At 45.4% G+C, this 122996-nt stretch overlaps 1 long non-coding RNA gene and 1 pseudogene across 1 annotated transcript; both read left to right on the forward strand.

Annotated features, from left to right (window-relative positions):
* The first annotated feature begins 59021 nt into the window (after window positions 1-59021).
* On the forward strand, window positions 59022-95779 carry LOC141579020 (uncharacterized). Its single transcript, XR_012509901.1, has 5 exons — window positions 59022-59289; window positions 59619-59884; window positions 85186-85342; window positions 92263-92371; window positions 94744-95779. It is a non-coding gene; the product is annotated as an uncharacterized LOC141579020 (long non-coding RNA).
* A 6199-nt stretch (window positions 95780-101978) lies between these two features.
* Window positions 101979-111669, forward strand: LOC105075238 (zinc finger protein 532-like; annotated as a pseudogene).
* The last annotated feature ends 11327 nt before the right edge of the window (window positions 111670-122996 follow it).

The raw sequence follows: 122996 nt of genomic DNA on the forward strand, positions 1-122996 counted from the left end.
ATTATGGAAACTTTTGAAGGAAATCAGGTAAGTGTTTTCCTATATTAACAGTCCTATGTAGATGCAGGTTTTTGTTTTCTTTTTCTTCAAACATTCTGTAAAAGTAAAAAAGACAAAGAGACCAGCTTGGATATAGCATAATAGAATACAAGTGTACTTTGTTTCCTGGTGTAGATTTAAAATTGAATTTAAAATTTAAATTTGAATACAATTTAATTTAAATTTAAATTCGAATTTAAAATTTAACATTGAATACAAACTCAGGAAATTGAATAATACTTTCAGTTGACTTAAATTATCATTCAGAGAATTTGGTGTATTCGATCTTCCCTGACATTTACTTCCTAAGTGTTTGTAGGTTTTAGTTTCCTGATGTTATGAGTAATCGCCAAAGAAATACACGTGTAGGAAAATATTACTAAAGTCACACTTAAAAAATATTACTTACAGGTAAATTGTTATTAAGTAAATAATGACACTTTGATTTTTTTAGGTTTTCTTTTTAGTTTTTTTAGTTTCTTTTTATCTTTGCATAGCTGGTCCTGAGGATGGAAACTTGAAAAATCATTTTCAGTTGACTTTGAGTTCATTTTTTTAGCATGATGGAATTTTTAAATTGAGAGGAATCTCTTAAGATTGCCTAATGCAGTGCAGTGGTTCTCAAACTGTAACAATCCTTAAAGTCTCCCAGGTGGCTTAAATATAAATTGCTGGGTCTGGGACCCCAAGTTTCTGATTCAATAGGTCTGAGACGGGACCTGAGAACTTGAATGTTTTACATGTTCCCAGGGGAAGCCCTGGTGTAGGGGTTCCCAGTCTGTAAGCTGCAGGCCACGCGGGGGCAGCCGTCTGTGGAGTCGTTACCAGGTGTCAGTGCAAACGCACGCTGAGCGCGGTGTGGCCTGGAATGAGGAATTACTCACATGTGCTAAATATATATGCAGATGCTTGGATGAGGAGTAGAGAAAGTCGTATGGAATTTTATGGTTTTCCTTAATCCGTAGATCTGTTGAAATCCCACTATTTAGAAATTCTGATTTACCTTTAGTTGAAAGGACGTATAAATTAGCCTCGTATCTACAGCGCAGTCTAAGAGTAAGGAGCACTGAACTCTGACTGGCTCTGCTTCTAAATGTGTGACCCTGAACGACGTGAGTGACTAAAATGTTTCAGTGTTTTTTCCTCCTTGTGGTGTAGTGGTATTATCAGCCCTGCCTGTTTCCTGGGACCGTTGAGGATTACACGACGTCCTTTATGCTCAGGCCGTGATTGTGACGTGACTGCAGCTGTGTTCTGGGTTACATTTGTTAGCTTTGCCCCGCTCCGTCTCACAGCCCTGAATTCATACAGTTGAAAAACTGGGCAAGCAGGCACTTTCTGCACATTTTTTATGCCTAGTGGGGAGGTGGGGGTGGGGAACAGAAGAGCTACTGTTATATAAATAGATGAAACATTCTTCCTAGTTTTTAAAGGTGAATTTTCATTTCTTATGGCTTTTTGCTTTTGTTTTCAGATACATGTGATAAAGCCAGTTTTACCAAAGCTAAACATGCTGTTTGAATATGCAGTGTCTGAGGAAAATGGTAATACGTTCATTTTGATTTTTTATAATATTTGTAGTTTTTCCCCTTGATTTTATAACTAACCCCGTTCATTGTAGAGAATGTCGTATGAATGTAAGAACGTGCCGTCACCAAGAGCCAGCTGTTGACATTCCAGATACATACCTTGTGGGTTGATTGTAATATTTTTTTCTCACTCAGCGGTGTATCCAAATGCATTTACCTGTATCCTTAAATAGTCCTTGAAAATTTAATATCAAATGGCTGCAGAGTTTTCTATAATTTAGAGGTGTGGTAATTTTATAAACTTTTGATTATGGAAAATTTCAAACACGTACAGAAGACGGGTTTGTATGATGAACCCTCATCACCCAGCTTCCACAGTGAACGGCTTGTGGCCGGCCTCTGCCTTACGTGTAACCTGCCCTGCTGCCAAGGATTCCGAGGCATGTTCCTAGACAGCGCATCATTTCATCTGTAATTATTTCAGTATATAGCCTTAAGGGCTAAGGACTCCGGTAATGTTTTAGTAATGGCATATTATACATTTTAATAAGAACTCTTTAGTATTTTAAATTTTAACTGCTTTCCATTCTTATTGTCCATATATCTGTTTCATTGTTCAAGTTACTTTTTTGGGGTTTCAGTTATTGCTTTGTAGGTTGGACTTCCTAGGAAGAGAAAATTCCAAGGTATTGTTTTAAATGTGGCTTTTAGGTCCTTAATCAGTACGGTATTATGTGAGCATTTTAGGAGAAATAAAATGAAGCCTGGAGAGCTTCCTAAAATTATTTTCTGAAATTAAGTTTAGGTCAGTGGAACAGCTAATTGCAGGCTGACGGTGTCTTGTATTCACATGAATGATAAAGTGCTTCATTACTGTGTTTATGCATGAGATTAACCTAGGTAAGTGAGTTGTAGTGCCTGCTTTAGGTAATTACAGCTTTAACAGCTTGACCCCTTAGGGACTGAGCTTTACTAGCTGATTGCTGTACTTGTTTTCTGATACACTGGGATTTTTTCAGACCATAAGAATCTACAGTCCCATCTGGGGCTAGAATTTAATTCAATCCTGTTGTGACTTCACTTACGCATTTACTGTTAAAACGATTCTCTTATTACCACATTTTGCCCTCAGCTCTTGGCAAACCAAATCAAATAGCAGTGACAGATTTTGAAAAAGTATCATTGCCAAAGAACTGAACAGGCACCTTGCTGTAAATTACACACACACACACACACACACACACACACACACACACAGAGGCTGATTTATTTATAGAATGTGTGAACCAAAAAAAATGCTGTATTTTCAAAAATAGAATTAAAGGATATTTCAAAAGAGTTAAAGTATCTCTAAAGTGCATATTGGTTTCATTGTTAGCTCCTCACTCATTTATGTATTTGTTTAATAGATATTGACTTTAGTGTCCAGAGCATCCTAAGCACTGGGCTAAAGTTGTGAGACAGACGTGCTGTTCTGCACTTGATTTGTTTTCCATGAACCAATAGTTCTGATCATAAGTCCCATACAAGGGGCTGAAATGGACTGTCCAGGGAGCGAGGCCACGCCCTGGAGAGGGCAGGCAGGAAGGGCCTGCCTGAGGAATGACGTGGAAGTTGAGGAGGGGGCTCTGGGTGCAGGAGCCCTGAGACGGGACCAGGGGAGCAGACCAGGGAGGCACAGGATAGTGATGTGGGGGAGGGGGTGAGGCTGGGACAATTGTCAGGGTCAGTTCATGCCTTGTTCTGATTCTGTTCTAGTTTTGAGAAGCCACTCAAGGGTGTTCAGCAGAGGAGAGTGTCAGGTTTGTGTATGAGAAACAAATGGAAGTAAGGTGAGAGAAAAGTGGACTGAAACCGCCCCAGATCTAAGGTTCCAGCCCCCGTGTGTGGGGTGATATTTAATTTTTGTACCCTGCAGCTGCCGTAGCATTTACTAGCAGTGTTTCTAAATAAAATGATCTGAAAACGGAATACTGAAGTAATTTTGGTTCCTCAGTAATTAGACACTCTTGGATGTGATTAAAAAGAAACTCAAGTTTGTAGTGGTGCGGGGAAATTAACATTTGTGTGTGTGATTGTTTATGAATATATTGTCCATTGTGGAGGGACACAGTGTGAGCAAATGTCAGCGCTGCGTGTTTATTTCCACAGGATGCTGGCTCTTCCACCCATCCTGGCACCTGTGTATTTATAAAAGAGTGTTTGAAAGTGGAAACAAAATCCTGACCAAAGAAGGCGTTACCCATTTTTTGGAGCTGTATGAAACAAGGGTTCTCCCATTTTCACCAGAATTTTCTGAGGTAATGACAGTGATTCTGTCCACGCGTTGCCTCTGTCAAAGGACGAAAGGCGAAGGCATCCGTTGCAGCAGATGAGATCTTCAGAAATAAATACTAGGGCTCTAACATTACGAGTAACATTTTACAGATACGCGTACATCAAATCCTGTTTCTCTAAACTCAGCTATCGTACTTGGAAAGACTTCCTGTAATGTAGTTTGTCGACAGGCTGCCGGCCTCGTGACCAGTGTGGAAAAGCAGCTCTTTGGTGTCAGTGTTCTGAGCAGAAGTCAGCAGCATGAAGACTGCGCCAGAAGCTTGTCGGCGGTCCTGTTCCACGGTCCTGAGTCTCTGAAGTCCTGCTGCCTGTCTCATGATGCGGCTCCCCCAGTTCTGAGTCAGTGAATTGCTATCCACTGTATTGAGCATACGTGGCTTTTTGAGCTGTGTTATTAGCGTCTACACTTCCATTTGTCAGAAAGCACCCAAAGCAAAGCGATTGTGACGATCACAGCTGTGCTTTCAAGTTTTATATTATGGTGCCTGTGAGCCATACAATCACTGACTCGGGGATGGTAATTGGCCCCCCTTTAGAGGTAGCCTGAGTAAACTTCCCTCATTGTCCCACGGCGTGGACGGTGCTGCACTAGGCGTCACTTCCCTCGGTTCCCCTCCTCTTGCTCTCCTGTGAGCTTGCTTTTGTCTAGTGATAGTTTTGAGGCTAGACCTTTACCTTCCAGGCACAGGGGCTTACATTTTCTCTCGATTATCTTTTTGTTTTTCCTTTGTTACTACCTTTATTTTCCACCATGTGTTCCTCCTTTGGATTCCTTCCTTCCTTCTTAACATGTGTATCGTCTTCTCAGTGTTCCGTAGGTTTTTATCAGGCGGTGAAGTTCGGTGTTCTGTCATTCTGGTGGAATTAAGGTGTCCTCCAAGGCTGCCATAAGCTTACCTCCAGCAGAAGAGTTGAAGTTTGCTTATAACGGCTCTTCTGTAGCCTGTGCAGGATGTGCAGGTGGGGCAGGCTGGCTTTTCAAAATTATAGTTACAACTTAACACCAAATACTGTTTTTACTTTTTTTTTTTAAGTTTATTGTCAGACCGTTGATGGACGCTCTTTCAGAGAGCTCTCTGTATAGCAGGTAAACACGCATTGTTATCAAGCAGCCGTGCAGTGATACGCGCTTCATAGACAAGGGTAACATGAGTATGACAGGGACCAGGCTGTTTAATGCGTTTGGTGCATAAGTACACGTTGCCTCACAGACATCCAGCTCTTTCCTGCCATGCCGTCCCTTCTGCGTTTGTTACTCCTTTTGCCTTTTACTTATATCAGGTGTTCCTCTTTTCTTTTCATTCCTACTTGGAACCCTTCCGTTCCTGGGCTTCCGGAATGAGTATCTCACAGAGCTTCCTTCCTTTCCCTCCCTCCTGCCTGGTTTCCGCCCTCTTGGAAATTGTAGTGGTTTGGGCTAACCAACGCTTAACCCTTTATTTTCCCCTTTTTCTTTCGATTTCGATTCATAGAAAAGTTGTGAGGATAATATAATGATGCTCATTTGCCTTTTACCCACTTCCCTACATGATAATGTTTTATCACATTTGTTTAATCGTCACCTCTCTCCCTCTGTGTGTGTGTATGTGTGTGTGTGTGTATGTGTGTATGTGTACATCTGTTTCTTAGTTCTGTCCCCGAGCAGACATACTCATCTGTATCTCAGTGTCTGTCCATTGTTCATCCATCCATATTAAAAACCATCTTTTAATGCACCCACTTCCAGAGCAGCACCAAGGGCCCGTTCTAACTTCCCTGTTTCCATATCTGATGGGGCGGCCATTCTCCAGAACACCTTTACCCTTTGTCATGGTTGATAATGAGAAGAGCTGTTCTGTGGCTTGCTAGAGTTTGGAAGTTTACAGTCTGGGGATGAATTTGCTGATCCCGTTGCCCGTAGCACAGTGAGTGAGAGGATAGTGGTCAGCGCCCCTTAGAGGCTGGGGGCCTGGTGTCTGTGGCAGTGCCGGGCACCTGGTAGGCCCTGGTCCACATGAACAGTGAAATGGAAGCTTGGCTGTTACCGTGTTGCTCGTGTCATGAGTGAGGCGTTAGGTCACCAGAAGGGAGGGCAAGTGAGACATCTACTTACACTTTTTACTTTGTTGTTTTTTCGGTCAGCAATTCCCAGTGACTACCTTAATCATATGCAGTTCTGTGCTAGGCACTTTGGGAGATATAAAATACGGGTAATACCCTTCCAGGAGCTCCCAAGGATTTCCTAAAATCATCCTACAGTGATGATCTGAGGAAGTAGTCAGATGTTCATTAACTACATGGCGTGAAGGTCCTTAAGGTATCACACATCAGCAGAGAATGCACAATAAAACACCACCCCTTTGTTATCTCAAAATGGTTTAATTATGGTGATTAAATCCAGGGTAGGGAAGAAATAGCCTATGAGAAAGATCTAAGATTATTATTTGCAGATACCAGAGGCCAGTTACCCTTGGTATTTATCCTGTTTTTGTTTTTTTTTTTTTTAATCTGCAACAAAAGAATGGCTTCCAACAGTAAAAAATGTATCTTTTACCTTAACTTTAAAAAAATATATATAGCTGCATGGTTATCAGAATCTCTACAATATAGTAGAATACTTGTCTTACTAAAAGGAATGAAATTGAAATAATGTGGATTTTTTTTCCATTTTTTCCTTTTTAAGATACAATTCACATACCACGAAATTTATTCTTTTAAATGATTCAATTCAATGCTTTTTCACATAATTACAAAGTTGTATACCCATCACCACTAATTCCATAGTGTTGTCATCGTCTCGAGAAGGAAACTTTGTGCCCATAAACAGTCACATCTCATTCTCCGTTTCCCCAGCTCCTGTCAGCTAATTTACTTTGTCTGTATTCTAAATTTTTCATATAAAAAGATTTGTGTATTTGCATAATCCAAACATTTCATATAAGGGAAATCATATAATGTGGCCCTTTGTTTTATGTCTGGCTTCATTCATGTAGTATAATGTGTTTAAGATTCATCTGTTTTGTAACATGTGCCCATATTTCATTCCTTTTTGTGGCTGAATAATATTCCACTGCAGAGATACTTCACATTCTCTGTATCCACTCATCGATTGGTAGATGTTTGGATTGTTTCTGCTTTTAACTGGTATGAACAACTCCTTTGCATATTCACAGAACGAGTTTTTGTATGGACATAATCTTTCACTTCTCTTGGTTATATACCTGGAAGTGGAATTACTGGATCGTATGATAACTCTGTGTTTAGCTTTTAGAGGAGCTGCCTAACTGTTTTCCACACTAGCTGCCCTGTTTTGCATTCCCACCGGCAGTGGATGTGTTTAGTTTCTCCACGTCCTTGTGAACAGTGGTTACTGTTTGTCCTTTGGATTAGCACCGCCCTAGTGGCTGTGCAGTTACATCCTTACGGGTTTGATTTGCACTTCCCCGCGTGATGTCTGATGGTGTTGATCATCTTTTCATGTGCTTATTGGCAACAGTGATTCCTTAAAACTTTTTCTTTCAGGTAGTTTCCTGTTAAAGTTTATTCAGAGGACGACAAGTAGACATTGGTGTACTGTCCCCATTCTGCTTCTGTCTAAGGCTTTGGCAAACATCCCAAGATGTAAAGCTCTGGGTATAGAAGGCCTTCTTGCCCTCAGGTAATTTACTCTGAGTGTGTTCACATATGCTTATTTGTCAAAACTTTTTATTAGTAAATTTTGTTTTCTCTTCTGCTTTATTAACCCATAGTGAGTGGTTTTAGTTAACACTGGCATTGGCATTTTTTTAGCTCTTAATTTTATATTAAAAAAAGCAAATAAAAAAACTATTACTCGTATAGTTGAACTTGTTTTGTTTTATGAATTACTAATTTAAATATATGCCTAATTTATACATATGTACTAATATATGTACTAATATATAATATATGAAGCTGTAAGGAAAATAATTAAACTAATATAGAATAATGTATATTAATGCATACTAATTTAAACATACCAACTTAAATATGTTTATATAAATTAAAGCAGTAATTTAAATTATTGAAGACTAATTTAAATATATTAAATTTATATAAATATATACTGTTGGATTTTGACCACTTTAAAATAAAGTCAGTAAGTTGTTTTTATTATAATGATATGTAGGAAACTAGAGATAAAATATCCAATGGCAATATTAATTACAAAGTATTTGAAAAAATGTAAAATTCTTACTTTGAAACTATCTTCATTTATAGTCTTACTTTTAAAAGAGATTTGTTTCCTATTAAAATTGAGCTCTGTTCGAGGCCTTAGTGGAGAATAAGAGCTTTGAGACACTCCTGGCAGTGACCTTCTGCATTAGAAATGCAGACGTTACCAGCCCAGGTGTCAGTGCTCACAAGTGCTCAGAGCGGTCTTTGGGGCCGTGACGTGCATGTGTTTTCCCGGTGTCAGGGACGCCCTCCAGGGCACCTCGGTCACACGTCAGATTCTGCTGAGAGGGGCGGCCCAGTGCTGTCTCCTTCAGACGGCCGTGGGTCTGGTGGATGTGGTGAGTTTGTCTTTTCACCCATGTTAACTTTAGTTTACAAGTCTTCCTCAGTGGATGGGTGTTCATGAAAGAGTTAGCTCAACAGGGCTGTGCTGCTGTCGTTAGAAAGCCCGGGGCATCGGGCTGGCCCTGGGCGGCATCCGGACCTGGGCCTCCCGGGGGGGCTCCCGCCGCCCCGCCCACGGCAGAGCGGGCCCTACGCCCCAAGTGCTCGTGCAAACGGCGCGGCTTGTGCTCAGCAGCCGTGTCCCTCCCGGCCGCCTGGGACCCTGGCGCGTGCTACGCAGAGGGCGTCTGCCCCCAAAACCCCTGGGCGCCGGGTCTCTGAGCTCCCCTGGCAGACACTGTGCGAGCTGGTGGGGTAACTAGGGGACGTGCTGGGGGAGCGCTCTGGGCGGCTTTCACCTCGTTTCCTCAGTGTTTTTCTCCGCATCTTCCAGTAAACTGACATTCAAGGAATATATACTATAGTCTGCGTTTTTTACAGAGCCCTGGGAACACTATTGCTGAGAACAGGGGTCAGCAAACTTTCTTTTGTGAAGAGCTGGACTAGCATTCATTTGAGCCCTTTCAGTCATACTGTCCCTGTCACAACGACTCAGAAGCAGCCGCAGACCATTTATAGATAAATGGGCATAGCTCTGTCCCAGTAAAACTTTTGACATGACGGGCTGTGAGTGGCTTTGCCAACCCCAGCCCCTGGCTTACAACCAGGTATCTTAACTGTGGATGTGCTATCTTAGGTGAATGAAAAGGTGTAGGTGGGTTTCTTAAGGCAGGGGTCATTTTTGTGGCTTTGAAAAGTAGGATTCACTTTTTAAAATTTATTTATTTTTATTGAAGTACAGTCAGTTATAATGTGTCAATTTCTGGTGTACAGCACAGTGTCCCAGTCATGCATATACAGACAGACATTCATTTTCATACTCTTTTCTATTAAAGGTTAATTACAGGATATTGAATATAGTTCCTTATGCTATACAGAAAAAATTTTTTTTAATTATTTTTGCATATAGTGGCTAATATCTGCAAATCTTAAACTCCCAAATTTATCCCTTCCCACAAATTCACTTTTGATTTAAGGAATAAGTAATTTCTTACAGGGTGTTTTCATTTTTGCCTTTAGATTGTGACCATCTTGTCTCTAAGATGGTAACCTTTATTTTAAGGGAAGCGGATTGACAAAGTCATCTTTCATTTTCAATAATGGTTGGTCGTTTGTAATCAGTATCTTCACCTTAAAAGTTGGATAACATTTTCTTTTTAAAAAATAGCTTTTGAATTAATAGTGTTCTACTTTAAATAGTATGCTAGATTACTTTTACACTGATTTCTTATACAGTTAAGAATTTTAAATGATTAATTTTTTCAAACTGCCCCCAGGAGAGAATGTCACCGTCGGACGTCTCAACTTTTCTCATGTCTGTGAGGCAAGAGGACCCCTTAGGATGACGAACTTCACTGTGGACAGAGGTGAGATTGCAAATAATTTAATGATAGGGTCTTTGAAAACTTTGTGAAAAAACTCTTTCTAGTAGAATTCATTTTACATAAAATATAGTGATTGCTTTGTTATCTATCAACAGAGATTTTAAAAAATCGTTTACTTTCATTGAGTGGACTTAATTAATAATGCTGCTAAGATTCTGGCAGACAAGTGGGAGACAGGAACTGTCTGGGACAGAGAGAGCCCTATTTAGAGAAGGTGGTGTCAGTGCTCAGATCTCGCTTCTGGGTGAGGTCTGCGTTAGGAGTAGTGGTGGCATTAGACTCAGAAACAGTGAGAAATGCAGACCTCGTCTTTCTCTTTTTCCATTTGTTCACTGCACTTTGATCTGCTCAGGGTCCCAAGCCTGATGCTTGACAAATTCGCGATTCTTCCTGACTTTTTGCATCAAATTCACCGTGAAACCCTCAGTCTCTTTCCCCTTTTCCAGCTGTTGCTCTAGTGGAGACCCTCTCCTGGTGCCGCCTCGGCTGTGGGGGCTTATTCCTCCCCGAGAGCCTCCTCTGCTCCCCCCATGAGGCAGGGCCTCAAGTCCCCCTCCTCCTCCTCCGCTTGGTTTTGAACAGGGGGTGGGGGACTCAATTCATGCTACTGATGTTGGCACTTCTCTGTTACAGACTCGGCTGAATTCTAATCTGTGTCCTCTATAGGTTATATACTTTTTGAAGACAGGAACCTTTTTTTTTTCTTTAATTTTGTATTTCTCCGGTGCCTAAAAGACCACTGAGACTCGGGATGTGATTATTTCCTATAGAAAGCACCTCCGGCTTTGGGGGCACAGAGAGAAACGAGAAATCAGGTTGAACTATGTTAACACAATTCAGGCACAAAATAATGAGGGTGTAGAGTTAGGGTAATGGCAGAGGGAGTGAGGAAGGGGCTACCTGGGGCCTTTAAAAGTTTGAATTTCACTTTATTTTCTTGATCATAGTACATCTAATTAGATGGAATCTGAAAAATTTGAAACCATGGAAAGCAAATAAAAATCACCTGTAATGCCAACCGTCAAATCCATATTTTTTTAATTCTTAATTTTTTGAATGTGTGTATTCTCACTCTTGTTTTCTCACTGTATACATTTATTTTAAATGATATTTTAATACATATTGTATTTCCAAGCAAATTAAGATTATACTGTTTTGAATTTTATTTTTCATCTTCACATACATTTGAGTATTTTACAGCATGTTGCTAAAGAATTTTCCAGTATGCGATATTTAAAAATTCAGTTGGGGGGAGTAATAGCTCAGTGGTAGAGCACATGCTTAGCATGCACAAGGTCCTGGGTTCAAGCCTCAGTACCTCCATTAAAAAAATAAATAAAATAAAAACTCAGTTGATTAACTATTTTAGAGTTTATTTAATCAGTTCCATTTGTTGGACTTTTGCTTCAAACCTTATTTCATCTAGAAATGTGTACAGCTAAAAGATAAGGATTTTAATGGGTCTAAGAAACAGACCCTTCTCACACCTAAAAATGTTAATTCATTTCTTGATGTCAAATATTCAGTGTTTAAATTTCTCCAGATGTTCAATTAATTTTTTTTTCTGTTTGTCTTTTGCATTTTGTGTGTTCAGGTATTCAGTTTTTTTCAAGTACCTAAATAGGGTCTGTTCATTGCAGTGATACGTATAGTTTGCACATTGTGGTTAATCCATCCAAAGCTTATCTTGGTATCTGGTGTGAGCCATGAGGTGTAAATGAAAAAAATGCATGTAAACATGTTTCAGACTGTGCTTAGCCTGTGCTCAGTATCTGCTACAACTCTTGTCTTTTCCCGTTGGTTTCATCAGGCAGCTGCTTGTTTTGTTTGTTTTTAAGGAACCAGCCTTTAGATTTCTTTCTTTCTTAATTTCTCAGTTCTCTCATTCATTCATATCTGTTTTCATTTTTCCTTCTTTTACCTTCTTTTAGTATGTCTTGCTGATCTAGCATCTTCATTTATTGAAAATTCAATTGCACACCTTCCACACACCAGGCTTTGTGCCAGGTGTTGGGAATGCAGTGGTCAGCAGAAAGATAAGATAAGATAAACTTTCCTGTCCCCAGGAAGTTTATAGTTGAACCCAGACTTTAATTCTCTTTGTTTAATAATACAAGCATATCTATATACAGATAGATAGGCAGGTGTATGAGTGTAGATATGGCTATTTTATATAACTTTTGCTATAGAGTCATCTTCTCATCATTGTGTAAATCTCTACTGTATAATGTTGAATCATAGAAAATTGTTGATATTCAGGATCAACACAGGATCAACCCAAAGAGGAACACCCCAAGGCACATGGTCATCAAATTGACCAAAATAAATGATAAGGAGAAAATATTAAAATCAGCAGTAGAAAAGCGACAAAAAACATACAAGGGAACTCCCATAAGGCTATCAGCTGATTTTTCAGCAGAAACTCCACATGCCAGAAGGGAGTCGCACGATATATTTAAAGTGATGAAAGGGGGAAACTTACAATCAAGAATACTCTTTCCATCAAAAACTTCACAGATAAACAAAACCTAAAAGATTTCAGCACCACCAAACTAGCTTTACAACAGATATTAATGGACCTTCTCTAGTCATTAAACCATAAGAATAGAGAACAAAAAGAACAACAACAACAAAAAGACCTACAAAAGATTGCTTTGGCTGTTCAGGACCTTTTGTGATTCCTTATAAATTTCGGAGTTGTTTGTTCTAGTTCTGGGAGGAGTGTTGCACTGGATCTGTGGGTTGCTTTGGGGAGTGTGGCCATATTGATAGTGTTGATTCTTCCAATCCCAGAGCACAAGAGATCTTTCCCTTTCTTTGTGTCATTTTGGTATTCAGAGTATGGTAACCTCCTTGGTTAAGTTTATTTCTAGTTTATTTCTAGTATTTTGTTGTCTCTGATGTAGTAGAAATGTCTCAGCGAGTTAAAAATTTCTGGTTTTTGAAGTGAAAAAAAAAAGTGAATGAAGGGCTGCAAATGGCAACATATCTTTTTTATGGATGAGTTGTATTCCATAGTGTGTGTGTGTGTGTGTGTGTGTGTGTACTGCATCTTCATTATCTAGTCAACTACTGATGTACACTTAGGATGCTTCCATTTCTAGGCAATTATAAATAATGTTGCTGCTAATAGCAGGGTGTATGTATCTTTCTGAATTAATTTTTATTTTGTGGTTGGCTTTATTCTTCTGTTAACTATGTAAGTTTAAAAAGCTAAAGCTCTAGACGTTCTCAGAAACAATGAACAGTACATATAGGTAAATTTTCAAAATATATCTGCAGTAAAAAAAAAAAAAAAAGGTCTATCAAGCCATGAGAGACAGGGAAGAAACTTAAAAGACATAATACTCAATGGAAAAAGCCAGGCTGAGAAGGCTACAAACTGCATGCTTCCAACCAAATGACATTCAGGAAAAGGCACAGCTACAAAAACAATAAAAAGATCATGGAGAGAGGGAGGGAGGGATGAATAGATGCAGCACAAGCGATTTCTAGGGCAATGAAATTACTCTGTGTGATACTATAGTGGCTACATGTCATTGTGCATCTGTCAAAGCCCACAGAACGTAGAACATCAAAACTGAGCCCTACTGTAAACTGTGAACTTTGGTTTATAATACAGTGCCCATGCTGGTTCATCGATAGTACCAAACATGCCACACTGATGAGGGATGTTCAGGCTAGGGGAGTATGTATGTTTGGATGCGGAGGACTGTGTGTGAACACGCTGTATTGTCTGCTCAATTCTGCTGTGAACCTGAAACTGCTCTAAAATAATAAAGTCTAGTTTTAAAAAAGAAGGGAATGGATTAATTTGTGATGTAATCTTAAAGGACAAATTATTCAGGCCTATAAACAGATTGAATAGCATATTCAATTAAAAACCTGTGTCTTGAAAAACATTACTTAGAGCAAAGGAGACAGACATCAAAGTGTACAGTGTGATTTATTTCATTTCTATCAAGTTCAGCCACCATCCAACTGATGGATGCATGTCATCAGAGTGTGTGTGCGTTTCCATTGAAATGTGACAGAGGTGTGCATTCTTGTGTTCATGGATATCATTCAAACGTAGGGTTCATACATTGAGTTTTTGGATACTGTTGAGGGTTAGGAATTTGAAAACTGTGTGAAATCATAAACTTAACATCGATACGCTTCACTATATTTTTATTCTATATAGAGATAAACACAAAAAGAAAGAGGTAAGAAAAATCACCATTGGACAGTAATGGAGAGAATGACACTTTGCCTACAGCCCCTCCCCCGTCACAGCCCCTCCCCCACACGCTGGTAACTGACCCATCCGGGATGTCAGTTGCTGGCTGGGTTCCGGGTGGAATGTTGGGGTGTCCCCCTGGGGCTTGTTGTGGCTGGGGCTCCATGGTAACCGGGCAGAGCCCTGGGAGGGTCCGTGCCATGGAGGGGCTGCTGTCCTCCATGGAGCTTGGCTTTGGGCTGATCCTGAGGGAGCTGAGCGAGGTCCTGGTGTCGCTGCCCCCAGATGGCCTGTCTGCTCAGCTCATGCTCCAGAGCCTCCAGTGGGAGACGCTGTTGAGTCTCCCTGTCCTCACCTCCTTGCTGGCTGTCTTATTTGGCTGCAGGCTCACTCACTCTGTTAGAAGTCGCCTGTATCAAAGACGCGGAAAGCAGCCGGCAGAAAGACTGGCTGCCCAGGTGGAAATGAAGTGCCAGCTCATCGACCGGCTTTACGTGGGTAGACAGGAGTGTGCCAGGGTGGAGACAGCTTTGAAGAACGCCGGGCGAGAGAAGGAGCCAGCAAACATACCCGGCCTCGCTGCCGCTTACAGACACTTGGTGTCTGTCAACCTGAGTTGCAGGAAGGAAGTCACTTGTGTCATCGAAGAACTGAGGAAAGAGAGATTCCCTGCAGTTGATTCAAGCAGAGATGGCGGAGATGCAGAGAGTGCTGGCGTTCCTGGAGGAGGTCACCACAAGCAGCACATCGCAAGGGGCTGTTCCCACCGAGCCGGGAGACCCTGCGCCAAGCCCTGCTGGTCCCTCTCCCAGGAGTGGGCCCTCGTGTTAAAGCCGCGCTGTGCCCTCCCCTCTCACCCAGGCCTCCCAAGCTGCCGGGCTGCGTGCACTCACCCGGTCAGATCTCCTCCTGCGCTGCCCTGAGGCCAGTGGATGGAGGGCAGTCCCCTCCTTTGGACCAGAGTTCCTGCAGCTGTACCTGTGAGCACAGCAGTGAACACCTGCACGGTCAACTTCTCCATCTTCAATGTATTTGAATTCCCAGAACACACCAAGGAACGTGGGACTTCCTCAGTATTCACACACTGCTTCGATTGTCTCTAATTGGCAATGAAGGAAATGTGCTTAAGAGACTGATTTTTTACTCAGTCTGACCTTCCTTGCACCCCATTTCTCAAGGCAGTTTTAGTAACTATTATACATCAGTTGTATAAGAGAACTGTATATATAGGTTTCTGTCACAAATATTGCAGTGTCATTTGATAATATGTGTAGTTTATCTGTATAGGCTTTTAGTTGGCCACGGTATTTTTTGTAGAGCTAAAATCTTAAAAGTCATCAGTTTAAGCTAAAGAAATATTTATTCCTGAGTTTTGTATTTAAAAAAAAAAAAACAAAGTCTTTGAGATGGTAATAGAGTATGCTTGTAAGAGTTTTTATTGAATAGTTATATTCTGTGGTAACGATAGATACACTTAAAAATAAATTTGCTAAATTGCATGGAGATTGTTTCTTTTTCTTGAAATAACGCTGCAGTATGAGTTTTCTGACCAAGAAGAAGTCCACCTGGACAACTTGCGGGAACCTCCACCCCCCTGCCCCTCCTGTCTCGCTTGCCATCTTGCACTCACACGTCAGTGGAAAGCCAGGGCAGGGTTGGGGTTTTCTTTTCATACATAATTAAGTTTTAGGCCCGCAGGTAGTACCGTTATTCACAGACGATGTGCTCTCCCTGTGGAATGGGCGCAAAGTGGTTTTGATCATGGTGGAAACGATGGAGCTCATAACACTTTTTTAATGGAGGGAATCACGTGAATAAATGACAGTGGGAGCACCATGATGAGGTGTATGACATTTCCTTGAATTGTTTAAAAAAAAGTTGTGCTTGGGTTGGAGAAGATAAATGAACCCTAAAATGTACTCCTGTCTTCCTGTTGAGGAGGACAGGATGATTCCAAACACATTCCAGGTGAAACAGAAGCGGTGGCGCTTCAGAGGTGACACACATACAAGGACAAAGAGGAGGAGCGGAAGCAGGGGAATGTGGACTGGTCTTGGCAGAAGCGGTCCTGAAGCCCTCTTCCAGGAAGGGACACCTGAGCATGAGGGACACCTGGAGAGAAGCTGTGTGGGTTGAGGGGACAGTACAGGTGATCGCTCTGAAGGAGTTGTCATGGTCACACTGTGTGTGAGAACCAGTCAAACTCAGCGTCTCCGGGATGCAGTGACAGATGGGAGGCCATGGCTGTACCTCACTGACCTGCCCTTAGAGGTGCTTTCTGGGGTAGAAGGAGCCCTGGCTTGGAGGGGGAGGGAGCAAAAGGAGCGACTCAGCCTGAAGCCTCCGCTGCCTGGAAGCAGGGCCTGGTGTCCTTGCTCAGAGCTGAGTTGTGCAGCTGGAGGGGCCCCGGTGGGTGGGGCCAGGGGCAGGGCCTGGGTGTGTCATGTAAAGAGGCCTGGGTGACATTTGCTCCAGGGAATGGAGCAGGGGATGCTGTGGCAGGAAACCTGGGGGGCAGGGACTCCAGTGGCCCTTCCCAGCTCCATGGGTCACTCTTAGATGCCCTGAAGGCCTCCACCCCTGACCTGGCCTCCTCCCTGCCTCAGGTGTCAGCTCCAGTCTCTCTGGAGGCCCTGCTTCCCAAACAAAGCTCAAGCTTGATAAAGAGAGCACAGATAGTAGAAACTGCAGCCAATGCTTTAAAACATGTTTAACTTGTGTTCCAGAACTTCCACTTATAGGGACCAGTCCCAAAAAATAGAGAGATGTATGGATGCAGATGAACCCTTCAGTACAATTATGAGAGTAAACAAGTGGAAATGGCCCAGCTGTGCACAGCTGGGGCTGCAGAGTGAACTGTGGTGTGCGGCCGCTGATAAAGACTAAGGGAGACGGGACTGACTGCGTGTCCACCTGGGGGGGACATCAGGTTACCGAGGAGCACAGCCCAGGAGCCTCCCCACCCATCCCCTCCTGTGCACACACACGTACACACACACACACATGCACATACGCACACCACTGTACTTTGCAAGGGAAAAGACTGGAGAAATGGAAACTGCTTGTTAAGGACAATTCTTTTGTTTCAGGATTTTATTTGATTTTATCTTATTCTAGTTTTAGTGATGCAGACATGCAGGGTTGCATAAATGTAAGGCCTACATCGTCGTGACGAGACTGTATACATTGGGAAGTGACTGTTGCAATGACTTGAATGAATATCCGTCTCTTATGGATACAAGAGAAAAGAAAGAGAAACCTATGTGTGGGTGGGGAGGGCTGTGTGTGAACACGCTGTCTTGTCTGCTCAATTCTGCTGTGAACCTGAAACTGCTCTAAAATAATAAAGTCTAGTTTTAAAAAAGAAGGGAATGGATTAATTTGTGATGTAATCTTAAAGGACAAAGTATTCAGGCCTATAAACAGATGGAATAGCATATTCAATTAAAAACCTGTGTCTTGAAAAACATTACTTAGAGCAAAGGAGACAGACATCAAAGTGTACAGTGTGATTTATTTCATTTCTATCAAGTTCAGCCACCATCCAACTGATGGATGCATGTCATCAGAGTGTGTGTGCGTTTCCGTTGAAATGTGACAGAGGTGTACATTCTTGTGTTCATGGATATCATTCAAACGTAGGGCTCATACATTGAGTTTTTGGATTCTGTTGAGGGTTAGGAATTTGAAAACTGTGTGAAATCATAAACTTAACATCGATACGCTTCACTGTATTTTTATTCTATATAGAGATAAACACAAAAAGAAAGAGGTAAGAAAAATCACCATTGGACAGTAATGGAGAGAATGACACTTTGCCTACAGCCCCTCCCCCGTCACAGCCCCTCCCCCACACGCTGGTAACTGACCCATCCGGGATGTCAGTTGCTGGCTGGGTTCCGGGTGGAATGTTGGGGTGTCCCCCTGGGGCTTGTTGTGGCTGGGGCTCCATGGTAACCGGGCAGAGCCCTGGGAGGGTCCGTGCCATGGAGGGGCTGCTGTCCTCCATGGAGCTTGGCTTTGGGCTGATCCTGAGGGAGCTGAGCGAGGTCCTGGTGTCGCTGCCCCCAGATGGCCTGTCTGCTCAGCTCATGCTCCAGAGCCTCCAGTGGGAGACGCTGTTGAGTCTCCCTGTCCTCACCTCCTTGCTGGCTGTCTTATTTGGCTGCAGGCTCACTCACTCTGTTAGAAGTCGCCTGTATCAAAGACGCGAGAAGCAGCCGGCAGAAAGACTGGCTGCCCAGGTGGAAATGAAGTGCCAGCTCATCGACCGGCTTTACGTGGGTAGACAGGAGTGTGCCAGGGTGGAGACAGCTTTGAAGAACGCCGGGCGAGAGAAGGAGCCAGCAAACATACCCGGCCTCGCTGCCGCTTACAGACACTTGGTGTCTGTCAACCTGAGTTCCAGGAAGGAAGTCACTTGTGTCATCGAAGAACTGAGGAAAGAGAGATTCCCTGCAGTTGATTCAAGCAGAGATGGCGGAGATGCAGAGAGTGCTGGCGTTCCTGGAGGAGGTCACCACAAGCAGCACATCGCAAGGGGCTGTTCCCACCGAGCCGGGAGACTCTGCGCCAAGCCCTGCTGGTCCCTCTCCCAGGAGTGGGCCCTCGTGTTAAAGCCGCGCTGTGCCCTCCCCTCTCACCCAGGCCTCCCAAGCTGCCGGGCTGCGTGCACTCACCCGGTCAGATCTCCTCCTGCGCTGCCCTGAGGCCAGTGGATGGAGGGCAGTCCCCTCCTTTGGACCAGAGTTCCTGCAGCTGTACCCGTGAGCACAGCAGTGAACACCTGCACGGTCAACTTCTCCATCTTCAATGTATTCGAATTCCCAGAACACACCAAGGAACGTGGGACTTTCTCAGTGTTCACAGACTGCTTGGATTGTCTCTAATTGGCAATGAAGGAAATGTGTTTAAGAGACTGATCTTTTACTCAGTTTGACCTTCCTTGCACCCCATTTCTCAAGGCAGTTTTAGTAACTATTATACATCAGCTGTGTAAGAGAACTGTATATACAGGTTTCTGTACACAAATATTGCAGTGTCATTTGATAATATGTGTTCTTTATCTGTAAAGGCTTTTAGCTGGCCACGGTATTCTTTCTAGAGTTAAAATCTTAAAAGTCATCAGTTTAAGCTAAAGAAATATTTATTCCTGAGTTTTGTATATAAAAAAAACCAACAAAGCCTTTGAGATGATAATAGAGTATGCTGGTAAGAGTTTTTATTGAATAGTTATATTCTGTGATAAGGATAGATACACTTAAAAATAAATTTGCTAAATTGCATGGAGATTGTTTCTTTTTCCTGCAATAACGCTGCAGTATGAGTTTTCTGACCAAGAAGAAGTCCACCTGGACAACTTGCGGGAACCTCCACCCCCCTGCCCCTCCTGTCTCGCTTGCCATCTTGCACTCACACGTCAGTGGAAAGCCAGGGCAGGGTTGGGGTTTTCTTTTCATACATAATTAAGTTTTAGGCCCGCAGGTAGTACCGTTATTCACAGACGACGTGCTCTCCCTGTGGAATGGGCGCAAAGTGGTTTTGATCATGGTGGAAGGGACGGAGCTCATAACACTTTTTTAATGGAGGGAATCACATGAATAAATGACAGTGGGAGCACCATGATGAGGTGTATGACATTTCCTTGAATTGATTAAAAAAAAAGTTGTGCTTGGGTTGGAGAAGATAAATGAACCGTAAAATGTAGTCCTGTCTTCCTGTTGAGGAGGACAGGATGATTCCAAACACATTCCAGGTGAAACAGAAGCGGTGGCGCTTCAGAGGTGACACACATACAAGGACAAAGAGGAGGAGCGGAAGCAGGGGAATGTGGACTGGTCTTGGCAGAAGCGGTCCTGAAGCCCTCTTCCAGGAAGGGACACCTGAGCATGAGGGACACCTGGAGAGAAGCTGTGTGGGTTGAGGGGACAGTACAGGTGATCGCTGTGAAGGAGTTGTCATGGTCACACTGTGTGTGAGGACCAGTCAAACTCAGCGTCTCCGGGATGCAGTGACAGATGGGAGGCCATGGCTGTACCTCACTGACCTGCCCTTAGAGGTGCTTTCTCGGGTAGAAGGAGCCCCGGCTTGGAGGGGGAGGGAGCAGAAGGAGCGACTCAGCCTGAAGCCTCCGCTGCCTGGAAGCAGGGCCTGGTGTCCTTGCTCAGAGCTGAGTTGTGCAGCTGGAGGGGCCCCGGTGGGTGGGGCCAGGGGCAGGGCCTGGGTGTGTCATGTAAAGAGGCCTGGGTGACATGTGCTCCAGGGAATGGAGCAGGGGATGCTGTGGCAGGAAACCTGGGGGGCAGGGACTCGAGTGGCCCTTCCCGGCTCCATGGGTCACTCTTAGATGCCCTGAAGGCCTCCACCCCTGACCTGGCCTCCTCCCTGCCTCAGGTGTCAGCTCCAGTCTCTCTGGAGGCCCTGCTTCCCAAACAAAGCTCAAGCTTGATAAAGAGAGCACAGATAGTAGAAACTGCAGCCAATGCTTTAAAACATGTTTAACTTGTGTTCCAGAACTTCCACTTATAGGGACCAGTCCTAAAAAATAGAGAGATGTATGGATGCAGATGAACCCTTCAGTACAATTATGAGAGTAAACAAGTGGAAATGGCCCAGCTGTGCACAGCTGGGGCTGCAGAGTGAACTGTGGTGTGCGGCCGCTGATAAAGACTAAGGGAGACGGGACTGACTGCGTGTCCACCTGGGGGGACATCAGGTTACCGAGGAGCACAGCCCAGGAGCCTCCCCACCCATCCCCTCCTGTGCACACACACGTACACACACACACACATGCACATACGCACACCACTGTACTTTGCAAGGGAAAAGACTGGAGAAATGGAAACTGCTTGTTAAGGACAATTCTTTTGTTTCAGGATTTTATTTGATTTTATCTTATTCTAGTTTTAGTGATACAGACATGCAGGGTTGCATAAATGTAAGGCCTACATCGTCGTGACGAGACTGTATACATTGGGAAGTGACTGTTGCAATGACTTGAGTGAATATCCGTCTCTTATGGATACAAGAGAAAAGAAAGAGAAACCTATGTGTGGGTGGGGAGGGCTGTGTGTGAACACGCTGTCTTGTCTGCTCAATTCTGCTGTGAACCTGAAACTGCTCTAAAATAATAAAGTCTAGTTTTAAAAAAGAAGGGAATGGATTAATTTGTGATGTAATCTTAAAGGACAAAGTATTCAGGCCTATAAACAGATGGAATAGCATATTCAATTAAAAACCTGTGTCTTGAAAAACATTACTTAGAGCAAAGGAGACAGACATCAAAGTGTACAGTGTGATTTATTTCATTTCTATCAAGTTCAGCCACCATCCAACTGATGGATGCATGTCATCAGAGTGTGTGTGCGTTTCCGTTGAAATGTGACAGAGGTGTACATTCTTGTGTTCATGGATATCATTCAAACGTAGGGCTCATACATTGAGTTTTTGGATTCTGTTGAGGGTTAGGAATTTGAAAACTGTGTGAAATCATAAACTTAACATCGATACGCTTCACTGTATTTTTATTCTATATAGAGATAAACACAAAAAGAAAGAGGTAAGAAAAATCACCATTGGACAGTAATGGAGAGAATGACACTTTGCCTACAGCCCCTCCCCCGTCACAGCCCCTCCCCCACACGCTGGTAACTGACCCATCCGGGATGTCAGTTGCTGGCTGGGTTCCGGGTGGAATGTTGGGGTGTCCCCCTGGGGCTTGTTGTGGCTGGGGCTCCATGGTAACCGGGCAGAGCCCTGGGAGGGTCCGTGCCATGGAGGGGCTGCTGTCCTCCATGGAGCTTGGCTTTGGGCTGATCCTGAGGGAGCTGAGCAAGGTCCTGGTGTCGCTGCCCCCAGATGGCCTGTCTGCTCAGCTCATGCTCCAGAGCCTCCAGTGGGAGACGCTGTTGAGTCTCCCTGTCCTCACCTCCTTGCTGGCTGTCTTATTTGGCTGCAGGCTCACTCACTCTGTTAGAAGTCGCCTGTATCAAAGACGCGGAAAGCAGCCGGCAGAAAGACTGGCTGCCCAGGTGGAAATGAAGTGCCAGCTCATCGACCGGCTTTACGTGGGTAGACAGGAGTGTGCCAGGGTGGAGACAGCTTTGAAGAACGCCGGGCGAGAGAAGGAGCCAGCAAACATACCCGGCCTCGCTGCCGCTTACAGACACTTGGTGTCTGTCAACCTGAGTTGCAGGAAGGAAGTCACTTGTGTCATCGAAGAACTGAGGAAAGAGAGATTCCCTGCAGTTGATTCAAGCAGAGATGGCGGAGATGCAGAGAGTGCTGGCGTTCCTGGAGGAGGTCACCACAAGCAGCACATCGCAAGGGGCTGTTCCCACCGAGCCGGGAGACCCTGCGCCAAGCCCTGCTGGTCCCTCTCCCAGGAGTGGGCCCTCGTGTTAAAGCCGCGCTGTGCCCTCCCCTCTCACCCAGGCCTCCCAAGCTGCCGGGCTGCGTGCACTCACCCGGTCAGATCTCCTCCTGCGCTGCCCTGAGGCCAGTGGATGGAGGGCAGTCCCCTCCTTTGGACCAGAGTTCCTGCAGCTGTACCTGTGAGCACAGCAGTGAACACCTGCACGGTCAACTTCTCCATCTTCAATGTATTTGAATTCCCAGAACACACCAAGGAACGTGGGACTTCCTCAGTATTCACACACTGCTTCGATTGTCTCTAATTGGCAATGAAGGAAATGTGCTTAAGAGACTGATTTTTTACTCAGTCTGACCTTCCTTGCACCCCATTTCTCAAGGCAGTTTTAGTAACTATTATACATCAGTTGTATAAGAGAACTGTATATATAGGTTTCTGTCACAAATATTGCAGTGTCATTTGATAATATGTGTAGTTTATCTGTATAGGCTTTTAGTTGGCCACGGTATTTTTTGTAGAGCTAAAATCTTAAAAGTCATCAGTTTAAGCTAAAGAAATATTTATTCCTGAGTTTTGTATTTAAAAAAAAAAAAACAAAGTCTTTGAGATGGTAATAGAGTATGCTTGTAAGAGTTTTTATTGAATAGTTATATTCTGTGGTAACGATAGATACACTTAAAAATAAATTTGCTAAATTGCATGGAGATTGTTTCTTTTTCTTGAAATAACGCTGCAGTATGAGTTTTCTGACCAAGAAGAAGTCCACCTGGACAACTTGCGGGAACCTCCACCCCCCTGCCCCTCCTGTCTCGCTTGCCATCTTGCACTCACACGTCAGTGGAAAGCCAGGGCAGGGTTGGGGTTTTCTTTTCATACATAATTAAGTTTTAGGCCCGCAGGTAGTACCGTTATTCACAGACGATGTGCTCTCCCTGTGGAATGGGCGCAAAGTGGTTTTGATCATGGTGGAAACGATGGAGCTCATAACACTTTTTTAATGGAGGGAATCACGTGAATAAATGACAGTGGGAGCACCATGATGAGGTGTATGACATTTCCTTGAATTGTTTAAAAAAAAGTTGTGCTTGGGTTGGAGAAGATAAATGAACCCTAAAATGTACTCCTGTCTTCCTGTTGAGGAGGACAGGATGATTCCAAACACATTCCAGGTGAAACAGAAGCGGTGGCGCTTCAGAGGTGACACACATACAAGGACAAAGAGGAGGAGCGGAAGCAGGGGAATGTGGACTGGTCTTGGCAGAAGCGGTCCTGAAGCCCGCTTCCAGGAAGGGACACCTGAGCATGAGGGACACCTGGAGAGAAGCTGTGTGGGTTGAGGGGACAGTACAGGTGATCGCTCTGAAGGAGTTGTCATGGTCACACTGTGTGTGAGAACCAGTCAAACTCAGCGTCTCCGGTATGCAGTGACAGATGGGAGGCCATGGCTGTACCTCACTGACCTGCCCTTAGAGGTGCTTTCTGGGGTAGAAGGAGCCCCGGCTTGGAGGGGGAGGGAGCAAAAGGAGCGACTCAGCCTGAAGCCTCCGCTGCCTGGAAGCAGGGCCTGGTGTCCTTGCTCAGAGCTGAGTTGTGCAGCTGGAGGGGCCCCGGTGGGTGGGGCCAGGGGCAGGGCCTGGGTGTGTCATGTAAAGAGGCCTGGGTGACATGTGCTCCAGGGAATGGAGCAGGGGATGCTGTGGCAGGAAACCTGGGGGGCAGGGACTCCAGTGGCCCTTCCCAGCTCCATGGGTCACTCTTAGATGCCCTGAAGGCCTCCACCCCTGACCTGGCCTCCTCCCTGCCTCAGGTGTCAGCTCCAGTCTCTCTGGAGGCCCTGCTTCCCAAACAAAGCTCAAGCTTGATAAAGAGAGCACAGATAGTAGAAACTGCAGCCAATGCTTTAAAACATGTTTAACTTGTGTTCCAGAACTTCCACTTATAGGGACCAGTCCTAAAAAATAGAGAGATGTATGGATGCAGATGAACCCTTCAGTACAATTATGAGAGTAAACAAGTGGAAATGGCCCAGCTGTGCACAGCTGGGGCTGCAGAGTGAACTGTGGTGTGCGGCCGCTGATAAAGACTAAGGGAGACGGGACTGACTGCGTGTCCACCTGGGGGGGACATCAGGTTACCGAGGAGCACAGCCCAGGAGCCTCCCCACCCATCCCCTCCTGTGCACACACACGTACACACACACACACATGCACATACGCACACCACTGTACTTTGCAAGGGAAAAGACTGGAGAAATGGAAACTGCTTGTTAAGGACAATTCTTTTGTTTCAGGATTTTATTTGATTTTATCTTATTCTAGTTTTAGTGATGCAGACATGCAGGGTTGCATAAATGTAAGGCCTACATCGTCGTGACGAGACTGTATACATTGGGAAGTGACTGTTGCAATGACTTGAGTGAATATCCGTCTCTTATGGATACAAGAGAAAAGAAAGAGAAACCTATGTGTGGGTGGGGAGGGCTGTGTGTGAACACGCTGTCTTGTCTGCTCAATTCTGCTGTGAACCTGAAACTGCTCTAAAATAATAAAGTCTAGTTTTAAAAAAGAAGGGAATGGATTAATTTGTGATGTAATCTTAAAGGACAAAGTATTCAGGCCTATAAACAGATTGAATAGCATATTCAATTAAAAACCTGTGTCTTGAAAAACATTACTTAGAGCAAAGGAGACAGACATCAAAGTGTACAGTGTGATTTATTTCATTTCTATCAAGTTCAGCCACCATCCAACTGATGGATGCATGTCATCAGAGTGTGTGTGCGTTTCCGTTGAAATGTGACAGAGGTGTACATTCTTGTGTTCATGGATATCATTCAAACGTAGGGCTCATACATTGAGTTTTTGGATTCTGTTGAGGGTTAGGAATTTGAAAACTGTGTGAAATCATAAACTTAACATCGATACGCTTCACTGTATTTTTATTCTATATAGAGATAAACACAAAAAGAAAGAGGTAAGAAAAATCACCATTGGACAGTAATGGAGAGAATGACACTTTGCCTACAGCCCCTCCCCCGTCACAGCCCCTCCCCCACACGCTGGTAACTGACCCATCCGGGATGTCAGTTGCTGGCTGGGTTCCGGGTGGAATGTTGGGGTGTCCCCCTGGGGCTTGTTGTGGCTGGGGCTCCATGGTAACCGGGCAGAGCCCTGGGAGGGTCCGTGCCATGGAGGGGCTGCTGTCCTCCATGGAGCTTGGCTTTGGGCTGATCCTGAGGGAGCTGAGCGAGGTCCTGGTGTCGCTGCCCCCAGATGGCCTGTCTGCTCAGCTCATGCTCCAGAGCCTCCAGTGGGAGACGCTGTTGAGTCTCCCTGTCCTCACCTCCTTGCTGGCTGTCTTATTTGGCTGCAGGCTCACTCACTCTGTTAGAAGTCGCCTGTATCAAAGACGCGAGAAGCAGCCGGCAGAAAGACTGGCTGCCCAGGTGGAAATGAAGTGCCAGCTCATCGACCGGCTTTACGTGGGTAGACAGGAGTGTGCCAGGGTGGAGACAGCTTTGAAGAACGCCGGGCGAGAGAAGGAGCCAGCAAACATACCCGGCCTCGCTGCCGCTTACAGACACTTGGTGTCTGTCAACCTGAGTTCCAGGAAGGAAGTCACTTGTGTCATCGAAGAACTGAGGAAAGAGAGATTCCCTGCAGTTGATTCAAGCAGAGATGGCGGAGATGCAGAGAGTGCTGGCGTTCCTGGAGGAGGTCACCACAAGCAGCACATCGCAAGGGGCTGTTCCCACCGAGCCGGGAGACCCTGCGCCAAGCCCTGCTGGTCCCTCTCCCAGGAGTGGGCCCTCGTGTTAAAGCCGCGCTGTGCCCTCCCCTCTCACCCAGGCCTCCCAAGCTGCCGGGCTGCGTGCACTCACCCGGTCAGATCTCCTCCTGCGCTGCCCTGAGGCCAGTGGATGGAGGGCAGTCCCCTCCTTTGGACCAGAGTTCCTGCAGCTGTACCTGTGAGCACAGCAGTGAACACCTGCACGGTCAACTTCTCCATCTTCAATGTATTCGAATTCCCAGAACACACCAAGGAACGTGGGACTTTCTCAGTGTTCACAGACTGCTTGGATTGTCTCTAATTGGCAATGAAGGAAATGTGTTTAAGAGACTGATCTTTTACTCAGTTTGACCTTCCTTGCACCCCATTTCTCAAGGCAGTTTTAGTAACTATTATACATCAGCTGTGTAAGAGAACTGTATATACAGGTTTCTGTACACAAATATTGCAGTGTCATTTGATAATATGTGTTCTTTATCTGTAAAGGCTTTTAGCTGGCCACGGTATTCTTTCTAGAGTTAAAATCTTAAAAGTCATCAGTTTAAGCTAAAGAAATATTTATTCCTGAGTTTTGTATTTAAAAAAAAAACAACAAAGCCTTTGAGATGATAATAGAGTATGCTGGTAAGAGTTTTTATTGAATAGTTATATTCTGTGATAAGGATAGATACACTTAAAAATAAATTTGCTAAATTGCATGGAGATTGTTTCTTTTTCCTGCAATAACGCTGCAGTATGAGTTTTCTGACCAAGAAGAAGTCCACCTGGACAACTTGCGGGAACCTCCACCCCCCTGCCCCTCCTGTCTCGCTTGCCATCTTGCACTCACACGTCAGTGGAAAGCCAGGGCAGGGTTGGGGTTTTCTTTTCATACATAATTAAGTTTTAGGCCCGCAGGTAGTACCGTTATTCACAGACGACGTGCTCTCCCTGTGGAATGGGCGCAAAGTGGTTTTGATCATGGTGGAAGGGACGGAGCTCATAACACTTTTTTAATGGAGGGAATCACATGAATAAATGACAGTGGGAGCACCATGATGAGGTGTATGACATTTCCTTGAATTGATTAAAAAAAAAGTTGTGCTTGGGTTGGAGAAGATAAATGAACCGTAAAATGTAGTCCTGTCTTCCTGTTGAGGAGGACAGGATGATTCCAAACACATTCCAGGTGAAACAGAAGCGGTGGCGCTTCAGAGGTGACACACATACAAGGACAAAGAGGAGGAGCGGAAGCAGGGGAATGTGGACTGGTCTTGGCAGAAGCGGTCCTGAAGCCCTCTTCCAGGAAGGGACACCTGAGCATGAGGGACACCTGGAGAGAAGCTGTGTGGGTTGAGGGGACAGTACAGGTGATCGCTGTGAAGGAGTTGTCATGGTCACACTGTGTGTGAGGACCAGTCAAACTCAGCGTCTCCGGGATGCAGTGACAGATGGGAGGCCATGGCTGTACCTCACTGACCTGCCCTTAGAGGTGCTTTCTCGGGTAGAAGGAGCCCCGGCTTGGAGGGGGAGGGAGCAGAAGGAGCGACTCAGCCTGAAGCCTCCGCTGCCTGGAAGCAGGGCCTGGTGTCCTTGCTCAGAGCTGAGTTGTGCAGCTGGAGGGGCCCCGGTGGGTGGGGCCAGGGGCAGGGCCTGGGTGTGTCATGTAAAGAGGCCTGGGTGACATGTGCTCCAGGGAATGGAGCAGGGGATGCTGTGGCAGGAAACCTGGGGGGCAGGGACTCGAGTGGCCCTTCCCGGCTCCATGGGTCACTCTTAGATGCCCTGAAGGCCTCCACCCCTGACCTGGCCTCCTCCCTGCCTCAGGTGTCAGCTCCAGTCTCTCTGGAGGCCCTGCTTCCCAAACAAAGCTCAAGCTTGATAAAGAGAGCACAGATAGTAGAAACTGCAGCCAATGCTTTAAAACATGTTTAACTTGTGTTCCAGAACTTCCACTTATAGGGACCAGTCCTAAAAAATAGAGAGATGTATGGATGCAGATGAACCCTTCAGTACAATTATGAGAGTAAACAAGTGGAAATGGCCCAGCTGTGCACAGCTGGGGCTGCAGAGTGAACTGTGGTGTGCGGCCGCTGATAAAGACTAAGGGAGACGGGACTGACTGCGTGTCCACCTGGGGGGACATCAGGTTACCGAGGAGCACAGCCCAGGAGCCTCCCCACCCATCCCCTCCTGTGCACACACACGTACACACACACACACATGCACATACGCACACCACTGTACTTTGCAAGGGAAAAGACTGGAGAAATGGAAACTGCTTGTTAAGGACAATTCTTTTGTTTCAGGATTTTATTTGATTTTATCTTATTCTAGTTTTAGTGATACAGACATGCAGGGTTGCATAAATGTAAGGCCTACATCGTCGTGACGAGACTGTATACATTGGGAAGTGACTGTTGCAATGACTTGAGTGAATATCCGTCTCTTATGGATACAAGAGAAAAGAAAGAGAAACCTATGTGTGGGTGGGGAGGGCTGTGTGTGAACACGCTGTCTTGTCTGCTCAATTCTGCTGTGAACCTGAAACTGCTCTAAAATAATAAAGTCTAGTTTTAAAAAAGAAGGGAATGGATTAATTTGTGATGTAATCTTAAAGGACAAAGTATTCAGGCCTATAAACAGATGGAATAGCATATTCAATTAAAAACCTGTGTCTTGAAAAACATTACTTAGAGCAAAGGAGACAGACATCAAAGTGTACAGTGTGATTTATTTCATTTCTATCAAGTTCAGCCACCATCCAACTGATGGATGCATGTCATCAGAGTGTGTGTGCGTTTCCGTTGAAATGTGACAGAGGTGTACATTCTTGTGTTCATGGATATCATTCAAACGTAGGGCTCATACATTGAGTTTTTGGATTCTGTTGAGGGTTAGGAATTTGAAAACTGTGTGAAATCATAAACTTAACATCGATACGCTTCACTGTATTTTTATTCTATATAGAGATAAACACAAAAAGAAAGAGGTAAGAAAAATCACCATTGGACAGTAATGGAGAGAATGACACTTTGCCTACAGCCCCTCCCCCGTCACAGCCCCTCCCCCACACGCTGGTAACTGACCCATCCGGGATGTCAGTTGCTGGCTGGGTTCCGGGTGGAATGTTGGGGTGTCCCCCTGGGGCTTGTTGTGGCTGGGGCTCCATGGTAACCGGGCAGAGCCCTGGGAGGGTCCGTGCCATGGAGGGGCTGCTGTCCTCCATGGAGCTTGGCTTTGGGCTGATCCTGAGGGAGCTGAGCGAGGTCCTGGTGTCGCTGCCCCCAGATGGCCTGTCTGCTCAGCTCATGCTCCAGAGCCTCCAGTGGGAGACGCTGTTGAGTCTCCCTGTCCTCACCTCCTTGCTGGCTGTCTTATTTGGCTGCAGGCTCACTCACTCTGTTAGAAGTCGCCTGTATCAAAGACGCGGAAAGCAGCCGGCAGAAAGACTGGCTGCCCAGGTGGAAATGAAGTGCCAGCTCATCGACCGGCTTTACGTGGGTAGACAGGAGTGTGCCAGGGTGGAGACAGCTTTGAAGAACGCCGGGCGAGAGAAGGAGCCAGCAAACATACCCGGCCTCGCTGCCGCTTACAGACACTTGGTGTCTGTCAACCTGAGTTCCAGGAAGGAAGTCACTTGTGTCATCGAAGAACTGAGGAAAGAGAGATTCCCTGCAGTTGATTCAAGCAGAGATGGCGGAGATGCAGAGAGTGCTGGCGTTCCTGGAGGAGGTCACCACAAGCAGCACATCGCAAGGGGCTGTTCCCACCGAGCCGGGAGACCCTGCGCCAAGCCCTGCTGGTCCCTCTCCCAGGAGTGGGCCCTCGTGTTAAAGCCGCGCTGTGCCCTCCCCTCTCACCCAGGCCTCCCAAGCTGCCGGGCTGCGTGCACTCACCCGGTCAGATCTCCTCCTGCGCTGCCCTGAGGCCAGTGGATGGAGGGCAGTCCCCTCCTTTGGACCAGAGTTCCTGCAGCTGTACCTGTGAGCACAGCAGTGAACACCTGCACGGTCAACTTCTCCATCTTCAATGTATTCGAATTCCCAGAACACACCAAGGAACGTGGGACTTTCTCAGTGTTCACAGACTGCTTGGATTGTCTCTAATTGGCAATGAAGGAAATGTGTTTAAGAGACTGATCTTTTACTCAGTTTGACCTTCCTTGCACCCCATTTCTCAAGGCAGTTTTAGTAACTATTATACATCAGCTGTGTAAGAGAACTGTATATACAGGTTTCTGTACACAAATATTGCAGTGTCATTTGATAATATGTGTTCTTTATCTGTAAAGGCTTTTAGCTGGCCACGGTATTCTTTCTAGAGTTAAAATCTTAAAAGTCATCAGTTTAAGCTAAAGAAATATTTATTCCTGAGTTTTGTATTTAAAAAAAAAACAACAAAGCCTTTGAGATGATAATAGAGTATGCTGGTAAGAGTTTTTATTGAATAGTTATATTCTGTGATAAGGATAGATACACTTAAAAATAAATTTGCTAAATTGCATGGAGATTGTTTCTTTTTCCTGCAATAACGCTGCAGTATGAGTTTTCTGACCAAGAAGAAGTCCACCTGGACAACTTGCGGGAACCTCCACCCCCCTGCCCCTCCTGTCTCGCTTGCCATCTTGCACTCACACGTCAGTGGAAAGCCAGGGCAGGGTTGGGGTTTTCTTTTCATACATAATTAAGTTTTAGGCCCGCAGGTAGTACCGTTATTCACAGACGACGTGCTCTCCCTGTGGAATGGGCGCAAAGTGGTTTTGATCATGGTGGAAGGGACGGAGCTCATAACACTTTTTTAATGGAGGGAATCACATGAATAAATGACAGTGGGAGCACCATGATGAGGTGTATGACATTTCCTTGAATTGATTAAAAAAAAAGTTGTGCTTGGGTTGGAGAAGATAAATGAACCGTAAAATGTAGTCCTGTCTTCCTGTTGAGGAGGACAGGATGATTCCAAACACATTCCAGGTGAAACAGAAGCGGTGGCGCTTCAGAGGTGACACACATACAAGGACAAAGAGGAGGAGCGGAAGCAGGGGAATGTGGACTGGTCTTGGCAGAAGCGGTCCTGAAGCCCTCTTCCAGGAAGGGACACCTGAGCATGAGGGACACCTGGAGAGAAGCTGTGTGGGTTGAGGGGACAGTACAGGTGATCGCTGTGAAGGAGTTGTCATGGTCACACTGTGTGTGAGGACCAGTCAAACTCAGCGTCTCCGGGATGCAGTGACAGATGGGAGGCCATGGCTGTACCTCACTGACCTGCCCTTAGAGGTGCTTTCTCGGGTAGAAGGAGCCCCGGCTTGGAGGGGGAGGGAGCAGAAGGAGCGACTCAGCCTGAAGCCTCCGCTGCCTGGAAGCAGGGCCTGGTGTCCTTGCTCAGAGCTGAGTTGTGCAGCTGGAGGGGCCCCGGTGGGTGGGGCCAGGGGCAGGGCCTGGGTGTGTCATGTAAAGAGGCCTGGGTGACATGTGCTCCAGGGAATGGAGCAGGGGATGCTGTGGCAGGAAACCTGGGGGGCAGGGACTCGAGTGGCCCTTCCCGGCTCCATGGGTCACTCTTAGATGCCCTGAAGGCCTCCACCCCTGACCTGGCCTCCTCCCTGCCTCAGGTGTCAGCTCCAGTCTCTCTGGAGGCCCTGCTTCCCAAACAAAGCTCAAGCTTGATAAAGAGAGCACAGATAGTAGAAACTGCAGCCAATGCTTTAAAACATGTTTAACTTGTGTTCCAGAACTTCCACTTATAGGGACCAGTCCTAAAAAATAGAGAGATGTATGGATGCAGATGAACCCTTCAGTACAATTATGAGAGTAAACAAGTGGAAATGGCCCAGCTGTGCACAGCTGGGGCTGCAGAGTGAACTGTGGTGTGCGGCCGCTGATAAAGACTAAGGGAGACGGGACTGACTGCGTGTCCACCTGGGGGGACATCAGGTTACCGAGGAGCACAGCCCAGGAGCCTCCCCACCCATCCCCTCCTGTGCACACACACGTACACACACACACACATGCACATACGCACACCACTGTACTTTGCAAGGGAAAAGACTGGAGAAATGGAAACTGCTTGTTAAGGACAATTCTTTTGTTTCAGGATTTTATTTGATTTTATCTTATTCTAGTTTTAGTGATACAGACATGCAGGGTTGCATAAATGTAAGGCCTACATCGTCGTGACGAGACTGTATACATTGGGAAGTGACTGTTGCAATGACTTGAGTGAATATCCGTCTCTTATGGATACAAGAGAAAAGAAAGAGAAACCTATGTGTGGGTGGGGAGGGCTGTGTGTGAACACGCTGTCTTGTCTGCTCAATTCTGCTGTGAACCTGAAACTGCTCTAAAATAATAAAGTCTAGTTTTAAAAAAGAAGGGAATGGATTAATTTGTGATGTAATCTTAAAGGACAAAGTATTCAGGCCTATAAACAGATGGAATAGCATATTCAATTAAAAACCTGTGTCTTGAAAAACATTACTTAGAGCAAAGGAGACAGACATCAAAGTGTACAGTGTGATTTATTTCATTTCTATCAAGTTCAGCCACCATCCAACTGATGGATGCATGTCATCAGAGTGTGTGTGCGTTTCCGTTGAAATGTGACAGAGGTGTACATTCTTGTGTTCATGGATATCATTCAAACGTAGGGCTCATACATTGAGTTTTTGGATTCTGTTGAGGGTTAGGAATTTGAAAACTGTGTGAAATCATAAACTTAACATCGATACGCTTCACTGTATTTTTATTCTATATAGAGATAAACACAAAAAGAAAGAGGTAAGAAAAATCACCATTGGACAGTAATGGAGAGAATGACACTTTGCCTACAGCCCCTCCCCCGTCACAGCCCCTCCCCCACACGCTGGTAACTGACCCATCCGGGATGTCAGTTGCTGGCTGGGTTCCGGGTGGAATGTTGGGGTGTCCCCCTGGGGCTTGTTGTGGCTGGGGCTCCATGGTAACCGGGCAGAGCCCTGGGAGGGTCCGTGCCATGGAGGGGCTGCTGTCCTCCATGGAGCTTGGCTTTGGGCTGATCCTGAGGGAGCTGAGCGAGGTCCTGGTGTCGCTGCCCCCAGATGGCCTGTCTGCTCAGCTCATGCTCCAGAGCCTCCAGTGGGAGACGCTGTTGAGTCTCCCTGTCCTCACCTCCTTGCTGGCTGTCTTATTTGGCTGCAGGCTCACTCACTCTGTTAGAAGTCGCCTGTATCAAAGACGCGGAAAGCAGCCGGCAGAAAGACTGGCTGCCCAGGTGGAAATGAAGTGCCAGCTCATCGACCGGCTTTACGTGGGTAGACAGGAGTGTGCCAGGGTGGAGACAGCTTTGAAGAACGCCGGGCGAGAGAAGGAGCCAGCAAACATACCCGGCCTCGCTGCCGCTTACAGACACTTGGTGTCTGTCAACCTGAGTTCCAGGAAGGAAGTCACTTGTGTCATCGAAGAACTGAGGAAAGAGAGATTCCCTGCAGTTGATTCAAGCAGAGATGGCGGAGATGCAGAGAGTGCTGGCGTTCCTGGAGGAGGTCACCACAAGCAGCACATCGCAAGGGGCTGTTCCCACCGAGCCGGGAGACCCTGCGCCAAGCCCTGCTGGTCCCTCTCCCAGGAGTGGGCCCTCGTGTTAAAGCCGCGCTGTGCCCTCCCCTCTCACCCAGGCCTCCCAAGCTGCCGGGCTGCGTGCACTCACCCGGTCAGATCTCCTCCTGCGCTGCCCTGAGGCCAGTGGATGGAGGGCAGTCCCCTCCTTTGGACCAGAGTTCCTGCAGCTGTACCCGTGAGCACAGCAGTGAACACCTGCACGGTCAACTTCTCCATCTTCAATGTATTCGAATTCCCAGAACACACCAAGGAACGTGGGACTTTCTCAGTGTTCACAGACTGCTTGGATTGTCTCTAATTGGCAATGAAGGAAATGTGTTTAAGAGACTGATCTTTTACTCAGTTTGACCTTCCTTGCACCCCATTTCTCAAGGCAGTTTTAGTAACTATTATACATCAGCTGTGTAAGAGAACTGTATATACAGGTTTCTGTACACAAATATTGCAGTGTCATTTGATAATATGTGTTCTTTATCTGTAAAGGCTTTTAGCTGGCCACGGTATTCTTTCTAGAGTTAAAATCTTAAAAGTCATCAGTTTAAGCTAAAGAAATATTTATTCCTGAGTTTTGTATATAAAAAAAAACAACAAAGCCTTTGAGATGATAATAGAGTATGCTGGTAAGAGTTTTTATTGAATAGTTATATTCTGTGATAAGGATAGATACACTTAAAAATAAATTTGCTAAATTGCATGGAGATTGTTTCTTTTTCCTGCAATAACGCTGCAGTATGAGTTTTCTGACCAAGAAGAAGTCCACCTGGACAACTTGCGGGAACCTCCACCCCCCTGCCCCTCCTGTCTCGCTTGCCATCTTGCACTCACACGTCAGTGGAAAGCCAGGGCAGGGTTGGGGTTTTCTTTTCATACATAATTAAGTTTTAGGCCCGCAGGTAGTACCGTTATTCACAGACGATGTGCTCTCCCTGTGGAATGGGCGCAAAGTGGTTTTGATCATGGTGGAAACGATGGAGCTCATAACACTTTTTTAATGGAGGGAATCACGTGAATAAATGACAGTGGGAGCACCATGATGAGGTGTATGACATTTCCTTGAATTGATTAAAAAAAAAGTTGTGCTTGGGTTGGAGAAGATAAATGAACCGTAAAATGTAGTCCTGTCTTCCTGTTGAGGAGGACAGGATGATTCCAAACACATTCCAGGTGAAACAGAAGCGGTGGCGCTTCAGAGGTGACACACATACAAGGACAAAGAGGAGGAGCGGAAGCAGGGGAATGTGGACTGGTCTTGGCAGAAGCGGTCCTGAAGCCCTCTTCCAGGAAGGGACACCTGAGCATGAGGGACACCTGGAGAGAAGCTGTGTGGGTTGAGGGGACAGTACAGGTGATCGCTGTGAAGGAGTTGTCATGGTCACACTGTGTGTGAGGACCAGTCAAACTCAGCGTCTCCGGGATGCAGTGACAGATGGGAGGCCATGGCTGTACCTCACTGACCTGCCCTTAGAGGTGCTTTCTCGGGTAGAAGGAGCCCCGGCTTGGAGGGGGAGGGAGCAGAAGGAGCGACTCAGCCTGAAGCCTCCGCTGCCTGGAAGCAGGGCCTGGTGTCCTTGCTCAGAGCTGAGTTGTGCAGCTGGAGGGGCCCCGGTGGGTGGGGCCAGGGGCAGGGCCTGGGTGTGTCATGTAAAGAGGCCTGGGTGACATGTGCTCCAGGGAATGGAGCAGGGGATGCTGTGGCAGGAAACCTGGGGGGCAGGGACTCGAGTGGCCCTTCCCGGCTCCATGGGTCACTCTTAGATGCCCTGAAGGCCTCCACCCCTGACCTGGCCTCCTCCCTGCCTCAGGTGTCAGCTCCAGTCTCTCTGGAGGCCCTGCTTCCCAAACAAAGCTCAAGCTTGATAAAGAGAGCACAGATAGTAGAAACTGCAGCCAATGCTTTAAAACATGTTTAACTTGTGTTCCAGAACTTCCACTTATAGGGACCAGTCCTAAAAAATAGAGAGATGTATGGATGCAGATGAACCCTTCAGTACAATTATGAGAGTAAACAAGTGGAAATGGCCCAGCTGTGCACAGCTGGGGCTGCAGAGTGAACTGTGGTGTGCGGCCGCTGATAAAGACTAAGGGAGACGGGACTGACTGCGTGTCCACCTGGGGGGACATCAGGTTACCGAGGAGCACAGCCCAGGAGCCTCCCCACCCATCCCCTCCTGTGCACACACACGTACACACACACACACATGCACATACGCACACCACTGTACTTTGCAAGGGAAAAGACTGGAGAAATGGAAACTGCTTGTTAAGGACAATTCTTTTGTTTCAGGATTTTATTTGATTTTATCTTATTCTAGTTTTAGTGATACAGACATGCAGGGTTGCATAAATGTAAGGCCTACATCGTCGTGACGAGACTGTATACATTGGGAAGTGACTGTTGCAATGACTTGAGTGAATATCCGTCTCTTATGGATACAAGAGAAAAGAAAGAGAAACCTATGTGTGGGTGGGGAGGGCTGTGTGTGAACACGCTGTCTTGTCTGCTCAATTCTGCTGTGAACCTGAAACTGCTCTAAAATAATAAAGTCTAGTTTTAAAAAAGAAGGGAATGGATTAATTTGTGATGTAATCTTAAAGGACAAAGTATTCAGGCCTATAAACAGATGGAATAGCATATTCAATTAAAAACCTGTGTCTTGAAAAACATTACTTAGAGCAAAGGAGACAGACATCAAAGTGTACAGTGTGATTTATTTCATTTCTATCAAGTTCAGCCACCATCCAACTGATGGATGCATGTCATCAGAGTGTGTGTGCGTTTCCGTTGAAATGTGACAGAGGTGTACATTCTTGTGTTCATGGATATCATTCAAACGTAGGGCTCATACATTGAGTTTTTGGATACTGTTGAGGGTTAGGAATTTGAAAACTGTGTGAAATCATAAACTTAACATCGATACGCTTCACTATATTTTTATTCTATATAGAGATAAACACAAAAAGAAAGAGGTAAGAAAAATCACCATTGGACAGTAATGGAGAGAATGACACTTTGCCTACAGCCCCTCCCCCGTCACAGCCCCTCCCCCACACGCTGGTAACTGACCCATCCGGGATGTCAGTTGCTGGCTGGGTTCCGGGTGGAATGTTGGGGTGTCCCCCTGGGGCTTGTTGTGGCTGGGGCTCCATGGTAACCGGGCAGAGCCCTGGGAGGGTCCGTGCCATGGAGGGGCTGCTGTCCTCCATGGAGCTTGGCTTTGGGCTGATCCTGAGGGAGCTGAGCGAGGTCCTGGTGTCGCTGCCCCCAGATGGCCTGTCTGCTCAGCTCATGCTCCAGAGCCTCCAGTGGGAGACGCTGTTGAGTCTCCCTGTCCTCACCTCCTTGCTGGCTGTCTTATTTGGCTGCAGGCTCACTCACTCTGTTAGTAGTCGCCTGTATCAAAGACGCGAAAAGCAGCCGGCAGAAAGACTGGCTGCCCAGGTGGAAATGAAGTGCCAGCTCATCGACCGGCTTTTCATGGGTAGACAGGAGTGTGCCAGGGTGGAGACAGCTTTGAAGAACGCCGGGCGAGAGAAGGAGCCAGCAAACATACCCGGCCTCGCTGCCGCTTACAGACACTTGGTGTCTGTCAACCTGAGTTCCAGGAAGGAAGTCACTTGTGTCATCGAAGAACTGAGGAAAGAGAGATTCCCTGCAGTTGATTCAAGCAGAGATGGCGGAGATGCAGAGAGTGCTGGCGTTCCTGGAGGAGGTCACCACAAGCAGCACATCGCAAGGGGCTGTTCCCACCGAGCCGGGAGACCCTGTGCCAAGCCCTGCTGGTCCCTCTCCCAGGAGTGGGCCCTCGTGTTAAAGCCACGCTGTGCCCTCCCCTCTCACCCAGGCCTCCCAAGCTGCCGGGCTGCGTGCACTCACCCGGTCAGATCTCCTCCTGCGCTGCCCTGAGGCCAGTGGATGGAGGGCAGTCCCCTCCTTTGGACCAGAGTTCCTGCAGCTGTACCCGTGAGCACAGCAGTGAACACCTGCACGGTCAACTTCTCCATCTTCAATGTATTCGAATTCCCAGAACACACCAAGGAACGTGGGACTTTCTCAGTATTCACAGACTGCTTGGATTGTCTCTAATTGGCAATGAAGGAAATGTGTTTAAGAGACTGATCTTTTACTCAGTTTGACCTTCCTTGCACCCCATTTCTCAAGGCAGTTTTAGTAACTATTATACATCAGCTGTGTAAGAGAACTGTATATACAGGTTTCTGTACACAAATATTGCAGTGTCATTTGATAATATGTGTACTTTATCTGTAAAGGCTTTTAGCTGGCCACGGTATTCTTTCTAGAGTTAAAATCTTAAAAGTCATCAGTTTAAGCTAAAGAAATATTTATTCCTGAGTTTTGTATTTAAAAAAAAAACAACAAAGCCTTTGAGATGATAATAGAGTATGCTGGTAAGAGTTTTTATTGAATAGTTATATTCTGTGATAAGGATAGATACACTTAAAAATAAATTTGTTAAATTGCATGGAGATTGTTTCTTTTTCCTGCAATAACGCTGCAGTATGAGTTTTCTGACCAAGAAGAAGTCCACCTGGACAACTTGCGGGAACCTCCACATCCCTGCCCCTCATGTCTCGCTTGCCATCGTGCACTCACACCTCAGTGGAAAGCCAGGGCAGGGTTGGGGTTTTCTTTTCATACATAATTAAGTTTTAGGCCTTCAGTTAGTACCGTTATTCACAGACCATGTGCTCTCCCTGTGGAATGGGCGCAAAGTGGTTTTGATCATGGTGGAAGGGACGGAGCTCATAACACTTTTTTAATGGAGGGAATCACATGAATAAATGACAGTGGGAGCACCATGATGAGGTGTATGACATTTCCTTGAATTGATTAAAAAAAAGTTGTGCTTGGGTTGGAGAAGATAAATGAACCGTAAAATGTAGTCCTGTCTTCCTGTTGAGGAGGACAGGATGATTCCAAACACATTCCAGGTGAAACAGAAGCAGTGGCGCCTCAGAGGTGACACACATACAAGGACAAAGAGGAGGAGCGGAAGCAGGGGAATGTGGACTGGTCTTGGCAGAAGCGGTCCTGAAGCCCTCTTCCAGGAAGGGACACCTGAGCATGAGGGACACCTGGAGAGAAGCTGTGTGGGTTGAGGGGACAGTACAGGTGATCGCTCTGAAGGAGTTGTCATGGTGTCACTGTGTGTGAGGACCAGTCAGACTCAGAGTATCCATGAATCAGTGAAAGATTGGGAGAAGTGAGTTTCCGGCTACCAGGGGTCAGAAGATGGGAGAAGCTGACACCACGACACTTCAATTTCAATTTGAAAGGTTGTTGGCTACCAGCTTGGAGAAAAAGATAAAATTGTTAGGATAGCATGAGTGTGATTTGATGCTGATGACGGTGGTGACTGGACGATCGGAGCGATGGAAGTGCAGGTGGAGTAGTGATACTGGTTCCCCCTCGAGTCCTGCAGGTAGAGACCATGGGACATAAAGGGGTTTGTGGGTTGAGGAAAGCAAAGTGTTGGGATTGAGATAAGAACTCCAAGTGAAGCATCTAAATCAGAGGTGATGACTTCCAGTGAAACAAGTATGAAAAACAGGAGTGCATTTCGAAGAGAAATTGGAAAGAGAGTGTCTGAAGAAGACTTTAGACAAGGTCCCATGACACCAGAGTACAAATGCCCAGTGCTCAGGGGGTACAAATGTCTTGGGGTCAGGGAGGGATTAGAAGAGCAGCTACAAACTCAGGGAGGAATGTTACTCCAGCAGAGACATAGTCCAAGGCTGGGTCAACTTCAGAGGGGAAACTCCATGGGCCTGTTTGTGCTCCCAGGTCAACTTGTGTTTCTCAGTATCAACAATAAAACAAATGGCCACAATGGTGGTCTCTTTGAGTGTTTCCCCACGTGCTGGGGTTTGAGTTGTGCCGAATCCACATCCTGGTCCCTATTCACAAGGGAAGTGACACCTCAGGTAGTCACAGAGCCCTGGAGAGCAATAAGGAACGTGATGTGACGGATCAAAGGAGAGTCATGGCACAGGAAGTGCTCCTGTTGTCTTTGGCTCTTGTAAAATGATGGCATCCTTTGTTTGACATGGTGACTCAGCCTGAGATTGGGGTTTGAAGTCGGGTCTACCTCCAGGCACCCTGTTCCCCTCTCTATCAGATGATCTTGGGGTGGTAAGACATCCTACTTTCCTTATGCTTCTGAGGGTGAATTCCACACTACCATCCTATTAACCTCTGAATCCATTAGCTCCCAATTCCCAAGTCTGGGGTTGAGCGTCCTTTAGCCAGAACATTAGAGCCCATGAAAGCAGTGTCACATGTGTCTTAACCTGGAGCAGGAGCCTCACCTCCCTTGGAAAATTAGAAATATGCTGGAATAAGGGACAGTGATTGGATACCTGGGTGCTTAAAGGAGAGTATTCAAATTATTCTAAAAATGAGATACTTTCAATTACATAAATAAAGTAACTTATCTCACTAAGAAGGGAGAATTGACATTTGGGGGACATTTCTTTGAGTATGAAAAGTTCACTATCAATGTAGTCAGATGCTTTTATCTTTTTCATATATTTTTTCTTTCTTTTCTTTTCTTTTTTTTTTTTTTTTTTTTTGACCTGGGACCATCCAGTTCAAGTTCGTTAGACAGGAGGGTGGGGAGAGGGAGATCCACTCACCCCCACTCTCCCTAACATAGTGCAAAGTAGGCATACCTCTGCTGGTCCAGGTAGGGGTGGGGAGGTGGGTGAGCCCACAGCCTCAGTCCTAGAGGCAAGCTGAGAGAGAAATGGCAGAGATTTGTGTCTTTCTCATCACAGAGGCTCAGGACCCCTCCACCTCGGCCCCTCCCCTACAGGCAGGGGCAGATGTCAGTGGGCACCTGGCCTCAGTTCAAACACTCTCTGGCCTGACACGGTCACCAGCAAAGTGTGTTCTCCAAAGACCACAGACAGGAGCTTGAAGGGTATGTTCCTGTGGTGCTGTGGAAACCACAGGTGGCGCTGACCTGCTCAGAGATGGTGCTGGCCGTCTGCTTGTCATTTTCTTGATCCCCAGGTGTCACCAGCACCACACCATCACTCAGCACCAGGTAAGGGAGCTGGTCTAGGATTCGCTCCAGCCCCCGGGTCAGGGCAGAAGGCATCACAGCCCTAGTTGCTGGAGGGCGCTTTCTGCCAGACTTGGCTTCTGGGTCCACTTCAGTTTCAAAACTTATTGACTTAAAATTAGAAGAACCACAGAGTCCAAAGCAGCTCCAAGCCCCCACCGCTGTCAATTACTAATCTGTTCTTTGTAACTCGGAGTCAGGTTTTGGTGTTTCAACAGTTTTGGTGGGTTTTTTGTTTGTTTGGGGTTTCTTTTTTGGTTCCACAATGTGAGATCATGTGATATCTTTCTTTCTTTGTCTGACATTTCAGTTAGCAAAAGACCCTCCAAGTACAGCTGTGTTGTTGCAAATGGCAAGATATCTTTCTTTTTATGTCTGAAAAATATCCCATATATATTCAATCGGATATTTATTATATATATACATCACGTTTTCATATATGTGGAATATTTGTGTCATATGTATATATGACATTTTCTTTATCTGTCATCTATTGATGGAAACTTAAGATCACTTCCATGTTTTAGCTGTAGTAAATAATGCTGCAGTAAACATAGGGGTGCAGATAGGTTTTTCAGTTAGTGTTTTTGCTTCCTTTGGATAAATATCTAGAGGGAGAACACTGGATCATATAGTAGTTCTTTCTATTTTAATTTTTTGAGGACCCTCCATACTATATTCCATAGTGGCTGCATCAATTTACATTCCCACCAACAGTGCAGGAGGGTTCCCTTTTTACCACATTCCTGCTAGCACTTGTTATTTTCCTGTCTTTTTGATAATAGCTGTTCCAATAGGTGTGAGGTGAAATCTCATTGTGGCTTTGATTTGCATTTCCCCGATGGTCAGTCACCTTGAAGATCCTTTCATGTGTCTGTTGACTCTCTGTATGCCTTCTTTGAAAAAATGCCTACTCAGATCCTCTGCCTGTTTTGAATCAGATTGTTTTTTCTTTTTCTTTCTTTCTTTTTTTCCCTACTGAATTGTAGAAGATCTTTATGTATTTTGGATATTAACTACTAATCATACATGAGTTTACAAATATTTCCTCCCGTTCCATAGGTTGCCTATCCATTTTGTTGATGGTTTCCTTTGCTGTGCAAAAGTTTTTGTTTGATGTCGTCCCATTTTTTTTTTTCATTTTTGCTTTTGTTGCCTTTGCTTGTTGTGTCAAATTTTAAAAATCAGTATGAAGACCAATATCAAGGAGCTTAGCACGTATGTTTTCTTCTGTAAGTTTTACATCTACATTCAAGTCTTTAATCCACTTTGAGTTAGTTTTTGTGGGTGGTGTAAGCTAGTGGCATAGCTTCATTCTTTTGCATGTGGCTCTTCTGTTTTCCAGACCCCATTTATTGAAGAGAATGCATTTTCCCCATTGTATATTCCTGGCTCCTTTGTCATAAATTAATTAATTCGTGGGTTTATTTCTGGGCTCTCAATTCTGTTCCACTGATCTATGTGTCTGTTTTTATGTCAGTACCATATAGTTTTGACTCCTGTAACTTTGTTTAAAGTTTGAAGTGAGGAAGTATGATTCATCCAGCTTTGTTCTTCTTTCTTGAAATTGGTTTGTCTATTCAGGGTATTTTGTCTTCTATAAAAATTCTTGGATCAATAATTCTCTTTCTGTGCTCACATCTTGTATGTTCTTTGGCCTGAGGCTTACCCGCCCTTAAGCCTACAAGATGTTTGGTGGTGCTGGGTCTTGGTACCTAAGGATCCAATCAAGGTGTCAGCCTCCAGGGAAGCTCACTTACATGAACATTCCTGGAATATCTGCCATCAGCTTTTATTTCTGCAGGGTGAAGCACAGGCATCCCCTAACTCCCCAGGAAACTTTCAAAACCAGCAGGCAGGTCTGGCCCAAGTTCCTATGAAATCATTGCCTCTGCCCTTGGATCTGGCACATGCGAAATTCTGTGTATGTGTCCCAAGAGAATGAAATCTCTGTTTGCCTCAGTCACGTGGTGCTCCTGGAGGTAAGGCCCCTGGCCTTCAAAACCACATGTCCTGGGCTCTTCTCTTCCCAACGCTGGACCCCAGGCTGGGGAGCCTGACATGGGGCTCAGAGGTCTCAGTCCTGTGGGAGGGCCTCTGTGACTTAATTACTCTTGAGCTTGTGGCTCACACACCCAGGCGGTATGGGGCCTGATTCTATTGTGAGCATGCCCTCCTACTGTCCCCTGCAGGTCTCTCTCTATATTTCCAGTTGAAGAAGACCTTTTTTGCTAGGTTCCAGTCTTTTTTCTCAATGGTTGTTTAGCAGTCATTGTGGTTTTGTTTTTAGTCATGAGCAGAAGTGAACTCGTGGTCCTACGACTCTGCCATCTTGACCCTCCCCGATACTCTATTTTCTTTTAACCAGACATAAGGTGTGATGTAGGTCAGGTATAACCAGAACTTTCCCATCCCACCCAGGATTTGACTTTTTATCATGGGACCCAGTGCCTGACTTGGGTGCCCAGTAGTCCCTGATATACTGTGCTTGGGGAAAAGACTGTTTTTTCAGAGTGTGAAATAACAAGACAATTCCTTACCCTGTATATGTGTTTGGTTAGAATCTTGCTCTATTGCATCTCAAAGGACTCCCAGATCCCTTTCGCCTCTTCATCCTAACACAGGGTCCTTAGCTTGCACCATAATATCTGACTAACAGGTCTCCAGCTTTGAGTCTCCCCTCTACAACATCATTCACAAGTGCCTCATGATGGCCTTTCAGAAAAGCCTATCTGAGTGCACTGCATCCTGGCCTAGAAGCATTCCCATGGCTAAGCAGTGACTGCCCAATGGAGTCCAAACTCTTCAGCAGGCCCTTAAGACCCTTTGCAAAGATGGCTTGCCATCTTCTGATTCCATCTCCCTAAGCACCTTATGTTCTAGCTATATCAGATTTTACCATCCATTTCTTGTCACTTTATTGGTTACTTTTCAAAATTCAATTTAAATATAATTGTACAAGTATATTTAGTCGTTCCTCTCTTGTGTTTCTATAGTATCTTCTTTATATAACTAAAAAAATACCTTTATACTGGGTAGTGGTTACTCAGATATCTATCAGTTCTCCACTAGTCTATGAGCTATGAAGGAAGGGTCTATGTTTCTATTTTTTATTTTCTATTAATTTAATAAAACAGTTGTTGAATGATAGGAATTAGACTATAATATATCTGAGATTCCTTACTGATCTAAATATCATAAATTTTTATTATCCAATTCTATTTTAGGAGACAAACCAACCTAAATTTATAAGTTGCCCTTGTAGAAAACATTTTGGTAATAAAAGTATCAGGAATGTTAAAAAATGTCCATTAAATCTGATCCAGTAATTGTAATTGTAATAATCTATATTAAGGAAATAATCAGAAATATAGTGAAAAAAGGCTATCAATAAGGATGTTCAACAAAATATTTCTTAAGAGCAGGGAAAATTGGAGTCTAATTTCTTACAACAATCTAATGACTTACTAAATTACAGCACAATCATAAGATGGATTATTATCAAACCACCTTAAACAGTTCTTGAATTATAGTAAATGACATAGGAAATGCTCATGGTATAACTTCCAGAGGGAAAAAATATATAAAAGTGAATAAAGATGTCCAGTCAAATGGAATGATGAAATCATAGGCTGAGCCTTTCTTCTGCTGAAAACACATAGCAATGAATGGGAACATAAAAGAGAAAATCAAACCAACACAATGTGCTTTACAAAAAAATGTTAATATCTCTTTGGACCAGAAATAGCAGAGAAGCCCAAGTTAATAAATAATGTGGAGATGAGAGGTCACTGGAGTGTGCACATGGAGGAGAAGGTAAAGATCTTAGCTTACATGGAAACTGGTGGGGAAAGAGGTCACACAGCAGGGAATGGAACTGGTCTCACCACTGGAAACCCAGAGCTGTGACTGGGCTCCACTCATGAAAGGAGTGTGAAAAGAGATATGGTCCATACACAGCTGTGTGTCTAGGGCAGCAACAGCAGACAGATAAGCTTTCCAGGCAAGACCTGAGCCAAGTCATTCACTAGCTTGATGTCTGAATCTGCAATAACCTAACATGTCCACATGGCAGGACTTTTAGGCAGGCTAAGTCAAAATAATTGAAAAAATTAAGAGAGTGCAAATGTGTGGGGTCAGGGTACGGGAGAGAGCAAGGGACAAACAGATTGACAGGCATTTTCTGTCAGAACTCCTCAACTCTTCAGTTGTAACACAAAAGCAATCATAGATAATTCATAAATGATTGGATGTATAAGGCTATGTTCCAATTGAATTTTATTTACAAAAAGCCTACAGGCTGTAAACTTCTGACATCTTCTGACACCTGTTTTAAATCAACATTCTAATACCTTAAAGAAAACTAATGAGTAGAAACAAAGGATACAGCTATTAACAAATGAAAGATGATACAAAAACTATAGGAATTCCAAACAGAATTTTAATATATTTTTATAAGCATCAAAGAGATAAAGGAAAGATAATATTCAAAATAAGAACAAGAAATTATTTTAAAAGTAATCATAGATATGGTAAAAAATATTATAACTCTTAAGAAACAAAAAATCATTATGATTTTAAGATAATTGCATTGAAAATATAAACATCAGGTTGGACAGAGTCATAGAGAAAGTTAGTGAACTGGAAGACATTGTTGAGAAATACAAGAAGGTTATAGCAAAAGGAGTAGTGTAGGTTTTAAAAATATAAAAGACAAATTAGGAGACATAGAGTGTTGGACCAAATGGCTCCAATACCCATCTAAGAGGAATTTCAGGAAAAGAGGAGAAACTGATCAATATATGAAAAGGTAATTGTCAAGAATTCTTGAAACATTAAGGTACAAATCAGTCTTTAAAATAAAAGTTCTAAGTACAGGGAAAGATAATAAACAAACAAACAAACAAACAAAAAAAAACAAATAAAGTCATACTACATATATTAAAGCAAAGCCAAACATGAATAATGATGAGAAAATTACAAAAGTCAACAAAAATAAAAGTCATTATCTACAAAAGCATGACAGATTGAAAACGGATTTATCAGTGATAAGAGATGGCAGAGGAAAAAAAGTATCTTCAAAATATTGATGAAAATGTGTCAATCTACAATTCTATGTCCAGCAGACTAATCATTCAAAAATAAGAAAGAAAAATTTTTGCAGTCATTTCCAGACTCAGAACTTAACACCCACCAAGCCTCAATGAGAAAACAACCAAATGAGAAGGGAAAAATGGGATGCAAAAGTGGTGGCAGAGTGATTAAATATGTTGGTAAATGTTATTATTTAAGGATTATAAAATATCAGCATTTTTTAAAGGAAAAATGATAGTAGTTAAAGTCTGGAAAAACATTAGAAGAAAGAAAAGAGTAGTTAATTATTAGTCAGAATGTTCTAAAAGTTTCATCTTATTTGGGAAGGTAAATATATTGAGTAAATTTATGGCATGTATTAAAACTATATACATTAGAAAATATGTTCATAATTAAGATCAGCCAACAAATTAATAGTAATACTGTCTATAGCTTTCAAAATGTATTGCAGGAGTCAGGGAGAGAATGTTGACAAAATTTTAAGACAATAGAAAGCCAGAAAAAGACATAATGTAAACATAAATATATTATCCAACTATAGAGCAGAGAATGTAAGAACGGACAAAAATTACAAAAATTGTATGCATCATGGTGTCGATGGAATAATTCGTGCATGTGCAACATATACACATACTAGATAAAAACATGCCAAATATTAACCTTATATTACTGGACTACAGGATGACAGATGATGGAAGAAATTTTCACATACTGAAATATGGGTAAGTCATTCTGGCTTATACATGATTTGGCTTAAAGTTTATGCTAGCTACAACAGACTGTTGTGAGGCTTTCAAACATGCACTGTACATCTGCTTTAACTATGAAAGAAAAGAATGCATTCAAGAATCAAAATGGACCAGTACCATACTGTTTTAATTATTATAGCTTTGTAGTATACTCTGAAGTCCGGGAGCATGATTCCCTTACTTCTGTTCCCCTTTCTTAAGATTGTTTTGGCTATTTGGATTCTACTGTGTTTCCACACAAATTTTAGTAATTTATTCTAGGTCTGTGAAAAATGCCCTTGGTATTTTGATAGGGATTGCATTGAATCTGTAGACCGCCTTGGGTAGTACGGTCATTTTAACAATACTAATTCTTCCAATCCCAGAACATGGTATACCTTTCCCTCTGTTTGTGTTGTCTTCAACTTCTTTCATCAGTGTCATTATAGATGTGTTCCTGTATTACCAAAAACTTGAATTTTCTGCACCGTAGCAAACTCAAGGACACCACCAGTCACTCTCCGAACAATATCTGCTAGTAGTTGCTAGCTGTAACCTGATGGTCTCAAGGTCTCCCCTTGTAACAATGCAACTGTTTTGGACCAATCTTTGCTTAACAAACACCCTTACTTCTTGCCAGCTCCAATTCTAATTCTTGACAAACAACATATGTAATTTTGCAGTTTTTGCCTGTATAAGCCTTCCCCATTTTGTGGTTCAGCAGAATACAATCCAAGTGCTTCCTGACTCTGTCTCCCAGGCTATAATCCTCAGATTGGCTCAAATAAAACTGTTTTCTGTTCCTACTGTAATTGTTTATTGATTATTTCCATTGATAAAAATAAATATATTTTCTTCCCTACATTTTTCAATGTTGTCTGATGTTCCATACTAAAATGTTACTCATTCTAAAACCATATTAAGAAGTAATTTTTAAAAAGCTACTGGTTGCATTTGAATTAAGTTTATAACATCATTTTTTCTTTTCTCAAACAAAAATAAATAAAATCAGACATCTACGATTATAAATGTAAGTGTTCAAAACAAATATAAATCAATACAAATAAGTCTATGAGCTGATTTTTCCTGTATATATCTGGACAAAGACATTATTTCAACTTGAAATGATAGGTAATGAATTTTAAATATTTTCAAGTCAGATACTGAAGGTGGGGGAGGGCAGGAGGTACAGGGAAGAACGTGCATGAGAACATTCGTGCCCAGTTTCAGGAACTTAAGACCTTGTGTTCCCCACTGTTCCAACCTAATCTCCAAGTGGACGCACAGCGGTTTCAGGGTGGGGTCTCAACTGTGTACACTTTTGTGTTTTCACCCTCCTAGACCAGAAAATTAGCTCATTAATTTTTATGTTTTATTATTAAAAGTATAACTACCATCTAAACTGAAAAGGCAAACTCTCTCCAGCATTTCTGCACAGCTGGACCAACAGTGCCACTCCAACAGTGAGTCTGACCGAGGCTTGTTAGTATGTAGATTAAGAAAATTTTAAAGTTAAGTATTATTTCAAGTAAGCTAGAGCTTTAAAAAATGCAAAGACATATTATAAATCACGTTAGCAATTGAGATGTAGAAATTAACATCCAGGTAGCTATAAATAATGCAAAATGTGTGTAGTTCCAAAGAAAAAAGTAAAATTGTTTCATATCTAACAAAGAAGAAGCTGTTCACCTTCTTTCTGGCACATTTAGAGACATTAATTTTTTTTTATTGCTGAAAATCTGGATGTGTGAAACCTAATACATATTTTTTAAAACACCCTCTGTAATACAAGCTTTGTTTTGTATAATATTCAATCAGCCAGGACTATTTCCCCCATTGATAAAAAGAGCAACATGGCTTTATAATCAAGTTTGACATGACATGATAATATATCTATTAGATTACCCATATAGTAATATATTCTGTACTACTAACATATCTGTATACAGTGTATGTACAGCTATGGTAATAAAAGTGATATATTTTTAAGAAACAGGATTGTTTGTAAAATGATTTAAGCAACTTGACTTCCTTTGTCTTTCCTAACTTGTAAATCAGTGAACTGACTAGCAATACCTGAATCAATTAACAAAACATATAGTAAATGCCTGCTGATAGGCACGCTGAGCAAAATTAATTCCAAGTGATTGGAGTAACAGCTCCAACCACGTGGGTATACAAATAGGACTAACTATATACATATATAACTATATAAATATAGTTATATGTGTTTTATAGAGAAAGAATGAAATCAGGAAGACTTTGCATAGCTCTTGTGAAATTATACAAAAATCTTGCTTCATTACTTTTTACTCAGATTACTTCTTAATTCTTTAAATTAATGAAATTTAACGTATTGGAGGATTGAATAAGATATATTTACCAATACAAAAGAAATCTTTATTCATATACAGTTATGATCCTCAGACTCTGTTTCAGATCCATTGTTATAAGTAACATTTACAAAAACTACTTGTTTCAATCCAAAAATCAGTTGTTAAAAACTATTCAAGAGCTAGCATATGTTTAGAAGAAAGTTTTTGTTTTTAAAGAAATGTGATTTATCAGGTTGACAAAGTGGAGATTCCTATGAAAATGTGTATCATACAGATAAACAGCGTTTGAACAAATATAACCATAAAAAGTCACAAAAATTACATGCTCTTGGTGTCCTAAGCAAGGATGATGTCTTCCCCAATTTTGGGAAAGCACAGTGTCTGGCATTTCACAGAAGCCTGATGAAAGCCAAGTTAAGAGGTAAAAGACAATGCACAAAACACGTTTATCCTCACATTATTCATGACACGTGTGCACAGAAGATACTGCATTTTCCGAATGGAAAGAGCCCACCCATAGCCTGGATGCCATCTACAGGGTCCTATGATGCACTCACTACTCAGGTTCATCCAGAGACTTGGCATTTTCCTTGTCTTTGGAGGACCGGCCATGCGTCTCCATTTTTTCCAGTTCATCTGATTGTGCTCTGTGGAAAAACAAAAGCCAAGTGGTTGTTAGATAATCATGATCTTAAATACAGGAAAATTCTGTGTATTTTGATATTTTCAGCATCTATTTGAGGTAAAGCTTGACTTACTTCATGACACATTTTAAAATGTTTAAATATGTTTAATGCAAACCAGATCATCTCCAAATCTTCCAAATGCTATTGGCTATTAGTCATGCACCAAAAAAAAAAAAAAAATTTTTATTTATTCCAGCATGCTTTAAAACAGTACAGTTTTCCTCCCTTGTTTTTAGGTATTTATAATGCTCTCTGGAATGCAAGACTTTTATTTTAAAGTGGTATTTCTCTCAGAAAGTAATCAAGTTAAATTTGAAAGTAATTTGATCCTAAAGGTGTTATAACTTTTTTAAAGAAAAAATATGTATTTAACTATTGCAATCATTGTTTCTGCCTCTTTGTTTTGGGAAAAGAAAAGTACAATTTAATTATTAAGTCATGGAACAAAAAGAAAAGATTTTGATTCTTTCAAATTTTTTCGTCACAAAAATGCTCCAGGCTTCTTTACTTCCTCACTGTCCTCTTTCACAAAATTTGTTGCTCTAAGTTTGGTTCTTTATAGGAGAGGATCCTCTGCATTTTAACATAAGGCAGAATATTTTACAGGTTTCAAAAAACACAAAATTTATTCTTAATACAGAATTTAGATGATTTTTATTTTCAGTCTTATCTCTATAATTCACAAAGATGTTTCAAAACAGTCAAAATCCTACATTTTCTAAGTGCATTAAGAAGTCTGAGTCAACCACCATATCTTGGGTTTGAGTCTAGTCCTCAGAAGTTAAAATCCCTTCAACATTTTCTGTTGTTTAAACATAAGGCAGCTCAGCCATAAACTGCTGTAAATGATAGAACCTGAGAGATTTCTAACAAAGCTATTTTGTGTTTTGCGTTCGCTGACTGATTTGAAATGCAGGCTTTTCTGTTGATGGGATTACCCAGCAAAGGCTAGCTCCTCAAAGGAAGCTTCTTCCAGCAGGGAAAGAAGATTTGATGACAGATCAATAGATCTTCTGAGGGCTTGATCCATTTTGCTTTTGGAATGTAATGCAACAAAAGATACATAGAAGTAAATGAGATGGTTTGCCTGCAGCATAACCTCCACTAAAAAGCCTGCCTTGCTCACCTTGATCCTCATTATAACAAGTCTCTGTCCACAATAACACAGAACCTTATATTTGTTCTATTCTGTGCTTACTACAATGTCTTACTGGTGCTACACATGTATGTCTACTTCTTCTACTGACTGGAGCTTATTGGAGAGAAGGGCTATGTCCTGTGTATCTCTGTGGTCCTAGTGACCAGTATGATTCATGGTACAGTCAGCACTCTGTATCCATGAGGTCTGCTTTTGTGGATTCAACTGAACACAGATCCAAAATACTCAGGGCAAAAAATTTCATAAAGTTCCAAAAAGCAAACAAATTTGCTGTGCTCCAGCAACAATTTACATAGCATTTATGTTGTATTAGAAATAAGTAATCAAGAGGTGATTTCAAGTATACAGGAGGATGTGTGTGGGTTATATGCAAACTACAAACAATTTTATTTAAGGGATTGAGCATATGGGGATTTGGGTAGCAATTCCCTGCAGGTATCGAGGGATGACTGTATGTAGTTAGAAGTCAGTAATTTTTTTTAAAGACAGAAGAATTAAATCAATAATTGAATAGGAAAAAAGAAAGCCTCCATGTCCTGGGAGAAGAGAGAAGTTAAAGGAGGAAAGTTAATGACAAGACAATCAAAATAAGAAATATCAAAGACATAATGATATACAGATAATGCCAAGTGTTTACCGTCATCCTACAGTAAAATGAGGGTCCTTATGAGGTAATTTGAATCTCAAATAGATACTTATGCATGCCTGAGACAGAGCTGGTCATGTCAAACACTAGGATACAAATAGATAGATTAAGAAATAAGAAGGCTGCGTCCAGCAAAGGTACATGTGAATTCACTCATGTATACATTCACTCAAAAAAACACTCTCGTGTACATATCATTCATCTCTTACGCAGGAATACTTATGTGTAGAAAGTTACAAAAAATAGAACTAAAACTTAATGTTAATCAAATCTGCAATATTCCGCTATTCATTGCTACAGCAAGACCAGCTGTTTCTTCTTGCCTGACATCTTGGCTTTCTCCTTGCAAGACATGTGGGATCAAGCAAAAGTCAGTAATTTTCTACCTGTTAAAAACCCCAGTTTCTCACTCTTATCAGCAACCATCAACTATGTCAAACTAGTGCTACGAATTCATGCCAGAACTTAGAGGTCATCTCGATAATTTTTGCTTTGTCTGACCTCCAAAGTTAATATAGTCTCAAGTGTTCTCCCCTTGTTCTTCTTTTAAAAAATGAATTTTAGGGATTATTTATTTTCCACCCATGCAATCAAAGGCTGACTGTTTACCAGGCATTACACTAGGCACTGGAGATAGCAAGATAAATGCTGGGCTTCAGATTCCAGCAAAATCCCACCTCACAAAATACCCACTTACTCATAATATCACTCTTACTTGCTCAAACCTTCTATAGTGATCTTCTTCCTCTGCTTTTTAAAACTGTATATAACCCTCTATGAAGAGGATGTTGGTGATCTCACTGCCATACCTGTGGTGATGAGAGTTACTTATTGAAATAGGTTCATTTTTCCTTATGGCCAAAGCTATGTACAAAGTAGCTACACACTAACACATCAATTACCAACATAAAGGAACTTCCAAGTTCTAAACGTTTAAATAACAAACCTTCCATCTCCAAATCTCACTCATAAACCTTCTAAGATTAAATCATTTCAGTCTCCAGGACAGGGGTTATCTTTTGGTTACTTCCTTTCTTTTACTGTTCACCCCTTCCCACCCCCACCCCAATTATCTGCAGAAGGTTTCTTCCAGAATATCCTTTTCTGAGGGTTTCCTGTTTGCCTGTAAATAAACTAGAGCCCTGCTGCTAAGTCGGAGGCTTTCACTGGTTACCAAAGATTCATCCCACCCAACACCCAGACACGCTATTCACCCAACCACTGGCCGGAATGGATCCAGATTCCTGGCTGCCATCCCTGATTTCACCAAATATTTTGACCTCCGCTGCCCTAAACCCACAACACTCTGACACTGAACCCTGCTATTTCAACGCCTGAGAAAAACAGTACCTTTCACAGAGAGGGGGTTCGGGAGCAGGGGTGGAGAGGGAGGGGAGGATGTTGAGAGGGACGGATGCACAGTTCTGTGGCCGAGTCTGTTAATGACACCCAGCAGGTGTCTCTCCAGCGCTGTTCCAGAGAACTCGGACTTGGATCCCTGAGAGTCGGTAAGTATTGCTGCATGGGCCATCCACCTTGAGACTCACAATCATAGACAAACACTCTTAGAAGTTATGTTGTTGACAAACTGTTTCGTCTTAAAAGTGATCCCCATACTTACTCCATCATGAAACATGTTTGTGTGTGAGAGACAGAAAAAGAGAAAGACAGAGACAGAGAGACAGAGACAGAGAGAGAGAGACACAGAGAGAACATGACAGTAACACTCCCAAGGACCCAGTGCTCTAAGGGATACGGGTGAAAACACTGTGCCAGGCCAGACTTTTACGAGTTCCTTAATTCAGTTTCTACAATGTTCATACTATTTCTACACTAAATCTAATCTTTACATCTTTGCCTCTCTCCTCAGACACCGCCATGCCTCTCACTCTTAGGCTTGCCTCCTAATGCTGTCCCCTTTGATGACAGTACTATACCCTCTGTCCTGGATTTCCTCCCACCCCTCTGCCGACCTCCTCAGTCTTCACTGCCCAGGCTGAAGCCCCTGTTTCCATCATAAGCCTTTGTTTTCCCTTCATATCCACACAGGCAACTACTTTCTCAACACTTCCAAGAAGCATCTTGGATCAAATGAAAATCTAAAAATAAACTCATGTTTTCTTCCCCCAAATATTCAGTGATCCTGATTACTGGAAACTGGAAACTAGTCACCCAGCCACAAAGCTGAGAGTCATCTAAACATCCCTCCCTACTTTGCGTCAGCATTTGATGCATCACTAAGTCTCCAGTTCACTTACTTCCCTCCATTTCCACGGCCATAACCCTTGTCCAAACTACCTCCTCTCTCAATTTGCCTCCTTTGATACTGGGCTTAGTCTCCTCATAGCCATCCATGGCTCTCTCTAATATAAGTCCTACAGGGCACACAGTGTCATTTCTTAAAGATGTGGACCAGAGCATGTACTCTATGTCACTCTACTTATGACTCTGTAACAGCTAACCGCCATTCTTAGAATAACACCCTAGACCTTGGGTGCCTACGATGTCCGCATGGCTCACCTTCCTCCGCCTCCCATCTCAGGTCTTGCTTCTGCTTGCTGAACACACTGGTCTTGGTGGCTTTCATTCACTTCCACAAACATTTCACATTCCTCTTTCATAGATGCTGTGCCCTGTGTCTAGAACATTCCCCATGCTTCTCAGCTTCCACAGTACCCACTACCTCATTTCAGCTCCAATCTCTCTACCTTGGGGAGGCCTTCCTTACCCTCCACATCCATGCAGAATCCCCCTGGTAATATAACCCCACTGTACAAATTCCCTTCCCCTCACAGCACGTGTCACAACTGTGCATGAACACGTAAGGCTTGACTCCCACATTCGAAGGAAAGCTACATAAGCCCAAGGATAATGTCTGTTTTGTCATCATCATAACCAGAGCACAACCTGAAATAAAGCAGATGCTTAATAAATGTCTGATGGCATAATAATGAATGACTGGAGCTTATTATATAAAAATTCCTGATATCCCAGCTCCTCATTCAGTCTCACCTTTCCTCTGTTTCTCTCCTTTCTGCAACAGGAGCTGCAGACTACCAGGAGCTGAAGTGGTGGGTGACAGTTCCAGTGGGTGTCTGATTTGGAAGTGGTAAAGGTCAACATACTTGGTGGCATCAGTGATGACAGCCAGGAACTGGGCTCTGTGCTGGATGGCAGTTCAGGGCAGAGTGTGTCTGGTCTCAGGGAATAGTTTTCTTTCCTTTATACCAGGTATTAAATGCAGCATCAGCAGCAACCTGGCTCTTTCTGTAACTTACCTGTTTATTTCTCCCTCTTCAGTCCTTTATTCTTTCCTATCTAAACTTCACACTCCTTTCTCCCCCAGTCACTTCCCTGAATCCCTTCACAACCCTCTCTCTACTTGTCCAGCAAAATATCTTGGAGGTACGCTGACTTCTTTTCTCATCTTTTGCTTGGTTTTTGAATCCCTGTAATCTGGCTTTTGTTCTCACTTAGATCACTCTCACTAAGCCCAAAAACGATCTTCTTAGAGCCAAGAATCTCATCTATAGGTAAAGCAAGAGCTCAGTTTTACTGGGCCCTTAGTAACGGTCAGGTGCCCTGCAACTCACTCTACATGTATAATGTCACAGGCACAGGCATTATTAGCAGCAACAGCATCACCCCCATTTGAACGATGAGAAAGCTGGGCCTTAAGTCCGAACCAGGAAGCACAGGTGCCAAGGTTCAGACAAAGTTGGAATGGCTCCCAAGCCCTCATCTGTCATCTCCTGGTGTCAATGGCCCTATGCTGAGGTGTCTTCACAAAGCTCTACTGAGTCTAGACCACCTCCTGAAGCAGCTCAGGTCCTTAAAAACCAACATGGGGCCAAGATGAAGTCACTCCATTGCTGCCAGTCCTTCTTGTGACTAAAAATCCTGGCACTAAGACCACAAACAAACACAGGAAAGCTATCAAAAATGGAGGGAAGGCTGACTGGCCAGGAAGCTGACAACGTGAGGAGTGGTGAAGCTCCCCGGGTTTTCTTTCCCCCTTCATCCCTGATGAGGTGCTGGAGAAGCCTGGACCTGGAACCACCAGAAGATAAAGGTTGTAAATAAAGCCTCTCTCCACCTGTAGCCCAGGGACAGAGAAAGGGACGTCTGGCAGAAAAACCTTTTTCTTAATACTGGCTCTACTCCAGCCAAGACCAAAAGAAAACTGACCTCTTGTGGAATCAGTGTGGCCACGTGCAGAACTGGACCTGCAGCCTGACCTGGCAGTGCTGAGGTAAAGGTGGTGAGTGGGAGGAGTGCTACTCGGCAATCCGCCTCCCCCAACCTTCACCCCGTGGGACTATGGGGCCAGCAGGTGCTTCCTCACCTCCTCCCCCAGCAGCGACGAGGCAGACTGAGGTGTCTCAGAGTGGTGATACTGAGCCCTGTAATACAACTAGGACATGGGCAAAGACATAGATGTTTTTATCAAAGAGAATACACAGAAGAGAAACACAGGAAATGATGGTCATTTGCCATTAGGAAACTGCAAATTAAAATCACAATGAGATATTACTCTATACCTATCTATTAGAACAGTGAAAACTTTTTAAAATGGTGACAATACCAAGGATGTGGCAAAATTAGATACCTCATATATTGCTTCTGAGAATGTTAAAATGGTACAGCCATTATGGAAAATAGTTTGGCAGCTTCTTAGAAATACATTCTAAATATACATTTAATATACAACACAGCAGATGCAATGCTGGTCACTTATCACAAAGATATGAAAATGTATCCACACACAGAAGTTAATACATATGAATATTCATAACAGTTTGATTTGTAATAGCTAAAACTTCAACACAACCCAAATGTCCCTCAATGTATGGAACAAATTTTGGTGCATTCATACCACGGAATACTACTACTCAACAATGGAAAGAAGTGAACTTTTGATACACTCAACAATTGGATGGATCTCAAGGGAATTAATTCTACTGAGTGAAAAAAAGCCAATATCAAAATATTACATAGTATATGACTCCATTTTTTAACACTCTCAAAAATGACAAGAATTACAGAGATGGAAAACACATTCGTGACTGCAAGGGGTCAGGAAAAGGAAAAGGGAAAGAGTGTGAGAGATTTTGCAGAGGAAGGACAATTCTATATCTTGATTGTAGTGATGGTTACACAAATCAACATGTAATAAAACTGCACAGATACATACAGGCATACATGCACGCACACATACACGGGTGCCTGGGAAACTGGCAAAATCACAAAAAGCTCTATGGATCATACCAATGTCAATTTCCAGATTTTAACACTGTACTACACTTTTGTAAGTGTTATCATTCAGGAAAACTAGGTGAAGGCTACCTAGGATCTCAGTGTACTAATTATGCTATAATTATTTCAAAATAAAAACTTAAAAGAAAAGAAATCAATGTGACCAATTGATCATCTGTTCCTTTATGTCCCCAGTGTCCATCCTCTGAATATCCAACCTTGGTTTATGGCCATTCGGTCCAAACACCCAAGGAAGAAGTCTTCTTCCAGTCTCTCCCCTCCACATCCAGTTAGGCAACACTTCCTATCTAGGTCAGCCCTGAAAAAAGTCTCAGAAGCAGATTTCTCCCTCTCCAATCTCACTGCCACTCCAGAATGCTATGGCCACATCCATCTCTGTCAGTCTCAACCCCTACCCAAATCCCATTCCAATTCCCCTATATATTACCCTCCTCCAACTCAGAATTCCTCACCCCAAATACATTTTATAAGAACAGCCCCAAATGTTGCCTCACCATGAAGATTACCCCAGGTCCCCCAAGATCAAGAAATCGTGGCCTCTTCAGCGACTATCCTGTTCTTTCCATAGAACTCTAGCCTAGCACTTACCACATTAGGCTGTAATTATTTAGTTGTGTCCCAGGGAAATACAAACGTTCCCAGAAAACTCCTAAGGACTGAACCTGATTGCCAATCTACACAAGGCCAGGCCAAGAAAGTGCAGAAGCTGGTACTGAAAAGACTTCCTGACCTGTGACCTCCCAGCCTGATCACACATGCATCCATGGATATGCAAACTCCCTCACACTCAGAGGGGAGACACAGCGGCAGATGATGACCCTTCCCAGGAGCTACCCATCCTCAAGCTTCAATCAGCTCAAGTTGCACCACTGGTAGCCACATTTAAGTCTTTATTAAGTAGTTATTTATTTTAGCTTTTCCTCTATTATTTTCTATTAAATCTTCCAAAGCCAAAGGTTACTTCCCAAGAAAAATGAACAAATTAATTTTCTATCAGACGACTAAAGAATGAGTGAACTATGCTGGCATATACATTCACATGCAGATTTGGAAAAAGTCATAGGTTTATTAAAATGAAGTGAAATATATTATTGTTTCTCATGCAATTCATTCATTCTTCCATTTGCATTCATACTGGATTACCTAAAGTGAATTACATTTGGGATAAAGTAGTAACAAACTGATTTAAAAAATCCTTTATGAAATTTCCAACTCAGTTAAGAATTAGACAAGTCACAAAAGACTACTTTACATGGAAATGGTAATAAAAGCTTGAAGGGAAATGAGGTAGGGAGGTGGGACGGATGGTGATGCATGGGGCTGTCATCATTGTTCTTACTGGGTGATCACTACAAGGGATCCAGGGAGATCTTACTGACAAGAAGGCATTTGAGCCAAGACCTGAAGGAAGGAGGGAGACCACCACGTATGTGTCCAGGGAGGATTCAATGCGAGGGAAGTGCTTATGTCAGCCCCTGGGGCAGAATATTCTCAAGAAAGTAAGGGACAAGCCACAGAATGAGAGACTATTTTTTCCAAATCATATTTCTGAAAAGAGCCTTTTATCTAGAATACATAATTGCTAATACATACTGCTCCAAAGAAGATATACAAATGGCCAACAAGCGTATGAAAAAGCTCAATATCAGGGAAGCGCAATCCAAAACCACAAGGAGATGCCACTTCAGAACCATGAGGATGACTATCATCAAAAAGACAGACGATGACAGGTGTTGGCTATAATGTAGAGATAAATCGGAACCCTCATATTCTGCTAGTGGAACTACGTAAAACGGTGCAGCCACTTTGGAAGCAGTCTGGAGTTTCTAAAAAGTCCAACCATAGAGTTTCCTTATAACGCAGCCATGACAATCTCAGGTATGCAGCTGTAAGAAATAAAACCTAGATCCCCAAAAAACTGGTATACAAATGTTCACAGCAAAATTATTCCTAATAGAAAAAAAAAACCAAACTGTGTGGACACCAGTTCATGTATCCTGTCTCCATCCTGAGGCGCAGCCCCGCCCCCAGACCACAGGAGCCAATCCCCGCGCTCGCTGCCAGGACATGCCCCGCCCCAGAGCCCTCCTCGGCCGCGCCCCTCCCTCGCCTACCGGCCCGCGCATTGGCAGTTGGCAGTTGGTCTGAGCGGTCGTCGGTTTGGATGCTCCGCGGCTCCCGCGAGGCGGCGGCGGCTGCTGCTGCGGTGGCGGCGGCGGCAGCGTGGTCCCTCTGGGAGGAGCGGCGTGGGCCGAGCGGCGGCCGCGGAGCGTTGAGCCCAGCGCGGCGGCGGCGGCGGCGGCGGCGGCGGGCGCGGGCCCCGAGCTGGTCCGCCGGGAGGTCTTAGACGTGGAGCCGCGCTCCAGCAGCCTCATCCGCGCTCATCCGCGAGGGCTCCTACCGCGTGGTGTGGTGAGTGTCCGCGGCCCGCGTGCCGGCGGCCCCCTTCCGGCCTCCCGCTCCGCCTCGTTGGCTGCGGCAGTGGCGTCGTGTCCGAATCGCGACCCTACCCTGGCCGGACCGCAGCCGTTCTGCCCTCCGTCCGCGCGCCGGGTGTCTCGGGCGGGGCCGGACCGCTGGGGCCGGGGCGTTACGCTCGGCGCTTCCCGGGCGGCCCTCGCTGGCGCACCGAGTGGGGGAGCGGCGCGGGGGTCGGAGGCCGGGACCCGGGACCCCCGGGACGGGAACGGCCCCCAGCCCCAGGGTGCTTGACTACAGGCCTTCCCTTGACGTCCCCATAGTGAAGCCGCGAAGTACTTCAGATGCTTAAGGAGGCGGCTGCGGTCTGGAAAGCGGTTCTCAGCGGCGCCTGTGCACAATCCCGAAGTCATCGTCTTGTTTTCCCCCCTCCCCTGCCTTTTCCGCGGACGGCTTTCGTGGTGCCAGTGGTGCTCCCCTGCGCAGGCTCTCTAAAAGGCATGAAGAAGCACCAGTGTGGGTGTGGAATGTCTCCATCTTCAAGTGTTTAAATGGATTTGGGCATGGTACTCTTCGCGTTTCAGGAAGGGTAAGTCAGCATCGCTGTTGTGATTTATTTAAGGAGTCTTTTGGAGTTGGGCCTAATTTGACTTTTCCCCTCTTTTACCGGGCGTGAGCTGTCCTACTAGCATAAAGGCTTCCAGAGGTTTTAGCATAATGACTGTGGACTTTTCCTGTTAAAGCTTTAGTGGTCTGTGTGTATGCCGCCCTAATGGAGTTCTTGCAGAACCACATGCAGGCGCCCTTCTCTGGCTCCACATCCCTCAGAAGTGTTAGTGGGATGGGGTTGATGGTGGTTTTGCTTTTGTTCTTGTTTTTGTTTTTTGTTGTTAGAACAAACTACCTGTGATATTTTGTGCTTATGCAGACTTGTGGAGGTGTAGGCTTCCTTACCCCTGAACCTTCATGTGTGTCTTTTGTGTTGTATGAAGGAAGCAGACTATTTATGATCACTTCATGTCAGGTATTGTGCTATGTACCTTATCTCATGTTACCTGAACAGCCACCTGCAGAGAGGGAAGGGCAGTGCTAGCTCTATTTCAGATGACAAAGTGTTTTGAGGTGAAGCCAGTTCTGAAGGTCGCACAGCTAAAGAATCAGACTTGAGATTGTAGACTGAGACCCTGTTTCAGTTGCCAGAGCTCTTTTCATTACTCCCTATTTTCCTTAATTAGTGTTATTAATAATTTTGAAATTTTAGCATATTTTACCCTTACAAGCAAATTTATTTCAGAAACATTCAAATTTGAACGGTAATAATTTTAGAAATACATAGAGGGAATATTTTACCACGTATGCTAGCTAGGTACAAAGACTAGTTAAAATTCTTTAAAAAAAAATACTTGAATATTTGCATTGTCTTCAGGAGCAGAGTACTTCACAGTACACAGCTGTGAAGATTCACGTGAACTCAGTAGGCTAGGAGCCATAAGAGGAATTAAATTAGGCCAGGCCTAAAAGAAATAAGGTCCTAGAAGGTAACAGAAAGACAGTAATGCCAACAACATCACTTATCTGGAGTAAGTCTGATTGCTGTGCACCTGCTGGTATGTGTGCTAGTCACCGGTCTCGTTGTGAGAGGCTCGGAATTGCCCATCACATCCTTGGGCCCTTAGAAAAAATTAATGCTTAAATGTGTACTGAAAAAGTCTAGTTCTATGACATCTCAGTCAAAAAAAATTTTTTTTTAATCTGATGAGAATTTGTCCTAGCCTGAAGATGATTTAGATCTGGTAACTTTATACCTCGGCTGTGGACTTAAGTGACTTAAGTCTCTATTAGGTGAAATGTCAAGTCCACTTACTAAATATATATTTTCCTTTCTTAAGAAAGATCCAAGTACAAATAATATTGGAGTTAGAATCCTGGGACCAGACTATAACTTTTTACCTTCAGGTTGATGATATTTCATATAAGAGTTTAATTTCCATTGTGCATTATTAGTATTTAGTAAATGTTGGTTAACAATGCTGGGTTTTTGAAGGATTTCTTGATTGAAATATTAATAATATTTGAAGAACTGATATTTTAAAAAGCTTAGTGTTTCCAGAAGGACTTAAAATTTTAAGGAAGAATTTTTTTTTTTTAATTTTCTGAATCTGTTCATTAGGAATTTTGCCTTTTCCATGAAGAGTCCTTTCCTAAACATTACGTAGGGGATATAAAGAATGTAGTTTGAATTGAGCCTTTCTGAGTGGTGTGATTTTGATAGAAAGATAATAGGTGCAAGTGGCAATCTAAACTATGGAATCCAATCCTAGAAAAGGACTTAGGTGGCAAATTGTGGAGGACTCTGTAGGCAGAATGGAGTTAGATTTTATGTTTGTGCAGTGGAGAAGCATCAGAGTTTTTGAAAAGAGGCAGGCACATGATCAGTTTTGAAATTTTGGGAGAATCTAGATCGATACTGGTGGAAATGACAGGAGAAAACTAAGGTAGGGAATCAGCTAGGCCAGTGACCTTCTAAAGGTGAAGTGAGGTAGCGGTGTGGAGGATGGAGATGTTAGAGTCAATAATGGGCTCTTGTCAGAGGTGTGGTGGACTTTTCATCATGGTAGGTATGGGATGCAAAGGATGATGAGGTCTTACAGGGTATTGGTTTTGCTTATGTTTTCCTTTGCTGTGCAAAAGCTTGTAAGTTTAATTAGATCCCATTTGTTTGTTTTTGCTTTTATTTCTATTTCTTGAATAGGCTGCACTAGGAGAACATTGCCGAGATATATGTGAGATAATGTTTTGCCTATGTTTTCTTCAAGGAGGTTTATTGTGTCTTGTCTTATGTTTAAGTCTTTAATCGACTTTGAGTTTAGTTTTGTACATGATGTGAGGGAGTATTCTTGTTTTATTGATTTACATTGCTGCTGTTCAGTTTTCCCAAAACCACTTGCTGAAGAGACTGTCTTTATTCCATTGTATGTTCTTGCCTCCTTTGTCAAAGATTAATTGACCAAAAGTTTGTGGGTTCATTTCTGCGCTCTCTATTCTGTTCCATTGGTCTGTAGGTCTGTTTTTGTACCAGTGCCATGCTGTTTTGATGACTGTAGCTCTGTAATATTTCTGAAGTCTGGGAGGGTTATTTCTCCAGCCTTGTTCTTTTTCTTCAGGAGCGCTGTGGCAATTCTGGGTCTTTTGTGATTCCATATAAATGTTATTATTATTATTTGTTCTAGTTCTGTGAAATATGCCCTGGGTAATTTAATAGAGGTTACATTAAATCTCTATGTTGCCTTGGGCAGAATGACCATTTTAACAATATTGATTCTTCCAATACAAGAGCATGGGATATCTTTCCATTTTGTTAAGTCTTCTTTAATTTCCTTAGTCAATGTTTTCTAGTTCTCAGTGTATAAGTCTTTCACCTCCTTGGTTAGATTTATTTCTAGGTATTTTATTACTTTGGGTGCCGTTTAAAAAGGGACTGTTTCTTTACTTTCTTTTCCTATTGATTCATTGTTAGTGTAAATAAATGCAACTGATTTTTGTACATTAATCTTGCATCCTGCTACCTTGCTGAGTTATTTGATTAGTTCTAGTAGTTTCTGTATGAAACTTTTAGGTTTTTCTATCTATAGTATCATGCCATCTGCATATAGTGACAATTTTACCTCTTGTTTTCCAATTTGGATCCCTTTTATTTCTTTTTCCTTTCCTGATTACTGTGGCTAGGACTTTCAAGACTATGTTGAATAGGAGTGATGAGAGTGGACAACTTTGATGGCCCCAGATTTTAGTGGGAAAGTTTTTAGTTTTTCACCTTTGAGTACTAAGCTGGCTATAGGTTTGTCATAAATAGTTTTTATTATGTTGATATATGTTCCCTGTATACCCACTGTGGTGAGAGTTTTTATCACAAATGGGTGTTGAATTTTATCAAATGCTTATCCTGCATTGATTGAGATGCTCATGTGTTTTTTGTCCTTTCTCTCTTGATGTGGTGTATTATATTTACTGATTTGCTTATGTTGACCCATCCTTGTGTTCCTGGGATGAGTCCAACTTGATCATGGTTTGTGAACTTTTTTATGTGCTGCTGGATTCTGTTTGCTAATATTTTGTTGAGGATTTTTGCATCTACTTTAATCAGTGATACTGGCCTATAATTCTCTTTTTTGGTAGTGTCTTTGCTTGGTTTTGGTATCAGGGTGATGGTGGCTTCATAGAATGAGTTTGGGAGTACTCCCTCTTTTTCAGTCTTCTGGAAGGGTTTGAGTAGGACTAGTATGAGTTCTTCATTGTATGGTTGGTAGAATTCCCCAGTGAAGCCATCTGGTCTTGGACTTTTATCTGTAAGGAGGTTTTTTATTGCTAATTAAATTTCATGTCTGGTGATCGGTTTGTTCAAGAGGTCAGTTTCTTCTTGATTCAGTCTTGGTGGACTGTATATTTCCAGAAACTTGTCCGTTTCTTCTCAGTTTTTCACTTGGTTTCTATGTAGTTGTTCCTAGTATCCTCGTATGATATTTTGTATTTCTGTGATATTGGTGGTCCTGGATTTTTGTTTGTAGGAAGTTCCAAAATTTACTGATTCTTACTAGTTATCAGTCTGCTTTGGAGCTCTCTGGGCTTCCTGTAACTGGGTGTCTGTTTCCTTTTCCAGGTTAGGAAAAGTTTGAGACCTCGTTTCTTTAAATATGTTTTCTGCCCCCTTTCCTCTTCTTCTGGAGCTCCTATAATGAGAACATTATTGTGCTTGATGTTGTGCCATTAATCCTCTTAGCTGCCTTCACTTTTTTTCCCTTCCTTTCCCTTTTTGCTTCTATCTTTGAGGGAGTTCCTCATACCTGTCCTCGAGTTCACTGATTCTTTCTCGTGCTTCATCTATTGTATTTTTAAGTTCAATTATTGTGTTCTTTAGTTCTGTGACTTCTGTTAGGAACTTTCTTATATTTTCTAACTCTTTGTTGAAGTTCTCACTGTCTTCATCCATTATTCTTCTGAGTTCAGTGGGCTTTATACGAGTGTACTTTGAATTCTTCATCAGGCTAATTACTTTTCTTCATTTCATTGTGTTTTTTTTCTCGTGTTTTATCTTGTTCTTTCATTTGGAACATTGTCCACAGTCTTCTGTTTTTTCATTTCACTTGACTCTGTTTGTTGGTTTCTATGCATTAAGTAAAACAGCCACCTCTCCCAGTCTTGAAGAGTTGTGTGGGAGATGAACTTTGTCAGTTAGCCCTGCCTACTCTTGCTTGTCAATGAAACTGTGATTATCCAAGCAGCTAATTTTATTTTGACAGCTCCCAGCAGTTGAGGGTGTGCCAAGACCAGTCAGTATCTCAAAGGGGAGGATCTCAACACCAAGGTTCAGACTGATTGGAATCCATACCCCCCAGTAACAGCTTTTGAAGAATACAAATATCTTGAGGCTTGGGACTGCAAATGTAGGCCCTGCTGGCCCCTAGAGCTAGGAAGTCTGGAGGTGTCCCCTGGAGAACAGTCACAAAGAACAGGGCTTCAGATAAGTATACAAGCTCCTTTCTGGGAAATGTCAGTGAGCTGTGGCAAGGCAGGCTGAGAGTGTAATGATGGCACCCCCAGCCTACCTTCCCTGAGAGCACCTCAGTAGCCTCCTGATGTGTGCCAAACCTGAAGCCTGCCTCCAAGTCCAAAGCTCTTGGACTAGAAAAGGAGGCCTTTTTTCGCATAAAGGCTGGGGGTGTGTCTCAGTCTAATGTGCAGGGCCCTGAAAGTGGTAGCCTGCCAGGAAGTGTGTCTCCAACTGTTACAGACCCATGGGACCGAGACATGCAGTCGGTCCTGGCCTCCAGAGCCAGGTGATCAAGGAGCATGCCCTGAGTGGAAGCCACAAAACCTGGGTCACCAGTGTGTAGACATTCCCTGCTTGGAGATACGCTCACTCTGCAGCCTATCAGAGGGAGAGCGCAAATATGGCTGGAGTGAGGCAGTGGGAGGGTGCAAAGATGACACCTTCTGAATAAAGAGGAGCAGAAGAAATGGGAAAAGATGAAGTAAGAAATATGGCAAGACAGAGGGAGAGCAGGGAAGATGGCACCAGCTGGCTGGAGCATAAAGCTGGCACCCAAAAGGAAGGGGAAAAAAAGATGGTACCTGCCAGTTTTATTAAGGCAGAGGGAGAGCAGGAGGATGGCACCCACCACCAGCCTCAGTCCCTGAGGAGTATCCCAGCAGCCCCTGCCCCTCAGACCAATGCTTTAAATTTTGGAAGTAAGTCTCTTTCACATAAAGTGTGGGTGCTTTTCCAAGCGCCACTTCTGCACTTGGCCCTGGACCAAAAGCACAGGCACTTTAAGAGGTGTTCCTGAATTCACCACATCCCAGTGGGTCTCACAGCCATGTGTCCTGAGGGTCTTGCAAGTCAGATGCTTTTGGGGTTTCTCTCAGTTGTCAGCCTTCAAAGTTTGAGTCCCCAGTGCGGGGGTACAAACCGTTCCCACCTCAGGTAGAAGTTCCATGTTCTGAGCTCCCTCCTGAGTGTGTGCACACCAGGGGTGGGGTTTCTGGTGAAACTGTGTCTCAGCCTTTCCCACCTGCTTTGATATGGTTTCCCTCTGGTTTGCCTGATGTGAAGGGGTTGCTCCTCCATTTCTCAGGCTTTTCCAGAGGAAATTGTTCCACGTGTAACTGTAGATTTCGTGTGTTTGTGGGAGGAGGTGAATTCAGGATGATTCCATGGCGCCACCTTGAATTCAAACCTATTGTATATGTTTTAAATTTTGGTTTTCAATTGCTCAGGTCACTGCTAGTATATGGAAGTATGATTAATGCTGTTTATTCATGTTTATGTATGGATCTTATATTCTGGGATTTTTCTAAAGCTATTTATTATAATTATCAGTTTTCCTACAGATTCCTTGCAGTTTTCTCCATAGACAATGATGTCATCTGTAAATAATGACGATTATATTTATTCTTTTCTAGTCGGTGTGCCTTCATTTCCTTTCTTGCTGCACTGCACTGACTAGAACCTGTAGTGCTAAGTTGCAAACTGACAGAAAAGAGCAGACATTCTAACGTTGTTTTCAAACCAAGAAAAGCGTTCATTCTTTCACCATTATGATGTGGGATGTGGGTGTTTTGCGGATGTTCTTTGTTAGGTTGAGGTAGTGCCCTTCTACTCCTAGTTTCTGAGCATTTTTTATATGAATGGGTGTTGAATTTTGTTTAATGCTTTTTCTGTATTAATTGATGTGACTGCATGGGTTCTCTTCTTTAGACTCTTCATAGGGTAGGTTACAGTGTTGATTTTTGACTATTGAACCAGGCTTGCATTCCTGGAATAAATTCCCCTTGGTGATCGTCTATTCATGTGGATGCTTATGGCAGGTATTCTTGTGAATTTCTTGCTGTAGGCTAAATTATGGTTCCCCAAAGGGGTCCATGTCTAATCACTTCTATGACAACGAGTGAGTGTTACCTTGTATGGCAAAAGGGAGTTTGCAGAAGTAACTAAGTTAAAAATCTTGAGATGAGTTTATCACAAATTTTCTGGGTTTACTTAATATAAAAGGAGGTACACAGGAACTGAGTCAGAGAGACCATGAGATGATAGAAGCAGAGACTAATGTGATGCACTTTGAAGATGGAAGAAGGGGCCAACTGCAAGGATGACAGGCATCCTCTGGAAGCCAGAAAGGGAAAGGGAACAGATTCTCCTGTGAGGCCTCAAAAGCAATCAGCCCTGCTGACACCTTGACTGACATCAGACTGCTGACCTGCAAAAGATTACTATAATAAATTTGAGATATTTTAAGCTAGTAAATAGTAATTTGTAATTTAATGATACAGTTTGTAATTTGTAATACTTTACAATAATTTGTCATAACAGCCAGAGAAAATGAACACACTTATATTTTGTTGAGAATTTGGGTGTGTATCCTGGGGATATTTGTCAGAAATTTTCTTTTTTGAGCTGTCATTGTCAGTTTTTGGTGTTACGTTATGCTGGCCTCATAAAATAAGTTGGTACATAATCACTTTGCTTCTACTTGCTGGAACAGGTTTTGTGGCATTCATATTATTCTTTATAAATGTTTGTGGTTTTCAAGGAATTTACCCACTTCATGTTTCTTCTCCCTGCGTTTCTTTGTGTGTGTGTGTGTGTGTGTGTGTGTTTGTATAATTTTTTTGAAGTGTAGTCAGTTTACAATGTTGTGTCAATTTCTGGTGCGCAGTGTAATGCTTCAGTCATAAATGAACATACATATATTTGCTTTCATATTCTATTTCATTAAAGGTTACTGCAAGATGTTGAATATAGTTCCCTGTGCTTTACAGTATAAACCTGTTGTTTATCTATTTTATATATTGTAGTTAGTATCTGCAAATCTCAAACTCTCAATTTACCCGTTCCCACTTCCTTCCCCTCTGATAACGATAGTTTGTTCGCTCTGTCTGTGAGTCTGTTTCTGTTTTGCAGATAAGTCCATTTGCGTCTTCTCCTTTAGATTCCATATTTAAGTGATAACATATGGTATTTATATTTCACTGTCTGGCTAATTTCACTTAGAGTGTCCATCTCCAAATCTACCTATGTTTTGCAAATGGCATTATTTTATTCTTGTTTATGCCTTGAGTTGTATTCCATTGTGTAAATGTACCACAACTTATTTATCCAGTCATCTGTCGTTGGACATTTAGGTGTTTCTATGTCTTGGCTATTGTAAGTAGTGCTGCTGTGAACATTGGGGTGCGTGTATCTTTTCAATTAGAGTTTTCTCTGGATATATGCACAAGAATGGGAATTGCTGGATCATAGGGTAAGTCTTTTTAGTTGTTTGAGGAATCTCCATACTGTTTTCCGTAATGGCTGCACCAAACTGCATTCCCAAAAACAGTGTAGGGGGGTCCCTTATAGGAGAAACTGTTTCATACGCAAATACAAATCTGTGTTGACACCAGTCCACACACAGTTCCAGCTGTGTGTGGGAAAGGAACAAATAGTAATTGTGGGGCGCATTTGCAGACTCGTTAGCCCCTAAGGCCACAGCAAGATGGGTCATCCTCCCTCACCTGGACAAGATGCTCCCGCACAGAAATCCCACAAATCCCACAGCGATGCTGACTGTCATTCCCCATTCTCCTTTTACACACCTTTAACAGGCACCCCATGAACTTCCTCTCAGCCCATTCCCCTTGTGTCCTTGGGATTAAGAGGGAGCTGTCTCCACCACTCCCCACATTGCAGTAATCCCAGGAGGCTAGAAGAGGCTCCCTCTACAATGGTGCAGAGAGGCAAAAAGCCCTGTCTCTCAGGCCAGGTCTTCCCCGTCTGGTCAGGACACCCAGACAGGACACCCTGGTCTGTCGTCTGGCCACCTCAGGGAAGAAGACTGAAGCTCCCCAAGGCCAAGGGCTGTCTCCAGGCTCCATTCTAGAGAACTGGTTAGTGTCCAGAGGGCTGAAAGGCATGAAAACAGCTCTCCATCCCTAGTTTGCTGAGGGGTGCAGATGATGACGGGATGCCCCACAGGCCCGTGGCCAATCAGGCTCGAGGGAAAAGGACAATGCAGGGGTCCCTGGGGAAAGTGAGAGCCTCAGGCTCCCAGGAGCAGCCTGAGGACCCCGTGTCAATGCGGAGGAAGGTCTAGTCAGCCCCCTGTGGATCCGTAGCTCCTGGGACCTCCTCAGCCTCCTTCTCAGGACCCCTCTCTGTAGAGCAGTGCAGACACAAGTAAGACTACGGTGGTCTGAGATCATTTCCAAACAAAATTATCATTATTCATATTTTAAATACATCACCCCAAGGTGCTGCTCCCACCCACAGCCACCCAGACCCTCCTCCCCCAGCCTCTAACTCCCCACCACCCCACCCCACCTTGGCCCTGATGGTCCCCCCTCCTTCCCTGCCCTTCCTCCCTGCCCCCCACTTCAGCTGGGGTCAGCACTGAATGAGGAGGAGCCCCTAAGGTCCCCTGGGGACCCCCTGGGGGCTGGCAGTGGAGGACTGGCCCGCTGTTCCCTACTGGCTGTTTCTCCTCCTCCTCCTCCCTGTGACAAACAGGTCACACCTTGTCTGTTTTGCCTGTGAGGGGCGAACCAGCCCCAGAGTCAAGGCAGGCCCCCCAGATCCCGAGGTCAGGCCTGGGCAGGGACAGCTTCCCAGCAGACACTGGGCCTCCACTAGAGGCCACTTCCTCGACTTCACAGCTGGTGGAGGTGCTGGGCTGAGGCCAGTTCTTTGAGGGGAAGGGGCCTGGGGAGCCCCCTGACCTTCAGGGCAGACAAATCTCAAGGGCCTGGGGCAGAGCTCTGGGACATCCCCCAGGGCCACAGGCTGTACTGAGAGGCCAAGAGGAAGGCCAGGCTGCGGAGCTCCTCCTTGTGCTCACTGGACCCATCCCTTGGCCCTGGGGCCTCCCTAAGAGGAGACGTCTCTCTGAGAACTGAAGCATCACTGGGTCCCAGGCTCCGTGCAGTGCACTTTTGACCCTGGGGAGGTGAGAGGGGCTGTCCAGCCTGGAATGGAGGGAAATCATGATGTCCTGGAGAGAGAATAAAGCCTTTGGTCCACTGTCTGCTCAGTAGTGCCTTAGAAGTTCCTCAAAATCAATGTCTGGTGGGCTGTCTTTATCACTGACCCCTACCTGGGGTCTTGGTCACGTGTCTGGTATCTTGGCCAACATTAGACTCACGAGTGCTTGAGTCCAAATGGGGTTCACTGTGACTGGTGGGTGCCCGCACACCGAACTCTTTGTTCAGGTCCAGGAATCGTTTCTGCACCAGCTGGTAGGAGGGAGGTGTACAGTGACTGGCCCCGCATACATGAGTGAGGGGAGAAGCAGGGCTGGGCAGGGGATGATGGCATTGGGGAGCAAGAGGGGGGATGTCGCCAGGACTCCAGTCAAAGTACAGACACTAGAGCACTCCTGCTGTCCTCCTGGGCCTTATTCCGAGCTGTGTGTCCTTCCTTTCCCTCTGGGCCCCCATCCTCTCCTTCCTATGGTCTTGCATCGTACCCAGTCCCTAGCAGGCCCTCCACAAGGCCAGGCCTTCCAGGCAGGGGAGGGATGAACAGAGGCAGGTGTTCTGCGTGTTCTGCCTCCTGTTCTGCGTTCCCATCCCTCCCCCAGCTGACCTGGGTCCTTGCCTCCCTTGGTTACCTAGGTGTCTCTCGCCTTCCCTCTTCTACCTGGGGTCCATCCCTCCCTTGTCTCCCTGAGTGTCCCTCCCTCCTCTGGCTCACCTCTTCAAGGGTGAGTCCTTCCTTCTGTTCCAACTCTTCAGCTAGGGCCAGGAGGTCCAGGTGTGGCCCTGGGGAAAGCAAGTCTATCAGGAATCAAGGGTGAATGACTGCCTCTACCTAAGAATGAAGGAAGAGACTGTGAGTATCCTTGGCCTGGAGTAACTTGTGAGTCATGAATACCTGGAGGGAAAGTGAAAAAGAGACCCACCCCATTGTGCTCCACAAGGTAGCCTGTTTTAAACCACCGAGGCAGTTAGCTAGACACAGAGAGAGAGAGAGAGAGAGCGAGCAAGCGAGAGCACTCAGGGACAAGGATCAGAACTTAAGTCCCAAAGACCCGGCAGAACCCCAGTCCTGGGTGCTGGGAGTGCCAGTCCCTGGAATCTTGCAGCCCCCAGGCTCCAGGCCCAGCCCACCTTGGTGACACAGGCTTCCTGGGAGCACAGCTTGTCAGCGTAGCTCAGGACATCCGGGTCCGTGTAGGTCCCGTTCTCTTCCTGCTTCAGTTTATTTCTGTCCTCTTGGAATTCTGCATCTAGCCCGCCAGTGGCTGAGGGGACAGGCCCCGCCAGCTCCTCCATGGTGTCCACATACTGTTTCACAGCCTCAGGGGGAATCTCCTTAGGTGCCCTGGTCTCCCAGGGACACTGGGATGTGTGTAGCTTCCTGGGCACACAGACTGGGGCAGAGCGGGAGGAGGAAATAAAGGTGAGGGTCTCCTGTGTCCAACTCCTAACCATGCAGCGCACATGTCGGTTCAGTGTTTGAACAACATGGACATGGGTGTGGTTCGAGTTAAGGCCAACTGTATCTTCACCCACAGTGATGGGAAATGAAGAGGGAGAGGTAAGGGGGAGCTTGTAAGAGAGTCACATGTGAGGAATTGTGGAACCTCTAATTTTCCAAGAGTCTCCCCATGCAGCCCACTTCTCAGGCAGGCTGTATGTGGTGGCCTTAGACAGGGAGAGGGGAGTTTTGTAACTGACCAAATCAGTACCCCAGGGTGAAGGCGGCTGAGACTCCTCGATGGCAGTTGAGGTTGAAATACCAATGACCCCCTTGAGGGAAAAGGACTGATGTGGGGACAGTGGCCATCCCTAAGCCCCTGTTACCTTTGTGTTCAGCTCCAGTGGGCATGTGGGTACCTGGTTGAGGGCCCACTTTTGGGGCTGGGGGCCCCCAAACTTCCGGCTTTGGTGGGGCTGGAGGAGGCAGGCCCTGCACCCCCTTCATCCACTGCACCGGCTGAGTCTGCATCTCCTCCTTTGCCTCAAACTCCATGAACCTGAAGGGTAAGGGAGGCACAGGCCATGCTGAGAAAAAGGCCTGGGCTCTGCAGCCCACCAAGGGAGCAGAGACGGAGGCATCAGAAGAGATTGTGCTGGGGGCAGTCAATGTCTGTGAGGTACTGTCCCCAGTGGGGAACTGCTACTGGAGCAAATATCAGATCTGGGGACACCCCTGCCTCCCCAGCACCGGGTGGTGTTCAGTAGCATACACCCAGGTCGCTGAATTGAAATGGGCCTGTGTGGAAGGCGTAGAGGGGAGATCAGGAAGGAGTCACGTGGACTGTACTGAGAGCACTACCTGGATGTGACGTCTTGTGTGACGGTGTGACTCCTGGGAGAACGGAAGCCCTGGAGGGCAGGGCTGTTGTCTGCTGGATGCATTAAATGATGGTTGTTCCTAGGAAAGCACCTGTCCCTAGTGGACCTTCCTATTTGCAGAATGAATGAGCCCAACCAGCCCCATCACACAGATCTGAATGTGCCTGGGACCCCACTTCTCCCTCCCAGGGGTCCCTGCCCTCACTCGCCTAGGACAGGGACAGCTATTGGACCACATGTCCCCTTTGAAATGGGAAAAAAGTTCCACCCAAAGCCAAAGTGCCAGTGACCCAGGAGGCAGAGGCTTCCTCATGGGCAGGAGGACAGTGACCAATTAGCCCAAACACATCCCTTCCAGCTGATGTTTCCAGGGGCCAGGGCCCCAGGAAGCACTTTCCATGAAGGGCCCCCTCTGTTCCTGCCCTCCTAGGGTCTGATCCTCTCTTGACCCCAGTGTGCAGAGGGGAAAACTGAGGCTCACAGAGGTAGGGTGACAATCCCACATGTGACTGCTAGTAAGTGGCTGAGTCACCAATGTCCCATGAGAACAGAGTGCTCACCTTTGGAACAGAAGGTCCAGGACCTGCTGGGCAGTGGCGAAAGTTTATAGTTGCCCAGGAATGTGTGCATGTAGGAGAGGTTGCTGCCCAGGACGGCAGTTACCAGAGTCACCACCAGCTTCTCCAGCCTGTGTCACTGAAGGCTCCACACCCTGTAGGTCTCATGCCTGCTCCCTGATGGTCCAGCTCCCCCCTGGGGTGGAAAGAGGAGAGACCTGAGGCAGAGGCAGCACCGGGGACCCCCAGGGGTTTGAGGCTGGAGCTCAGACCAAATGGTTAAGCCTAAAGTTCTTGTGCTAGAGGTGGAAGAGGGAATCCCTGAGTGGATTCAAGGTTCTCAGCATCACCAGTACAAGGGGCGGAAGGCGATGATTAAATGCATTAGTGTCTCAGATCATTGTGTCAGCACAGCAATGACAGCACCTCCCTGATGAACTACCTCATCCCTGTGACTGCTGCCACAACATCCCATTCCAGAGATGAGAAGACAGAGGCTGATCCCAGGGTGGGAGGGATCAGGGTCCTCAGGCCATCGTGGACATGTGGGGATGGAGGAGAATCAGGACGGTCTGTAGAAAAATGCAGAAACTTCCTTGACTTAACATGAACTGAGATTCTGTCAAAGTCTCTTAGATTCCGACTCATGTGGGCACTGACTTTGCATCTGGCCAAGGCAGGGCCTGGGCTGTGAGGGCGGGTGGGAGAGATGGGGAATCAGATTCCTTTGCCAGCAGGTCTCTAAGAGGGAGCCCAGGGGAGGAGCAGGGCAGCTCTAGGACCCGGGCTTCCTGGGTGTGGACTCTTCTCGATCACACTCACCCTGAGCCTGTCCTGGACCCTGTTGGTGTCGTGGGTCACCTGCCCTTCCTGCAGGGAGATGGCATGGGGTAGTCTATGGACCAGGTCCTGTGAGGAGTCCTGCAAACACAGTGCCCAGCAGCCAGGCAGAAACCTCAGAGCCCTGTCTGGTTGTCCTGACTGGTTCTCAGACTCATAAGACAGCTCCAGTCTCGACACGCACACACCACTCTCTGCACAGACCTCCATCAGGGACAGAAAGCTGACAACCTGAAGGGCTTGGATTCCCACTGGCATGGAGAAGAGGCCCCTCAGGAGTCCTCTTTCCCCCCTGCCAGCCATGTCCTCGGGTGTGGCCATGACAGGAGCACCAGATTACCACGTGTTCAATGGCTGGTTCCTGCCCAGAGGGGCCACCTCCCCTCAAGTCTCCCTTCCCCCACATGGAGACGAGGGGAAGTGGGCCTGCCCAGGGAGGGCTCCCAGAGGAGGCTGGTCCCAGATTGGCCTGCTCCAGGCTGCCCGGTGTTACCTTAAGTGACCGCCTCGTAACAGCAGAGGTGTTGGGGTTGAGGGTTCCACCAACGCCTACAGCCTCTCAAAAACCTCTCACTCCAGGGTTTCCTGGACGAGAAGCCCCGAGAGTTCACAAAACTGAAAGAACATGTTTCTCTGTGAACTGTCTCCAGCCAAGTGAGCTGGCTCAGGGGCCGTCACTAGAATGTGGGTGCCTGGTTACTGGGTTCCAATTCTGTTGGGGTCTGTTATCAAGGAAGTGACATCACTTCCTGGGGTCCACTTCTTGGGACTCATTCCTCAGACAACACCTCCGGACAGCCCTCTGGGCTGCTGCCTGCTCACCCCCTCCTCCTCACAAACCCACCTCTTCCACAGTTACAGCAGCCCTGCCCTCTCCACGGCTCCCGGGGAGGCTCTGTGTGCAGCTGTGAGGAGAGGACTTGGCTTCCAGACTCAACTTCTCATTGTTACCTGTTCTACATCTTGTATTTATCCTGGTGTTTCTCCAGGACGGTCTCCCCATCTGCACAGTGGGGCTGACTCTGGCCATACTTCTAGAGATGTCCTCAGGCGTGTGTGGGATTAGACAAGAGAAGTGTAGGAGTGGTGTCACTTGTAGGTGATGCATCCAACCTCATGATTTTTTGTCTTATAACCAAGCTCACATCTATTCCTCTCCTGATCCCGCCTCATCGTCCTTATTTAATGTCACTGTGCACATGTGTCTGCGTTTGTGTTTCTGTGTGTGTGCTTGTGCACACATGCAAGCCAGTGCTCACTCTCTGTGTGGCCAGCAGAACACTGCCCCCATGTGGGAGGGTTGGGCAAGAGCTTCCTGAGGTCTGAGGGTTTCTAATTTCCACAGCAAACCTGATGAAAGGGGCTCAAGCCTTGGCCAGCAGGTCAGAGCCCCGTGACCCCAGGCCATGCAGGCAGCAGGGGCTGGAGCTGGGGTCACAGGCTCACACAGTCTGGTTCCACTGTCCACACTCAGCACCACAGTGCTGGGGGCAGGGAGACTGTCCCCTTCATGGACACACAGCCTGGCAGGGTCATCTTCTCTGGACACACACTGGTCCAGGGACAGGTGGGCAGTTGAAGGGTTGCTGTCACCAGAGAGATTTGACAGTCTCATTTGTTTCTACCTCTATGTTCCTGTCCTCACATGCCTCTCCCCAAGTTCCAACCCCAGTATAAACAGTCACCTTCCCCCAGGAACAACAGTTTTATCCACTGGAGTAAGAAGACCCTCAGTCTCAGTGGAAATTCCCTGCTAATCAGCTTCTCCCAGTGATTTCATGAGGAAAGTGTATTAGATTTGATCTAATCTCCTAAGTGTCTAAGGTTCAGTCTGCCCCAAGCTGCCTTCTGAAACTCTCTTCCCACCCATTCCCCTGTCCATGCTGCAGCTTCATCTCCCCACTGCTCAAGCTAGAACCTGGGGTTCTGTCAACTTCACCCCTGTCCCTGGGTCCCATCTCCAAGTGCATTCACCACCTCTCTGTATCTCCCTCCCCTCCCTGTCCAGGCCGCCACTGACACTGTCCTGGATTCATGCTCTCTGCTTCCCTTTCTCACTCCCGCTGACCCAAGGAGCAGATGTTTAAAAGACAAATCTGTTCCTGTCACTCTGGTAACACACAGAAGTCTCTCAGAGGCACTTTGGGGAAAAGCCCCAATCCTGGACAAGTCCTCAGAAGCATCCCCAGGAGGTAGCACCTTCGTCCTGTGGGTTTACACACTGGTAAAACACTGGGATCCCCAGACAGAGTAAATCAATCAAATTTTCATTTCATTGCCACGTAAAATAAATGGTGTATAGTCAAGAAAAACTGCTCATGGAAATGAGTGTGTCCATGAACAGGGTTATCTGATTCATTAGGGGTTGTGTCTAGCTGGATGCCTGAGTGTGGGGAAGGAGTTATCTTCCAGGTTAGCCAGGGCTCCAGGCAGATGCAGGTCCCCTAATCACTGCCTCTTGGGAAAGTGGGGGTTCAGCTCTGAGAGGCTGCAGGCCAGGCTGTACCTGACGTAGGATGGGATGAGTTGGGAAGGGCTGAGCCTCTCACATTCATTTCAAAGAGTGTCTGGAGTCTCCACTTTGTAGCTCTTAGCTCAGAAGGAATGGTGACACTTGGGTATCCCATCACCAATGTGGAGCAGATGTGAGTTGGGTCCAGTGAGACCTGGGGCCGCACCTCACTTGTGGACACCTGCAGCCCCATCCTTCATGAGGGCAGAAGACATACAACTGGCACAGAGTGTGGTGTGCAGAGTCAGGGTGGGTAAGCCTCCTGTGAGCTCCCTGGTGGCCAAGGGGACAAGGGCTTCTCCCTTCGGTCTTGACTCTCTATTCAGAATCAGTGGCCCTCTGGCTAACCTCTGATGCCCACTGAAGACATAAATGGTTGACATGTCTCTGGCTGCCCAGGGCCACCCTAGGCCCCTGCTCTGTAGAGACATGTCTGAAAAGTAGTGAGCTGGCCTCAGCATTCTCCCACCAGGACCCTTCTGGCAAATTCCATCCTGGCCCGTCCACTAACTCCTCCTTCACATCTTGCTGCCCTCCCCTCTGTGTTTGTATGTGTGCTTCTAACTCCACACTTTACCTTCTGCTGTTTTCTCAGTTTGGGATGTGCGCTTTCTTCCTTGACTCAGCTCATGGGCTCATCTCAGCCCTTGTGGAGCCCACTGCAGGGACCTGCTGCAGCAGACGGCAGGGGCGGGAAGGCCTCTGGGCAGTGGTGGGAAGGACAGGAGGCCTCTGTGCTGCTCCACATCCTGGGTGTAGAGCCTTGGCAGTGACTGATCAGGGTGTGAAGACCCGAGTTTTTCTCTGGAGAAAGATAGCCTGGGGTTTGGTTCCCTGCTACTTGTCCTTCCTGGGGGGATTGGGAGCTCCCTCAAGTGCAAAATGGCCAGAGTCGCAGGGCCCAGGAGCCAGGGAAAGGAGAAGCCTCCTCAGGCCTTGTAGTGGGGGAGCAGGGATCCCTGCATGCAACCTGGGAAGGGCCTGGGCCAGCCTTTGGGCTCCGGAGAGATTCATCAGGGAGAAGTTTTCAAACTTTAGACTCTCAGCAGCAGAACACTTTCCTTGAAGACAATGGACTTAGAGCACAGAAGTTCAAGCCTGAGGGAAGTGGGGTGGGGCTAGATCCCTGGAAGCCAGGACCTCCTCTGAGGAACACCCTGGATCCAGGCTGGGGGCACACACACACCTGGAGGACCACTGCTCTAGGAGGAAGTTGGGACACAGGCTGCCCCAGGAGGCCTGGGACTGAGATGACAGCTCAGGTTCTTCCTGGTAACCGAACCCTCCTTCTTTTTGCTCGCCTTTGGTATTTGGTAATGGCTCTCTGCAAACTCCTGCCTGCCTTTTCTGCCCTTCAGAGGAGCCTATGGAAAGGATGGACCTTGCTGGACTCCATGGAGCCAAAGGGAGCCCTGGATGTCAGCATGAGAGCCACAGGCGGGCTTGAGCTGGCATTTGGGCCTGCCACCTACCATGTCAGGGAGGCCTGGGTCCAGGGACCAGATCTCTGAGGTTCTAGATTGCTTTTTGCAGAGGAGGCAACTTCTCACGGAGGTAACATTTCAGATTATCCTGGTTTTAAGCACACTGCACACTCTAAATGGGCCCGTTTCCTGACCACAGAATGGGGATAAAGAGAGGCCCCTGCCCTGCAGACAGGAGGTGCTCCTGTTTAGGGAGGATACGCTGTGTGATTTCCTTCCTCCTCACTGGCCTGTGGGGCGTGGCTCCAACAAATGGAGGCCTCCTCACCTGGGCTGCCAGACATGGGTCCCTGCACTGTGCCGCTGGTGTTGCCAAGTCCGAACTCACTCTGCTAGCCACACGACAGGCCAATAAATTGGGAGATGAGATATTGGGGCAAGGAATAGCGACAGAAAGCCGACAGATTTAGAGGATGGCAGAACAATATCTTGGAGAACCATCCTGCTCTAGTCACAATATAGGCTCCTTTTATACAAAAAAACCCCCAAAATACAAAGGGGGTGTGGTTGGTTGTTGCAAACTTCTTGCTGCAGGCATTGTTTGTTCTTGCAGCCATCCACTGGGCCAGGTCAAGGTGTCCCTGTAAACTTCCAACAAAAACAAAGGTTTTTCCTCTATTTTGCAACTTACTATCTCCACATGAGTGCAGAGGGGCTAACACCCTTAACCGTCAGAGCCCGGAGAATAGGCTGAGTCCCGAGAATAGGCTCTCCTGTCTATTTCAGGCTAAAGGCAACATTGATTCACAAAAGGTGCAGCGCTGGCAAGACCGAGCCTGGAAAACAGGGCACAGTGGTTAAAACTAAAGGAACAGATCCAATATAGACTCAGGTTTGTTCTCCTCTGTTACATTGTCAATGAAGTAGAAAGAGTACCTGGGGAGGCGGGGTGTGGCCAGGGGGTTGGGCCTACCAGTGGGTCCTGCCTTGCAGGCTGCCGCAAGGCTGGTGCCTGGAGGGCACCTTCAGTTTCACTTGCCCAGCCCCCAAGGTGGAGAAAATCAAAGGCTAACTGAATAGAAGCCTCAAATAATGGAATGAGGGCTGCAAAAGATTGCTGGCCTGGGAAATTGAAAAGTAAAAACCCATGAGGCTAACCAGAGTAAAAATAAAGTAAAAAGTACAGTGGTATAAAAGAAAATGAAATCAAATAAACATATGCTGAGAAACAGTAAAAATGAGATGAAAGAGGTTGGGAGGAAGGGGTAAGGAGGTCGAGTAGAGATGGACAGTTAATGTACAACAGAAGACCAAAGGCAGTGACTGAGGGAAAGCATGAAATAAGGAATGAATACATGTTTTTGTTGTTGTTGGATTGTCTTTTTTTTCTTTTGAAGAAAAACCCAGTGGGTTGAGAGAGGAAAATAGCAGTGGGATTTTCTGAGCTCAGATTCTGGCAGATGCGGGTTTTTTGGAGCCACTGGGTAGAGCCCAGCTTGGAACTGAAGATACAGGGCGTAGAGCTTGGCTCTTTCTAAGATGCTGACCCCTCCCTGGGGGAGGTTGATCCCAGTACTGGGGTTGGCTTCCCCCTTGTGTTCTCAGGGGCACTGGTCTTCTGTGCCAAAGCCTGCAGAGAATCCCCCAAGCTGGGTCTTGCTCTGTCTTGCAAGTGGTCACCTTCATGCAGGTCTGGGCTGAATTAGCTTAGAAATCCTGGGTCAGGGCTCTATGCTGGGGAGGGAGGGAGGGAGGAAGGCATTCTTTCCTGGTACAGTATCTTGTCTGGTTTGGAGGCTTGCTTAAAGGAGCAAATTTGGGGTGGGGATTGGGCAGTGGTGGTTCTACGTGCAACAGACCGTGCCCCAGGGAATATGCCAGGGCTGCAGGCTCCTGGGAAGGTCAGGATACCAGCTGGTGCTCCCTCAGTCCAGTTATTGGCTGAGATGAGAGACGAGACGACAGAGAAAGGAGAGGTCTGCTTTATGGGATGACAAAAGTTTAAGTGACGATGATTGTGGTTTCCTAGTGGGCCACCATGTTTTCTTTTTCTTGACATTTCATCTGCAGGTTTGGTGGCAAACTACAGGCTTGCAGTAGTGTTCCCGTTAAGATTCCTGATGGGCTCAGGGTATCATTTTGCACCTCCTTTCCCAAGTGGGAAATGGGAATACCATCTCCTAGTAAGATGTAGGTGCTGAGCACAGTGCCTACCTATGTGAATATTGAATACATTTAGCTAGAATTGGTATAACTAAAGATGTTTTTAGAAAAAAATGATCACCTGTGTTGGCTAAAGTCTGTTCAAATGAAGGATTTATTGACCCACTTTTAATTTCTATGAATACATCTTTGTTTAGTGAGGATCAAACAGAGGATTGAGTCCTGGGTCTGCCAGCATCTCACCTAGCATCTTGGGCAAGTTACTCCTCTGAGCCTCAGTTTTCCCCTCTGTGAAATGGGTTTATATCGTATGACCCAGAGATTGCTAATCTCTCTTCTCCAGCCAGGTTTAGAGTTGGGGTGAACTTGTTCATCAGGTTGAGTCGCTTCCCCAGGAGTCTGGTTTAGGGGAGCCAGCTTTTGCAGTCCTTCAGGTTATCAGCTCTTAAAGGAACTGGGCTGGCCAGGATCAATAAGTCTTAAAGATTTGATGAGCCTGCTAAAGCCCCAATAATAGCCAATGTCCTTGGAAACTGGTAATCCCAACTTCAGGTGGCAGACAGGATTCAAAGAGTCTTGCCTAGAGGTAGGGGGCATAGTGCCCCAGTCATCTCTGGGGCTGCTTCCCAGCTCTAGGAGAAATGGGACCTGTGCAGAGTGCCCCTCCTGGCTAGTGAATGGCCCCTCCAGGCCATTCCAGTCTAGCAGGGAAAACTGGCTTGGCTTGGGAGTGCAGGAGGATGAGCATTAGGAGCTGAGCATCTTGGGATGGGGAAGGACCCCACACTGTGGGAGATGGAGAGGAAGGGGATACTCTGGCCAAGAGCTTCCAGGGGAAAGCCAGCCTGAGTCATAGCCCTCAGGTCACAAACTAGAGGGACCTCATCATCCAAACTAGAAACTGACAGAAGTCTCAAAACTGTCTGTCTCCTCAAAACTTCTTAGTATTTGGAAGGGGGCCTTGAGATTGGTCTCACTGCAGTCATGCTACCTCTGCCTAGCATAGTATCAAGAAAGCCTTCTAACTGGGTTAGAATTATCACATGCCTACTTTACTGCCATACTGCAGGGGTCCAATTAAGTGTGTTTGCAGAATCCCCTACCCTGTGGCTCTTGTTCTCAAGTTTGAGCCCCTAGAGGGTGAATATACTACCATGCTTCCGAGGTGGAGACAGTCCCCATAGGAACCAAACTGTTATATAATAAAATCCATCCTTTATTTATCCTGTGTCTGCAGCTGTTCAGCCAGTACATGGTAGAATTTCCAGGGAATGAGAAGGGAGACATGGAGAGTTTGTAGAGCCTGAGTGGGGCATGTTGTACAATTCGAGGCCAAGATGGATTTCTTGAGGAAGTGCCTTTGTGTGAGCACCACACTCAGCTGGACAGCTCGGCCTCCTGCATACCGGGTCAATTTTCTGTTTCTGCCCATTGGCCCCTCATCCCGGAAGCCACCTTGCCAGTCCATGTGGCTCCCTACTGTTTCTCCAAACCAGCTTTTCCTCTCCCCTAGGCTGCCCCTGCCCAGCCGAGTCAGTCCCATCAGCCACTGCAAGGGCTGCCTCACTGCTCTCCAAGCCTGCACTGGCCCCTCTCCACGGCCTCCTCCCCCATCTTTCCAAGGTAAAATTTGCCAGTGACTTCTATGCCAGGCAGCACGGGGACACACACACACGGATACACACGGACAGACACACACACACACACACACACACTTCATTTTCCTCTTGCTTTGGCTGGCTAACTAGCATTCAATGCCTGAGAGCCTCACTTCCTTCTCCTTTGGTAACCCTCACTCAGCCTTTAGAGCTGTCACCTCTTCCTGGCAGCCATCCTCTGGCTCTTCCTCCCAGGCTAGATCACAGCCCAGGACGTGCCTGTGCATATACATGGTACTTGGGGTCCTTGCCACATCTTTTAATAATCTGTTTAGCTGTCTGCCTCTCCTCTGAGTGGGGAGTTCTAGGAAAGCATCTCTGAATCTCTCATGCCCAGCACCTGATCCTGATCAAGGTAGAGGCCTTGGGGCCAGGCCAACGACAGGGCTAAGGGGTGCTCCTGGGCACCCAGGAGTGGACCCTGGTAGGAGGCTCTGCCAGGTGCTCCCAGATCAAACTTCCATGGAATCTTGGTCTGGGAACACTCAGCTGTCTCCTCCAAATCTTGGGTGTGCCATGTGGAGCCCAGTCTGTCTGAAACTTGGTGGGGGGTGGGGCGGTGGGGAATGGTGGCTACCCTTCAGGCTTGCCACCTCCTCCCAGGCTGGGGCCCAAATAGCTTACCTCTACATCTGATGGTGGTGCCTGGCCAGAAACATTCACCTAGTGGTGTAGACAGCCCCGCTCTCCACTGGCTCAGAGAAAGGAACTCTCAACCCCAGCTCACGTGTCAGAGGCTCCGTGCAGGGTTGGAGTCTGAGCAGGCCAGCCCCTTGGAAAGCTCCTCACCTCCAGGCGCTGAGGTGAGGGATGCGCTGGTTTCTGCCCATGAATTGGGCTTCAGAGTCTGAGCATCCTGCCTGACTCGCTGCTGAGCCCCAAGTTGTGGGGCAGGGGATGGGCACCTGCCAAGGTCCCAGGGGCCATCTAGGGTCCAGCCCATGGCCACAGCTCTCCTCCAGCAGTTTGGCCACCAGCGGGTCCCCTTGCATCATGGTGCCTGGCTCAGCGTCCCTCCCCATCTTTCTACTGGCTATCCTTGGCCTGGCTCCATGAGGGTCTCTGCCTAGGATGGGGGTCGTGGCGTGAGGCACTGAATGGCTGAGGTCAGTGGGCACCAGTGGGTTCTGGGAACCCCTGAGGGCAGTGCAAGTCCTACACTTCTTCGTTTTCACGTCTGGCGAACAGGGGGCGCAAGGCCCCGGGCCGCCAAGTCTCTGCCCACCGCAGCCCTGGTGGTTCCCCCCACCATCCTGGCCTCTGAGCATCCCCCAGGCTGGGAGTGAGGAGCACCTGGAGCCCTCTCCAAGCTGCGCGGGGCAAGGCTGAGACTCCACAGTCACCTGGAGTCAAGAGGATGGTGGAGGGGAGGGAGGCGGGCAGGGAGGGGAACAGGAGCGGACCAGAGGGTGGGTGGGTTGGCTTCCTCTGCAGTTTGCTCCTCGCAGGGGCCCAGACACACTGTGAGCCATGAGCCGCTGTGTGGGCCCGGCTGCCACAGCCACCACCAGATTCAGAGCAGAGGCCTGATGGCACTGGGCTGGGCTGGGGCAGGCATGCCGGGGAAGATGCACCGGGCTCAGCTCCCCAGGACTGCACCCGGACCGGCGCCTCCCTGCTCCACGCTGCCCTCAGCCTCGCCCTGCCCTGGGCAGATGAGCCGCATGCCCAGGGGACATGGAAACACTGACACTGTGACTTCTCCGCTGGATATGCCAATGCTTGTCAGGGCAGGTCGACTCTTCCACCTCGGTAGGTGCGGTGGGCAGCGGGACAGAGGCTGAGCAGGGGGGCCCCAGCGGTGTGGGGGGCACATGGCGTGCAAACTTGGCTGTTCCCTGAGCTGAGGGGCTTGGGGGTGGTGCTCCCTAGAAGGGCCAGGCCGCGCCGCCCCACGGGGGAGATGTGCATGGGCAGCTCCTTGCTCCTGAGGGCTCCCGCTGCTCCCCGAGTTTCCAGTACCCGTGGGGCCTTGTGGCCTCTGTGGACACTTAGGGCCTAAGCTGTGGGGAGCCCCAGGCTAGAGGCATATCTAGACCCTTGCTGGGCCTCAGGCAGGATAGCGCTAGCCTTTACTCTTGGGTGAGAGTAGCGGGAATCAGGGGGCAGAAAGGGCCCTGGTCTCACCAGGTTGGCAGGGCAGGATCAAAGAGGCCCAACCTGAACTGTGGGTGAACGTGGGTGGGTGGGTGTTGTCAGCGTGTGTGGCTGTGTATGTGCCTGGCACCATGTTGATGTCACTGTAAGAGAGCACTGGGGTGTGTGGGGCCATCCTAGCTTGTGTTGGTGTGTGCATGACTGTCTCTCAGCCTGTTAGAGTAGGCACAGTGTCTGCCTGTTTCCCTGGTATGTGTGTCTATGTATCTCTCATTGTGGGTGTGGGAGTGTGTGTGTATCTGATTGTGGCGATGACAGCCCAATTCTGGACAGTCCCAGAGTTTCCCAAGGCCTAGGTGTTGGGGGCTGGCAGGTGGTCTGGGGAACGAGAGCCAGGGGAGAAGCCTGGGCAGTGGTGTGTTGGGGGAGTGTGTGTGTGTAAGATGAGCAGGATGCGACCAATGGAGGGAGAACCAGGAGAGGAAAGATGAGACAGAGGAGAGGAGGAGGGGGCCTGTCGATGGGGAGTGTGTGGGAGCTGGTAGCAGCATAGGGAAATCCTAGAAAGTTGGGCAAGTTTAGGGGACTGATGGGTTGCTTCTGGGGAGCTCCTCGGCAGTAGCCTTTATAGAAGTTGGGAAAGACCAGAGAGCTGGGAGAAACTGGGGGTTGGGAGGTGTGAGAAGGCAGGAATGATGGGCCAGGCCAGGCAGGGGTGTGAGGGTTGGTGAGGGACTAGGCCTGGGCTTGGTGCGCTGCAATCCCTAGGCAGAGACCCGGGCCAAGCCTGCTTCCCAGTGGTGAGTGGTGGTGTCCGTGGGGCTTGGGTCTTGAGGTCAGTGTTGCAGCTCTGGGTATAGCGTGGAAGGGGACCTCCCTCCTCCTTCCCAGCCCCCAGCCTGGGGATCATTGGGCCCAGCCCTGGGACTGTGATGACCCTCAGGGCCTGGAGAGGAGGGAGGACTCCAGAGCTGTCCAGGCTGCAGAGCCAGGCTTTGGCGAGTCTGACTGATCTCAGGTGTAAGTGCACAGAGTTGGGCAAGGCAAGGATGCAAAGGTCCAGCTGGAGGCCACCCTGGAGGAGCTGTTCATGGTTTAAGAATGGCCCCTTCTGGGCTCAGCCTTCCTGTGTCAGGAGGCAAGGAGTCTAGGAACTTTGTCCAATACCCTCTTCCAGAGACCCCCAGTGTAATCGGAAGAAGAAAAAGCTGGGAGTGATGGAGAACAGGAGGCAGAGCCCAGGCAGCCAGGCTGGGACTGAGCTGCCTGTCATCAGTCACCAAAAGCCCCTGCATAAAGAAGCCCCTGGCACAGGAAAGCCACCGCGGACCTGCTTGCTCTGTTCTAGGCCAGCAGGGCAGAAGGAAGTCATCGATCCATTTTTGGGATAGGGGCCAGGGCCATTGGCCTGCGGGGAAATTTTCTGGCTCCTGGGATGACATTCCTGTGACCATGTCAGGGCCTTTAGGTGCTGCCTGAGGTCATGCCGGCTTGGCTCAGTCCATTCTGTGAGGCATGGCTCATACATGAGGTGGCTTGGTTGTGAGAGACTTGTGTGACCTGGTGGCAGCATGTGCCATGTGCATGTGTAACTCACGTCAAGTGTGTTGGCCTATGGGGGCGGGTGTATTTCTGTGCTGGTGGACCAAGGAGAGCCTTAATCTCTCCTACCCGGCTGGAACTCCAGCCCAGAACTCCCACCACCTGGCAACCTGCAGTCCTGCGAGCACCTAAAGGCCAAAGGTGGAGGTGGGGTGGGGAAGGAGAGCCCCTCTCTAGGCCTGGTCGTGACCCCTCCTCTCCTCCAGGTGCCATGTTCCAGGAGAATGTGGCCAAGGACGACAGGGCATTTCCAGCTGGCCGCAGCAGACCTGAGCCTCAGCGATGACATCCTGCAGAGCTAGAAGATCACCTGCTCCGTCAAGGTCATCGAGGTCAACAACCCTTTTCAGGCCCTGCAGGAAGGTGAGTGGCTGGCCCCTGTGCCCAGGGTTAACAGGGGTGGGGCCTGCCAGGCGGCACAGCACTGGAGACCAGCGGGGTTGTTACCAGCTGGGCTGCGCAGGGACCCCAGTGCCCCTGGGCAGTCGCTGTGCTACACAAGGTGCGCGCTCCCTCCCTGGCCCACCAAAGCCATGGCACAGGGAGTGCTCTGCCCTGTGGGACTGGAGTGGAGAGCTTGTGAGCAGGTGAGCTCAGCTCCTTTTGGACCATGTCACAGGCATGTGAGGCTCGTTTCCAGCTCCGTGGGCCAGTGTGTGTGCCCAGCGCTGGTGGCACAGGTGTGTGTGGCTCAGGGCCCTCTTTTTGTTGTGTTTGTGGGTGGGTGTGTCTGTGCGCCGGGTGTCTGGGGTGGTGCCCCTCCCCTGACCTGGGTGGGCTGGTGTCTTCTTCGCTGCCTATGGAGGAGCCTCTGGCACCCAAGCCCGTGGTCTCCCCTCTCAGGAGCACAAGCCTGGAGGCACAGCATTTCACGGCCCCTCTGTGCTTTGGCCTGCCTTTCTCGGCTGCCCTTCTCTGGTTTTGGAGGAACCAAGCTCTCTTGCCTTCCCTGCCTGGGCCAGAGGTGGGCGCTGTTGGACCAGGGAAGGAATGGAGTTGGGCCAGGCCAGGCTTGGGGGTGGGGGGTGGGAAGAAGAGCAGGGAAGCAGGTTGATGTTGATCGCGTGACTCACAGGGAGGCTGCCTGCAGCCACCTGTGTGGGCGGGGCTCTGGGAACCCTTGGCCGCCACTGCACTGAACTGCAGTCTTGCTGCAGCCTTACGCTTCTGAGTGTGCGTCGCGGACAGAACCCAGCCAGCCTGGCCCGGCCCCTGAACAGCTGGCTGTAGAGCCCATAACTTGCTCTATTTGGTGGGCAGGGGTCAGGCAGAGCCAGTTTCAAATCCCAGCTCTGTGACTGATCTGCTGTGTGATCTTAAAAGGTCACTCACCCTGTCCAAGCCCCAGTTTCAGTGTCTGTGAAGTGGGGCTACCTCAGCGTTGTGGTGGTGGGTCTAGAGAGGTAATGTACACACAGCAGGAAGCAGGCTGTTGGCAAGCAGCCATCCCTGGGGAGCCCAGCAGCGGTGTGCTGAGCCCCGTGCTGTAGTTAAGGGTTTGAGCGGTGGCACATTGTACCCTAAGTAGGCCTTGATTCTCTTTATGTCCTGGCTACCATTCACTCTGTTCTCCTGTTCCCTGGACAAGAATACATGACACCCCTTGGTCTCTGGGCCCTGCCTGGTTCTACCAACCCCCAGGTCAGGGCAGAGACATGGACCCTGCTGGCTAGACACCGTCCTCCCCAGGCCCTTGGCTAGAGCTCTTGGCTCAGTCTGTCCCTGTGCCGGCCCTGACGCGGCCTGAGCCCCTGCAGGCTCGGCCCGGGCCTGGCCTGGCAGGCGGTCTCCGTGCTCTCTTTTCCGTACTCAGCCCTCCTGCTCGGTGCCAAGGCAGAGGCATTAGGCCTTGCCTTAGCTCTGCTCCTGGCCTGGGGCTGGGGGCTTTTTTCCATCCTTTTGTCTGAGTACCCAGAGGCCTAGGAGGAAGGGCGGGGCCACACTCTGGGCCCTCGTCTGGGTTCTGGGCCCGAAGCTCTGAGACCTGAACTTCGCACTGGGCTGGGCTCCTGGGGCGTGTCACAGTGGTGCCCATCTTGGGAGGCCGGTGCCAGGAGCTGAGGGGCCCTGACTTGGTTCCACCCCAGGGTCCTGGCTGCCTTCCCTGTCATGGCTGCAGACATCAGGTGCTGCTCCGCCTCAGTCCTGGGTGGTTCCAGGGCACCTGCCCTCACTGGCCTCTTCCTCCTTCCCTCCCTCCCTCCCAGGCTCTTACTGAGGGGGTTGGCCTCCCACTGCCTCAGGGCCCACACGTGTGGGGTGAGATCCCTGCAGCTCCAAGGGCCCTTACACTGGGATACAGTGGCCTGAGGCTCTCTCCACCCCACAGCCCTTTAGATGTTTAAAGACAGCCACTGTGCCCTCAGACTTTTTCAGGCTTCACATCCTGCAGCTTGAATAGTTCTCTTTCAGTTCTCTTTTGGAATTGTTCATTTTGTCCTTGCCCCTCTGAACACACAGCATCCCTGATATCTCTTGGTAGGGGACTTAATTTGCTGACCTCAGCTTTCCTGCCTCTAAGATGGGGACAGTGGTCCCTCCCTTAACAGGTTGTTTCCAGGACCAAATGAGGTAAGGACAGTGGAGAACTTAGCTGGTGCCTGGCACTAATCAGTAAAAGCCCCTGGATGGATAACAGGGCAGATGGACACGTGGGACCTCTGTTCTCTGAGACCCCCTCAAGCTCGGGGTCCCACGGCATGTGGGGTTTGTTGCATTTATAGCTGCCCCGTCCTGCCACCTCATGCCGGCCTTTCCCTCCTGGTCAGCTTCTGGATTTGAAGTCCTCTCCTGGCAAGAAATGATAGGAGCTGATGGCACAGCCTCTCCCGGGCAGGGGCCACTTCCACGGGGGATGCTGAGGCCCAGCACTAAGGCTACGGTCACACCGAGGTGGTTCCCCGTGCTCACCGTCTGGAGTGGGGAATAGTTTTGGGGGACCCACTTCTGGAAGGTGTTTCCCCTCCTGAGCTGTTCTGTCAGGGGCTCAGGGCCACTGGTCTGTCCGTCCCCTCTGAGATGTGCCTGTGGGGCTGGGAGTGGGTGGTGATGGAAGGGAGGTTACCCAGGGGAAGCAGATGCTCACCCTGGGCTCCGGGTGCTGGCCTTGGGGGCTGTGTGGGCTGATTGCTGTCTGGGTGTTGGGTGTGAGCAAGGAACTGGGTTTCTGGTCTTCTGTTTTTAACTGAAGTGTAGTTGATTTACAATGTTGTGTTGGTTTATTTTGTGCAGCATAGTGATTCAGTTATGCATGTATATTCTTTTTAGTTATAGGTTATTACAAGTTAGTGAGTACAGCTCCCTGTGCTCTACAGCAGGACCTTGTTGTTTATCTGGTCTGTATGTAGTAGTTTGTGTCTGCTCATCCCACACTCCCAACAGTTCTGACTCAGTAAGTTATGGTTTGCTGGGCTTAATTACTTTAAAATTAATTTCATCTGGAGAAAGCAGGCAGTGGAGGAGAGAAAGAAATGGGACCCTCCTTAGGGCCATGAGGCTGGGCAGGGCTGATGAGATGGTTTCCAGCTGGGCCAAGGCCACTCTCTTGGAGAGCTCTGGCAGGCTTCCCATCCTGCTTGCTGAGTGTGGCAGGGACAGACAAGTGGGCTAAGAGTATGATCTGTGCTACAGGAGAGCGTAGCCAGCCCAGGGGCCCTGGGCGCACAGATGGGGTGCCTAATCTAGTTTGGGAGCAACCATGGGAGGCATTCTGGAAGAAGTGACTCCTGAACTGGGTCTTGAGGTGGGTATTCAGAGGCTTGATCAGACTAACGTTCAAGATGTTTGATGAGACCCTAGGTATTGATGTGCTGTTGCATCAAATGACAAAAAGTCAAGTTGTCTGTCTATTTTTGAGGTGTTAGCAGCAATGACGTTCAATGCTTAGATTGGTTAATCCATTTGGGGGTGAAGAAGGATGATATTTTAATTACATCATTTCTTTCTCACTTATCAGCTGGTTTAATTTTGTAAAGAGACACTTCCCTTCATCTACTGTTGGGTCACCCATTGAACCAGTTCATAGAGGAAAGGCAGGTTAGATGCTTCTTTGTTTTCATTCACTTATCCATTATCAAAACAATAAATTGCTACCCTGTCATCTTGCGAAGATGATGTATTTTAAAAACCAAAATGAAGTCAAGGATTAAAACCTATTTGACAGATTACAATGCACTGCAGTTATTGTATTTGCTGCTGTTCAACCTGTCTGATCTTGTCACCAGTTAGAACCCCTTCAGGTTAGATCTTAAGTCCTTTTGATGTGATCCTTGTAGTCTGAAAGCTTCCTTGACTTCTGGTTTGGCAAAATGTTTCAAGCTTATCTTGTATGTTTCCTGCCCAGGACTAGAATCAGTAATTTCTCCAAGAAACCTTAGTTTCTTTTAGTGGGAAATAATATTGAATACTAAATATTTGACACTGGTATCCCCCCTGCTTCTGGCTTGATTATTGTTTCTAGGTCTTTTCCCTAGGAAGTGCTAGATATTACATATTTGAGAAAATTCTCTGTTGTTTATACAGATGCATCCGATTCAAATTGAGAACTGTGAGATTTTTACTTAACCTATTCTGGGACATCTGTTTCTCCTTTCTTCCTCACTGGCAAATGTGATTCTCAAAGGCACAGGGAATAATTGAATTAGAATATCCAACTAGTCATTTGTTTCACCTCAATTGATGCACACCCAAGTTCAGATGAACAATATCCATAATACCGTGTAAGACTTCAATGAGAGAAATTGAAGACAACAGGAATAAATGAAAAGATATTCCATCCACATGGATTGAAAAAGTTAATATTGTTAAAATGTCCATATACCCAAAGTCTCCAGACGTACTGCAATCTTTAATATAATCCAATGGCATTCTTCACAGAAATAGGACAATCCTAAAAATTGTATGTAAACACAAGAGACACCCAATAGCAAAAGCAACCTTGAGAAGGAAGAACAAAGCTGGAGGCATCACATTCCCTCATGTCAAACTATTATTACAAAGCTATAGTGATCAAAACAGGATGGCATTGGCATAGACAAAAACCCACAAGTGAATGGAACCAAATACAGAGCTCAGGAAAAACCTATGCATGTATCATCAGTTACTTCAGTCAATTTACAACAAATGGCTAAGAATATACAATGGGGAAAGGATAATCTCTTCAGTAAATGCTGATGGGAATGCTGGACAGCCAGAAGCAAAAGAAGGAAACTGAGTCACCATCTCACACCATCCACAAAAATTAACTTAAAATGGATTAAAGCCTTAAATGTAAGATCTGAAAATATAAAACTTCTAGAAATAAAAAAGGCAGTCAGCTTCTTCATGTCAGCCTTGGTGATAATTTTTTTTTTTTTGATCTGCCTCCAGAGCAAAGGAAACAAAAGCAAAAATAAACAAGTCAGATCACATGAACTTCAAAAGCTGCACAACAAAGGAAACCATCAATAAATAAAAAAGTTCCCTCTGAATGGGAGGAAGTATTTGAAAATCATAACTGACATGTGGATAATATCTAAAACATGTGAGAAATAATATAAATCAATAGGAAACAAAAAATAAACAAGCTCTATGATTATAAAATGCATAGAAGATCTAAATAAATAATTTTTAAGGAAGATATACAGGTGGCTAATAGGTACAAGAACAGAAGCTCAGTGTCACTAATCATCAAGGAGGTGCTAATGAAAACCACAATGAGATATCACCTCACACTGAATACAATGGCTATTATCAACAACAACAAAAAAGGCTAAGACATTACAAATATTGGAGAGGATATTGAGAATAGGGAACCCTTGTGCACTATTGATGGGAATGTAAATGGGTGCAGTCACTATGGATACAGAATGGAGTTTTCTCAACAAATTCAAAACAGTACTACCATACAACACTGCTACCCACTTCTGGTATGTATCCAAAGAAAAGGAAAACACTAACTTTTTTTTAAAAATTGAAGTACAGTCAGCTACATTGTGTCAGTTGCTTGTGTACTGCTCAATATCATGGTCATGCATATAAGGAAAATACTTACTTGAAAAGATATATGTACCCAAATGCTCATTGCAGCATTATTTACAACGCTTAAGATGTAGAAACTACCCAAGTGTTCAATGACAGGTGAGTGGATAAAGAAATGGTGATACAGGTGTACAATGAAATAGTCAGCCAAATAAAAGAAAGAAATCTTGACATGTGATAATATGGAAGGACCTCAAGAGCATTATGCTCAATGAAATCACTCAGAGAAAGGCAAATACTGGAGGATTTCACTTATATGTGGAATTAAGAAAGAGATCCAAGCTCATAGATACAGAGAACAGATTGGTGGTTCCAGAGGCAGGAGGTGAGTGCGGAGAAATGGGTGAAGGTGAAGAGGAACTAACTCCCAATTTTAATACAAATGAGGCATGGAGATGTAAGAAGCAGCGTGGTGGCCATACTTAATAATATTATATGGCATATTTGAAACTTGCTAAGAGAGTTGACCTTCAAAATTCTCACCAGAAAAAAAAATTGTTTACGCGTGTATGGTGATGAAAGTTCATCTAGACTTCAAATAGGGAAGAACAAACCTGACTCCATGTTGATCTGTTTCTTGTATTTTAAGCTTTGTATTCTGTTGGTTTTGCTACAAAGTAATCACTAAAAGAATGTTGTCTCTAGCCTGAAATGTACAGAAGAGCCTATTCTCCAGGCTCTGACCCTGAAAGAACACCTTTCCATTCATATAGAAATAAAAAGTTGCAAAACACAGAAGAACATTGGTCTTGTGGAGATTTATAGGAACACTGTGACCAGATCAACAGCAGCAAAGAAAGGATTCAGGTTCCAGGAGGTTTGCACCAACCAACCACAACCCCTCCCCTTTTAGTATAAAAGAAACCTGAATTTGAACTCGGGTAAGAAGGTTTTTGGGGACACCAGTCTGCTATTATCTCCATCTGCTGGCTTTCTGAATAAAGTCACTATTCCTTGTCCCAGCAACTCCTCTCTTGGTTTATTGGCCTGTTAAGTAGCAAACAGTAACAGCTTGGACTCATCAACTGACTTGGGGTGACTATTTCACAATATGTACAAGTATGGAATGATTATGTTACTCATTTGAAACTGACCTAATGTGTGCCAACCATAACTCAAAAAGAAAAAAAAGCTACAGTATCCTAAGATAAATATAATATAGATGTAGCTGTGACTTCTGAAAAGTTAAAACTTTAGTTGCATCTCATGTCAGTTCTCTCCTCCCCCTTCCCTCTCTTTTGTTTGTACCATTTCTACATTCTCAGAACATAAAGCCATTAGGAGACAGGCTGGGACCTGGGACCCTTTACCTGAGTGCACATGTTGATTTTGTGGTAGAAGAGCCCAGTGACACCATGTCTGCTACGGGGCCAGGTACTGTCTGACCTCTGTCTCAGATGTGTGTTTCTGTATTTCAATTATTCTTTATGATTTTCTTTTTTAAAATGAGGTAATTTTATAAGGCACCACACTAGGGTGGAAATGGTTGACCCTTTTTCTCATTTCTCTAGTTTCCTACAAAAGCTCTATATAATGCCAGACTTTGGAACCATCCAGACTCAGAAGAACTACCTGGGCCACTGGTAGTAAACCTTAGAGTGCCACAGTAAATGAAATATACTTTATAATTTCATGTTTGTGTAATTAATTATAAATTAATTAGTTGCTATCTTCATTCATAATTTGAAAGTCTCTGGCTTTTCTAATAGTTTGTGACTTCCTCACTGACATTTAGTGGCTTAATTTTATTTATTAGAAAATTAAAGATTGTGGACAGAATAACAAATTCTGGAATTACTAGGTTATAAATGAAAGCCTCTAAAAATATTAGACTGCTTTACTCCTGACCCACACTTTGTGGAAATGCAGTATTGTGTATTTCATGTTTGTATTAACAGCTATGTTATAAATTACATTAATCTTAAAGTTGCTTTCTGTGATTAGATCTCTTCTAAATCAAATTAATACTAAGATTTTTGTTGATTAGATTTTTTTTACATTTCTAAATACGTAATTTATATTCAGTTTCAAATAGGTCAGGCAGACTTAATGTAAAGTTTCTTTCAAAGGAAAGACACTTTGGGAAGAAAGTCAAGTCTTTTCAGCTTTGCTTAATTAAAGCGTTTCTTTTGTTAGACTAAAGCTTACTTATTGCAGCAGGAACCAGCTTGCCCTTTATTGGGAGCGTGGCTATGTGTGTGTGTGTGTGTTTTTTTAAAGAAATACAATAAAAATGAAAAATAGAAATGAAAGGAAAATAAAGGAAAAGAAAAAGTAGGCTGGTTTATAAATAAGACTCTGAGTGCTCTGTGCTCCCTCTAGTGGTGGTCCTAAATCATTATTTGTGTATAATGCTGTCATGGTGGCCGCATGACGGGTATCCAAGCTGCTAACGCTGCAGTGTAAAGTTTAAAAGTGGTGAATCTGAAGCCCTAAAAGTAACAAAGGATTTTTATTCAGAATAGATAAGAAAATATAGAGAACAATATGAACAAGATAAGAAACTTTGCTGGAAAAGAAGGAAGGAATATTTGACAGGGGGGCTCACAGTAGAAGAAATACAGTTAACTGATACATAAAAACAGGCTCATTTTCAAAACAGAAAAATACCAAGCATAGCAGTAAGATACCAATTTTTACCATTAGGCAAAAATTTAGACACACCCACACTCTCTTCATGCAATGGTGCTTGTTACAACTTTTGTGGTAAATTAATTCAACATATTGATCTATAGTTGAAATACATGTACCCTTTGGTTTATCCGCCTCACCCTTGAGCCTCTATATGGTAGAAATAACAGTACTGGTATGTATTTTATTAAACTAGCAAATGATCGACTCCTGGAAATAATGGATTTTCTCTGAAATAAGCCAGTAGTTAAAAAAAAAAATTTCCGCTGGAATTTGACACAACATTGTAAAATGATTATAAATCAATAAAAAATGTTTAAAAAAATTTCTTCAGTTTAAGACTTTCCTGATACCAATTTAAGTAAGTTTAGGTTAACAGAAAAAGGCATTTAGTGTGTTATAAAACTACTATGGGGTTTTAGCTTAGTGGTAGAGCACATGCTTAGTATGCATGAGGCTCAATCCTCAGTACCTCCATTGAGAAAGAAATTAAAAGTAAATAAACAAACAAACCTAATTACACAACCCCCCAAAATACTATGGGCTGGTTGCATGCAGTATTTTTTTTAAAAAAAAATCTCTACAGTTGTTGCTTCAGAGTTCTTGTTGTGCATCAATATTCATTAACGGTGCTTCTAATTTTCAGACTGGACATTTAGCTATGGACACGTTACTGTCCCCTACTTCTAAATGAGCAGGAGACTTGTTAAAGAAGAACTCTGGCTCTTGGGTGGTCTGGGTCATATTGTAAAGCTATGATATATATATACATAAAACATTTTAATATATTATTTAAAGCCTGAAGAAAATTCACAAACTTTAAAGAATAATTGCAGCAGTTTGAAAAGATCTGTTCTCTTTAGTAGTGTCTTGAAAATCTTTTAAAGATAAAGCCATTAACACTTTGATATGGGGGAGTTACAGAGATTAAAAAATTAATTACAATCTCATATTTTAACACTGCACAGAATAAAACTTAGAATAAATAGTATTCAGAGAAGTTCTAGCATATTCATAGCATGTGTACAGATGGCTTTTATATGTTAGTTAAGGGGATAAGTATTGACGTGATGAGACATGCTAATGTATATTCATTTCTTTTCTCCTGGTGAAAGATGTGTGGATCATTTAAGTAGAGATGAAGATGAACAGAAACTAGTGGCCTCATTATGGGGAGCAGAGAGATGTTAATGAGTTTAGGAAAGTGTAAGTATGAACAAATAATGGGAGAAATTATTTAATCTTAGATATGACTCTGTGTGTGAGACTGTCATAGTTTTATATTAAGCATCCCTAGAGTTTTACTTTTGCTAATCCAAGTTGAAATTGTAACGCATTCTTGAGCAACCAAAGTTAAAGAACATGTTAAATGAGCAGTGTAGTTTTTTTAAGTTTGTTGCACCATATGAAATCATGCGTGTCGTTTGTTCATATTGCCAAACATTATAGTTCTTTCCTTAATGTGGAATCCTGCTTAAATACATTAACTTGTTTGTAGAAAATAATAGTTAAATGCAGTCAAGTTTTTGTTATATTTTTTAATTAATACGAATTTTCTTGATGTAACTACTTAGTCGCATTGTTATAATCACAGTTTATAATATTTGGCTTTGAAGAGTACTTCTGAACTGTATGCCATAAGTATATTTGTTTTTTGACTTTTCTGAATGACGTAACTAAGTTCAGAGTAGACTAGAATTTATGCTGCCAGTGAATTTCAAGACATATAGACTGTGTGTTGGCCAGATTGGATTAGCAGGGGATTTTTTTGAAACACCTATGGGAAAATGACCTATTGTGAATGAAAAGTTTCTGGCATAGATGAAATGGAAATTATTTCTTGGCTTTTCTAGAGTACTTCAAGTACAGTTGATAAACATAATTTTTAAAAATCCTAGATGAATCTACTTTAAGAACTTTAAATATTAGCTTGTTTATTAAATTAGTGATTGTTCTTTTCTGAATAGATAAACAAGATTATACTGTATAGCACAGGGAAATATACACAAAATGTTATGGTAGCTCACAGAGAAAAAAATGTGACAATGAGTGTGTATATGTCCATGTATGACTGAAAAATTGTGCTGAACACTGGAATTTGACACAACATTATAAAATGACTATAAATCAATAAAAGGTGTTAAAAAATAAAAAAAATAAAATGCTTGGTAATTCATTGCTGGGAATGTATAGTACAGAATATATTAATTATGAACAAGCAATTATAACAGTGATGTTTTAATTTTGTATTAAAGCAATAGCTCTATTATTTTCAATTTAGAACACGGGGGTTGCTATTCCCTTAGATGACAAAGGCTGACAATCCTTCTTCATCTTTATGTCTTTTAGAGCATTGCATGTTGTGCGTGAATTAATGAATGAATGTTATGGATTGCCATGAAATTTCAAAAATTTTCTTTTAGGTAACAGTGCATAATCCAGAGAATCAAAGCTACTTGATAGCGTATAAAGATTCCCAACTCATTGTTTCATCAGCTAAGTAAGTTTTTGTGAAATGTCATGCTTTCTTTGTTTTTTCCTTTCAAACTGATATGCAGTGTTGTGTTTTTAGTGTACAGCATTGTGATTCAGTTATAGATAGATATCAATAGATAGACAGATTGTTTTTCATTATAGGTTATTACAAGCTAGTGAATGTAGTTCCCTGTGCTGTACAGTAGGACCTTGTTGTTTATTGATTTTGTTTATAGTAGTTTGTGTCTGCTAATCCCAAACTCCTAACCTATGACTCCCACTTCCCCTTCCCCTTCCCCTTCGGTAACTACATGTTACCAAAGATAAAAGTGTCTATGTCTGTTAGTTTCTGTGAGTAATTATTGTTTTGTAAATAGGCTCATGACATCATTTTAGGTTCCCCTTATGAGTGGTATCATTGTATTTGTCTTTCTCCTTCTGGTTTACTTCCCTTAATACGATCATCTCTAGGTCCACCCATGTTGCTGCAGATAGCATTATTTCATCCTCCTCAGTGCATGTAAAGTTTCCAAGTCTGTCTCCAGCCCTGGTTCTAGCTCATTATAGCAGCTTCTTCCTAATATCTCTACCCCAGTTCTTGATATCACTGCCCTGGTTCTCTGGTCTCTAGCCTGTCCAGTACAATCCCAGTACCACAGGGGGTTAACCTTCCACAGATCTCTGCTTTGTAATAATAATCCCAAACTCCAATTCTGTGTGATACCTTATTTCTTTGGATGTATGTCCAACATCCTTGGTATAGTATCAAATACCCACTTCAGCCTGACTCGTTTATCTGTTTTTTAACCTCTTATTTTAAAGAATTTCAAACAGATAAAAGCAGACAGTAGCATCATAACCCCTGTTGTACACCTCATTCAGCTTGAATAACCAGCAGTCATGGCCAGTCCTGTTTCCATGTATAACTCTATCCATTCCCCCTTCTATATTATTTTGAAGCAAATTACAGATTTCAAATCACTTAATCCATAAGTACTTGAGTATATAATCTCTAAAAGAGGACTCTTAAAATATAACCACAGTACCATTCTCATACCTTATAAATTATTAATTGCTTAATATTATCATATGTGCAGTCATTATTCAAATTTCCAATAGTCTCAAATTTCTAGGAGTCTCTAGTTTCTAATAGATTTGCTTTTAATCTGTAGGTTTCTTTGTCATCTCTGTTTGTCTTATATTTATAAATTATATCACTTAGTAGCCTTAAGGCATATTCTGGTTGTTCTATAACCAAGTTTACCCTCCCTTACCAAAGTATATTCTTGCAAGTTAAAATCTGTTTCTTTGTTTGAAAATGTCTTTTGTATACTTCACGACCCCTGACATGTGCCTTCTAAAAGGAGGCAGTTAGGAACCTTTGTGATTAGGACCTTTGTATCAGATGTCTTAAAAGAGGCAGTAGAGGTCGGAATTGGATGTTTGTAAAAGACCACTCATATGGCTTTTTGAAATTTTCAGCAGAACCCTGATTAAAGCAGGGACAGCATGTTGAACAATTAAATATTCTCCTGCTGTTCCCACCTCACCAGCAGCTTTATTATTTATTAGCTCAGTGCTCCTTAAAGCCTGTGAGTTAACAGTAACAGCATGGCAATTCTGGTGAACATCCCCAAACTTCTAAAGAACAAATTATTTCATGTTAGACGCAAGGAACCACTTCTTAACCAGAGCGTACATTTTAAGGAGCAGCTGGAGAGCAATCAGATATAGTACAGTTTTCTTTAAGGGTTTTGTGTGGTTTTTAATACATGAAGACTCAGCTGACAGAGTCAGCTTACTTCGTCTCTCATAGACTTTTTTAAGTCAATGGACATGGTGATTTACAGAGTTTTCAGAAATACTAGACCCACTTAAAGATTATATTTCCTTGTTATTTTGGGTAGCATCTCGAGAATCCTTGGATATAGATGATACCCTTGTATGACTGCCAGGAAACATGTCAGTTAAATGACCTCATGTTAAAAAATATGATGTAGGGGGTTGGGTATAGCTCAGTGTAGAGCACACGCTTAGCATGCACAAGGTCCTGGGTTCAATCCCCAGTACCTCCATAAGAAAACTTGGTTTGTTCTGATGTTTATGAAGTATTTAATATTTATCTATACAAGGTTATTATGCAATATTAATATAAATAATACTCTTTACCTAAGCTAAGAGCTTACATTTGAAATGGAAAAACATCTAAATGAAATTCAGAAGTGCCCAGTGTTAGCTTTTAAATGTTTAACTTGTTTGGGGAATGGGTTGTGGTAGGTTGTTATGCTGGAGAGTTTTGTAAAATGGGGGACAGCTATGGGTAGTAAAGTTATAAGCATCTGCATTGAATTTATAATTCTAACTTTGCTCAGAAAAAATTTTAGTATCAAGTTTTCCCAAAATAAAGGCAAAATCTTAGCACCTAGCGTGACTACCCAGACATGCTTGGTACACAATTAAATAGGTAGTACATTTTAAGTTCTTTAATAGAAAAAATTAATTTGGCAGCATTTATGACAAATTTAAAACAGTAAGGTCCAAGTAGGTAGAAATTCTTAATATAACTATGTTTGTCTAACATAACAGTCTACATTTTGTTTTCTCTTAAGAGCATTACAACATTGTACAGAATTAACTAAGCAGTATAACCATGCTGAGAACAGTATTTGCTTACCCAACAGTCAGCCTCTGCCTCACCAGAATATCACCAATCACGTGGGCAGAGCAGTAGAAGATGGCATGAGGGCCGTCCCTGGGGTGCTGCTCAGTTTAACTAATGATAATGGTAGGTCATATTTTCTACATATATTCTCACTGAAAGATTGTATTACATGTAAAAATAAGTTACTCCTCTTGTTTCTTCTTTTCTTAATGTCGTCATTTTAAAATTGCCATCATATAATTCACTTATTCATGTATAGATTTAACTGCTTTTAGCAGTTGATACTTTAAAAACCAGCCTGGTAGCTTGGCTCAGAAATATTATTGTCAACAGTGTGTCTCAATAAAGGAAAAGCTGTACCTTTTTAATTTCTAATATTTGTGTTGATGCATATTCATTGTTAGTGTCATAAAAATGGTAACAGCCTTTATCCTCTTCCCACTCCCTGTTTCAGAATGGGGCAGCAGCACAGCAGGAGGGCAGGGTGGTGTGACGGGCAGAGCTGTGAGCTGTGTGCTTCAGGTTCCACGGCACCTACCTCAAGGGCAGAGGTCTGGTATTTGAGGGCTGGTGGGTTCAAGTGACTATTTCAGAAATGAGTACTTGATCTGTTAAGATGACCAAGACTGCATCTTAGTTTTGGATTTAAGAATCAGTTGCTCAGTATATTGTGAGTTTCAATCAATTCCTATGAATAGAACCTCTTAGAGCGCACAAGAGAGCCATGAAGGGCCATGTGTGAAAATAAAGGGTATAAGAACTAAAAGTGGTGAAATCATTCTTTGGGAAGACCATTATTTATAATTATAAGTTGGTTATTAACCATTCTGAAGATGATAGCACACTGATTAGTTTTCTAGCTGTCAATAAAAGTTGTATATTCACTTGTTTCAATTCTCACCTGTGGTAACAGGTATATTTTACCTTTTGTAGGGTTTAGGTCCACTGGTCAATCTAGTTGAGTATAATGCTTGGAATTGGCACTGTCTTGTCAACATGGAAACATCATGTCCTTTTGATTCTTCCTTCTATAGGGGAGAGGGGGATGGTAGTTTAAGGGTGGCTGGACAAGTCCCTGCAGTTCAGGCTTTAGTGCAGTAAGCAACAACTTAAAAACAAACTAACACCTTCAGTTTTTACATCTGTCCAGTTTCTTCATCTGTTGTTACCTTGTCTCGTTCCTACCTTCCCTCCCCTCCTTTTCCTCTTCCTCTCTCACCGGGTCAGTGAGGCACACTCAGACTGTGTACCCTTACTTATCATTTACTTTGCTGACTGTTTCCAACTACTGTAATCATTCCTTACGTGTTGTTAGCAAAAAACAGAAACAGGGCCTCTTTGTTTATGAATCAAATGTAGATTATTAACAACAAATTACAAATCAAGTTTTAGCTTTATCCCATCTGGTTCAAGTCCTCCAGCATCACTTACTGGTCTGATCTGTGCCCGGGATGTGTGTACCTAAATATTGGGGCATACCATTCAAAGTATGTATGTCTTTGGAGTAACTTCCTTGCTTAGGAATCGTGTCAGAGTATGTATATTTAAAATTGATGTCCCCAACTTGCCCCACCCCAATCACATACTCCCTCGTCAGCTGATTTATACTCCCCTGTAAAACTGTATGTGGGTTTTTGCTTCTTGACAGTGCTGGCTATTACTGGTTTTCACTTTTGCCAGTATAATACTTTCTGCCAGTTCCTAGCTACCTTTATCATTTCCTTAAGTGACAGTTTGCACATGTTGAGAAGTGATCATGAACCTTTTTTATTATTACGATTTTTTCCAAAGCCTTTGCTAACCTGTTAATCCTTTTGGCCTTTCTGAAACTAGAAATGCTTGATCTGTGTCTTCAGGTAATAACCTGCAACTTCTCGTTTTCTTGAGTCATAACTAGGAGCCTATCATTCCTTTTCAAACATTTGGATCTCAGGACTTCTTTATTCCGTATACTTTTACGTGATGTAAAGTATACATTATAATAATTATTGGGCATACCAAGTAACTTTTGTTTGTGTGTGCTTTATCTATTGATAAATTAGAAGTCAAAACAAAAAATTGTAAAGTTCAGGAACTCATTCTATAAGCCACTGGTGTATAAACATAATCACATGGCATATAGATTCTGGAAAACTCCCACCATGTAGTTGTGAGAGAATGAAAGGAGTCAGTTGACCTTTTAATATACTTATGAATGCTGTTTTGAGCTCACAAATTCTTGAAAGGATTTGGTGGACCCCTAGGGAACCTGGAACCAATTTTAAGAAATACTGCTTCATATAAAGCTGAAATTTTACTTTCTTGAGGATATTAAATTTTATATACCATGCTTGTATATATTTAGCAAAGTTTTGAGATCTCCTTGGCCTGTGGTTTTCAGGTAGCTGCCATCAGTAACTCGGGGTTTTCCCCGGTCGTATCAGTGAGTATGCGAGATGCTTTCTGTACGTTCGGCACTGCAGCAGCATGTGGAAATAAAGGGAGTGAAGGCAGGAGGTTTAGGGGTTCCCTTTTAGAGTTTTTGGTGTGTCCTTCCATTGACAATTGTACTTCCATTGTTAAGTATTCTAGTTGAGGTCCAGTTCTAGGTCTTTCTCTGAGAACTAGCTTTTTACTTTTACTGGTTCTTGTTTATCTCTTAATCCCTTTAAATTCATTTTAAAGAAGCCATATTGCTTCCCCCCAATATTATGTTTTATTCAGTGTTCTTTCTTCCTTCCAGTTAATTTATCCAGGCTGCTAGGATTTAAAAATTGTTCAATTCTTTTAACTTTTCATTTGTATTTTTTATTCCAATTTCCTCTCAGTATAATCCAAATTAAGAAAAAGTGTTGAGATTCTCAGTCTTATAAACAGAATGCCTGCATCATCAGTAGATGCACTTAATTTGCTTGATTGAATTTCAACAGCTTTTATACTTTTGGCCTTCAGTTGGATGAGGAGCAAGGGCATTTATTGATATTTACCCTTGTTTACCAGACAGCATGCTTCTTAGGATTAGTGATGTTTAAAAGCAAATTGAGCCTTAAATTTGCATATATTCATGCTGGTTGGTGATCTCTCTCAGTGATCTTCAAAAATCATCTTTATCAGCTATTCCTTGAGCGAGAGAGAGCAGCCTAGTTGGCAGAAAGTAAAACAGATGAGTTGATCAGAGATGCTCCCACCACTCAGCATGATGAGAGTGGAGAGAGGCAAGAAAGAAGTGGAGAGATGCGGCGGGCGTCAACTGAGAAGACGGATGGTACAGAAGAGAAACAGAAGGAGGAAGATGATGAAGAACTTGACCTCAATACAGGTGTGTTTATTTTGATGTATTCAAATTACATATGTGTTCTTTTTCCTCCAAAACATTTTAATTCATACATTGTTACAATCTTGCTGTTTTTATGGCCTCTCTAGTTCAGTGCAGACAAGCTTTGATATTTTAGTGCTTGTGGGAGTTCTTCACAGGCTTCCTAGCAGTGGGGAAGGTATGTGTCCAATGCAGGCAAAGTCTGCTTTCCTTTCCTGCTTCTCTCTTTACTTATCTGTAAAGAGAAGCAGCTGAATAATAGGACCCCTAAAGGTTTTTATACTTCTGAAACTTGGGGATTCTTTTATTGGCCTCACTTTGTAAACTGAGAGCTATTGTCATAAATTACAGTACTAGTTCTCAAAGACTTTTGCCCATAATTTTAATTGGGTTGTCATTTTTTGGTTGAGTTGTAGAATTCTATACATTCAAGAGACTTGACTCTGATCAAGTACCTGATTTGCAGATAAATTCTGAGTTGTCTTCACTTTTTTGATGGTGTCTTTTGAAACACAAAAGCTTTAAGTTTGATGAAGTCCAACTTACCTATTTTTTATTTTGTCACTTGTGGTTTTGTTGTTGTGCCTAAGAGACCATTTCCTAACCCAGGGTCACAAAGATTTAGTCCTGTGTTTTCTCCTAAGGGATTTATGGTTGGGCTCTTATATTAAGGTCCTCTTCCATTTGTGTTATTTTTTGGTGATGTGTGTGGATATTCCATTTTCCTAGCACCATTTATTGATGTTTAGCAGTTTCGAAGGAAAGATGACTAACAGAGGTGTTGGTTTCTTGGATGATTTTGTGTGTGTGTGTGTGTGTGTGTTTTAATGTACAGTTTTTGGTTTAAATATTTTCAGCTCTTCAGCATGCTGGCAAGCACGTAGAGAATTGCATCATGGCCTCATACACAGCACTACTTCTTGAGTGTCTCTGCCAAGAGAGTCCAGTAAGTAATAGTTCAGTGTTGTTTTATGTGTCTTAAAAAGATTCCATTGTGACAGCTTCATATCATTACCTAATTAACTTACGACTTTTTCTTACCCCCTCACATTTGGTGAAGTTTAGAAGGTGCATTTCAAAGTAAGAATATATTGGGTTTAATGAGGAAACCCCCAGGTTAATGGAGGAATGGATTCATTGTGGCCTTGGTTGACGTCAGAGAGAGCTTCAGCTACAACCTGTGCCCAACTGGCTTCAGGTGCAAAAGTCCAGCCTCAGTGAGAGCATCAAAGATTCAGTTTCTGTCTTTACATTATGCTGTCCCCTGCATGTCATCTTGTCTTTGCTAGCTGTCTTCATGGCCCTGTGCAGACTCTAGCTACGTGACTTGTCTGGTTAACTAATGTCCAGTGGAAGGAGGTGGCCTCTTCCAGTATATTTATTTGCAAGAGCAATGGTTTCTTGCCCTTAGGACCCCTGCACACCCACTGCAAAAAGTAGCCTTCCCCTCACCTTGGCCAAGATTGGCTCACTTGCTTTTGTTTGATCTACCCACTGGCCAGGGAAGCGGGATTACTATGTGTGATTTAGATCATCGTGATTTAACTGTGAGAAGTATGTGAGTGTCTAGACATTTGGGCTGAATCAGCACAGAGGTGGACAGGTCCTGGCTATTGGGATGGTCTCCTTTAAAAAGGGGAACATATGGGTATTTTTTAACAGGAAGGCCCATTAGAAGAGCCAGATTTCTAAATAAAAGAGAGGGTTTCTCCCCCTTAGCTGCCAGGGGCATTCAGGTTGCAAGAAAGAGTGGAGGGAGGTCTGTTGTATAGTGGGGTGGTTAGTTTTTCTGAGGCTGGAGGACTAGAAGACCATGATCTGAAGGGCGTCTATCAACCCTCTCACATTGCTTCATTTTTGCTGTCAACTTTTCTGCATTGCCTTGCTTTCCTATCCATTTGTCTTGAGTCCTGTGTATTTTTCTGAATCCTCCTTGTCCATCTCTTCCATATTTACATTGTAGTCCAGTATATTGTACACTGTAGTCAGATGCACGCCTGCCCACTTGATTGTGGCCCTTGGTGGCACCAGCACTTTCAGGGTCAAGGCCAGGGTTTGTATTATGGCTTTGGAGGCCCTGCAAGAGCTTTATTCCCCTTCCAGTATATATAACCTTTTCAGCTCAGCCCTTTTTCTTATTTCCTTAAAATCCAGAGATTTTTAAGGGAAAATGAGAAACACATACCAAGCAAAGGGAAGCACCCCCTCCAAAAAAAAAAAAAAACAAAAAAAACCTAATGGGCATGTTATTTAAATTAAAGATTTTTAGGCCTTGTGTTTTGCACACACCCAAATTTCAGTCATGGTCTTTCTTTTTTTTTCATTTCAGTCATGTTATTCTAAAAGGAGAAATTTTTTTTTGACATTTTAAAATTAGATTGTATAATTTTTTTTGATACTGTGTTGTATGAATTCTTTGTATATTTTGAGTGATAGTCATTTTACAATGTTGTGTCAAATTCTAGCATAGAGCACAATTTTTCAGTTAGACACAAACATATATATATTCATTGTCACATTTTTTCCCACTATGAGCTACCACAAGATCTTGTATATATTTTCCTGTGCTGTACAGTATAATCTTGTTTATCTATTCTGCATTTTAAAATCCCAGTCTGTCCCTTCCCACCCCCCACCCCCTTGGCAACCACAAGTTTGTATTCTATGTCTATGAGTCTGTTTCTGTTTTGTATTTATGTTTTGTTGTTTTTTTAGATTCCTCATATGAGCGATCTCATACAGTATTTTTCTGTCTCTTTCTGGCTTACTTCACCTAGAATGACATTCTCCAGGAACATCCGTGTTGCTGCAGATGACGTTATGTTGTCAGTTTTTATGGCTGAATAGTATTCCATTGTATAAATATACCACCTTCTTCTTTATCCAGTCATCTGTTGATGGACATTTAGGCTGTTTCCATGTCTTGGCTATTGTAATTAGATCTTTTCTGAAATTGTATTCATATCATTATCTTGCTTATTTATAATTCCAAAAATACTTTGACAGAAATAAAGAAGAGGGAGAGAGGGGACTGTCTGCATATTTCCTAAGATGGGCAACATGTAGTCTTTCCTCTCCTGCCCCATCAACAAAAATCAAGTCAGAAACTTCTCTGTTCCTCCTCCTTTTGTGGCAACGTATTTTCTTTTGTGTTTTTTATTATAGGTGAGCCTTCTTGGAAGAGCTCTTCCTTTTATTTTTTAAGAAGTTTTAAGTCATTTTTAAAATTTGAAATAGAACATGTTTTAGACAGGCCATGTATTTTTCTTGTAACAGATAAGTTTGTATGTAGTGTGCCTGCTTCTTGCTAATTAACGAAGGGAAACATCTTAAGCTTAAGCAAAACTGGAATCTCTACATCAGGCAATCTAGATAAAAACAAAGTTGTTAAGAGAGAAATGGAAACAAATTCTATAAATCTTAGTGTTTATGAACCTCTTAAAGTCAGAAGAATGGATGATAAATTGAAGGAAAACTCTGAAAGGGTACTTGAAAACAGGGTCCACGAGGGGAAGCTGAGCTCTGAGAAGAATGACACCTCCCTTGGTGGTGTGGCACCATCAGGGACCAAGCCATCCTCCAGGCTTTCCTCCTGCATAGCTGTGATGGCAGCCCTCAGTGCTAAAAAGGCCACTTCCAACTCCTCTTAAGAACCAGTGACCAACTCCTGGGAGTCCTCTCTGTTACCGAAAGAAGTAAATGACAGCCCTAGAGCCACTGAAAAGTCTCCTGAGTCCCGGAGTCTCATCCAAGGGATGAAAACAGCATCCCTCAAGCAGCCGGGTGTTCCCCGGAGCGTCTCCAGTGAGAACGGTAGCGAGGGGTCGCCCTCCTCTCCCGCAGGGTCAACGCCAGTAATCCCCAAAGTCCGCATCGAAACCATCAAGATGTCCTCTGGGGAAATCAAGGGGATGGTGATGAGGGTGTTGCCTGAAGTCAATCTTGATGCTGGAAAAAAGCCTTCAGAGCAGACGGGGTCCATGGTGGTGTCTGTGATGTTGCTTCTGCCATCTCCAGCCTCAGCCACTGTCCTTTCCTTCCAGCCTCAGGGCACCTGTGCAGTCAGTGGTCATCACCAATGCTGTTGCCCCTGCCGAGCTGACGCCCAAACAGGTCATGATCAAGCCTGTGGTGACTGCCTTCCTCCTGGTGTCAGCTGTGAAGACGGCCGGCTCGCAGGTCGTTAATGTGAAGCTCGCCAACAACACGACGGTGATAAAGACGGTCATATCTGCTGCCTCCATTCAGGGCACCAGCAGCGCCATCATTAATGCTGCCAGTGCCACCCAGCAGCAAACTGCCGTGGTGCTGGGCTCCAGCCTGGCCAACACCAACTCGTGCCAAAGACTGTGCACCTTGCCAACTTAACCTTCTGCCTCAGGGCGCCCAGGCCACCTCTGAGCTCTGCCAAGTGCTCACCACATCTCAGCAGCAAATAAAGCAGGCAATAATCGATGTGGTGGCCTCGCAGCCACCCAAAACGGTGTCACGGGTCCTGGAGGTGTCCTCCCTGCAGAGTTCTGTGGTGGAAGCTTTCAATGAGGTGCTGCGCAGCGTCAGCCCAGTCCCAGTTTACATCCCCAGCCTCAGTCCTCCTGCCAACACGGGCGTCACATTATAAACCCGTGGGTACAAGTGCTTGCAGCGTGGGGACTCCTTTGCCCTGAAAAGAGCCTGACCCAACAGTAGGACAGATGCAGCGTGTGCATTGAAGTGACGTGCACTGTAGTAGGAACCTCATTATTGACAAGTGCAGCCTCCTGTCTCATGCCTGTGGGCACAAAAAGGGAGAGGTGACGCAGGGCTTCCACTTGATTGTGAAGCCGGTCCCAGCAGATCAAATGCTCATTTCTTCATCAAGCAGTATCCTGCTTCATCTCCCACTCTCCTGAGCTCTGTGGGGCCATCACACACACTGTAACATAAATTCAGTCTGACGTAACTGAGATGGTCACGTCAGCCCCTTCGAGCACACCCATCCTTCCAGCTGTGTCTCGGGATGAAGACCCATCCAAGCTCTGTAGGCATAGTCTGGAATGTTTGCAGTGTAAGGTTTTCCAGGATGAGACATTGCTGGCTGCCCACGTCCAGCAGGGTGCAGATGTGAGTGGACAAAAGACTTGCACTGTCTGTCAGATGCGTCTTCCTGACCAGTGCAGCTACGCCTCCCACTGGAGAATCCATCAGCACAAGTCTCCCTGCACATGCCCCGAGTGCGGGGCCATCTGCAGGTTGGTGCACTTCCACACCCACGTCACCAAGAACTGTGTACGCTACACGCGAGAGTTGGTTTTCGATGTTTGCATTGCAATGTTGTGTACCCTGACGTGGCCACACTGAAGTCTCACATGCAAGTGTGAAGTCTTCTACAAGTGTCCTATCTGTCCAGTGGCATTTAAGTCCTCCCCAAGCGCACATTCCCATGCCTACACACAGCACCCCGGCATCAGGATCAGAGAGCCAAAAATAATATATAAGTGTTCCATGTGCGACACTGTATTCACCCTGCAAACCCTGCCATATCGCCACTGTGACCAGCACATTGAAAACCAGGTGTCTGTTTTCAAGTGTCCAGACTGTTCTCTTTTACATGCACAGAAGCAACTCATGATGGACCATGTCACGTCTATGCATGGAACACTGAAAATCATGGAAGGACCTCCGAACTTGGGTATAGACTTGCCTTTGAGCATTAAGCCTAGAACTCAAAATTCAGCAAATCAAAACATAGATACCAGATCCATGAGTGGGAAAGAGAAATTGGGAAAGGAATCCCCAACACCTGTGAAGAAATCAGTGGAAACAAAAAAAGTGGCCAGTCCTGGGTGAACGTGTTGGGGTGTAACCGCCTGTTCACACAGAGAGACGTTGACATTTCCCACGCGAGGAAGGAGCACGGGAAGCAAATGAGGAATCACCCCAGTCGCCAGTGGGACAGATCTTTCAGCTCATCCCTCAGTCTCTGCCAGCACAACCGGGTCAAACACAAAGGCATCAGGAAGGTTTACACCTGCTCGCACTGCCCAGACTCCAGGCGGACCTTCGTGAAACAGCTGATGCTGGAGAAACACATCCAATTCATGCACGGTATTAAGGATCCTGACGTGAAAGAAAAGACAGACGCCACCAATGAGGAGGAAATGGAAATAGAAGATGCCAAGCTTCCCAGCCCCAAGCGGAAGTTAGAAGAACCCGTTCTAGAGTTCAGACTGCCTAGAGGAGCCATCACCCGACCCCTGAAGAAGCTGAAGACAAACACCCATTGCGATAGTCATGCACAGCTGCGTATCTACATGATTCTTGATTTGTTAATTTAGTCCCAGCAAGGAACTTTAGGACCATACGATCTAATTTTATGATACTGGATCCCTGAGGGAATCAGAGGTGTCCTCTGAGACTTAAGGGACAATCAAGGGGGGCGAAATGAGAACAGAAGCAAGAGCAGAAGGTGAGATGTGACCTGGGCGACCCCTGGGATCAGGTGGGTCCTGGCTGAGGGGCTCTGTGGGAAGGTCTTGAGGTGCAAAGGGCCTGGCAGCTGAGGAAGGTGCCTATGCATGATGACCTCCTGTCGGGACAGCTCCAAGACAGTCCCCATTTCAAATACATTTGCAGACCTGTCCTGTCTTCCCTCCCAAGTGCATTCATTCAGCAGTGCAAGCATGTCTTCTTGGCCAAGCGCTGGACTAGAGACCTGTAATATACTGGAAACCAAGGCCTAGACTCTGCTCCCAGGTGGCTGACCATTGGTTATAACACAATACAATACAGGGAAAGCTGTTGTAGGCAGAGGATCAGGTAATTAGAATCATAACCTGTCCCTCTCCCATGGTTGCTAACATCCCTGTTCTTGATTCTGACCCAGATGCTCCTTCAGGAAACACAGGGTTTTAGCTGAGCTCCCCAGGGTAAAGCAGACTCAGTGCTGTGAGGATACGAGACAGCATGGACCCACCTGGGCTGTGCTGAGCAGATCTTTCCTGGTGAGTGACTCCCACTGAGACCTACTGCCCTCCTTCAATTGTCTCCTAGGGATCCAGGGACAATCCCACTGTCCTGTGAGCAGAGCCCTTGCACTCAATGATCCACATCACACACACAAGACAACATAATTTAAAATATCTCTACAACATCACACTGGTTGTCGAAGTGTTTTATTGAAATCAGTATGTACAGATGGCTGGAGGAGAGAGGAAGGGACAGAAGTGGTCACAGATGGGGGCTGGACACAGAATGAGACATGTCTACGTATCCCAAGGGACAACTTCCCCTCGGTGGCTCACCTACTTGTGAATTGGAGTAGATTTACATTAGATCCTGAATGAGACAGAAGAAGAAAAGCAAATCTCTATAGCTTAAAGAAAGCCTCAGTTTCTAAAACATCTTCTGAGTAAGGCTCAATTGGACAGGACCACTTCGGAATGGAGCAGCGTGTTTCTCAGAAGCAGTGACACACCTCCCTCTGGTGGCCGTATGAGGAATGGCATGGGAGCTGCTGGCTCCGTGGATGGCAGACAAACAGGCAACATTCACACACACACAACATCCGTCTTGCTGTTAGGAGAAAGCCAATTCCATGACATCAAAATTTTGGCTGTGCCTTCTAGTGCAAGTCCTCGTCTTGATCATGACATGACCGGGCACTTCCCAAGCGCAGGGCCTCACGGAGAGTTGATGGAGCCCCTGAGCTTGGCCCTGGGTCCACAGCAGAGAACAGAGAGGACGTCGCTGCCTCACAGGACCTGCAGGGAGAGAGTGGGAACGTGCTGGGGTCACTTGTCCACAGCCCCACCCTGTGTGTCTGGTGCAGAGAAGTGAGTCTATCCAAACAAAGACATGCATGGCCCTTTGCTGTTCACATTAACAATCAAATGTCAACACAGGTTTGAAATGTATCACGCAGCATCTTTGTCTCATTTCATCTAAAATGATGTCCAACTCGAAAAAACGAGATGACCCTCTATTACCGGTTACTTTGTCATTTACCAGGTGTAATGACCGTATCCACTGAAAATGTTAGAAAACATGACTTTCAGAGCTGCGTCATGTTCCTTCTGATCCCTTGTCCTTAAAGGACCTGTTTCTATTGCTCCTGCTGCCAGCTTCCTCCACAACCATGTCTTCTTCATCTCTGAAAGTGGAGCCCAATCCTGTCCTCCCCAGGCAGCTTCTAAATCTAGGATCCCTCCTTGAACTCCCCGAACACGAGCCCTGTCCATTTTCCTAGGATGGCAGGCACTTCCGGCATGTCTTCTCTCCTGTGGATTCAGAGCTTCTCCCAGACCAGGAAGCTCCTCAGTCAGTTCTCAGTCTGCTCTCTGCTAAGTGCTTGACAGACAGCAAATACTCAATCAAGATTTGGACATCACTAATCTAAAGTAGTTATGCACTGTTTCAGATGTCATCCTAAAATTAGAATTAAATCCCAGAAAAGAATCGGGATGTCTTGAAGCAAAAGGGCTGGTTTGTTGTTTGCAAGGTCGGCAAACCATGAACACACAGTTTTTACCTGCAATAGACAGTATGAACCCCGGGGCTTGATGGGTTGAAGAGTTTCTCAAAGCCAAACCCCAGAATGTATAGGTGGGCAACTTGCAAGGGGCTTGGATGGCCCGTGCAGCCTGACTACAGATCCTCGCAGCTGAACTGCAAGTTTCCCATGACTGGCTGACACTGGAGCATCTCCTTAGAGGCTTGACCAGGTGGGGCCCTTAGCAGAATCAGAAGTCTGACAGGTTTTGTTTGTGGTTTTCTAAGAACTTGGGAGTGTGTGACTTAACCCCAGGTCCGTCATAAGCTACACAGCATCTCAAGCTTTCAAAACTTCCAAGTGGCCCAGGGCTGTCTGGGCTTCTGTACTGAAGGTGTTTTGTCGAGGTGAATTTGGTTTTGCCTTTAGGCTTGGGTGTGATGATTTCTGGCCAAGTCCTACAAACTGACACTGAGCCTGTGCTCCTAAGCATCAAGGTCGAGCCTCAGCCCAGGTGGCCCTTCCCCTGGGTCCTCTGATCTCTCCTTTGCTCCCAGTTGAATCAGGGTCTTCTGTTTTTCCCCCTCCAGGAAGAGCTTAGACTCTCCTCCCCGTGAGGCCCTACGTTGTGTGCATGGGGGCAGCCATCTTCAGGCAGAGAAGAGAGAGCGCTGAGCGTGGCCTCATTCAGTCACCCCCAATCACAGGATCCCCAGACGTTACTCTGATGGACATCATCAGCCTCCCCACCCTCTGTTTCTGGTTTTGGGGAAAAGGCAGAGGTCCTTCCCCTGCGGAAGCTGAATGCAAGGATGCCAGTCCTGGGGACTGGACATGGGCGGGGCAGTGGGTCACTGCTGGGGGAGCCTGAGGAACGGGAGGGCCTGTGAGCACCTCCCAGGAATCCTGGCCTGAGGCTCAGACCTTCCAGCAGCTTCTCCGGCACCTTATGTTTTGGGAAGACTCTTTCTGCTCATCTGAGCTCAAGTGGGTGCCGCTGTTGCAAATCAAAATTCCCCTGCATGGAGCGTAGTGTGCCTTAACGCGATGTCCTGCCTTATTTTTAATTTTTAAATGTGTAAAATTTAAATGAAAAAACAATCATGATCATTCTCTTCATCCATTACTCAGCCAGACACAATAAGTCCCAAGTAATGTGTTATCACCTCTGAGAAGAATCAGGAATTGTAAATTCACAGACACATCAGGAACGACCGGCGTCCCGGCCCTGAAGGCGAGGGCAGGCAGCAGAGCCTGACTGGTACCTACAGCGCGTCCCTCTGCTCTGGCTCCGGCGCTGTCGCAGGCAGGAGAGCTGGAGCTGGCTCTCTGTCCAGAGGGGTTTCCCCAGCAGGTTCTGGAGCTGGTGCTGTGGCTCCGAGAAGGGAAACTCTCATCAATAGGACTGCTTTCCCACGTGTCTCCCAAAGCCAGGGGAGCCCTCACTGCTACTCAATCAACTCTCAGTCCATGATTCCACCCCCAGGGAGTCTTCCCAGACTCTTCTCTGTGTGGTCCAGTGCCTTCCCCTCCCCGCTCAGCCCATCCCCCACCCTGCATCTTCCCCACCATCACCGTCTGCCTCTGGGAGTTCCAGTTGCTCCAGCTGTGCCAGGAGGAGGTGGGCCTGCTGCTCCAGGTCTGAGCCAGGCATACTCAGCTCTGTAAGTGAGCACGGTCTTAAGGCATGGGAATTCTGGAGGCTGGTGGAAATCGTCTGGGTACTGGAGCAGCCAGGTGCCCAGGATGGAGGACATGGCCCTGGGGGTCGGCAGGGGGACACCAGAGTCAGGCTTGGCCGTTCCCACCACGTTGGGCTCCCAGGGTAGCCCAGCAGGGACCTGGGCCTCTTTGCCTTTGGCTCCTGCCCACCCAGAGGCCAGCTCTGCTCCATGTCCCATCTCGGCTGGCAGTCTGGGCAGAGGCGGGCTTGGACACAGAGGAGGGGCTGCTACAAGCCTTTTGAAGGGACAGCCCTTGCTCAATGGTGTGACCATGTCTCTACCTCTTCAGGGACACCTGTCACACTTCTCTGTCCCTCTCCTTGCCCCTCCCCACTGCATGGCACCTCTGTGAGGACAGGCAGGCTGTACGCTCTGGGCACTACCCTCTAATGGACACGGGAGCTGCTCTATGAGTGTCTGAGCCAGGAGGGAACAGACAGGCTGTGTCAGCCATCCAGGCTGCCCACGGGCCTCCTCACTCCACAGACTTTAGCTCCTGCACCTGCTGGCCGCATAATTCTCCAGGGAGCCTGCCTGGGTCTCCTTCTGCCCCTGCCACTCACCATCATCAGGATGGGCTCAGCTGTGCCCTGAGGCTCACTGGGTCCCCTGAGCACCAGCTGAGTCCCCACCATTGAGGCTCCACCAGATGGTGGGCAGGATGCTCTCCACCCCTTGTGTTCTGCGTCTCACAAAGGGTGTGTTGGCAGGGATGGGATGGATAGGGGGTGGTTGTGGGTTTTCTTAGGGCTTGACTCTGTCCTCTGACCTCCCAGATGCCCCTCACAGCGCCACAGTCCCATCCACAGCTCTCTGGGTCTCGTCTCCTCTTTGCCAGGGAAAGCCCTAAGGCTTCTGCTCTCAAGCCAGACTCACAGGATATGTGGGATCCAGGATTCTGCCCACCTCTGCCCAACCAGAGAGCCCAGAGCTTCACACAGTATTTGGGGAAGGAGTCCCTCCCCCTTCAATCTAGGAGACTCACTGTGTCAGCTGGTGCAGGGATCCCCCGTCCTCTTCAGTAACAGGGAGGCTGCACCCGTATCTAGAGGAGAGCAGGAAGGCGTCACATGGACTGTCCTGAGCACACTAGCTGGATGTGGTGTCTAGTGTGACAGTGTGACTCCCGAGAGAATGGAAGCCCTGGAGGGCAGGGCTGATGTCTGCTCAATGCATTAAATGATGGTTGTTCCTAGAAAAGCCCCTGTCCCTGGGGGCCCTTCCTATGTATTTGAGGAATGAGTGAGCCCACCCAGTCCCGTAGCACACATCTGAGTGGGCCTGGGACCCCACTTGTCCCTCCCAGGGCTCCCTGCTCTCACTCTCCCAGGACAGGGACAGCTAATGGTGTCACAGATCCCCTTTGAAATGGGAAAACACTTCCACCCAAGGCCAAAGTCCCAGTGACACAGGAGGCAGAGGCTTCCTCATGGGCAGGAGGGCAATGACAAATTAGCACAACCACAGCCCCGCCAGCTGCCGTTTCTGTGAGCCAGGGCCCCAGAAAGCATTTTCGATGGTCTCCCTCTGTTCCTACCCTCCTAGGGCCTGATTGTCTCTTGACCCCAATATGCAGGGGGGCAAACTGAGGCTTAGGGAGGCAAAGGAACAATGCCTCATGTCACTGCTAGTAAGTGGGCCGAGTCTCCAATGTCCCATGAGGACAGAGTGCTCACCTTTGGAACAGATGGTCCAGCACCTGCTGGGCAGTGGCAAAAGTTCAATAATTGCCCAGAAATGTGTTCACATAGGAGGGGTGGCCACCCAGGATGGCAGGCACCAGGTTGGCCACCAGCTTCTCCAGCCTGTGTCGCTGGAGGCTCCACACCCTGTAGGTCTCATCCCTGCTCCCTGATGGTCCATCTCCCCCCCTGGGGTGGAAAGAGGAGAGACATGAGGCAGAGGCAGCACCAGGGACCCCCGGGGGGTTTGGGCTGGAGCTCAGACCAAATGCTCAAGCCACAAGGTCTTGTGCCAGAGGTGGAAGAGGGGAGCCCTGAGCAGATTCAAGGTTCTTGGCATCACCAGTACCAGGGGCAGAGGGCGATGATTAAATGCGTTAGTGTCTCAGATCATTGTGTCAGCACCTCAGTGACAGTACCTCCCTGCATGAATTACCTCATCCCTGTGATTGCTGTCACAGCATCCCACTCTAGAGATGAGAACACAGAGGCTGATCCCTGGGTGGGAGGGATGAGGTTTGTCAGGCCAACGTGGACACGTGGGGATGGAGGAGAAACAGGACAACGTGTAGAAAAATGCAGAAACACTGTTGACTTAACATGAACTGAAGTTCTGTCCAAGTCTCTTTTTGAGATTCTGACTCATATGTGGTCATTCACTTTGCATCTGGCCAAGGCAGGGCCTAGGCTGTGAGGGTGGGTGGGGGAGACGGGGAATCAGAGTCCTTTGCCAGCAGGTCTCTAAGAGGGAGCCCAGGGGAGGAGCAGGGCAGCTCTGGGACCTGGGGCTTCCTGGGTGTTGAGTCTCCTCGCTCACACTCACCCTCCGCCCGTCCTGGGCTCTGCTAGTGTCATGGGGCACCTGCCCCTCCTGCAGGGAGATGGAGTGGGGGACTCCATGGTCCAGATCCTGTCCCATCTCTTGTGTGGAGTCCTGCAAATACAGTGCCCAGCGGCCAGGCAGAAACCTCAGAGCCCTGTCTGGTTATCTTGGTGGTTCTCCAACCCATAAGACATCTCCAGTCCTGACACACATACACCACTGTTTGCACAGACCTCCTCCAGGGACAAAAAGCTGACAAAGTGGGGACCTTGGATTCCCATTGGTAGAGAGAAGAGGCCCCTCAGGAGTGCTCTTTCCTCCTTATCAGCCCTGTCCTTGGGTGTGGCCATGACAGGACCAGCAGGTTACCAAGTGTTCAACAACCCATTCCTGCCCAGAGGGGACACCTCCCCTCAAGTCCCCCTTCTCCGACACGGAGATGAGGGGAAGTGGGCCTGCCCAGGGAGGGCCCCCAACAGATCTGGTCCCAGACTAGCCTTCTACAGGCCACCCTGTGTTACCTTAGGTGGCCTCCTCAAAATAGGCCAGAGGCGTCTGGGTTGAGGGTTCCACAGATGCCTACAGCCACTGAACAACCTCTCAGTCCAGGGTTTCCCGGCGGAGAAGCCCTGGGAGACCGGGAAACAAGAAGAGAACATGTTTCTTCTTCAACTGTCTCCAGCCAAGTGCGCTGGCTCGGGACTGTCCCTAGAATGTGGGTGCCTGGTAACCAGGTTCCATTTCTGTTGGGGTCTGTAGTCAAGGAAGTGACATCACTTCCTGGGCTACACTTCCTTGACCCCCCTCCTCCGCACACAGCCCTCTGGGCTGCTGCCTGCTCACCCCCTTCTCCACGCAAACCCACATCTTCCACAGTTAGAGCAGCCCCGCCCTCTCCACGGCTCCCGGGGAGGCTCTGTGTGCAGCTGTGTCGAGATGCCCTGGCATCCAGACTCAACTCCTCATTCTTACCTGTTCTCCATCCTGGATAAGTCCTGGTGTCTGTCCAGGCCTGTGTGTCTCCCCACCTGCACAGTGGGGGTGATTCTACATGGTACTTCTAGGGATGTCCTCTGGTGTAAGTGGAATAAGGCCGAAACAATGGGGGAGTGGTGTCCCATGTAGGTGATGCCTCCCATGTTTTTCTTCCTCTGACTTCCTCCTCCATGTCTGTTCCTCTTCTGATCCCACCCCATCATCCTTATTCAATGTACAGTGGTGTACGGGTGTCTGTATGTGTGTGTGTGTGTCTAGGCCAGTGCTCACAGTCTGTGTGGCCAGTAGAAAACTGCCCCCACACAGGAGGGATGGGTAAGAGCGTCCTGAGGTCTGAGGGTTTCTAATTTCCAGAGCAAACTCGAGAGGGGCTGAGGCCCTGGCTAGAAGCTCAGAGCTCATGACTCAAGGCCATGCAGGTAGCAGGGCTGGAGCTGAGATCAAACACAGTCTGGTTCCACTGTCCACTCTCAGTACCGCAGTGCTGGGGGCAGGGAGACTGTCCTCTTCACCAGTCACACAGTCTGGCAGGCTGACCACCTCTGGTGGACGTGCAGTGGCCCAGGGACAGATGGGCAGATGATGGGCTGCTGACTCCAGACAGACTTGACAATCTCATGTGCTGCTTCATTTATGTTTCTGTCTTTAAATGCCTCTCCCCACGGCTGAGGCAGGCTGTCAGGTTTATCCAGGCCCAATCCCAGTAGAAACAGAGGCAAGGCCACCAGGAACAAGAGGATTTGTACTCAGCTGGAGTATCTCAGCTTGCTTGTAACCCCTGAGAAGCAGTTTCTCCCAGTGGCTTCATTATAAAGTGGTATCAGTTTTGCAATTTGTTTAGATTTCTCGTATTAGTTATATCATATAGTATTTATCTTTGTCTGTCGGACTTAATTCACTTAGTATGACAATCTCTAGGTTTCCTAGACATGCACCCCAATGTTCACAGCAGCACTACTTACAACAGCCAAGACACGGAAGCAACCTAAAATGTCCATTGACAGAAGAATGGATAAGGAAGGTATATATGCACACAATGGAATATTACTTAGCCAGAAAAAAGAATAAAATAATGTCATTTCCAGTAACATGGATGGACATGGCATTTATCATACTAAGTGAAGTAAGTCAGACAGAAAGACAAATAGATCACTGGTATGTGGAATCTAAAAAAATGATACACATAAACTTATTTATAAAACAGAAACAGACTCACAGACATAGAAAACAAACTATGGTTCCCAGGATGGAAAGTGGTGGTGAGGAGGGTTAAATGAGGAGGGTGGGATTAGCAGGTACACAGGACTATAAATAAACTAGATAAACAATATGGACGACTTAATAGTACAGGGAACTGTATCCAGTAACTATTAATAACCTATAATGACAAGACTATGAAGTAGAATGTATATACATGTATAACTGAATCACCACACTGTACAGCAGGAACGAATGCAATGCTGTCAATCAATGTTCTTCAATAGGCCATGGGGACGGAGAGGGTGCAGCGATCCCAGAGGAAATACAGCTGCCCAGCCCTGATGGGGGTGGGGGCTGAAGGATGATGAAGGGAGGGGACCTCCAGACCGAAGGACTCATGAAGAGAATGAATCGGGAGCCAGGACCCCTTTCATGCTGGAATCCTATGATGGGATGGATGTCTCAGCTCATAAGGACCAGGCCGCCAGGTGACAAGGAGAGTGGACCAGAACAGGTGAGGAGGGGAGCTGGGTGCCTCCCTGGGAGGCTGGCACAAGAACAGACAGGAGGGAGGGAGGGAGAGTGAATGAGGCTGGGCCCAGGCCCTGAGATCAGGGAGAAGGGGAAGGATCAGAGGGGGCTGATGGAAGAAAGGTGACAGGATCTGGTGACCACTTAGCCCAGAAGTTGAGGAGACAATCCTCAGATTTCTGGCTGAGGAAACTGGGTGGAAGGTGCTGCCATTGCCCACACACAACACAGAGAAAGAGCGGGCTTGATGGAAGGATGATGACTTTCCTTTTGGACATGATGCTAAAGGGTCTGTAGGCCTCTGACTCTGAGTCCAGCTGCCTTGCGTCACTGGGAACTTTTTAAATGCAATTTCTCAGGCCCTACCCCTGACCTCCTAAGTCAGGAACCCTGTGGGTGGGTGGACCCAGCAATCTGGGTGTTGACAAACCCTCAGGCCCTCCCAGGAAGGGTGTGATGGTCAGTGTTTAACAACTCATTCCTGGGGAGAGGGGAGGAGTCCTGATTTTAGTATCTGCCAATTCAGTGGTGGGAAGCATCCCACCACGGGGCTGACTTCTAGCCACTCATGTGACATCAGTCCACGTGGAGTTGGGAAGAGATGCAGCAGTTGTCTTTGATGTCTGTGTCTTTGGCTCTAGGTAACGTTTTTTAGAGGTGAATGTTTGTATTTGAATATTCCATTCATTCTGTTTGCAGGGTTGAATAATTTGTGCTTCTAAGGTTATGTCACAAAATATTTGTCCATCCTCTTAACAATGGACATTTGGGTTAAGCTCAAGTGTGGGCTTTTACAAAAATGTTTAGGACTTACTCACATCTTTTTTAAAATCTGTTTTTATTTACTCTGTGTGATGAATACCTGGGAGTAACTGTATTGGGTAGATATGTGCTAAATGCATCTTTGTTTATTCAGAGATTTCTAGAGGCATAATTTACAAGGCATAAATTCACTCATTTAAATACAAAATTCTTTGGTTTTTGTGTGTGTAAATGTGCAGAGTTGTGTCTCCCTCACAATCCCATTTTAGAACAGTTCTATCACAGGAAAAAAGATTTCTCCATCCACACTTTTCTTTATTGGCTTCATTTGACACAGTCTCTCTCGCTGAAATGCTTCCATGATATAGATTCCAGTTCAATACATTCTGCCACTTTTATAATTGTTTCTGTGGTCATTTTCTGTATTTTTAAGAACTCATTGGCCTTTCATCCTGTGACTCCACTGATGGTTTCTACTTTCCTTCCAAACCCTTTAGCATTACTTTGACTCAGGAATTAGGTCTTGATCCAATTTTCTTTCTCAGCCACTCATCTCCTTGCTGACCTCATCCAGACTTGTGGTGTCCATGACATCTAGACTGTCATGACTTGAAATTCATTTTTTCATTCCAAACCTTCCCAGACATTCTAGATTTATGCCCACCCAGCTGTCTCCACACCATCTGCCGGTGGACATCTAACAAGCCAAAAACAGATTAACCATCTCCCCTGAACCTGCTCTCCCTCATTCTCCCCATTTTGTGACAGTAACTCCATCCTGACAGGCGCTCAAACCCGTTTTGTGGTCTTTCTTGACTTCTCCCCTCTCTCCACCTCATCTCCTCCCCATCAGCAAGGCCTTCATGTTCAATTTCAGACTATGTCCCTCATTGGCCTCCCCCTATTCTACCTGAGCAGAGCTGCCACCACCTCTTGACAGGATGGCAGTGGCTGCCACTAACCACGCTCCTTCCCAGGCCCTCACTCCTGTAGGCTGTTCTCCACCCAGCATCAGAGGATCCAGTCAGGTCACTGCTCAGCTCCTTCTGCCCATAGCTTTCCAGTCCTCACAGATCAAGCCAACATGCACACAGCACCCGTGAGTCCCACGTCATCTGTCAGGTGGTTCCCTCTCTGGTCTAACTCAACAGCCTGGCCGGGCCACACTCTGCTCCAGCCTCACAGGCCTGCTTGCTGCTCCTTGAGTGTGACAGGGTGCTCCTGCCCCAGGGCCTGGCATTAGCTCTTCCCTCTGCCTTGAATCCTCCCTGGACACACACGTGGTGGTCTCCCTCCTTCCTTCAGGTCTCAGCTCAAATGCCTGCTTGTCAGTAAGATCTCCCCAGATCCCTTGTGGTGATCACGCAGTAGGAACAATGATGACAGCCCCATGTGTCACCACCCCTACCACCTCCCTGTCTCATTCCCTTCAAGCTTTTCGTACCATTTCCATGTAAAGTACAGTCTTTTGTGAATTGTCTAATTTTTAACTGAATTGGAAGTTTCACGAGGGCAGGGTTTTTTTAGACCAATTTGTTACTGTTTTATCCTGAATGTAACACTCATTACATAATAGATGCAGTATGAATGCAAATGAAAGGATGACTGAATTGCATGAGAATCAAATATATATTTTATTTTATTTTAATGAATTTGTCACTTTTTCCAAATCTGCATGTGGGCGTATATGCCAGCAGAGTTCAGTCACTTTTTAGTCTGCTGATGTAAATTAATTTCTTCAAGATCATCTTGGGAAGTGACACTAGGCTCAAAAAGATTTAATGAAAACATAAGAAGAAAATCTAAAAAATGAAATAAATACTTAATAAAGACTTAAACAAGAGAAATCTTTAAAAATAACAATAGAGTTAATAAGCCACTAGCTAACTATTTATGAAAAAAAGAACAGAAACACAAATAACAAATATTAAGAACCAAATCTAGTACATTCTCTGTAGAACTTGAGGGTGTTTAAATAATACTAAGAAAATATTTTGAAAAACATAGATTGAAAATTTTTTCCTACAGAGATCACATGCACAATGTTTTAAAAACTAATTTATAAAAACACACAAAGTGTAATAAAACAAAACTCTGTGTCTTAGAAATGAATTGAACCAATTATTAAAAAGTCAAACTAATCCTGCAAAATACTTCAAAATTCCCACTGGGAAAACTTCAGACCCCGTCTTATGAAATATTGCAGAAATTTAAGGAAGTAAAAACAGCAATTCCCTCAGTCTGTGCCAACTCATATTTTACTTGGAGATTCTCCATCTGGGGTAGAGATTTCAGCTTTGGATGTCTTGCTTCATTGCCTGTACTTGTGCCTACTGGGGTGTCCTTAGGTAGAGCAGTTAACTCACCAGGGCATCAGATTTTGGAGGGTCATTCCATGACCCACTGAGATCCTTACTCCACATTGTCCAAGTCTGCCGCCCAGATCCCCACAGCTAGACCCCCACATCCCATTCAAACAGTACATACACCTGAGCCTGCCAGGACGGTAGCAAGAAACTGATGAAGACACTTCTGGGAAGAGATCCAAGCCTAGACACTAGACACATGTGTTAAGTCATTCAGTCATTATGATGACCTTTAAGATACTAGGTGTCGGGTCCATTATATGGATGGACAATCTGAGGCTGAGAAAGACAAGTGATTATCGTCAGGTGTCACCAGTCTTAGATGGAAGGGTCAGTACTCAGCCCAGACCTGGCTCTCCTGTCCTGTTCTTTGATGTCTCACAGATGAAGAGAGTGGAGAACTGAAGCCCAGGTGTCCCAAGGGAGTCAGGTGACCAGCAAAGGAATTCTGTACCAGCTGTCCTGAAGGTGTACTGAGCCTGGGTCCCCCGGGGATGCTTGGCAGTACATTGGCAGTAGGAGGCCATAAAGCTGGAGTGGGTTTCATGGTGCCATTTCTAGGGAACAGAAGTGAAGCTAGTCTGTTAGCTTTTCTTTTGATAATTATTTTACAGCCATTTTTTCTATTTTGGGGGAAAAGCAAAGAGTAGATGCCAATTCTTAGGTTTTGCAGGACATAGAACAGTTCATGACTGTTGAATTTGAGTTGCCCTTTAGGTATCAAGAGGAAGCTCTAAGCAGCCCAGATAAACTCCCGGTGCAAGGGTCCCAGGCATCTGTGGACGCATCATGAGAATCATCTTCATAACCAGGGCTATTTAAGGAAGAGTGTACATCCAAACAGAGTGTTTGCTACAATACCTTAAATGGCTTGTCTAGTTGAAATTTCAGGTGAAAGAGAGAGAGAGATGTAATTTTTATACTCCTGAAAGAAAGAGAATTCACAGAATTGGAAAACTCTAACTGGGAAATAAACCCAAATTTTAAAAGCACTAACTTGGAGCCTCCCTACCTGTGATGACCCCTGGAGGAAGGGGTTATTTTACACTCTGTCCTTTGAAAGAGGATTGCAGACTTCCACCTTTATAAACGTCAGTGAACACAGATTCCAACCTGATCCCTGGTACTGCTGAGAAAGAGGGTCTATTTTAACAAATATCCCAACACCCAAAAATGGAGATGAAACATTACATTTGGAAAATAATTTTGCAAAGAGACAGCTCATCCACTGGTGGAGCACTTTGCCATCCTGCTCTGAACATGGGTGCAGCCCAGATGTGGGCAGATGTTGATGTAGATGACCAACTCTTCCCTCCCTCTCTCTGTCCTGATCACTTGCAGTTCCAGGGAACCCCGTAAGGGTCATGCTTAACTCACCCCAACATGCGCCCACTTCTGTGAACATGCCATGATCCAAGCCCCCACTTCTGCCAGCCTGTATTGCTAAAGATCTAAGGTGACTCATCAGAATGAGGAATCTCTGGACTCTCTCCTGGAAGTCCAGCCCTGTGAGTATGACTGTTACCCTGCTCTGCATTGAATGATCATTGCATATGGCAGGAGCTGAATATTAGAATGCACAAGGGCCAGGTTTGCAGCATGAAACAGGGACAGGATGCCTTTACACCTGCTCCTGGTGCTCAGCCCACCTTCCAGGCACACAGCAGTGTACTCCATACCCCTATGCCATGGCGCCTGATGTCCCCTCCCTCAGGATGCAGGGATCTCTTCCCACACTTGCCTCCAGACTTCAAATCTTCCCTGCCCCTCATGTTCTAGTTCAGGTGGCTCTTCATCTGGACCCTTCTCCCACCTCCTAAATACCCCATCACATTGTGCCCTGTGCTGACCATTTCCAGGGTTCCCACCACCACCACACACACACTTTATTGATTACTCTAGCTTTATATTCAATCCTGACGTTAGACATAGCCTGACTCTGTTCTTCTGCTTGTTCCATAGTATATGACCATTCTGGGGCTTTTGCATTTGCAAATAGAGATTAGAATCAATTTGTCTATATGTATAAAATAACTTACTGCAATTTTGATTTAGAATGTCTTTAATCTGTAGATGAGGTTAGGGACAATTGACAGTTTAACAATGAGTCTTCTTAGTTATGAAAATGGAATCTCTCTCCATTTATGTAATTCTTCTCTGATTTATTTCATCACTATCCTGTCATATTGCTCATATAAAACTTGTATATATTTTGTTAGATTTCTACCTAAGTATGTCATCTATTGGTACTTATTATGGTATGTTCTTAATTTCAAGTTCAGATTATTCAGTGTTCATATATAGGAATACTGAGAATTATTCTAAGTGAACATTCAGTAGGACAACAAGTGATGATGCTAAGCTCTGTGTCGGGCTGTCTCC

This window comes from Camelus bactrianus, chromosome 11 (assembly GCF_048773025.1).
Source record: "Camelus bactrianus isolate YW-2024 breed Bactrian camel chromosome 11, ASM4877302v1, whole genome shotgun sequence".
Lineage (NCBI taxonomy): Eukaryota > Metazoa > Chordata > Mammalia > Artiodactyla > Camelidae > Camelus > Camelus bactrianus.